This window comes from Sinohyriopsis cumingii, chromosome 12, assembly GCF_028554795.1.
Source record: "Sinohyriopsis cumingii isolate HCF-2022 chromosome 12, ASM2855479v2, whole genome shotgun sequence".
Taxonomy (NCBI): domain Eukaryota; kingdom Metazoa; phylum Mollusca; class Bivalvia; order Unionida; family Unionidae; genus Sinohyriopsis; species Sinohyriopsis cumingii.
The window spans coordinates 129031738-129175916 of record NC_142972.1 but is presented as its reverse complement, the minus strand read 5'-3'; the positions used below and the strand labels follow the sequence as shown (position 1 = coordinate 129175916).

Genomic DNA, 144179 nt, shown 5'->3' with positions numbered 1-144179 from the left:
TCGCAAGTGCAAGTCTTAGCCAAACAGTTAGGAACGCCTTGGCTGACTCAGGCGTACGACGATGCCACTCAAACTCCACACGCCTATTTACTCGTCGATTTGAAACCTACGACCCCCGAGGATTTGCGATTTCGTACCCACTTGTTTCACCACTGGTGCCAAGACGGAGGGCCTGTCCTGTACACGTCTCCGTCCTCGACTTCATTTCACTCCCCATGAAAAAAATCTATAAAAACCTCAGACCCTTTTTCGTCTGTCTCACACAGTGTGAACATGACGTCCCTTCAGTCTCATCTTCCCGTCAAATTGATTCGTGCCTTGTATGGCATCAGTCGAGAAAAAGATCCACAAACACGAGCCCGTGTCTTAGAAGCTAGTCTCAAAGAAGTCTTACGATGGTTCACGGTGACGGCACGTCAATTACTCCAAGGAATCATTCAGATTCCTCATCAAACCCAACGCTTTTTCGATCGAAACAAAGTCGCTTTGGTCCAACTGGCCGATCCCCGCATCGACACTCAAACCAAAAAACAAATCATTTTGAAACCTGGAGGGAGCGGTACTCTAGGAGGGGTCATCATTCGCTCACTCTTAAGATGGGATCCTAATGCCCCCAAAGTTATCCCCAAGACAAAAGTCCAACGAAGCCCCAAGAAGAAAAAGAAAAAGACCAAGTCCCCAAGAAGAACTTCTCCAGTGGCGGGACCCTCCTCTTACCAGACACCACCACCATCACCCCGGAGAAAGAAAAGAAGCCCCAAGAAAAAGAAACAGAGAAAAAGTCCTCAAAAAAAGAAAAGTCCACAGAAGAAAACTAGTCGCAAGAGAGGCACTTCGGCCAGGACGCAACCTTACACTCGCAAGCCACGACCTGCCACAACGTCTCCGGCAGCCTCACGTTTGTCCACTTCTCCGTTGATGTCACCAGGAACTGAAGAGTACTTGGAGACGTTGATCACACCAAGAACTTCTCCGTTGATGACCCCCAAAAGAACTTCCCCAGTGGCAGGACCTTCCAATTTAGCAGCAGTGGCTGCTGCTCACAAAGTACCTTCTCCCAAAATCAAAGTTCAAGAAAGATCGGGCATGTTACAAAGTTTACTGGATTTGTCCAAGCAAGAACTGGCTCGATTTAGTCCGTTACGTACCCCTGCACGACGTGTCATGCCTGTCCTCAAACTGATAAAACGTAAAGACAATCAGTGGCGACGCGTTCCAGTATAAAAAAGGCCTGTGACCGAGTAGGGTATCAGTGTTTTTAGGTGCTCCTAAAGACTCAAAGATGTCACCCTCCAGAAAACCCCAAGGAAAGAAAAGGAAAGGACTACCACCACGTTTAGCCAAACATGGGGACCTGTTATCTGTCCTGTCCAAAGCTTCTCCACCCCTACGAAAAAAACTCATTCAAACGGCCTCCAAAGAGGTCATCGATACCGTGTGCGAATGTTGTTTGAACGTTTTGAAAGGCACGATCCCTTTGTCCAAACACCAGAAACAATGCTTAGGCAAACATCGTCACGTTCTTCGGAAAATGGTTCAAAAGAAAATTCCCATTCGTCAAAAAAAGAAGATGTTGGTCCAACGTGGAGGCATTTTACCTCTCTTGTTAGGCCCCATACTGAAAGGAGTCTTGGGAACCATGTTGGGAGGACTGATGGGAGCAAGATAAAAAGGCCTTCGGAAGTCCCAAGATCTCAGAATTCACCCCTGACAACCCCATGGAAGGACGAAAACTAGCTTTAGTGCCTTACAAACGATGGATGGAATACCATCGGTGGCAAGAACAACGCACCCCGCATTTACCTCCCAATCCCAATTTGAGCGAGATGTCCCAGTTACAACACGAATTGCAATCCTTGCTGGATCGCCAAGATTTGTCCGAAACAGAAAAATCGCAAAAGTACGGTCAACTCTTGCAACGACTGCAACTCTTTCACCAGAAAGCTTTAGACGAAACAGCTTTACCCACTCTGAAAGATTTTAAGACCTTGATGAAAAGTCCAGCACCATCACCAGTACCAGTACCAGTACCAGTACCAGTGGTCAAGACAGAAAAAGGAAAAGAAGAAGAAGAAGAAGGGTTTCAAACTCCACCCGAAAAAGTACGCAAGTTAACAACACCACCTACCTCCAGAATTGGATGGATTAAAAAGATGATGGCCACCCCTTCTTCCTCACAAGAGAAAAAGAAAGTGAAGACAGAAGTGAAGACAGAAGTGAAACAAGAACCGATATCCCCCGCTCAGACATCCTCCTCCTCCTCTTCGACACCTATTGCTGGCCGCACACGCAAAGCCTTGCAATCCAAGAAAATACCCCAAGAGAAAAAGAGTAGCCTCTTCCAAGAGTGGGTGCCTTATTAAGACACCAATCAACACAAAAAAATGGAAAAAGTCTTAGCTAGCATTTACTACGATCCCTCGCATCCTGCAGGTTACGCAGGAGTTCAAAAATTGTATCGTGCTGCCAAAACTCGACTGAAAAGTCTCCGTTTACCTCAAGTGCAACGATGGTTACAAGAACAAGCTACCTACACTTTACACAAACCCATTCGACGCAAGTTTGCCAGAAGTCGCACCCGAGTGGAAGGCATCGATCATCAATGGCAAGCCGATTTAGCCGATGTCTCTCATTTGGCCAGCTACAATCGTGGTTACAAATATTTGTTTTGTGTCATCGACGTCTTTTCCAAATTTGCCTGGGTCGTGCCCTTGACTTCCAAATCCAGCAGCGAGTTAGTGCGAGCCCTGCAACGGGTGTTGAAACAAAGCGGTCGTCGCCCTCTTCGATGGCAAACGGACAAAGGCACCGAATTTCTGAACCAAGCTTTCCAAAAAGAATTAAAGAAACGTGACATTCATTTTTTTACCACCGAGAATCCCGAAACCAAAGCCAGCATCGTGGAACGTTTTCAACGCACTTTGAAAGAACGCATGTGGAAATATTTTACGCATCACCACACTCTGAAGTACATCGACATCTTACCGCACCTGGTGCAAGCGTACAACCAATCTTACCATCGAAGCATTGGACGTGCCCCGCAAGACGTGACTCCCGACAACGAAGTGCTGGTGTTCGAGCGCCTGTTCGGTACGTCCCCGACGAGGGCTGTCCCCAAGAAAAGTGGAGAGTTGACCGTAGGAGATTGGGTGCGCATTGGCAAAACCAAACGCACTTTCGACAAAGGTTACTTACCTAACTGGACGACCGAACTGTTTCGCGTCACTGGACGAGTGCATGGCCGTCATCCTGCCGTCTATAAATTGGAAGACATGAACGGAGAAGTACTCAAAGGAACGTTTTATTTGCCCGAGTTACAACGTGTCACCAAAAAAGAAGACGACGTGTACGACATCGAAAGCATTCTCGAACGCAGAACCCGTAAAGTGGGCAAACGACGTGTCAAAGAAGTCAAAGTACGTTGGAAAGGATATCCACCCAGTTTCGATTCTTGGATCGACGCTTCGCAAGTCATCGACTATAAAAAGAAGAAGTGACCATCATGCCCTTTCACACATCAGACGCAGCTACGTCGACCAGTCCTTCTTCTTCCCCTAGTTCTTCTGTGCAAGATTTACAAAAACAACCCTTGTGGGTGTGGTGTGGAGAACGTGTGCCTAAAACGCAAATCGTCTTTTTCTGCCAAATCTTCGTGGTGTATTGTGTCATCGGGGCAGCCATCGCCAATTTGAGTTTGCAACAAGGAGACAAACAATTGTGGACCATTTTATTGAGCAGTTGCATCGGTTACCTACTTCCCAATCCCTCCCTGAAATTCTCCTCGAACGGGAACGTTGTGTCCAGTGCCAGTGTTAGTGCCAGTCACCACTCCAACAACCACAACCAGAACCCCATTTTGGGCGGAGACACGCCTCTGACATCCAGTAATATCCCCTCGGACAGCCACAGAACTCTGGAATTATGAGTCACCAAAACCAATTTTACTTAACCTTACCCAGTGACAGTTCCATGGAGGTGTTTCCCAACAACACGTTGTGCTGTTACACGGCCAAATTACCTCAGGCCATCCCCTTAGATCACGAAGCCCATTGGGAAGTGGCTTTGGTAGAAATGATTCACCCAACCCAAGTCCTCAATGTCCTTAACAACCAAAATACTTTTAAGGTGGAAGTTCATGACTCACATTTGCAGCAAGAGTTGGATAAGACTAGCACACATACCAGTAAAACCTATGATGACAAAACTAAATCGTGGACCTACAACTTGATCATTCCCCCAGGCTATTATTTCAGTGGTCAACATTTGGTCAACACCATAGCTACCAAGTTTAATGGTGTGTTTGGGGAAGCTTTTAAGAGTACCAATCCCAATGTCAGGAACAAAAGTGTCACCATGGAGTACCACAAAGTAGCTCGTCGCTTCTCAATAAAATTTGAGCGAAGTAAAGTCCTGTCCATTTTATTTTGTCCTGAATTGTTTGACATGTTGGGCGGAGACATGAACATGAGAACGGTCATACTCAATAACAACGAATTACCCAGCGTTTACGACAACGAGTCTTTTGCCAAGTTATTTCGTACCCCGGTAGAACTGAACCAAGGACTGAATTTGATCTTTGTGTATTCCGATGTGGTGGAGTACAACGTGGTGGGACACACCTCCGTACCGTTACTGCGTGTCATTCCTTTCAAAGTGGATTCTGCCACGAACGCTGACGAGGAAGGTGGAAACACTTATCACGTCCACCGCGAATTTGTACATCCTCACTATTTGCCTGTCAGCAAGTCGTATTTGGACACGGTCAACATAACTATAAAAGGAGATTTGGGACAAGATATTCCATTCACCAAAGGAAAAGTCACGGTGAAACTCCATTTTCGAAAACGGTTCTCTCACGACTCGTAAGTAAGTAAGTCATGTATCCAGTGTACCGAGGGGTGGCTCGACAGCGAGGACACGGTTTAGGAGACATGTTAAAATCGGCCTTTCGTTCGGTGGCCCCGGTGTTGAAACCGATGGTGACACGCGGATTGCACGCCTTGAAAGATGCGGCACTGACGCAAGGCAAAGAATTTCTCCAAAATGTCATCATCGACAAACAAAACCCTAAAGAAGCCTTCATGAGGGCTGGCAAAAATGTCTTGTTACAAACGGGCAAAGACATTTTAGGTCGACGAGAGACACCTATAAATGCCCTGCACGCTACCGAGTCAAGCATTCAGCAAGGACAAGGCAGAAAGAGACGACGAAGAAGAAAACACCCTTTCACCAGACTTCAAGCGAGAAAGACTAAGAAAAGAAGAACCGTTCGAGACTTAGACGTTTTCGATTATTGAAACACAGAACAAAATGATGCACCGAGAGTCTTGCGCTTGTTCCAAGACGGAACTGGATCTGTTTGCCATGCCCCCCACCATGATGACGATGCAAGAATCCCAATGAGTGGAATTTAATCCCATCTCCACACTGACCGATTCCGCTCCCATCGAGTTTGAAATCAAAGGACAGCCCGAAGATTACATCGATCTGAATAGCAGTTACTTGTACTTGAAAGTCCAAGTTCTAAAAAAAGATGATAAAGGAGTAGAAGAAGATGACGATATAGCTCCCGTCAACAATTTCATGCATTCCTTGTTCAGCTCAGTGGATTTGTACTTGAATAACAAACTGATCAGCAGCAGCATGGATACTTACCCTTACCGTGCCTACCTGGAAAATCTCTTGACGTACGGAACAGATGCCAAGACAAGTCATCTCAATGCCTGTGTGCTATGGATAGATGACACACGAGACAAGTTCGACACAATAGATAAAAGCAATGAAGGCTTTGAGGCAAGAGAAAACAAAATCCTAAATAAGAACAGTTTAGAACTGATGGATCGTTTGCATTTGGACATGTGGTTGCAAGAGAAATATTTGCTGAACGGGGTGAATGTTCGCTTGAGACTGAATCGCAGCAGTACCACTTTCCATTTGCAGGCTGCTGATCTTGCTAAGGCTCCTAAAAGCATAATCCAAGAAGCCAAACTCTACGTACGACGCGTAGAAGTGTTACCTAAAGTGGCAAACGAAATTAGTCAGACGTTGAGCAGAACGACCGCCAAGTATCCCATCCGACGCGTGGAAGTGAAAACGTTCACCATTCCCGCTAACCTTCAATCCATAACCCAAGATCATCTGTTTCAAGGACAGCTACCCAAGCGTTTAATCCTTGGTATGGTCGAGAATGAAGCCTTCAACGGAGCCATCGATAAAAATCCTTTCAACTTTCAACACTTCGGCGTGTCCAAGATCGAAGTCAGTCGCGAAGGCAAGACCTTGTGTACCCGACCCTTTGAGCCTAACTTTGGTGTCGCGAAGAATTATTTGAGATCGTACTTGTCCCTGTACCAAGCCACGGGTCAGTTAGGAACCAACACCAGTCACGGCATTGAGTACGAGGATTATGCAGAAGGCTATACTTTGTGGGCTTTCGATTTCACTCCAGACCAAGGCAGCGACGAGGGACATTTCCACCCTATAAAATCTGGCCAGATTCGTGTGGAACTTCAGTTTGCAAAGCCACTGAACAAGACAGTGAACGTCATCCTGTATGCAGAATTCGATAATACCATAGAAATCAACAGTTTGAGAGAAGTCATTCTAGATTATTAGAAAGCCATGGAAGACTGTTATCCCTCTTTACCTAGTGGAGAAACTTTGGAGATGGAATGTGAGGAGACCGTGGAAGGAGAATCCCAAGACGAAGAAATTGTCATGATGAAGTCGAGATGGCCAGAACAAGAAGCCCATTTAGTCTCCTGTTTTGCCAAACACTTGGTCGACAAAATGACGGAATTGATCAAGAAAAATTGCTATGGATGTCAAAACGATCATCCCAGTCAAATTCAACACGATAAATGCTTGATGTTAAGTCAAGAAGAAAAATTGGACGAGTATCTGGACGAAGCTTGGAGTCTCATCTCGAACGAAGACGTGTTGCACCAGTGGTATAAAGACTTGCGTGAACATTCTTGTCCACCATTAACCACACAAGAGATCCATCGCATCGAAGCTCTCCTGAATCAGAGTGAGGAAACAGAACGAATAACCGTTTATTCGTCAGACATTTTCAAGCAAAAAGTCAGGATCGAATTGACGACTTATTATTACCTGTGAAGAAGAAGAAAAAAACACACACAAATCAATGGATACCTGGGAACTTTATTACCTTTTGAACCACAGTTCGTACACGGATTCTTGGAATCCCGTCGTCTGTGCTAAAGATGAACTCCCTCATCGCAAACCTAAAGACCATCAAGCTTACGTGATCAACACGGACGACAGTCATCTCCCAGGAACCCACTGGGTAGCCGTCTACTTTCCTCAAGAAGGATGCGTGGAATATTTCGATTCGTACGGATTGCCCCCTTTGGAAGACGATATCATCGACTTTATGAGAAGAAATGCTCAGACCACCCGATTCAATAATGTGAAATTACAAGGCACAGATTCCTTGGTGTGTGGACAATATTGTGTGTATTTTCTGCATCATCGCAGCCTGGGCTATTCCTTAGAACATTTAGTGACTCATTTTGATCCTCGTTCTTCTGCTAGAAACGATGTGAAAGTAGATCGATGGTTTTGTGACCATTATGCTTATCTTTTGTCTCAAGCTAGGAAACGTAGTGTCCATCAATGGCCTAATGATTTCCAACAGTGGAAATCACAATTTCATTCACAACGTTGTCAGCCTTGTTTAAAGTAGATTGTATTTTGAAGAAAAAAATGTTTGTGATTTGAAAAAAAAAATTGTTTGATGTTATAGTGTTGGATTATTGTTAAAAATGTTGTTGTTTAGTGTTAAGTGATTTTTGAATAAAAAATGTTGTGTTTAGAAAAAATGCCTTTGTCTTTTGTTTAGCTATAAGAATGTTGGATTGATGCTCTTTGATTTCTTACTATCCCTCTCATGACACTCACTAAACGTTGCGGCTCGAAAACCGTGTGGGGATGTTTTCCTTCACGTCCGCGCTTTCACTTTAAGAACGGGGGTTGTTTCCAGTCTAACCATCCATTGTCGACTCATCCTCCTAAGAAGATGTGCTCCAAACTAGCTAAGCTCAACGAAGCCTACGTGAATTTGCATAGGGTCAGACACAGTCTGATACCGAAGCCAGAAGAAATAGAGAATGTGAGAATGTTAAAAATCACTGAAGACCTAATAGAAGAGCTCTTCAGAGAAGAAATGAACAGGGAAAAAGAAGAATGGACAGAGAAGTACAGACTTCAGAAACAGCAGCAACAGCAGCAACAACAGCAACAGCAGCAGCAACCTGAACCTGACAGAGGCTTTGTCGATTGTCGTATCGACACAAAAGAGTTCTTCTTCTCTTTCCGAAGAAGCAGACCTATCGCCAGAAAGTCTATCCTCAGAGGACATCGCATTCTTAGAAACTAAAAAAGAATGCCATAGCAAAACAAAAAACAGCCCTTTTCAGGGCTACCCAATACTCTAGAAAAGAAATAACGATTAATTTGCCAATGTATGTAGGTACAGTAGTGTGAAAATAAACACTAACTCTTTATTGATAGTGGAAGTGTATGTGTTTGAGTGTTTGTAAGTGATAAAGTAGGTTGGTGTGGATAGTAGATTAAAATGATGTTTGTTTTTTCTGGGCTGTTTGAGGTGTAGATTTGGGGTTAGATTGGATTGCTTTGCATATGTAAATAGTCTATTGAAGTGATTTATAAAAAAATTTTATAATAGTGATGGGTAGCATAAAAAAGTGAGCGAGTGTTTCTTTTAGGTCCGCGCGTTGTTGTTGTTTTTTTTGGTCGTGATCTAGGTAAGATGAATTTTATGTTTTTAGGGGGATGTTTTCCTTCACGTCCGCGCTTTCAGTATAAATTGAAACTCGTTCGGCAGTCCAGCTACCCTTGTTGATTGATCAACACCAAAAAAATGAATACGAGACTTGAGAAACTGTTGGAGCTTCATGTGCATCTGGAATATGCCAGGCGCATATTAAATGAACTGGCCGCTGAAGCCATTGTCGAGGAGGGAAGGATAAGAGAGGAGGAAAGAAGAAAAAAAGAAGAGGAGGAGAGAAGATATAAAGAAGAGGAGGAGGAAAAGGAGAGAAGAAAAAATTTCAGAATCCCAGAGAGTGAAAATTGGGATTCTGAAGCGACATATCCTGCCTCTGCTCTCTCCCCCCAAAAGGTAAAAAGTAACTGGGGGATAAGATGTGTATGTGGCGCCAGGCCTGGAAGGTGCCACCATTAACCAGGTGTCCATGAAGTTCCAAACAAAACAGCCCTTTTCAGGGCTACCCAATACTCTAGAAAAGAAATAACTATTAATTTGCCAATGTGTGAATATAAACACTAACTCTTTATTAATAGTGGAAGTGTGTGTTTGTGTTTGTAAATGGTGAAGTAAGTTTGTGTGAATAGTAGATTATGGGTTTCTTAGCAAATGTGGAGAGTATAGTTTGGGTTATATTATATGAAATGAAAAAGTAGGGGATGTTTTCCTTCACGTCCGCGCGATGTTGGGTCATCATCTAGGTAAGATCCATTTTATGTTTTAGGGGGATGTTTTCCTTCACGTTCGCGCTTTTCGTATAAGAACCCACAGTATTCGTTGTTCAAACCATTCTGCAAAGAATACAAAGAAGATGGCGTCAAACCACCTTAACAAAATGGAAAAATTGCAAAACGTCATGGACAATTTAGGAATGTTTGAGCAAATGTTGGTTAACCTAAACGAGGATCACTACTCATATAGTCCCCATAGAGTGAAGATGGAGATAAACAATTTACGAAAAATGAAGGTAATCATTGGTGATCTGTTGAAAGAAATAAAGGAGGAAAAGGAGGATGAAGAGGAAAGGATAAGGATGAGAGAATGGAATGAAAAAATTGAAAAAGAAGAAGAAAATGAAAAGAGGAAGAAAGAAGAGGAGGAAGAGAAGAAAGAAGAGGAGAAGAAAAAAAAGAAAGAGAAGAAGAGTGTAGGAGATAAAATAAGAACTTGGTGGAGGAAAAGAAGAAATTAGAAGAAAACCCAAAGGCCCTTTTCAGGGCCAGCCATATTTCTCGAAAAGAGATAGTCTTTGAATTGCCTACCCCTTTTTTAATTTTTTTTTTAAATTTTTTTTAAAAAAAATCCCATGTTCAATTCCCCTTGTCCGTAAAGTGACCCACGATTTATTGCCATGTTCAATTCCCCTTGTCCGTAAAGTGACCCACGATTTATTGCCATGTTCAATTCCCCTTGTCCGTAAAGTGACCCACGATTTATTGCCATGTTAAATTCCCTTGTCCGTAAAGTGACCCACGATTTTTCGCCATGTTAAATTTCCCTTGTCCGTAAAGTGACCCAAGGGTGTTTTTAATGCTAATTCCCATTGTCCGTAAAGCGCCCCCTTATACTACTCTAATTGCATTATAAAATAACTTCATGGGAGCAGTGTGAAACAGAAAATTTACTGTTCATATCACACATAAAAGCACAACAGCATTCAGCTTTTTTAATTCAAACTAATGTATTTTACCTTGCCGGTCATTTTATTGCAAAAAACACAATAATCTGACCACGATCAGTTGAACATTCTTTTCAATTAACTGTTCAGAGAAGTCCTTTTTATGCAGAAAACAGAGTTGAGCGACCAACCAAACGAAAAGTAGCACAAAGAAAATGACGGCCATCTCTGTTTATTATTTTAAAAAAAGTAAATTGGTATTTTCCTAAATATTCTAAATCAATAGAAATTACACTTTTTTTCTTTTTTTTTTTTTTTTGCTATATTTTTCCAAATAAGTAAAAAGTAGAATCGTCGTTTTGCTACGTATTCTAAATCAATAAGAAGAAAATGTTAATGATGTATGTTACTCTCTCGTCAGTCAATAAATCAAATGTGCATCAAGGAATGTAGAGTGCGAACTTGGCTTTGCTGAATTTGAATCGGGACACCATAAAAGATTTGCAGTCAATGGCACTGAAGTGTTGTATCTCTAACGTCTTTTATTATTACTAAGTCTATACATGTAAATAGGCCATTCTTAGCTGAACGTGTATATGCCGTGTGCATTTGTGTATCTCTGTGCGTGTGTGTGTGTGTGTGTGAGAGAGAGAGAGAGAGAGAGAGAGAGAGACGGGGGGTGGTATGAAGATGACAGGCTAATAAGTTTTTCAAAATAAAATCAGCCAAGCTTTTGTGTATATCATCTTGGGTTTGAAACCAGCTAAACAAGACTTCCTTTCATCCCCATATATCCAGTTGTCTCGATAATTTTATCTGGTGTGGTCAGCATGAGAAGATGCGACCATTCATTGTTACAGCTACAGGACCCGTGCTTACAGTTGATATCAGCAACCAATTGATGATGAAGTTCAAGGACTGAAAGTATCACTCGAAGTCTACTAAAATCGCGTATATGATCAGTGCTGGTTGTCGAGGTTAAAAAAACATTAATATTAAGAATGATTTTGGTCCTAATTAAAGACAATATCACAACGTATACTACCGCCTGGTTGGTCTATGGGGGTGGATTACCGCCATAATTCTATGCATGTATTTTCTATTATTCCTTGATGCAATATTGTAAATGACTGTTTGCAAGTGCTACTTCATAATTCTATCCATGTATATTGTATTCTTCATTGATGTGAATGTAGCACTTGCAAGCAGCCATTTACAATAATGCAGAAGGAGAGTAGCCGTTGCAAACTGCCACGTACAGTTTGCATCAATGAAGAATACAATATACATTGATAGAATTATGAAAGTATCACTTGCAAGCAGTCATTTACAATAATGCATCAAGGAAAAATAGAAAATACACGCATATAATTATGGCGGTAATCTCTCTCCATATTGGTCAAGTTGGGTACAGGGCCGGAGCCAGTGTATATGGCGCCCTAGGCAAGGTTAGATTCTGGCGACCCCCCCACCCCCAGGAAAATATAAATTTCAAAATGTATAAACAATACATTTTTATTTTAAAAAAATCAACTTTTGAGCACATACCAAGGGTAATTTTTTTTTTAAATACCCCTCTGTGCTGACACCCCCCCAAAAAGCACTACTTGATACTATTTTATTTGCAAAATTAAGACAAGAATAAACAAACATAAAGATAGACATTAGTGATGAACTAACAGCATAATGGACAGTTGAACATTTCTTTCCTTGTTTATACCATTAAAATAAGGAGTTACCCACCTCAATTTGGTTTCCGCGGCAAACTGAAGGTTTCGTATACGCGTGATTCCACGGAAAAACTCGTGGCCTATAAAAACACGCGAACGTAATTACGTCCTGAAAGTTTCGTATACGCGCGATTTTCACTCACTCATTTTGCTTGTTCCGGTCAGTCTGGTGTTTCGGTCAGAGTGAATCTATCCGATTATTTCTCCCTGTATGAAATAAACCAGGATAAAAAGACCCTCAATAAAACTGAAATGTATTTATTTATTGTTGATTTGGAGAAATACGCCCCCTGAAATCAGCGCCCTAGGCGGCTGCCTAGTTTGCCTATATGGTAGCGCCGGCCCTGGTTGGGTACTTTGTAAACTGTGCCGCCTTTGATTTGTCTTCAGCATGGCCTTTGTTCAGTAATGTAGCACGTGATCTCTCTCTAAAACCATATAACTATAAAACAAATAGAGGCTTGTGATTATTGTTCTATGTCAACACAGAAAGCTGACAAAGAAACTTCAGTAGCAGTTTTATTGAGGTTTGTATTTATACTTTCATGACTGAAATTCTTTTATCTAAAGAAACATTCAGAAGAAATGACCGGCCTGAGCGGTGCCGGATTACCAAATAGGCAGAGTTTCTTCTTTCCTCCTCCTCTCTCATCCTTCCCTCTTCCACAATGGCTTCCGCCGCCAGTTCGTTCAACAGGCGCCTGGCATATTCCAGATGCACATGAAGTTCCAACAGTTTCGCCAGTCTCGTGTTCATTCTGGTGTTGATCAATCAACAAGGGTAGCTGGACTGCCGAATGACTTTCAATTTATAGTAAAAGCGCGGACGTGATAGAAAACATCCCCTAAAAACATAAAATTGATCTTACCTAGATCATGACCAAAAAACAACACACGGACCTAAAAGAAACACTCACTCACTTTTTTATACTACCCATCACTATTCTAAAAAAAGTTTTTTCATTAATCACTTCAATATACTATCCACATACGCAAAGCAATCAAACCCCAAATCTACTCTCCCCACACCTCAAACAGCAAAAAAATATCATCTTAATCTACTATCCACACCAACGTACCTGAGCACTTACAAACACACAATCCTATACACCAACACATACCCTCACACTATAAAAAAGAGTTAGTGTTTATATTCACGCTACTCTACCTACACACATTGGCAAATTGATGGTTATTTCTTTTCTAGAGTATTGGGGGTAGCCCTGAAAAGGGCTGGGTTTTTTGGGGTTTTTTTTGTTTGCGATGGAATCTTTTAGTTTCTAAGAATGCGATGTCCTCTGAGGATAGACTTTCTGGCGATAGGTCTACTTCTTCGGAAAGAGAAGAAGAACTCTTTGGTGTCGATACGACAATCGACAAAGCCTCTGTCAGGTTCAGGCTGCTGCTGCTGCTGCTGCTGTTGTTGTTGTTGTTGCTGTTGCTGCTGTCTCTGAAGTCTGTACTTCTCTGTCTATTCTTCTTTCTCCCTGTTCACTTCTTCTCTGAAGAGCTCTTCTATCAGGTCTTCAGTGACTTTTAACATTCTCACATTCTCTATCTCTTCTGGCTTCGGTATCAGACTGTGTCTGACCCTATGCAAATTCACGTAGGCTTCGTTTAGCTTAGCTAGTTTGGAGCACATCTTCGTAGGAGGATGAGTCGACAATGGATGGTTAGACTGGAAACTTCCCCGGATCTTAAAGTCAAAGCGCGGAAGTGAAGGAAAACATCCCTCCACGGTTTTGGAGCCGCAACGTTCAATGAGTGTCATGAGAGGGATAGTAAGAAGTCAAAGAGCATCAATCAAACATTCTTATAGTCAAACAAAAGACAAAGGCATTCTTTTTTCAAAACACAACATTTTTATTCAAAAATCACTTAACACTAAACAACAACTCTAATATTTTTTAATAATAATCCAACACTATAACATCAAACATTTTTTTTCAAATCACAAACATTTGTTTCTCAATTCACAGTCTACTTTAAACAGGGCTGACAACGTTGTGAATGAAATTGTGATTTCCACTGTTGCAAATCTTTGGGCCATTGATGGACACTACGTTTCCTAGCTTGAGACAAAAGATAAGCATAATGGTCACAAAACCATCGATCTACTTTCACATCGTTTCTAGAAGAAGAACGAGGATCAAAATGAGTCACTAAATGTTCTAAGGAATAGCCCAGGCTGCGATGATGCAGAAAATACACACAATATTGTCCACACACCAAGGAATCTGTGCCTTGTAATTTCACATTATTGAATCGGGTGGTCTGAGCATTTCTTCTCATAAAGTCGATGATATCGTCTTCCAAAGGGGGCAATCCGTACGAATCAAAATATTCCACACATCCTTCTTGAGGAAAGTAAACGGCTACCCAGTGGGTTCCTGGGAGATGACTTTCGTCCGTGTTGATCACATAAGCTTGATGGTCTTGAGGTTTGCGATGAGGGAGTTCATCTTTAGCACAGACGACAGGATTCCAAGAATCCGTGTACGAACTGTGGTTCAAAAGGTAATAAAGTTCCCAGGTATCCATTGTTTTGTGTGTTTTCTTCTTCTTCTTCACAGGTAATAATAAGTCATCAATTCGATCCTGACTTTTTGCTTGAAAATGTCTGACAAATAACCGTTTCTTCGTTTCGTCTCCTCACTTTGATTCAGGACAGCTTCGATACGATCGATCTCTTGAGTGGTTACTGGTGGACAAGAATGTTCACGCAAGTCTTTATACCACTGATGCAACACGTCTTCGTCCGAGATGAGACTCCAAGCTTCGTCCAGATACTCGTCCAATTTTTCTTCTTGACTCAGCATCAGGCATTTATCGTGTTGAATTTGACTGGGATGATCGTTTTGACATCCATAGCAATTTTTCTTGATCAATTCCGTCATTTTTTCGACCAAGTGTTTGGCAAAACAGGAGACTAAATGGGCTTCTTGTTCTGGCCATCTTGACTTCATCATGATCACTTCTTCCACCGTCTCCGCACATTCCATGTCTAAAGTTTCTCCACTAGGTAAAGAGGGATAACAGTCTTCCATGGCTTCTAATAATCTAGAATGACTTCTCTCAAACTGTTGATTTCTATTGTATTATCAAATTCTGCATACAGGATGACGTTCACTGTGTTCCCTGCTTCCAGTGCACTCGCAAACTGAATTTCCACACGAATTTGGCCGGATTTTATAGGGTAGAAATGTCCCTCGTCGCTGCCATGGTCTAGAGTGAAATCAAAAGCCCACAAAGCATAGCCTTCTACATAATCGTCGTACGTAATGCCGTGACTGGTGTTGGTTCCTAACTGTCCGGTAGCTTCGTACAGGGACAAGTACGATCTCAAGTAATTGTTCTGGGCAAAGTTAGGCTCGAAAGGTCGGGTACACAAGGTCTTGCCATCACGACTGACTTCAATCTTGGACACTTTGTAATGTTGAAACTCAAAAGGATTTTCATTGTAGGCTCCGTTGAAGGCTGAATTCTTGACGATACCAAGGATCAAACGTTTGGGTAACTGTCCTTGGAACAGATGATCTTCGATCATGGATCGCTCTCCAGCAGGAATGGTGAACGTTTTCACTTCCACGCGTCGTATCGGATACTTGGCGGTCGTTCTAGTCAACGTCTGACTGACGTCGTTTCCCACTTTGGGTAACACTTCCACACGTCGTACGTAGAGCCTGGCTTCTTGGATAACAGTTTTGTATTCGTTGTTATGGGCCATCAAATGGAAAGCAGCAGTGCTACTATTCAGTCTCAGGCGGATATCCACCGCGTTCAGCAAATACTTTTCTTGTAACCACATGTCCAAATGCAAACGATCCATCAGTTCTAAACTTCGCCCTTGCAGAATTTTATTTCTACGTGCGTTAAACCCCATACTGTGAGGATTGTCATCTTCTGTCAGGGCTGTGTCGTTAAACGTGCCGTGTCAGGTTTCCATACCACGCAAGCATCCAGATGAGTATTTTAGGCTTCTTTTCCGTACGTCAAGAGATTTTCCAGGTAGACACGATATGGGTAAGTATCCATGCTGCTGCTGACCAGTTTGTTATTCAAGTACAAGTCCACTTCACTGAACAAGGAATGCATGAAATTGTTAACAGGAGCTACCCTATCATTGGCTCCAGGATTGCTGTTGTCCGTTTTCCTCACTTTGACTTTCAAATACAGGTAACTGCTATTTAGATCGATGTAATCTTCGGGCTGTCCTTTGATTTCAAACTCGATGGGAGCTGATTCCGTCAAAGAGGAGACGGGATGAAATTCCACCCATTGGGATTCTTGCATCGTCATCATGGTGGGGGGCATGGCAAACAGGTCCAGTTCCGTCTTGGAACAAGCGCAAGACTCTCGGTGCATCATTCTTCCGTGTCTCAATACTTTAATAATCGAAAACGTCTAAGTCTCGAACGGTTCTTCTTTTCTTTGTCTTTCTAGCTTGAAGTCTGGTGAAAGGGTGTTTTCTTCGTCGTCTATTTCTGCCTTGTCCTTGCTGAATGCCTGACTCGGCAGCGTGCAGGGCATTTATAGGTGTGTCTCGTCGGCCTAAAATGTCTTTACCCGTTTGCAGCAAGACATTTTTGCCAGCCCTCATGAAGGCTTCTTTAGGGTTTTGTTTGTCGATGATGACATTTTGGAGAAATTCTTTGCCTTGCGTCAGTGCCGCATCTTTCAAGGCGTGCAATCCGCGTGTCACCATCGGTTTCAACACCGGGGCCACCGAACGAAAGGCCGATTTTAACATATCTCCTAAACCGTGTCCTCGCTGTCGAGCAACCCCTCGGTACACTGGATACATGACTTACGATTCGTGAGAGAATCGTTTTCTAAAATGGAGTTTCACCGTGACTTTTCCTTTGGTGAATGGAATATTTTGTCCCAGATCTCCTTTTATAGCAATGTTGACCGTGTCCAAATAAGACTTACTCACAGGCAAATAGTGAGGATGGACAAATTCGCGGTGAACGTGGTAAGTGTTTCCACCTTCCTCGTCAGCGTTCGTGGCAGAATCTACTTTGAAAGGAATGACACGCGGTAACGGTACGGAGGTGTGTCCCACCACGTTGTACTCCACCACATCGGAGTACACAAACATCAAATTCAGTCCTTGGTTCAGTTCTACCGGGGTACGAAATAACTTGCTAAAAGACTCGTTGTCGTAAACGATTGGTAATTCGTTGTTCTTGAGTATGACCATTCTCATGTCCATGTCTCCGCCCAACATGTCAAACAATTCAGGACAAAATAAAATGGACACGATTTTACTCCGCTCAAATTTCATCAAGAAGCGACGAGCTGCTTTGTGGTACTCCATGGTGACACTTTTTTGGGCATACTCCAAAGCTTTCAGAAACACGACATTAAACCTGGAGCTTATGGTGCTGACCAAATGTTGACCACTAAAATAATAGCCTGGGGAAATAAAGAAGTTGTAGGTCCACGTTTGAGATTTGTCATCATAGGTTTTATTGTCATATTTGACATTGGGGGCATTCAAGTACTTTTGCATTTGCTCGTCATGAACTTCCACCTTAAAAAAATTTTGATTGGGAAGGACATTGAGGACTTGGGTCGGGTGAATGATTTCCACTAAAGCCACTTCCCAATGGGCTTCGTGATCTAACGGGATGGCCTGAGGTAATTTGGCCGTGTAACAGCACAACGTGTTGTTGGGAAACACCTCCATGGAACTGTCGCTGGGTAAGGTTAAGTAAAATTGGTTTTGGTGACTCATAATTCCAGAGTTATGTGGCTCTCCGAGGGGTTCCTGGACGTCAGAGGCGTGTCTCCGCCCAAAATAGGGTTCTGGTTGTGGTTGTTGTTGGAGTGGTGACTGGCACCGTGGTTCCCGTTCGAGGTGAATTTCAGGGAGGGATTGGGAAGCAGGTAACCGATTCAACTGCTCAATAAAATGGTCCACAATTGTTTGTCTCCCTGTTGCAAACTCAAATTGGCGATGGCTGCCCCGATGACACAATACACCACGAAGATTTGGCAGAAAAAGACGATTTGCGTTTTAGGCACACGTTCTCCACACCACACCCACAAGGGTTGTTTTTATAAATCTTGCACAGAAGAACTAGGTGAAGGAGGAGTGGTCGACGTAGCTGCGTCTGCTGTGTGAAAGGGCATGATGGTCACTTCTTTTTATAGTCGATGACTTGCGAAGCGTCGATCCAAGAATCAAAACTGGGTGGATATCCTTTCCAACGTACTTTGACTTCTTTGACACGTCGTTTGCCCACTTTACGGGTTCTGCGTTCGAGAATGCTTTCGATGTCGTACACGTCGTCTTCTTTTGTGGTCACACGTTGTAACTCGGGCAAATAAAACGTTCCTTTGAGCACTTCTCCGTTCATGTCTTCCAATTTATAGACGGCAGGATGACGACCATGCACTCGTCCAGTGACGCGAAACAATTCGGTCGTCCAGTTAGGTAAGTAACCTTTGTCGAAAGTGCGTTTGGTTTTGCCAATGCGCACCCAATCTCCTACGGCCAACTCTCCACTTTTCTTGGGGACAGCCCTCGTCGGGGACGTACCGAACAGGCGCTCAAACACCAACACTTCGTTCTCGGGAGTCACGTCTTGCGGGGCATGTCCGATGCTTCGATGGTAAGATTCGTTGTACGCTTGCACTAGGTGCGGTAAGATGTCGATGTACTTCAGAGTGTGGTGATGCGTAAAATATTTCCACATGCGTTCTTTCAAAGTGCGTTGAAAACGTTCCACGATGCTGGCTTTGGTTTCGGGATTCTCGGTGGTAAAAAAATGAATGTCACGTTTCTTTAATTCTTTTTGGAAAGCTTGGTTCAGAAATTCGGTGCCTTTGTCCGTTTGCCATCGAAGAGGGTGACGACCGCTTTGTTTCAACACTCGTTGCAGGGCTCGCACTAACTCGCTGCTCGATTTGGAAGTCAAGGGCACGACCCAGGCAAATTTGGAAAAGACGTCGATGACACAAAACAAATATTTGTAGCCACGATTGTAGCTGGCCAAATGAGAGTCATCGGCTAAATCGGCTTGGCATTGATGATCGATGCCTTCCACTCGGGTGCGACTTCTGGCAAACTTGCGTCGAATGGGTTTGTGTAAAGTGTAGGTAGCTTGTTCTTGTAACCATCGTTGCACTTGAGGTAAACGGAGACTTTTCAGTCGAATTTTGGCAGCACGATACAATTTTTGAACTCCTGCGTAACCTGCAGGATGGGAGGGATCGTAGTAAATGCTGGCTAACACTTTCTCCATTTTTTCGGTGTACTAATAAGTCACCCACTCTTCGGTGATGCTACTTTGGGTGGGACGAAAGGGTGGATTGGAAACGGATTTACGTGTCCGATGGGATACGGGAGTAGAAGTAGAAGGTAGTGGTGGTGGAGGTGGCAATGGAATGGCTTTGGTCTTCTTTTCTTTTTTCACTTCTGGTTTCCCTTCTTTCTTTTTCGCTTCTGTCGAAGGAGGAGTGGACATCATCTTTTTAACCCACGCTTTCCTTTCTTCTCGTTGGGGTGTGGGGGACGGGGTCAACAAGGATGCTGCAATCTTACTCGAAATGGGAGCTGCTGACTGTGTTTGAAACACTTCTCGCATCTCTTCTTCCTCAGGTCTTCGTGGGGTAGCATCTCTGGTGACCCCTCGGGATGGTAGTAGTGGTGGTGGTGGTAGTGATGATGGTGCTGAACTTTTCATCAAGGTCTTAAAATCTTTCAGAGTGGGTAGAGCTGTTTCGTCTAAAGCTTTCTGGTGAAAGAGTTGCAGTCGTTGCAAGAGTTGACCGTACTTTTGCGATTTTTCTGTTTCGGACAAATCTTGGTGATCCATCAAGGACTGCAATTCGTGTTGTAACTGGGACATCTCGCTCAAATTGGGATTGGGAGGTAAATGCGGGGTGCGTTGTTCTTGCCAATGATGGTATTCCATCCATCGTTTGTAAGGCACTAAAGCTAGTTTTCGTCCTTCCATGGGGTTGTCAGGGGTCGATTCTGAGATCTTGGGACTTCAGAGCGCCTTTTTATCTTGCTCCCACCAATCCTCCCAACATGGTTCTCAAGACTCCTTTCAGTAAGGGGCCTAACAAGAGGGGTAAAATACCTCCACGTTGGACCAACATCTTCTTCTTTTGACGAATGGGAATTTTCTTTTGAACCATTTGGCGAAGAACGTGACGATGTTTGCCTAAGCATTGTTTCTGGTGTTTGGACAAAGGGATCGTGCCTTTCAAAACGTTCAAACAACATTCGCACACGGTATCGATGACCTCTTTGGAGGCTGATTGAATGAGTTTTTTTCGTAGGGGTGGAGAAGCTTTGGACAGGACAGATAAAATGTCCCCATGTTTGACTAAACGAGGAGGCAGTCCTTTCCTTTTCTTTCCTTGGGGTTGTTTAGAAGAGGGATGTTTTCTGGAGGGTGACATCTTCAGGAGCACCAAAACACTGATACCCTACTTGGTCACAGGCCTTTTTTATACTGGAACGCGTCGCCACTGATTGTCTTTACGTCGTATCAACTTCAGGACAGGCATGACACGTCGTGCAGGTGTACGCAACGGACTAAATCGAGCCAGTTTTTGCTTGGACAAATCCAGTAAACTTTGTAACATGCCCGATCTTTCTTGAACTTTGATTTTGGGAGAAGGTACTTTGTGAGCAGCAGCCACTGCCACTAAATTGGAGGGTCCTGCCACTGGGGAAGTTCTTGGGGTCATCAACGGAGAAGTTCTTGGTGTAATCAACGTCTCCAAGTACTCTTCAGTTCTTGGTGTCATCAACGGGGAAGTGGATGAACGTGAGGCTGCCGGAGACGCAGTCACTGCCGTGGCAGGTCGTGGTTTGCAAGTGTAAGGTTGCGTCCTGGCCGAAGTGCCTCTCTTGCGACTAGTTTTCTTTTGTGGACTTTTCTTTTTCAGGGGACTTTTCCTCTGTTTCTTTTTCTGGGGGCTTCTTTTCTTTTTCCGGGGTGGTGTCTGGTAATAGGAGGGTCCCGCCACTGGAGAAGTTCTCCTTAGGGACCTGGTCTTTTTCTTCTTCCTGGGGCCTCGTTTGACTTTTTTCTTGAGGAGAAGTTTGGGGGCATTAGGATCCCATCTTAAGAGAGAGCGAATGATGACCCCTCCTAGAGTACCGTTCCCTCCAGGTTTCAAAATGATTTGTTTTTTGGTTTAAGTGTCGATGCGGGGATCGGCCAGTTGGGTCAAAGCGACTTTGTTTTGATCAAAAAAGCGTTTGGTTTGATGAGGACTCTGAATGATCCCTTGGAGTAATTGACGTGTCGTCACCGTGAACCATCGTAAGACTTCTTTGAGACTAGCTTCTAAGACACGAGTTCGTATTTGTGGATTTTTTTCTCGACTGATGCCAGACAAGGCACGAATCAGTTTGATGGGAAGATGCGACAGAAGGGACGTCATGTTGACGTTGTGTGAGACAGACGAAAAGGGTCTGAGGTTTTTATAGATTTTTTTTTGTGGAGTGAAATTAAGTCGAGGACGGAGACGTGTACAGGACAGGCCCTCCGTCTTGGCACCAGTGGTGAAACAAGTGGGTACGAAATCGCAAATCCTCGGGGGTCGTAGGTTTCAAATCGACGAGTAAATAGGCGTGTGGAGTTTGAGTGGCATCGTCGTACGCCTGAGTCAGCCAAGGCGTTCCTAACTGTTTGGCTAAGACTTGCACTTGCGATTTATCTCGAGGGCTTTTAAACAAGACCACGTAATGCGCATTGAGACTGATGGTGCGATGGGCGTTACTTTGTTGAAACAAATTTTGGGTGATGTAAACGACACTGGCATTACGGTGATGCCCTTTGCGCGTGAACCACAGTTTAATTTCTTCTTCGTCTTCTCCTAACATGTCGTCAAAAATGACCAAATGGGTTAGACGGGAGTCAGAGATGATGCCGTCGTCTTCTTTAGGAATGCCTTCCACAAACACGATGGAATCGCCTTGACTTTCTCGCAAGAGGCCGTACGCCGATTGCCACTCTTTGTAACACCACACGATCCGCTGAGGTGGCCGATCGATCAAATGATGTTTATGTTCGATCAAACGTTTGACGAATTCGGTTTTGCCTGAACCGCTAGGTCCAGCAATGAGCATGTTAAAGAGATGACGAAGATACAAAGCCTCCCAACTGGCACGATCTAAGTGTTCGTCGATGACTTTGACAGTAGAGGAAGAGGGAGCAGAGACAGCAGAGGTAGCCATAGTGTTAGGAATGTCACTTGTGACACGAAAACAAACAAGACGAGAGTTTATATACTTTTTTCCAGAATACGTTTATTGAATGTTTTAAACATGAATTCGAAAGACAAAAATACATAAAAGCCAAAGGCTTAAGTACAAGGATAAAAGGCACATGATAACCATTAACGTGGAATAAAAACAAGTGTCTGTACAACATGTTTTGGGTAAAGCTGTGACCAGTTCTATAGGGGGTAAGGTCACACAAGTGTCCTCCCGAAAGGGTCTTTCAGGCCTGTCCACGACAGTCCTGTCCTGGGTGACGGGTTCTTCTGGCACCGTCACTAACACAGGTTGAAAAGTAACTTTTTTCCTTGAACAACTCTCGTGCATACTGGGCCACTTCTTGGGTCCAAGCCTCAAAATCCCATTCTTTCCAGGCACGGACATCTGTCCAATGGGGATGTAAGTCACAAGCTACACACACATCGTCATACACGTCTTGGGTACCTAAAAGTTGACGAATCTTTTTTTCCCGTAGAGGTCGAGAAGTATCCAGATGAAACCGCAAGGCTTTGAGCAAAAGGAGTCTTTCGTGACCATTTAAGACCATTACGGAGATTGTCATCGTCATGCCACGGTGATGGCTCACAATTTTTCCGCATACGATGGACAGTTTCTTCTCAGATACTATACGGAACAAGGCACCGAACGTCCTAAAGTCACTTTGAACGGAGCCAAAATCATTTTCATGCAAGTGGGACAAGTGCAGTTTAAAGATTCGATGAGTTACTGGGTCATGCCTTTGAGTCGAATGCCTAAAACGTTTGGAATGACAGAAATGGCTAAAGGGTACTTTCCACACTTTTTCAATACGGAAGCCAATCAACATGCCGTTCTACCCCATTTGCCTGAGGCTCACTATTACGACCCCGACAACATGCGTACCGAACAACGAGAAGATTTCTACGCTTGGTACCAGGCTCATGCCTCTGACCCCTTTGACTTTCAAGAAGAAATGTTAAAGTATTGTCGTTCCGACGTGGACATTTTACGGCGTTGCTGTGGAAAATTTCGAGAACTGTTCATGGAACACGGAGGGGTCGATCCTTTGAAAGAAGCTTGCACCATTGCCAAAGCGTGTTCCTTAGTGTACCGCCAACGATTCATGCCTGAAAAGACCGTGGCTGTCATCAGTCCTCAAACGACCCACTATGTCAAGCGTCAATACTCGGTCAAAGCCCTACGTTGGTTACATTACTTGTGCGACAAGGAAGACAAGTGGATTCAGCATGCCCGCAACGGAGGAGGCGAAAAGACCATTGGAACGTATTTGGTCGATGGCTGGGACTTAGAAAACCCCAAGATCGTGTACGAGTTTAACGGTTGCTTATTTCACGGATGTCCCGTCTGCTACTCTGACCGTGACATTAAAAATCAGTTTTTACAACGGACCATGGAAGACCTGTACCAGGATACTTGTCAGCGACGCCTGAAGTTGGAACAGGAAGGATACCAAGTGGTGGAAATATGGGAACACGAGTACGATCACCGTATGAAAACCGATCCCGAGTTTAAACGCCTCGTGGAAAGTTACCAGTTCATGGACCCCCTGAACCCGAGGGATAGTTTGTACGGAGGAAGGACCAATGCCACCTGTTTGCTGTACCAAGCCGACGAAGAGAAAGGAGAAGAAATCAAATACTTGGACGTGTGTTCGCTGTATCCCTACGTGTGCAAATATTGTCGCTTTCCCGTAGGGCATGCGCAATTGCTGACGGAACACATCGACCTGAAAAACATTCGACAATACGAAGGCTTGATCAAGTGTAAAGTTTTGCCTCCCACGAACCTATACCATCCCGTCTTACCTCACCATTGTCAAGGCAAGCTGATGTTTCCCTTGTGCCGTACTTGTGCCGAAACGTGCAACCAAGACCAACCTTGTCAGCACACCCAGGAAGAACGTGCCTTGACGGGAACCTGGGTCAGCGTAGAATTGTTCAAAGCTCTGGACATGGGATACCAACTGTTAGAAGTGTACGAAATTTGCCACTTTCCCAAGACACAACAATACCACAAGGGTGACCCTACTCAGAAAGGCATTTTCGCCGACTACGTGGATGCCTTTTTGAAACTGAAACAAGAAGCCAGCGGCTATCCTTCCTGGTGTCACACTCCCGAAGACCAAATACAATTCAAAGAGAAATACTACGAACAAGAAGGCATCTCTTTAGACCACATTGATAAAAACGAAGGCAGGCGATCGTTTGCCAAAGTGATGTTAAATTGCTTGTGGGGTAAAATGGCACAACGACCGTGTTTACCAAAGACGGAATATTTTGACAGAACCTTTCCGCTACTTTCAGATGATTCACGACAAAACCAAATACATGAAACACGTGGACGTCGTTCGCGAGGATTTGATCTTGGTCAATTACGAAGAAGATCTGGACTTTGTACAAGACGACCCTTTTGGAAATGTCATCATTGCGGCTTGCGTGACAGCCCATGCTCGCTTAAAATTGTACGAAGCTTTAGAACTGTTAGGGGAACGCGTCCTGTACTTTGACACGGACAGTTGCATTTACATCCATCACCCGATTCAACATCACCCTAGCATCGAAGGAGACCGTTTAGGAGCCTGGACAGACGAGCATCCCGACGACAAGAATCTAAGTTTTGTCAGTGGCGGTCCCAAAAATTACGGCTACGAATACCGTGACAAACAAGGAGAACTGCACACGACGTGCAAAGTGAAAGGACTGACTATGAATCATCGTACCAGTCGAGTGGTCAACTTTGGGGTATTGAAAGAAGCCTTGCAATCGGGAGAGGATGGAAACTTTAAAGTGACCACTTATCAACCGAACAAGATTGTACGTTTACCCACTCACCACATCGTCAGTCGACCCTTGGAAAAAGTCTATCAAATCGTGTACCAGAAGCGAGTGCGACTTCCCAATCACTTTACGTTGCCGTACGGTCACGTCGGTATTGGTCTGTATATAAAAAGGAACCCTAGGCAAGATCGATAGTTCATTGTGACTACCAAGACCGAGCGAACAAGATGAATACTTTCAGAGAAACACAGAACAAGTTGTTTAGAAAGGCACAATTCAAGTGTGAGACTTCGGAAGTGGAATGCGATTGTGAGCCTTGCGATGGATACGATGCTGTACCTTGTGACCTGAGCGATGGCGTAAAGCATTATGGGAACTTTAGTGTCCCTACCCCTATCATGGAAAGTGATGCTGTGCGTGTCAAACCTGTGGGATGCGAAAGTGATGCCGCTCGTCCTCTTGGACATTTTACTGAGTTTCGTTTTAAAGGGGAATGTCGACCTTCACGTTTACCTCCCTACGGATGTCATCCAGCCCTGAGCAAACTCCTGTTCATGTCACCCAACCCTCATCGAAACCAACCTGTGAAAGACGAATATTCGTTTCCTGTGCGTTTGTCGGAATACTGCGACTTTGAAAATCGTCTTCAATCGTTCAAAGGAAAATGGCCTAAGTATCTGGGAGGACCGACCCCCGAAGAATTAGCCAGAGCCGGATTTTTCTACTTGAGCGAAGGAGATAAAGTCAAGTGCTTCAGTTGCGGTGTGTCACTTCACCACTGGGAACCGCAAGATTCGGCCTACGTAGAACATGCTCGATGGTCACCGAATTGTCATTACTTACCCTTAGTGGGACCGAGACATTGAAATAACTTCTTACCATAATCTGTTGATGGATACTTTACAAGAGAACATTCGTGCTTTGCCTGTGGAGTTGAGAGAACGCATTTACCGAGAGCTGGTTAAAATACAAGTGAAACGTAAAGAACAATTGCATCCGTTACGTCACCGGTGTTTGAACCACTGGTACCTGAAGGCTATACAAGGATTGATTCAATTGAAAGTGTTCCATCGGACAGACATTGATCAACGATCCTCTAGTTTTAAAAAGGATTGGTTTGGTATGGGCGATTCTACCTACATCATTGTAAACGTACTGCATCGAATTCCAGAGGAAGAGTTAACGAATTACCAACATCTTGAACACAATGTCAACTTGGTGAAAGAGGAAACTTCTGAACGAATTGTAATGTGCAAATTAGTGACTAAACGATTTAAATTCGACACTGAAGTAAAACCATGTTTGTGCAAACATTACATTTCTTGTGTCAGACCAAAGAGGATTTAGTATGACCTATTCATGGATACTTTGCTAGAGAACATTCGTGCTTTGCCTGTGGAGTTGAGAGAACGCATTTACCGAGAACTGATCAAAATACAAGTGAAACGCAAACTCAAAGTGATTCATCCGTTTTTAAATTATGCTTTGTTCCAAAGTACAAGAAGACTGATTATGAGTGGATATCACATTAGGCACAAAGTTAAACGAGGCTATTGGCCACCACCCAACGATTCCAAAAACAGTGTATATACTTATGGATACTTTACAAGAGAACATTTTGGGCTTGCCTGAGGAGTTGAGAGAAAGGATCTACCGAGAGCTGGTGAAAATACAAGTGAAACGTAAAGAACAATTGCATCCGTTACGTCACCAGATCTTTAACCACTGGTACCTGAATGGTATAAGAGGACTGATTCGTCAGAAATTTTTTCAGTGGTCAGACCTTGTTGAACACTTTCAGTTTGTGAATGATGATGATGGACCAGACGTTCGTAATTTTGGTTACTTCGAGATTCACTTACTGCAACGTATTGAGGAAGACGAGTTAAAGGATTACCAACATTTGTTACATGGAATCTGCTTAGAAAAAGACGAAACATCTAGACAAACTCTGACGTTTAAGTTCCAGTATGTAACATTTAAATTCGCTACTGGAGAACGAACATGTTTGGTTAGAAATTACCTTTATTGCTTCCGAAACAAAGACACTATAAAATCAAGTTGCCATGCCACGGATTATGTCACATATCATTCAACAGATTCCGTGGAAGGAACTCAATGACCATATTCAAACCGTGGATCATTACCATCAATTATTACAAGAACTGTATCCATTCAATTTGGGACGACAAGTGGTGTGTGTCTTAGTGACTTGTTTTCTGGGATTTCGTTTACCAGCCGATTCTTTGTGGACTCTTTACGATCAGTACTTACCACCTCAATGGCCTTAAATGGTCACGAAAAACTCCTTTTGCTCAAAGCCTTGCGGTTTCATCTGGATACTTCTCGACCTCAACAGGAAAAAAGATTCGTCAGCTTTTAGCTACCCAAGATGTGTATGACGATATGTGTGTAGCTTGTGACTTACACCCTCATTGGACAGATGTTCGTGACTGGAAAAAGGTGGGTTTTGAGGCTTGGACCCAAGAAGTGGCCCAGTATGCACAAGAGTTGTTCAAGGAAAAAAGTTACTTTTCAGCCTGTGTTAGTGACGGTGCCAGAAGAACCCGTCACCGAGAACAACCACTCGCTTCAGGACAGGACTGTCATGGACATGCCTGAAAGGTCATTCCGGGAGGACACTTGTGTGACAATGCCTCATGTAGAGACTGTAAGAACATTACACACCGTCCCTAGGACATCTTGGTTACCCAAAACATGTTGTACAGACACTTGTTTATATTCCACTTTGATCGTTTTGATGTGTTTTTTATTCCTGTACATCACTATTTGGGTTTTATGTATTTTTGTCTTTCGTATTCATGTTTGAAAAAAAAAACATTCAATAAACGTGTTCTGAAAAAGTATATAAACTCTTGTCTTGTTTGTTTTTCGTGTCACAAGTGACATTCCTAACACTATGGCTACCTCTACTGTCTCTGCTCCCTCTTCCTCTACTGTCAAAGTCATCGACGAACACTTAGATCGTGCCAGTTGGGAGGCTTTGTATCTTCGTCATCCCTTTAACATGCTCATTGCTGGACCTAGCGGTTCTGCCAAAACCGAATTCGTCAAACGTTTGATCGAACATAAACATCATTTGATCGATCGACCACCTCAACGGATCGTGTGGTGTCACAAAGAGTGGCAATCGGCGTACAGCCTCTTGCGAGAAAGTCAAGGCGATTCCATCGTGTTTGTGGAAGGCATTCCTAAAGAAGACGACGGCATCGTCTCTGACTCCCGTCTAACCCATTTGGTCATTTTCGACGACATGTTAGGAGAAGACGAAGAAGAAATTAAACTGTGGTTCACGCGCAAAGGGCATCACCGTAATGCCAGTGTCGTTTACATCACCCAAAATTTGTTTCAACAAAGTAAAGCCCATCGCACCATCAGTCTCAATGCGCATTACGTGGTCTTGTTTAAAAGCCCTCGAGATAAATCGCAAGTGCAAGTCTTAGCCAAACAGTTAGGAACGCCTTGGCTGACTCAGGCGTACGACGATGCCACTCAAACTCCACACGCCTATTTACTCGTCGATTTGAAACCTACGACCCCCGAGGATTTGCGATTTCGTACCCACTTGTTTCACCACTGGTGCCAAGACGGAGGGCCTGTCCTGTACACGTCTCCGTCCTCGACTTCATTTCACTCCCCATCAAAAAATCTATAAAAACCTCAGACCCTTTTTCGTCTGTCTCACACAGTGTGAACATGACGTCCCTTCAGTCGCATCTTCCCGTCAAATTGATTCGTGCCTTGTATGGCATCAGTCGAGAAAAAATCCACAAACACGAGCTCGTGTCTTAGAAGCTAGTCTCAAAGAAGTCTTACGATGGTTCACGGTGACGGCACGTCAATTACTCCAAGGAATCGTTCAGATTCCTCATCAAACCAAACGCTTTTTCGATCGAAACAAAGTCGCTTTGGTCCAACTGGCCGATCCCCGCATCGACACTCAAACCAGAAAACAAATCATTTTGAAACCTGGAGGGAGCGGTACTCTAGGAGGGGTCATCATTCGCTCTCTCTTAAGATGGGATCCTAATGCCCCCAAAGTTATCCCCAAGAGAAAAGTCCAACGAAGCCCCAAGAAGAAAAAGAAAAAGACCAGGTCCCCAAGGAGAACTTCTCCAGTGGCAGGACCCTCCACTGACCAGACACCACCACCCCGGAAAAAGAAAAGAAGCCCCCAGAAAAAGAAACAGAGAAAAAGTCCCCAGAAAAAGAAATGTCCACAGAAGAAAACTAGTCGCAAGAGAGGCACTTCGGCCAGGACGCAACCTTACACTCGCAAACCACGACCTGCCACAGCGGTGACTGCGTCTCCGGCAGCCTCACGTTTATCCACTTCTCCGTTAATGACACCCAGAACTGAAGAGTACTTGGAGACGTTGATCACACCAAGAACTTCTCCGTTGATGACCCCCAAAAGAACTTCCCCAGTGGCAGGACCCTCCAATTTAGCGGCAGTGGCTGCTGCTCTCAAAGTACCTTCTCCCAAAATCAAAGTCCATGAAAGATCGGGCATGTTACAAAGTTTATTGGATTTGTCCAAGCAAGAACTGGCTCGATTTAGTCCGTTACGTACCCCTGCACGACGTGTCATGCCTGTCCTCAAACTGATACGACGTAAAGACAATCAGTGGCGACGCGTTCCAGTATAAAAAAGGCCTGTGACCAAGTAGGGTATCAGTGTTTTTTTGGTGCTCCTGAAGACTCAAAGATGTCACCCTCCAGAAAACCCCAAGGAAAGAAAAGGAAAGGACTGCCACCACGTTTAGCTAAACATGGGGACATGTTATCTGTCCTCTCCAAAGCTTCTCCACCCCTACGAAAAAAACTCATTCAAACAGCCTCCAAAGAGATCATCGATACCGTGTGCGAATGTTGTTTGAACGTTTTGAAAGGCACGATCCCTTTGTCCAAACACCAGAAACAATGCTTAGGCAAACATCGTCACGTTCTTCGCCAAATGGTTCAAAAGAAAATTCCCATTCGTCAAAAAAAGATGTTGGTCCAACGTGGAGGCATTTTACCTCTCTTGTTAGGTCCCATACTGAAAGGAGTCTTGGGAACCATGTTGGGAGGACTGGTGGGAGCAAGATAAAAAGGCCCTTGGAAGTCCCAAGATCTCAGAATCGACCCCTGACAACCCCATGGAAGGACGAAAGCTAGCTTTAGTGCCTTACAAACGATGGATGGAATACCATCGGTGGTAAGAACAACGCACCCCGCATTTACCTCCCAATCCCAATTTGAGCGAGATGTCCCAGTTACAACACGAATTGCAGTCCTTGATGGATCGCCAAGATTTGTCCGAAACAGAAAAATCGCAAAAGTACGGTCAACTTTTGCAACGACTGCAACTCTTTCACCAGAAAGCTTTAGACGAAACAGCTCTACCTACTCTGAAAGATTTTAAGACCTTGATGAAAAGTCCAGCACCATCACCAGTGCCAGTACCACTACCACCACTACCAGTGACCAAGACAGAAAAAGAAGAAGACGAGGGGTTTCAAACTCCACCAGAAAAAGTACGCAAGTTAACAACACCACCTACCTCCAGAATTGGATGGATTAAAAAGATGATGGCCACCCCTTCTTCATCACAAGAGAAAAAGAAAGTGAAGACAGAAGTGAAGACAGAAGTGAAACAAGATCCCCCGCTCAGACATCCTCCTCTTCAACACCTATTGCCGGTCGCACACGCAAAGCATTGCAATCCAAGAAAATACCCCAAGAGAAAAAGAGTAGCATCCTCCAAGAGTGGGTGCCTTATTAACACACCAACCAACACAAAAAAATGGAAAAAGTCTTAGCCAGCATTTACTACGATCCCTCGCATCCTGCAGGTTACGCAGGAGTTCAAAAATTGTATCGTGCTGCCAAAACTCGACTGAAAAGTCTCCGTTTACCTCAAGTGCAACGATGGTTACAAGAACAAGCTACCTACACTTTACACAAACCCATTCGACGCAAGTTTGCTAGAAGTCGCACCCGAGTGGAAGGCATCGATCATCAATGGCAAGCCGATTTAGCCGATGTCTCTCATTTGGCCAGCTACAATCGTGGCTACAAATATTTATTTTGTGTCATCGACGTCTTTTCCAAATTTGCCTGGGTCGTGCCCTTGACTTCCAAATCGAGCAGCGAGTTAGTGCGAGCCCTGCAACGAATGTTGAAACAAAGCGGTCGTCACCCTCTTCGATGGCAAACGGACAAAGGCACCGAATTTCTGAACCAAGCTTTCCAAAAAGAATTAAAGAAACGTGACATTCATTTTTTTACCACCGAGAATCCCGAAACCAAAGCCAGCATCGTGGAACGTTTTCAACGCACTTTGAAAGAACGCATGTGGAAATATTTTACGCATCACCACACTCTGAAGTACATCGACATCTTACCGCACCTGGTGCAAGCGTACAACCAATCTTACCATCGAAGCATCGGACGTGCCCCGCAAGACGTGACTCCCGAGAACGAAGTGTTGGTGTTTGAGCGCCTGTTCGGTACGTCCCCGACGAGGGCTGTCCCCAAGAAAAGTGGAGAGTTGGCCGTAGGAGATTGGGTGCGCATTGGCAAAACCAAACGCACTTTCGACAAAGGTTACTTACCTAACTGGACGACCGAACTGTTTCGTGTCACTGGACGTGTGCATGGCCGTCATCCTGCCGTCTATAAATTGGAAGACATGAACGGAGAAGTGCTCAAAGGAACGTTTTATTTGCCCGAATTACAACGTGTCACCAAAAAAGAAGACGACGTGTACGACATCGAAAGCATTCTCGAACGCAGAACCCGTAAAGTGGGCAAACGACGTGTCAAAGAAGTCAAAGTACGTTGGAAAGGATATCCACCCAGTTTTGATTCTTGGATCGACGCTTCGCAAATCATCGACTATAAAAAGAAGTGACCATCATGCCCTTTCACACAGACGCAGCTACGTCGACCACTCCTCCTTCACCTAGTTCTTCTGTGCAAGATTTACAAAAACAACCCTTGTGGGTGTGGTGTGGAGAACGTGTGCCTAAAACGCAAATCGTCTTTTTCTGCCAAATCTTCGTGGTGTATTGTGTCATCGGGGCAGCCATCGCCAATTTGAGTTTGCAACAAGGAGACAAACAATTGTGGACCATTTTATTGAGCAGTTGCATCGGTTACCTGCTTCCTAATCCCTCCCTGAAATTCACCTCGAACGGGAACCCCGGGAACCTTGTGTCCAGTGCCAGTGCCAGTCACCACTCCAACCACAATCAGAACCCCATTTTGGGCCGAGACACGCCTCTGACATCCACTAACCCCTCGGACAGCCACAGAACTCTGGAATTATGAGTCACCAAAACCAATTTTACTTAACTTTACCCAGTGACAGTTCCATGGAGGTGTTTCCCAAGAACACGTTGTGCTGTTACACGGCCAAATTACCTCAAGCCATCCAGTTAGATCACGAAGCCCATTGGGAAGTGGCTTTAGTAGAAATGATTCACCCGACCCAAGTCCTCAATGTCCTTCCCGATCAAAATTTTTTTGAGTTGGAAGTTCATGACGAGCAAATGCAACAGTGGATGGATAGCAATGTCAAATATGACAAGAAAACCCGTACACAAAAGTACACCACCTATCATTTGTTCATTCCCCCAGGCTATTATTTTAGTGGTCTGCATTTGGTCAGCACCATAGCCTCCAGGTTTAATGTCGTGTTTCTGAAAGCTTTGGAGCATGTCAACAAAAGTGTCACCATGGAGTACCACAAAGCAGCTCGTCGCTTCTTGATGAAATTTGAACGAAGTAAAATCATGTCCATTTTATTTTGTCCTGAATTGTTTGACATGTTGGGCGGAGACATGGACATGAGAAAGGCCATGCTCAAGAAAAACGAATTACCCATCGTTTACGACAACGAGTCTTTTAGCAAGTTATTTCGTACCCCGGTAGAACTGAATCAAGGACTGAATTTGATGTTTGTGTACTCCGATGTGGTGGAGTACAACGTGGTGGGACACACCTCCGTACCGTTACTGCGTGTCATTCCTTTCAAAGTAGATTCTGCCACTAACGGTGACGAGGAAGGTGGAAACACTTACCACGTCCACCGCGAATTTGTCCATCCTCACTATTTGCCGGTCAGCTAGTCGTATTTGGACACGGTCAACATTGCTATAAAAGGAGATTTGGGACAAAATATTCCATTCACCAAAGGAAAAGTCACGGTGAAACTCCATTTTCGAAAACGGTTTTCTCACGACTCTTAAGTCATGTATCCAGTGTACCGAGGGGTGGCTCGACAGCGAGGACACGGTTTAGGAGATATGTTAAAATCGGCCTTTCGTTCGGTGGCCCCGGTGTTGAAACCGATGGTGACACGCGAATTGCACGCCTTGAAAGATGCGGCACTGACGCAAGGCAAAGAATTTCTCCAAAATGTCATCATCGACAAACAAAACCCTAAAGAAGCCTTCATGAGGGCAGGCAAAAATGTCTTGCTGCAAACGGGCAAAGACATTTTAGGCCGACGAGAAACACCTATAAATGCTCTGCACGCTACCGAGTCAGGCATTCAGCAAGGACAAGGCAGAAAGAGAAGACGAAGAAAACACCCTTTCACCAGACTTCAAGCGAGAAAGGCCAAGAAAAGAAGAACCGTTCGAGACTTAGACGTTTTCGATTATTGAGACACAGAGAAAAAATGATGCACCGAGAATCTTGCGCTTGTTCCAAGACGGAACTGGACCTGTTTGCCATGCCCCCCACCATGATGACGATGCAAGAATCCCAATGGGTGGAATTTCACCCCGTCTCCTCACTGACCGATTCCGCTCCCATCGAGTTTGAAATCAAAGGACAGCCCGAAGATTACATCGATCTGAATAGCAGTTACTTGTACCTGAAGGTCAAAATTCTAGATAAGACTGGAGGTGCTATAGACGATGAAGCAGTAGCTCCCGTCAACAATTTCATGCATTCCTTGTTCAGTGGAGTGGACTTGTACTTGAATAACAAACTGGTCAGTAGCAGCATGGATACTTACCCTTATCGTGCCTACCTGGAAAATCTCTTGACGTACGGAATAGATGCCAAGAACACTCATCTCAATGCCTGTGTGGTATGGGAAGCTGACGAACCTACCAAGTTTGAAATATTGGAAACTGATGAAAAGAAAGACAACAATGATGGATTTCTAGAACGAAGAAAGAGAATCACGGGAGTCGACACAAGTTTAGAACTGATGGATCGTTTGCATTTGGACATGTGGTTGCAAGAAAAGTATTTGCTGAACGGGGTGGATGTCCGCCTGAGACTGAATCGTAGCAGTACCGCTTTCCATTTATTGGCTGATAGTGACGGTTACAAAACCAAAATCCAAGAAGCCAGACTCTACGTACGTCGTGTGGAAGTGTTACCTAAAGTGGGTAACGACATCAGTCAGACGTTGAGCAGAACGACCGCCAAGTATCCCATACGATGCGTGGAAGTGAAAACCTTCACCATTCCCAAGGGACAGCGATCCATGATCGAAGATCATCTGTTCCAAGGACAGTTACCCAAACGTTTGATGGTTGGTATCGTCGAGAATACAGCCTTCAACGGAGCTGCCGAAAAAAATCCTTTCTACTTTCAACACTTTGGCGTGTCCAAAATCGAAGTCAGTCGCGATGGCAAAACCTTGTGTACCCGACCTTTTGAACCTGACTTTACCAGGAAGAATTACTTGAGATCGTACTTGTCCTTGTACGAAGCCACCGGACAGTTAGGAACCAATACCAGTCACGGTATTACGTACGAGGATTATGCAGGAGGCTACGCTTTGTGGGCTTTTGATTTCACTCCAGACCAAGGCAGCGACGAGGAACATTTCCACCCTATAAAATCCGGCCAGATTCGTGTGGAAATTCAGTTTGCAAACCGAGACCCTGATGTAACGGTGAACGTCATCCTGTATGCAGAATTCGATAATACCATAGAAATCACCAGTTTGAGAGAAGTTATTCTAGATTACTAGAAACCATGGAAGACTGTTATCCCTCTTTACCTAGTGGAGAAACTTTGGACATGAAATGTGAGGAGACCGTGGAAAAAGAAGAAGTGATCATGATGAAGTCAAGATGGCCAGAACAAGAAGCCCATTTAGTCTCCTGTTTTGCCAAACACTTGGTGGAAAAAATGACGGAATTGATCAAGAAAAATTGTTATTGATGTCAAAATGATCATCCCAGTCAAATTCAACACGATAAATGCCTGATGCTGAGTCAAGAAGAAAAATTGGACGAGTATCTGGACGAAGCTTGGAGTCTCATCTCAAACAAAGACGTGTTGCACCAGTGGTATAAAGACTTGCGTGAACATTCTTGTCCACCATTAACCACTCAAGAGATCCATCGTATCGAAGCTCTCCTGAATCAGAGTGAGGAAACAGAACGAATAACCGTTTATTCGTCAGACATTTTCAAGCAAAAAGTCAGGATCGAATTGACGACTTATTATTACCTGTGAAGAAAAAGAAAAAAAACACACACAAATCAATGGATACCTGGGAACTTTATTACCTTTTGAACCACAGTTCGTATACGTCTTCTTGGAATCCTGTCGTCTGTGCTAAAGATGAACTCCCTCATCGCAAACCTAAAGACCATCAAGCTTACGTGATCAACACGGACGACAGTCATCTCCCAGGAACCCACTGGGTAGCCGTTTACTTTCCTCAAGAAGGATGTGTGGAATATTTCGATTCGTACGGATTGCCCCCTTTGGAAGACGATATCAACGTCTTTATGAGAAGAAATGCTCAGACTACCCGATTCAATAACGTCAAATTACAAGGCACAGATTCCTTGGTGTGTGGACAATATTGTGTGTATTTTCTGCATCATCGCAGCCTGGGCTATTCCTTAGAACATTTAGTGACTCATTTTGATCCTCGTTCTTCTGCTAGAAACGATGTGAAAGTAGATCGATGGTTTTGTGACCATTATGCTTATCTTTTGTCTCAAGCTAGGAAACGTAGTGTCCATCAATGGCCTAATGATTTCCAACAGTGGAAATCACAATTTCATTCACAGCGTTGTCAGCCCTGTTTAAAGTAGATTATCAATTGAGAAAAAATGTTTGTGATTTGAAAAAAATTGTTTGATGTTATATTGTTGGATTATTGTTAAAAAATGTTAGAGTTGTTGTTGTTTAGTGTTCAGTGATTTTTGAATAAAAAATGTTGTGTTTTTAAAAAAATGCCTTTGTCTTTTGTTTAGCTATAAGAATGTTGGATTGATGCTCTTTCATTTCTTACTATCCCTCTCATGACACTCACGGAACGTTGCGGCTCGAAAACCGTGTGGGGATGTTTTCCTTCACGTCCGCGCTTTGACTTTAAGAACCGGGTTGTTTCCAGTCTAACCATCCATTGTCGACTCATCCTCCTACGAAGATGTGCTCCAAACTAGCTAAGCTCAACGAAGCCTACGTGAATTTGCATAGGGTCAAACACAGTCTGATACCGAAGCCAGAAGAAATAGAGAATGTGAGAATGTTAAAAATCACTGAAGACCTGATAGAAGAACTCTTCAGAGAAGAAATGAACAGGGAAAAAGAAGAATGGACAGAGAAGTACAGACTTCAGAGACAGCAGCAACAGCAGCAACAACAGCAACAACAACAACAACAGCAGCAGCAACCTGAACCTGACAGAGGCTTTGTCGATTGCCGTATCGACACCAAAGAGTTCTTCTTCTCTTTCAGAAGAAGCAGAACTATCGTCAGAAAGTCAATCCTCAGAGGACATCGCATTCTTACAAACTAAAAAAGAATGCCATAGCAAACAAAAAAACAGCCCTTTTCAGGGCTACCCAATACTCTAGAAAAGAAATAACGATCCATTTGCCAATGTGTATAGGTAGAGTAGTGTGAATATAAACACTAACTCTTTCTTAAAAAAATGTGAGGGTATGTGATTGTGTGTTTGTGTTAGTAAGTGCTCAAGTACGTTGGTAAGGATAGTAGATTAAAATGATGTCTTTTTGGTGTTTGAGGTGTATATTTGGGGTTAGATTGGATTGCTTTGCGTATGTGGATAGTCTATTGAAGTGATTTATAAAAAATTTTAAAATAGTGATGGGTAGCATAAAAATTGAGTGAGTGTTTCTTTTAGGTCCGCGCGTTGTTGTTTTGGGTCATGATCTAGGTAAGATCAATTTTATATTTTAGGGGGATGTTTTCCATCACGTCCGCGCTTTCACTATAAATTGAAACTCGTTCGGCAGTCTAGCTACCCTTGTTGATTGATCAACACCAAAAATGAACACGAGACTGGAGAAACTGTTGGAACTTCATGTGCATCTGGAATATGCCAGGCGCATATTAAATGGACTGGCCGCGGATGCCATTGTGGAAGAGGGAAGGATAAAAGAGGAGGAAAGAAGAAACAAAGAAGAGGAGGAGAGAAGATATAAAGAAGAAGAGGAAAGAAGATACAAAGAGGAGGAGAGAAGATACAAAGAAGAGGAGGAGGAAAAGGAGAGAAGAAGAAAAAATTTCAGAATCCCAGAAACCGAAAATTGGGATTCTGAAGCCACATATCCTGCCTCTGCTCTCTCCCCCAAAAAGGTAAAAAGTAACTGGGGGACAAGATGTGTATGTGGCGCCAGGCCTGGAAGGTGCCACCATTAACCAGGTGTCCATGAAGTTCCAAAAAAACAGCCCTTTTCAGGGCTACCCAATACTCTAGAAAAGAAATAACTATTAATTTGCCAATGTGTGTAAGTAGAGTAGTGTGAATATAAACACTAACTCTTTATTATTAGTGAGAGTGTATGTGTTTGTGTGTTTTTGTTTGTAAATGTTCAAGGAAGTTTGTGTGAATAGTAGATTATGGGTTTCTTTATTGTTTCTTAGCGTATGTGGAGAGTATAGTTTGGGTTTGATTATATGAAATGAGAAAAGTGGGGGATGTTTTCCTTCACGTCCGCGCGTTGTTGGGTCATGATCTAGGTAAGATCAATTTTATGTTTTTAGGGGATGTTTTCCTTCACGTACGCGCTTTCACTATAAGAACCCACAGTATTCGTCGTTCAAACCATTCTACAAAGAAGATGGCTTCTAACCAAATTGACAAAATGCAAACATTGCAAGACGTTTTAGACAACTTAGGAATGATGGAGCAGATGTTAATAAGACTCGTTGAAGACCACTATTCCTATAGTCCCCATCGTGTAAAGATGGAAATTAATAACTTAAGAAAGGTAAAGGACTTTATAAGTGGTGTCATGAAAGAGATAAAGGAGGAGAAGGAGGATGAAGAGGAAAGGATAAGAATACGCAAATGGAACGAAAAAATTGAAAAAGGAGAAGAAAATGAGAAGAGGAAGAAAGAAGAGGAGGAAGAGAAGAAGAAAGAAGAGGAGGAAGAGAAGAAAGAAGAGGAGAAAAAAAGAAGAGAAAGAGTGTAGGAGAGAAAATAAGAAGTTGGTTGAGAAAAAGAAGAAATTAGAAGCAGAAGAAGAAGAAAAACCAAAGGCCCTTTTCAGGGCCAGCCATATTTCTCGAAAAGAGAATGACTTTTCAATTGCCTACCCCTTTTTTAAATTTAAATTTAAATTTAAATTTTAAAAAAAATGTAAAAAAAAAAAAAAAAATCCCATGTTCAATTCCCCTTGAGGTTAGAGTGACCCAAAATTTTTTCCCATGTTCAATTTCCCTTGAGGCTAGAGTGTCCCAAGACTTTTCCCATGTTAAATTCCCCTTGAGGCTAGAATGTCCCACGATTTTTCTCCATGTTAAATTTCCATTGAGGCTAGAGTGTCCCAGGGGGTCCTGTAATGATAATTCCCATTGAGGCTAGGGTATCCCCCCTTACTACTCAGACACCAGTCTGTGGATACAAAGAATGTACGTGGAGAGACAAGGTTGCCTCAAGAGGACACTGATTTATGGCCCTCGAGTAAGACGCAGCTTGAGGACAAGAAGATGCCGCAGATGCCCTTTATGTTAAGGGCATATTAACATAAATCCAAAGGCCCTTTTCAGGGCCACTCATAGGTCTCGAAAAGAAATTGACTTTCAATTGCCTACCCATTTTTTTATTTTATTTTTTTTTTTTTAAAAATCCCATGTTAAATTTTCCCTTGACGCTATACAATCCCACCCTGTTTAAATTCCCCTTGTCGCTCAACAGTCCCAAAATCTATTTCCCATGTTAATTTCCCTTGTCGCTAAACAGTCCCACGATTTTTCTCCATGTTAAATTTACATAGTCGCTAAACAGTCCCGGGGGGGGGGGGGTCTGTAATGCTAATTCCCATTGTCGCTGAATCGTCCCCTTTCACTACTAACGGTATAGAACATTCAGACAAAAGCGTATATGCCTAAAACTAAATGTTCAACGTGTATATCGATTTCACTAACTGGAACAAACTGGTCTGTTAAATGCCAATAAGATACTGGTGTTGCTATCAATACCGCCCTTTATAATTGGTTTCCTAAACTCTCACGTGACACTGTGATCTATATCACTGTAAATTTTGTAACTGTGATGATTATAAATATTTAAAGGATTTTATTTGAAATAGCTGTTTTCATTGTGTAACAGATTTTTTCATGTCTTTGCTTGCTATGCTCGCGGTAGTTAAAGTGTTATAAAAAGTAGAGCTGATGATGTCCAGCTGATGATATCCAGATAATTTGATGTCCCGCTGATGATGTCCAAATAATTTGATGTCCAGCTGATGATGTCCAGCAGATGATGTCCAGCTGATGATGTCCAGATAATTTGATGTCCAGCTGATGATGTCCAGATAATTTGATGTCCAGCTGATGATGTTCAGCAGATGATGTCCAGCTGATGATGTCCAGGTAATTTGATGTCCAGCTGATGATGTTCAGATAATTTGATGTCCAGCTGATGATGTCCAGATAATTTGATGTCCAGCTGATGATGTCCAGATACTTTGATGTCCAGCTGATGATGTCCAGATAATTTCATGTCCAGTTGATGATATCCAGATCCTTTGATGTCCAGCTGATGATGTCCAGATAATTTCATATCCAGTTGATGATGTCCAGATACTTTGATGTCCAGTTGATGATGTCCAGATAATTTCATGACTTTTTTTGTAGATACTAAAGTCCTCTTTATACCCTATTTTAACAGTCAATGATATTGTCCGGCTTTCATTATCCACCCTATTACGGTTTTTATTTGCAAGTAAGTGTCTAGACATTAGTAATAGTTCAACTAATGACACTAAACAATGGTAACAAGTCATCATAAATTGTTTGTTTAAGTATCACACGCCTTTGAATACGATACGTGTAAAAAAATTAAAATACCCATAGTTGGGACAAGTTGGCTACCAAAATAAAAATGGTTATGTTTTATATATCTTGATTGCAGAAAAGTAGGAAGTTTAGGCTAAATATTTATATAAACCGTCTCAAGCACAACGATCATTAAGAATATAAATATAAATATGGAATTCTCTTTGCACCTGATGTACTAATAAAACAAAATTGAAATCATCTATGTTTGCATAGATTTTGCATTCATTTTTTATATGTATTATTCCATTTTATGTCAAATAAGTTAATAGAAAATCACAGTCAAGACGTAATGTTGAAGTCATCATCTAAGCAATGTCGTCATCAACTTTATGTCACCTTTATATTTAGAATGGCTTATACTTACATGTTGCGAAGCAAAAAGATCGAATATTCCGTAGAATTGCAACCAAAATTTAATTTATTTCATGAAAATATAATTTGAACATATTATTATCATTATCATTATTATTATTATTATTATTATTATTGTTGTTGTTGTTGTTGTTGTTTTTATTATTATTATTATTATTATTATTATTATTATTCAATAGCATTTGCTTGAACGTAATCACAGCCGAATAGGCGAAATGTCTAGTCAGTTGGACAACGCCAGAATAAATATAGAAAGTATAATCTTCGCAACTGTCAATTAGAGTTTCAGTTTTCTTTATTTTCTTGAAAGAGAGAAAATAAATTCCAAGTATCGCACACATCAAACTAAAACATGTGTGATCTATACCGTATATACGAAACTTGGGTAATGATCTTTTGTGTATGATAACTCAGTATCAAGAAAAGTAACATTTCGCGTCAACTTCGAACTCGAGGGGAAAAACCTTTTTATGTCACGGCATGGATGGCCGACACCTAAAAAACCTATGTATGTCACGGCAAGGATGGCCGACACCTCAAAAACCGATTTATGTCACGGCAAGGATGGCCGACACCACAAAAACCTATTTATGTCACGGCAAGGATGGCCGACACCTAAAAAACCTATGTATGTCACGGCAAGGATGGCCGACACCTCAAAAACCGATTTATGTCACGTCAAGGATGGCCGACACCACACACGCAACTGCGATCTAGATTTATATGACACTATAGTTATCACATATACGATAGATTATGAGGCGCCGTAGCGGACAAAAGCTTGTCCAATCAGAACATTGCAGTTAGCATTGTAATGTCATATGTCCAGAATTCCAATTTCACGTGTTGTATCAAAAATGCTTGTCCTAAAAGTTCAATTTTCTCGGTCCAGATTTTAGATTGTATCTGCTGAATAAAACAGTAGTGGTTGAAAGTTATATTTTCTATGTCGAGGTTTTTGATTGTGTCGTTTGAATTTTGAATTACACGGCGGTGGTTGAAATTTCAATGTCATACGTCGAGAATTCCTAATTTTCGCATTGGTTCAAAGAGTTTATGTTGAAAATTCCATTTCAGATGTTGAGCATTTAGATTTCATATGTTGAATTACACAGCGCTGGTTGAAAATTCGATGTCCAATGTCGACTTTTTAGACTGTATCTTCTGAATTACACGACGGTTTTTGAAATTTTAATGTCATATGTCGAGAGTTTCAATTTAACATGTTGAATCACATTGACTGTGCTGAAAGTTCCATTTCGTATGTTGAGGTTTTAGATTGTATCTGTTGAGCTTCACAGCGTGGTTGGACATTTTATTGTGCTTGTCAGAATTGTTATTTTTATATGGTGAAATGATGGGTTGGTGTTAAAATTAACATTACACAATGTCCACTTTAATAATGCAAAATAATATCGAGTATTAAGATACATCATTCGTGTATTCAATTATGAGGCGTCATTACATTTCATGCATTTACAGTTTGAAAGTTACCATTCACGGGTCGAGAATTACTATGAATTTCTTCGCTAGAGATCGCTGTAGTGAACAACACGTTATTTTTAAACAAGAAGGCGGCTTCTCGTTGCTGTGAAATTCAACAGATGAAATCTAAATACTCGCCATATGAAATGGAATTTTCATGACAAACAGTTACATCCAACGTGTAATTCAAAATATACACGGTAAAGCGTCGACATAGGAAAAAGAACTTTAAACCGCCACTGTATAATGCAACATATAACATCTAAATTCTCGATCTAGAAAATGGAACTGTAAGGACATGCAATTTGATCCAACACGTGATATTGGATTTACGACATCGAAACTTTCTCGTTGGACCAGCTTTTGTCCGCTACGGCGCCTCATTTTTAATCTAGATTAATAACCCTGAGTGTGAACTGCAACCCGTTCAGCGTGACCCAAATATGCTACAGGTGCAACAGAAGACCCCTACCGGCAGGTAGGAATAGAAAGAACACGACGACACGCTACTCCCGAAGTGTAAAATAGTCACCTTTGTGTTTGTTTGCACACGCAAAAAGTGTGCGTCATTCCTGATCGAAACCAACGACTTTTTATGTGCTCTGATATGTGCTCAGGTATTCATATGAAATCAATTGTTGCACCAATCCTGAATTCGAAATTGCACCCGTCCTGAATTTTGACCTATGTTTATTCAAACAAATGCGGGATTAAAATAGTCTTCGGCGTGAGATAGTGCATAACTGAACACAGTAATAGGTGATCGTAACGTTTGAATGGATTATCCTGACGTGCCGAATAACCAAGCAATGCACATCGACAGGAAGTGATATAAGCGATGCATTTTCATTACCTCTACAACCAAAGAAGTGTAAGCGCACTTCACAATATTCATTTTATAATGAACTTTATTGTTGCATATATTTTGGCAATACACATAACGTCTGGAGGAACCGATGAGTGGAACATTTACACCAACAGATTTGTGCTAGAAATTGAAGGCAGTAAACTGCAGAGAATATTGGAGAATTTGTCCGGAACAAACGTCAGCCTGAGACTATTAAAACATGTGAGTTGTGTGTGTGTGTGTGTGTGTGTGTGTGTGTGTGTAGGGAGAGAGAACTGATTATCTATCTACATGCATAGTTTCTGACCGACTGACTAATTGACATGCATGATGATACATACATACATGACTGAAAGACATAATGTGGCAGCTTTAGTTTGGGTACGAGGTAGTGAGTCTAACACACTTCTTTTCAAAGCAAAATAATAAAATTTTGAAATGGAAACGTAAATGAAGAATAGTTGAAGTTCAAACGAACATACTTTATCATAATGGCACCGCGTTATCAATAAAACGGATCCGCCCATGTAAAGAGACATTAATATATGCTGAGTGGAGATAAAGGAATGGGTTCGATGATAGATATCGCACCGCATTGACAGGTACAGTTCCTTCGGAGTAGAGGTGACTGAGTAAGTTGCACATAAGGAACTACGTGCTGTTTGTAAAGTTCGACTTGCAAGACGTGTTCTAATTTTTGCAGATTGTGTCTGATTTCTACCTGTTTGAAAAGACCGACTATCCTGCAGCGAGCAATAAACTGATACATGAAGGCTTTCATGGGGAGGTGGAACATGCTGCTAGTAGTGAGGTAATTCGCAGTAAATATTAAATAACTCTCTAAGTGGTAATATAAGCCACCAATAATCTCTTCGCTTTATTGTCAATCATGTTGCGAAAGATTCGACAGAATTATAGTATATTTTAATGACACAAGTTTAACGGTAATTTAAATGCAATCGCGTTCCATAAATTTGGAATCAGACCCAAAACTCAGTTGCTGCTTTTTTATTCTCTGTCCTATTGGTGGACGAGTCTTCTTTCGACATAATCGTGCACAACAGTCAATACTAGTGATGAAAGCGGATCACATTTCTACTAGTTATAACAGAATGACTATACAAAAACCTGCTCGTTGGGTCATAGGTGGCCGAGTGCTCTAAAGCGTTTACCTTTACCAATCACTGTCATCTCAACTATACTTGCTAGGGTTCGATTCCCAGGATCTCCCATTGTGGGTATGTGACAAAGCTTGCCAGTAGCTTTCGGTGGAGTTGTCCCGGGTTCTTCCTTCATCGGTTATACTGGCCGCCATGTGTTGCCTATGGAGCGCTGTAAAATGGCGTAAAAGTCCACACCAACTCAACTTGTTTCATTCGGCAGATAAACACGTGGACATGTTCTCTGTGTCAAAATGAATCATGTATAGCAACTTAAAAGAATTAAAGCAAACTACGCAAACAGTTGTATGCATCGAGTTTATTTGAATAGTAATGCCAAACTGAAGAAAAATACAGAACCCGCCACATTTGTTAGGTTGCACTCTTCTTACCCAAACAACGTAATGTTCTCTTTGTTAGTAAGGTGTTTATTTTATTTGTTTATTTGTTTTTCTATGATTTACGGTAGATCATCATTTTTAAGGTTATATCGTGCAGAGGCGAGTAAAGGGCTTTACTCATGTACAAGCCACACTAGCCTATCCAAGGGAATCAAACCCTCACCCTTTCGGTCATATGCCCAACGCCTTAACCACGGTGCCACCGTAGCTCCCTAATAAAGATTTATCTGTTGTCTTCGTTGTTAAATTTAACTAATTCAAAATCTCACCGAAAATAAATATGTATAACGAGAAATCTTTGACGTTATATTCCACCACACAATTAATGTGCGTTTAAAAACGTTTCCATATAAAATACTGGCCAGTTATAATACGTAAAGTACGGCTTTCCACGTAGGCATAGGACCTATGTTCCCTTTGTGAGTTCAACTATTTTTTTATACTGGTCGCGACTTTTCATTTATTTTTATTATGATGGTGAGAGTATGCTTATTATTGTAGCTCAAAACCAAGAAATTTCTGCAATACAAAAGACAATGATAATTATACGTTATGATACTTAATTTATTTTCATCGCAGTTAAACGCAATGGGTCTGACTACACAGCGAATCAAACAATTTCTTAGTGTGTCTGGCTTTGAGGCCCATTGTTTTCCCTCATTCCATGAATCTCAAGACAGCAGTTGTTGTCAGCTGAAAGGTTCTTAAATGCGCTAATACAACAAATAAATTACCTCTGATAAGCTAATGACCACACATTACGAAACTTTAATTTCACATTTTTAGGCTTTTCTTGTTCACTCTTGTAAAATTCACCAGCAAGCCTTTCCAAGCCTAATATTTGTACTCCTTGTCATGTAATACTAAACGACACAGTATCCAATGCAAAGAATTATTCCTAAGTACTATTCACAAAGTACTAAACACGCATATGTAAAATAATATGCAGATAATTCCATTTGTTAAGAAAATATTGACATTCCATTTATAAACTAACCCATGCAATTTAATCTCTAGTGAATACTGTATAACATGACGTCGGCTCCTGGAATTTTGCCAATCATTCTGCCTGAGATATATCTTCCCAATACCGGCTCCAAATAATTAACAAATACTTTCTAAAATATAACAAATCTATGAACTGAGATGTAAATACAATTAACGCATGCTCTGGGTTTATTACAATATAATATGTAACAATTATATTTAAGCAGTTAAATAGACTGACGCTAATATTCATGTGTTACTAGGATCAATCCAGTTTTAACTCAATCGAATTATTACTTTTAAGAAACATAATCAACTAAAATTCGAACGTTCGTCTCATACATGGATTATTTAATAATAATAATAACAATAATCAGCAGCAGCATACATGGATATGCAGATAATAAATAGCTACATAAATAGATGTGGGATGGGGGTATGGGAGAGAGAGAGGATAGGGGAGGGGGGACTGACATAATTTGTTGGTTTTGCCGCCTCATCGCTTTCAGATAAAATAATCTACTTGTTAAGTCCTTCACGATGCAAATGACAAAGCATATGAAGAAATTATCTATGACAACCATTATCCAAACCCTTTAAGAATTTTTTTTTAAAAAATTGTTTCTTTGAATAAATCATTGATAAAAACGTCCTAACGTGTCACAATATTCACGTGTCACAATATTCAGGATATATATATATATATATATATATATATATATATATATATATATATATATATATATATATATATATATTTCTTGTTACACGCACACGGGTATTTACTTGACCGAGCGGTTGTCAAACCCTGGCGCGATTCTCGCTAGAAGTCATAAGTTTCAACGACTTTCCAAAGACTTCCATACAACCTCAGTTGTAAATCAGAAAGCCCGACGTGTCCATTCTATACCTAAATTTTCCTCTAATTAATGCAAGACCACAGATAAACCAAACTGCCAACTATCAACCGTACATCTACGTGTTTTGGCTTCATTATGTTTCCGTACCACCAACCGTTCACGCCTTAGAACATATATGAGTACTCCCTAACAATGGGAACTATTTTAACTCCACCACCTTAGGCCAGTCTATGATGCTTTCCACGCACATTTCGCCGATATAACTGCACCATATTCGCCCACATGGCGACATAAACGGTCTCTGCCAAGTCCCTTTTTATTTATGCCCTTGTGTAATTTACCGGTTTAATACCGTAAGTACTGTCCTTGCAGTCACGCTACCAATGTATACCACTAGATTTTAATATGTACTATTTTACGACAGGGACATTCATTCGGTTTTGGTCGGAATTCACTACTAGTGAACCAGGACATCATGGAAACACACTAACACTTCACTCCGTGACGTTTGCTCCTATTATTTAGCTCATTAGTTCGGGCCAGGAATATTTCCATGGCGCCGAATTCCAATAATCAAACAAGTAATCACACAAATCTAAGCAATGCTTAAAACGGGGCACTACAACCAAGTGCACATACTCTAAATTTACTACAATATATATATATATATATATATATATATATATATATATATATATATATATATATATATATATATATATATATATATATATATATATATATAGTTTGAATAAACAGGTAACCACGCGAATTTTCCCGCATCAAAAATACTGCATTTCACTGAGCTTAAAGGAAAGCGGTGATTACGTTCATGTTGTAATTGGAACGCATATCTATTATTTTGAAAATCTTTTTTCAGATCAAGTTTTTCAAACAAGAGAGCTTGCACAAGCGGGGGAATTATCTACCGGGAAAGGATATATTAGTCCCACACAATGCAAAACGAGAAACTGTAAGCAACAAACTGTTATTAAATTGAATCGTTTCCTATACGCATGCGATTTCTCAACAAAGTTTACACAAGCCTTTCGGGGAAATACGTGGGCAACAATAAGATTTCCTATCACTACCCAAACGGTCTTGATATATATTTCCTGTTATGTAGTAATTATCTTTTAAGATAATAGCGAGCGACATTCAGCCAGTCTTTTAAAATTACTAAACCAAAAACACATGCATATAAAAATAATTTATATAAACTTATCTACTGACTGGGGTCAGCTGTCACAGGTACGAAAGCAAGCTCACAATCTTTCCCTCGTCAAATCAGGGTGTTTTAACAAACTGGCAAGCGTATAGTATTTCTTGTCGAAGTTTTTCATAAGCTTTCCTTTATTCTTCTATGTACACATTATCCATCTTCATAAGTTTCCTTTATTATTCTATGTACACATTATCCATCTTCATAAGTTTCCTTTATTATTCTATGTACACATTATCCATCTTCATAAGTTTCCTTTATTATTCTATGTACACATTATCCATCTTCATAAGCTTTCCTTTATTCTTCTATGTACACATTATCCATCTTCATAAGCTTTCCTTGATTCTTCTCTGTACACATTATCCATCTTCATAAGCTTTCCTTTATTCTTCTATGTACACATTATCCATCTTCATAAGCTTCTTCTATATACACATTATCCATCTTCATAAGCTTTCCTTTATTCTTCTATGTACACATTATCCATCTTCATAAGCTTTCCTTTATTCTTCTATGTACACATTATCCATCTTCATAAGCTTTCCTTGATTCTTCTATGTACACATTATCCATCTTCATAAGCTTTCCTTGATTCTTCTATGTACACATTATCCATCTTCATAAGCTTTCCTTGATTCTTCTATGTACACATTATCCATCTTTATAAGCTTTCCTTTATTCTTCTATGTACACATTATCCATCTTCATAAGCTTTCCTTTATTCTTCTATGTACACATTATCCATCTTCATAAGCTTTCCTTGATTCTTCTATGTACACATTATCCATCTTCATAAGCTTTCCTTGATTCTTCTATGTACACATTATCCATCTTCATAAGCTTTCCTTGATTCTTCTCTGTACACATTATCCATCTTCATAAGCTTTCCTTGATTCTTCTATGTACACGTTATCCATCTTCATAAGCTTTCCTTGATTCTTCTATGTACACGTTATCCATCTTCATAAGCTTTCCTTGATTCTTCTATGTACACATTATCCATCTTCATAAGCTTTCCTTGATTCTTCTATGTACACATTATCCATCTTTATAAGCTTTCCTTTATTCTTCTATGTACACATTATCCATCTTCATAAGCTTTCCTTTATTCTTCTATGTACACATTATCCATCTTCATAAGCTTTCCTTTATTCTTCTATGTACACATTATCCATCTTCATAAGCTTTCCTTTATTCTTCTATGTACACATTATCCATCTTCATAAGCTTTCCTTTATTCTTCTATGTACACATTATCCATCTTCATAAGCTTTCCTTGATTCTTCTATGTACACATTATCCATCTTCATAAGCTTTCCTTGATTCTTCTCTGTACACATTATCCATCTTCATAAGCTTTCCTTGATTCTTCTATGTACACATTATCCATCTTCATAAGCTTTCCTTTATTCTTCTATGTACACATTATCCATCTTCATAAGCTTTCCTTTATTCTTCTATGTACACATTATCCATCTTCATAAGCTTTCCTTGATTCTTCTATGTACACATTATCCATCTTCATAAGCTTTCCTTTATTATTCTATGTACACATTATCCATCTTCATAAGCTTTCCTTTATTCTTCTATGTACACGTTATATATCTTCATAAGCTTTCCTTTATTCTTCTATGTACACATTATCCATCTTCATAAGCTTTCCTTTATTCTTCTATGTACACATTATCCATCTTCATAATCTTTCCTTTATTCTTATATGTACACATTATCCATCTTCATAATCTTTCCTTTATTCTTATATGTACACATTATCCATCTGATTAACATGATATAATGAAGGTCATGGATTTTATACTAAGTATTTTAACGTGACATATTTGTCTGACACCAACGAACAAATTATTATATTCTTTTATTTGCTTGTTATAACTACTTTGTACATATATAGAGTATTATATGCTCCCTGGCCTGATGGGAAATTAATTAACACTGAGTGTGAGTTACACCCTCTGAAAATAAAAATAGTAGTAGTAGTAGTGATAGTAAGAGTAGTAGTCGTATTGTTGTTATTATTATTATTATTATTATTGTGGCAATTATTATTGTGGCAATTATTATTACCATTATTATCTTGAACTAAGTACGAGCATATCATATGTGATTTCTTTCAAATAGATATCAGAAAGTATCCTTCCTACAATTTTTGCCGTGGACAAAGTATGGGAGGCAGGTTACTATGGAAACAACGTCACAGTTGCTGTGGTTGACTGTGGCGTGGACATGAAGCATGAAGACCTCTATCCAAATATTGCAAGTCTAACAGTTTTGGGAACTTTTTTCTTTCTATCCCTTAAAATAATAAAAGCGGATACTATTGCATTTGCAGCTTTGTACTTTATCTGCTATGAGTTCTGTCGACATACTTTGATACTTAGTATTAAATGTAAGTTATCTGTGATTTGGGTTTTACTTCAACAAAAGAATCTAAGTTACTATAAGATCAGTAACTTATTTACCTAACACGGAACCAGTTTAGATTTGTATGCCAACAATACAATGTGTGTGTGTGTGTGTGTGTGTGTGTGTGTGTGTGTGTGTTCATTAAGATGAAATACATTTCCAGAACAATAGTATATTTTTCGTTTTGAATAAACGTGAAACAAGCTTTGCTGGATTAAAGATCACATAATCTATTTTACATGCAAGAGAAAAAGAAAAATCTTTCGGATTTACGTTCCTAATAATTTTTCTATTGATTTTATTGTCTCGTACTAATGGACATATTGAGCATATTTGACAAGTTAGTAAGTGATTGAATTAGCACTGTAAATTAAAGCACATTTTTTAAAATAATAAATAATAAGATAATGACTCACTAAAAGACCAGATACAATGCTCCCAATGTACGCCACGCTTAAAAATATACATAGGCGTACGGGCTATGTAGACAATACATACGTCATGCTTCTTTGTCATAAAAGGAGCGTAACGAACACTTAACCAAGCGTCGTCTAATAGTATATATGTAATTTGCAGTGTTGCTAACTGAGACCACATAGTCCAGTTGTAACTCGCTGCATTAAGTCTATTTATAGCACTGGTACAATATATGCAAATTTACCTACATCATGGGCGCAAGCTGATGCATGGGTAATGGTTTATTTATCATCGCTAATATCAAGTTGGGATTGCCTGGTGGTCTGATGGGTTGGTCACCTAACGGATCAAGCATTTAGTATTTGGGATTGCCTGGTGGTCTGATGGGTTGGTCACCTAACGGATCAAGCATTTAGTATTTGGGATTGCCTGGTGGTCTGATGGGTTGGTCACCTGACGGATTAAGCATTTAGTGGACAGGGCTTATCTTCCATTGTAGAGATTGCCTCGGTGACTATAAGGAGCTTCAGATTTGCAGGTGAGTCCGCCTCCAAAGATGTTCACATGGGTGACTGGATGCGAAAAAAAGGGGGGGGGGGTGTGAAATTATCGTTTATATTCTTCACTCCTGCAGAAAGACAATAGTCAGCATGGCTTAAACATAGTATAAAGAATGGGCTTTCGATAAAAAAAATCCGGCGATTACGTGCGCAGATGGGGCACAGCCGAAACAGACAAGACAGAATCATTATTATCTTCTCAGTAGGTGGAACCACAGTAAAACCCAGTCCCGATATTTGGTCTCTTCTCTGCTTTTATCGTTCGCCAGAACAACATTTTAGCTCTTGTATTATCCTTAAGAATCTTTGAGTCATTTATATGTGTTAGTGAAAACAAAAAACGACTTACACCTAATTTAATCTGAGGCGAATCGAAAGATGTACTACGTTTGCAGTTAAAGGCAGTAAATTTGCTAATTAGATTCTTTCTTATAGTTAATAAGAACAGTATATCTTTATAATTTTGCGATGTCTCTGTTTAACAACATTTAACACTATTACTTTATTATCTTATCCGCAAGTTTTATTGAAGATAGAGAAATTCCAGATTTCTCGCTATCCTCTCTCTGGGACACTGTTCTATAAATATTGGAATTTGTAAAAGGGCTGTTAAACCAGTTCTAACGTCAATATTTGTTTTAACATTGTTTGTTTATATAATCATAATATAAAATATATTTGAACAGCATACAATAAAATGTATTGGGATTTGAAATAATAATTAGAAGTCCCAATATCAAATTTTACAGTGCACACATGTTATGTTTTCTGAATAATTATAGCATCAAAAAATAATCTCAACAATAAAACTAACCATTCATTGTAGTTTTGCAATTGGTATAGTATTCCAAAAATGTGAATGCTTGACTTTTGCACAAAGTATATTAAGCAATCAAGACTTCTTCATTTGATTATACAGTAAATAACAAACAATCGCTCTGTTACTTACATCCATGTTTGATACATTATGTTGAGACAACAACAAAAACCGGTGAAAGAACACAAGAATGTTTATTTGAAAATGTGTAGTTCCATAAAACAATAACGGCATTTTTATCGGAGAAATTACTCCACCCGCTAAATATCTAAAGTATTCTCCACAACAATTCATTGATTGTACGTAGATTATATAACTATGTGGAACTGCATAGTTTTAAAAAAATAAGTTAGGAAAACTGTCACAACGGTAATTATGTGAAAATAACAAGATTATGCATATATGAAAATATGCGATTTTCTATTTTCAACAACGATTGTGCTTAATATTGCTTACCGATCAATTAACTCCTTATTTCCCCCCGATATTTTAGCCACCCACCCCGATTTTTAAAAATCCTCTCTAGGAGGTGATAACGTCCATGTCTGTGAGTTTTTAGACATTTTAAAATCAAGAGGAAAATGTTATTGATTCGTGTTTGAGAACATGTAAATAACCGGAAGTTCCGTGCTGCCACCTATTTAATTCAGGGGACGCTACTGGCTAAGATCCTTCTTTGAATTGCTTGCAGTAAAAATGGAGTAAGCAGTTAGGATCTCTGAGCGGTGTAAGGGGCGCTTTTGGGGAAGGCAGTCGCATGGACCGGTCCGGTGTTTGTGCGAGCCGGATAATCGTTCACGTTGCACTCGCGTTTATCGCGGGGGTAAAATCATGGGGGTTGAAGGCTCAGACCCGGATAAGTAATAAAATAAAATCCGCATATCCTTTTTACTTAAAACGATCCTGAGTTAGAAACCGTTCAACATAAGAAAGTGTACGAACGCTGGTAAAACAACCAGACATCATACGTTTTTTGTTTCTATTTTAATCACAATGTATATTATTTAGGTGAGAATTTTGATTAGACAACATACGGATGATATTGGTATTATATTGAAACATTCACGGTTTCATTTTACCTCAAGATACCTGGCCTTTCCTACGACTACATAGAAGAGAAAGAAGATGGAAATCCCCCAGTGGACTATGAGCATTTGGATAACCTGGAGTAAGACGACTTTCATTTGAAAGAATATCTTCCTGTAAACCCTTAAATGATCTGATATTCACTATTTAAAAAATCTATTAATTTCGATGTCTAATTTCTTTATTGTAAGAGTGCGAATGTTGCTATAATTTTTTTATTTTTTATTTTTTATTTTTTGGCATTCGTATGATACATACAATCAGCCATAATATTAGGATTTTCTTCCTTGCAATAAATATTTCTCATGTTCTTGTGTTTAATTTAATTCTGCTGCAATGCGGGATAAAGGAAAAATTGCGGTAAATATAAATTTATAGTATATGGTGGTTTATTTAGTAACTGAGCTTACAGTAATTAAATATAGTCGTTAGAGTTTCTGTTAAACCTAATGCATAACAAAATAATATTTATCAGACCCCAATGATAAAGATAACGTCAGTTCATTGTTTGCAACACGAAAATATTCCTATTCTTTGACTATGAAAACATACAAGTTTTACTATGACATTTTTTTTTTCATTGTACTTTGAAAATTTGCACAACTTAATTTCTTTTCTTGCAGTCACGGTACCAACTGCGCAGGAATTATTGCGGGAATAAAAGGAAACAATGTATGTGGCGATGGTATAGCCCCTAATGCTCGTATTGCAGGTAATTATCTATTATTGGGCCTTATTAGGTACTCATCATTATACGACTACTGACAAAGGCTACTTTTTCCTTAGACTGACGTGAAACGAATCAGATTTAGATTTCTCGTTGTCAATGATAACGTCACCTAAAGCAACAGTCGCTTGACCCTGTATTTCGACGTCCTGTACAATGTCAGTAGATGGATGTAATCAAACTAAAAGAACAGCAACATAAAAACTTGCATGTTTTTAATTAAATAATTGTTTAGTGTATATTATAAACACACCATCTGTAGGCCCCACAGTAACTGGTGTGGGGATGTCAGTCTGCTATAAAACTCGTTACAAGCACCCAGATAAAGTAAATGTGCGGATTACCTGTATTAATTACTTGTTTTTGGAAAATAATATTCTTATGTGGGGCTCAATTGCATATCATATTTAGTTTGTTCACTTGAAACTTTTTTTCTGTGGCATGGCAAACCATTTCATTTTGTATTTTCATGAGAATTTAACGTCTAGCCATGAACATATAGGGCTGCATGTTGTTCATTTATAAAATAGTTTTCTAGTTCTCACCACATTGCAGGAATTGATACCCTGGCGTTTAGTGTTTGTTTTTACTTTATCATCGTCGTCGTTGTCTTCGTCATTGTCGTCGTCATTGTCGTCGTCATCATCTTCATCATAGATATTATTATTGTTATTATTATTATTATTATTATTATTATTATTATTATTATTATTATTTCCTTTTAACAGCCGTTCGTATATTTAATGAATTTGGCCAAACAACAGACTCTGTCATCATCTTCATCATAGATATTATTATTGTTATTATTATTATTATTATTATTATTATTATTATTATTATTATTATTATTTCCTTTTAACAGCCGTTCGTATATTTAATGAATTTGGCCAGACAACAGACTCTGCTGAGGCTAATTCGTTGAAACATAAACTTACTGCCATAGACATATATTCTAATAGCTGGACAACCTCGGACGAAGCACTCTATGACGGTCCTGACAGGATCACACAAAAAGCTATAGAAACCGGTGTCACCCAGGTGAGCGAATTTTAGTTTGTGTACGTTTATATTTATCAGATAAAAGAAGGGAAAGAATAGATGTTATAATGGTCTGTGAATGTATAATATAATCGGCCCTAAAGCGACTACTGCTACTACCACCACCACCACCACCTCCACCACCACTAATACTACTACTAGTACTGCTACTACTACTATTACTACTACTACTACTACTAATAATAATAATAATAATAATAATAATAATAATGATAATATTAACTATAGCAACTTGAAAAATGGCGTTAAACCCCACAACAACAACAACAACTATAGCAACTGTAATGGTTCGCTATTGCAAATACCCATGCCTTTTACCATTTCGCAGATGGTTACAGTAGGGGCAACGTAAAAGCAATTTTTCTTGAAATTCCATCCGGTGATTTAGGAGCAGATATAGTAATGGATAAACGGACGGACAGACGAAGGGTATCAAAATATCCCTAACTCTCTTTCGAAATGCGTCGGGATAATAATATTTTTATTAATATTGTTATCAATGTTAACAAAGAAGCAATATCTATAGAACAAGAACGAAATAAAGTCGAACCATTGATACGTGTTTTAAGAGCCAGATGAAGAAGATGAGAACACCATGGCACGTACGTAGGGTGCCATAAGACTATACAAATAATTTATTACAACTGCATTTGAAATTTTATTAAATTTTTGGGGTATGAATATTTTACATGCTTTCCACATTACAGTATTGTTAAGCATTAACTCCTGACACTTTCTATTGTAAATTATTGATAGCGATATCTAACCCTTCCTACTTTTTTGATAGAGATCATTTGCTCATGACCCTTTCTTCATTTCATTATTGATAGTGGTCATTTGCCGCTAACCCTTTGTACATTCCATTATTGGAACAGATCATTAGCTCATAACCTTTTGTACATTCCATTATTGGAACAGATCATTAGCTCCTAACCCTTTCTTCATTTCATTATTGATAGAGGTCATTTGGCTCCTAACTCATTGTACATTCCATTATTGGTAGAGATCATTTGCCGCTAACCCTTTGTACATTCTATTATTGATAGAGGTCATTTGGCTCCTAACTCATTGTACATTCCCTTATTGGCAGAGATCATTTGCCGCTAACCCTTTGTACATTCCATTATTGATATAGATGCTATCCCTTTCAGAACCTTTTGTGACCCATGTAATATTATTTGTTAAACGTCACTTTTTCTCAGTCCCACCGATATGACTGCAATTACATTTTCTAAACTTCTGCTTGCGTAAACTCATTAATCTAATAATAATAATAATAATACCAAATGACCTAAAGTATTCTTTTATATCCAGATTAATTAAGTTTTGATCCCACCCTCTTTTCTGTATTGAGTTGAGAGAGACAAGAGACACATATCATACAAGCGATTATCATTCATTTTAGTCTGGTGTTTACATCATCTCAAAGGTGACCTCATCCTCTTATGTTGCGTTAAGCTCAGATAAACCACAGACACACAAATTGATAATTTGCATTAGTCTGAGTAAGAGGTTATAACCTCTGAAATTATTACATATTTAGGACTGTGTTCAATTTCGAACAAAAATGTTTTAGCTTTTTCTCAAATAAACAGGAACAGTAGGTGTCAAAGAGACCAAATACTAAACGATTGTGATAAATATATATTCCTTGAGGTAAGTATCTAAACAATCTCTTTCAAACAGTCGTATATGAAAAAATCTGCCACAAATGTACGTATAGAAAACACACAAGTATAAATATAAAAGATCATGCAACTATCTTCTATTGATGGAATGCATATGTAAAAGCATTGTAAAAATACGAAAGTAAAGTCTGCAGAGTCTCGTTTCAGGGTCGGAATGGAAAGGGAGCCATCTACATTTTTCCCTCCGGAAACGGCGGTAAAGAAGATAACTGCAACGGTGATGGATATGCCAATAGTATATACACAATCACTGTTAGTGGTTCCCTCATAAACGGCAGTAGACCTCACTACATTGAACACTGTCCCTGTGCTCTTACCACAACTCTGGGTGAAGGTGGAGACGATCCTCGGTCACTCCTGGTAACTTTTCGGAAAAAAATGCAATTACAATTACAGTAATAAGAAAGGTCTCACCATTAAGGTGCTGTTGGTCATGTCAGTCGGCTTTAATATTATGTTTATTACGCAACAAAATGATTGAGTCAAAGAGTTAAGGAACGGAGACAATTCTATAAACAAACCGACCTGGAAAACTAATAATCATCATTTGTCAAGTAAAATTCATTTACGTAGGCCAGAATTTGCATATAAAAAGGCAAAGATTATAAATTGTTCCCGCAAAATCCTTGTCTGGCTCGTAGGATAATACTGCAAGTGTCGTCCCCTGAGACATGGAAGGATATTTGTAATGGAGGATGTGTGTGTGTGTGTGTGTGTGTGTGTGTGTGTGTGTGAAGGATATTTGGAATGGAGTATGTATGTATGTATGTATGTATGTATGTATTTATGTCCGTCAGTCCGTCCGTATGTATGTATGTATGTATGTCCGTCAATCCGTCCGTCCGTATGTATGTATGTATGTATGTATGCATGTATGTCCGTCACTCCGTCAGTCCGTCCGTATGTATGTATGGATGGATGGATGGATGGATGTATGTATGTATGTATGTATGTATGTATGTTTCACCAACGACCATTGCAACCTTTAGTATGTCGCTTGTATGGATCAGCGAATCAACAAGCAAAGAATTAGACTCTGTATACTGAGTTAATTTCAAAATAATTTCATCATTAGGGTCTTAAACAATTGGCTGAAATCAGTATATGTTTTTTTTTAAACTTCACCCTTTTTAAGCTTTAGTTACTGAAACAGATGTTGCTTTGCACACACGTCATTTTAAAATAATAATCTGATGCTACCAAGAAGAAGATAAATATTGGGCTTTATTCTGTGTACACAGTGTTCTCAGATATACTTTTCCCTCGCGTTGCATGCTCGGGTATGTGGAACAATTCCAAAAGTGTCGTCAAGAACGTCGTACGAGGCGCCAAAAGGAGGCAACGTTTTTCTGTTGGAATGCATTCAGTGATAATATTTCAACTGAGAAAGACTTGGGTTTTTCACAAGAGAAGGGTTTATAATGAAATGTTTTGAGCTTGTATTTTAAATGAGTTTTACCCGTTTGTCTTGATATTTGCATGTCTTCTGATTGGATTATTTGCAACATCTGTACCTTTTATTGGATTGTTTGCAACATCTGTACCTTTTATTTTTCTTGTGTGCCATGGTGCATATTTACTATAAGTTGGAAGAGTCTGTCTTCTTGGGGATTTTAGCAGTTGGTTGGAAGGATTTGTCTTCTTGAGATTTTAGCAGTTGGTTGGTAAGATCTGTCTTCTTGAGATTTTAGCAGTTGTTTGGAAGGCTCGGTGTTATTGCGGATTTTAACAGCTGGTTGGTAAAGACTATCTTCTTGGGGATTTTAGTAGTTGGTTGGAAGGATTGGTCTTCTTGGGGATTTTAGCAGTTGATTCGTGGAAAGGTCTATCTTCGTGCGGATTTTAGCAGTTCGTTGGAAGGATCCGTCTTCTTGGGGATTATACATTTGGTTGTAAAGGTCTGTCTTGTTGGGGATTTTAGTAGTTCGTTGGAAGGGTCTGTCTTCTTGCGGATTTTAGCAGTTGAATGGTTGGAAAGATCTGTTTTCTTGTGGATTTTAGCAGTTGGTTGGAAAGGTCCGTCTTCTTGGGGATTTTAGCAGTTCGTTGGAAGGGTCTGTCTTCTTGGGGATTTTAGCAGTGTTAGGACGGGTTTGTCTTCTTGGGGATTTTAGCAGTTGGTTGGGAGGGTCTGTCTTGTTGGAGATTTTAGCAGTGGTAGGAAGGGTCTATCTTCTTAGGGATTTTAGCAGTGGTAGGAAGGGTCTGTATTCTTGGGGATTTTAGCAGTGGCAGGAAGGGTCTGTCTTCTTGGGGATTTTAGCAGTGGTAGGAAGGGCCTGTATTCTTGGGGATTTTAGCAGTGGCAAGAAGGGTCTGTCTTCTTGGGGATTTTAGCAATTGGTTGGAAGGTATGTCTCCTTGGGGATCTTAGCAGTGGTAGGAGGGGTATGTCTTCTTGGGAATTATAGCATTTGGCTAGAAGGGTTTGTCAACTTGGGGATTTTAGGAGTTGGTTGGAAAGGTTTGTCTTCTTGGAGATTTTAGCAGATGGTTGGAAGGGTTGGTCTTCTTGAATATTTCAGCAGTTGATTGGTGGAAAGGTCTCTCTTCGTGAGAATTTTAGCAGTTGGTTGGAAGGATCCGTCTTCTTGGGGAGTATAGCATTTGGTTGTAAAGGTCTGTCTTCTGGGGATTTTAGCAGTTGGCTAGAAGGGTATGTCTTTCTGGGGATTTTAGCAATTGGCTGGAAGGGTCTGTCTTTCTGGGGATTTTAGCAGTTGGTTGGAAGGGTCTGTCTTCTTGCAGATTTTAGCACTTGGTTGGTTGGGAAGATCTGTTTTCTTGTGGATTTTAGCAGTTGGTTGGAAAGGTCTGTCGTCTTGGGGATTTTAGACGTTGGTTGGAAGGGTCTGTCTCCTTGGGGATCTTAGCTGTGGTAGGAGGGGTATATGTTCTAGGGGATTTTCACATTTGGCTGGAAGGGTCTGTCCTCTTGGGGATTTTAGCAGTGGTAGGAAGGGCCTGTCGTTTTGGGTATTTTAACATTTGGCTGGAAGGGTCTGTCAACTTGGGGATTTTAGGAGTTGGTTGGAAAGGTTTGTCTTCTTGGAGGTTTTAGTAGATGGTTGAAAGGATCGGTCTTCTTGGATATTTCAGCAGTTGATTGGTGGAAAGGTCTGTCTTCGTGAGGATTTTAGCATTTTGTTGGAGGGATCCGTCTTCTTGGGGATTATAGCATTTGGTTGTAAAGGTCTGTCTTCTGGGGATTTTAGCAGTTGGCTAGAAGGATATGTCTTCTTGGCGATTTTAGCAATTGGCTGGAAGGGTCTGTCTTTTTGCAGATTTTAGCAGTTGGTTGGGAAGATCTGTTTTCTTGTGGATTTTAGCAGTTTGTTGGAAAGGTCTGTCGTCTTGGAGATTTTAGCAGTTCGTTGGAAGGGTCTGTCTTCTTGGTGATTTTAGCGTGTTAGGAAGGGTTTGTCTTCTTGGGGATTTTAGACGTTTGTTGAAAGGGTCTGTCTCGTGGGTGATTTTAGCAGTGGTAGGATGGGTTTGTCTTCTTGGGGACTTTAGCTGGGATAGGAAGCGTCTGTCTTCTTGAGGATTTTAGCAATTGGTTGGAAGGTAAAGGTAAAGGTAAAGGACAGACCCTTCCAACCAACTGCTAAAATCCCCAGAAAGACATACCCTTCTAGCCAACTGCTAAAATCCCCAGAAGACAGACCTTGGGGATCTTAGCAGTGGTAAGAGGGGTATGTCTTCTTGGGGATTTTAGCAATGGTAGGAAGGGCCTGTCTTCTTGGGTATATTAGCAATATTAGCAATGGCCTGTCTTCTTGGTGATTTTAGCAGTTGGCTGGAAGGGTCTGTTTTCTTTCTGAGTTTAGCAGTTGGTTGGAAGGGTCTATCCTCCTGAGAGTTTTAGCAGTGGTAGGAAGGGTATTTCTTCTTGGAGATTTTAGCAATTGGTCGGAAGTTCTGTCTCCTTGTGGATCTTAGCAGTGGTAGGAAGGATATGTCTTCTTGGAGATTTTAGCAATGGTAGGAAGGGCCTGTCTTCTTGGGTATATTAGCAATATTAGCAATGGCCTGTCTTCTTGGTGATTTTAGCAGTTGGCTGGAAGGGTCTGTTTTCTTTCGGATTTTAGCAGTTGGTTGGAAGGATCTATCTTCCTTAGAGTCTTTGTAGTGGTAGGAAGGGTCTTTCTTCTTGGGGTATTTAGCAGTGGTAGGAAGGGTCTGTCTTCTTGGGGATCTTAGCAATTGGTCGGAAGGTCTGTCTCCTTGGGGATCTTAGCAGTGGTAGGAAGGATATGTTTCCTTGGAGGTTTTAACAGCGGTAGGAAGGGTCTGTTTTCTTTCGGAATTTAGCAGTTGGTTGGAAGGGTCTATCTTCCTGAGAGTTTTAGCAGTGGTAGGAAGGGTCTGTCTTCTTGGGGATTGTAGCAGTGGTATGAAGTATCTGTCTTCTTGGGGATTTAAGCATTTGGCTGAAAGGGTCTGTCTTCTCGGGGGTTTTAGCAGTTTTTTGGAAGGGTCTGTCTCCTTGGAGGTTTTAACAGTGGTAGGAAGGGTCTGTCTTAATGGGGATTTTAGCAGTGGTAGAAGGGTCTGTATTCTTGAGAGTCTTAGTAGTGGTAGGAAGGGTCTGTCTTCATAGGCTTGAATGGTCTTTCTTCTTGGGGAATTTAGCAGAAGTAGGAATGGTCTGTCTTCTTGAGAGTTTTAGCAGTTGGTTGGAAAGGTATGTCTCCTTGGGGATTTTAGCAGTGGTATGAAGGGTCTGCCTTCTTTGGTTGGAATGGTCTTTCTTCTTGAGGAATATAGCAATCGGTTTGCAGGGTTCTTCTTCTTGGGGATTTTGGCAAAGTTTTGTCTCTACCAAGTTTAATTTTCTATGTAGATTTTGTCAATACGGTAGCTGACACAGTATTACTATTGTATTTTTGTCAATTTTCTGTACTATTTTATGATCTTGTATTATCATGAATTTGTTTAATCTGATGTAATCTCTTTTTAAGAGGAAATAAAGTCAGTCAGTCAGTCAGTCAGTCATACATACATACATACATACATACATACGTACGTATATATATATATATATATATATATATATATATATATATATATATATGTGTATGTATATATGTATGTGTGTATGTATGTGAATGTGTGTATATATATAAATATATATATATGTATGTGTATATGTGTGTATATATGTATGTATATATGTGTATATGTATATATATGTATATATGTGTATGTGTGTATATGTATTTATATATGTATATGTGGATGTATGTGTACATGTGTGTATATGTATATGCATATATGCGTGTATGTGCATATGTGTATGTGCATGTATGTATGTATATATGTGTATGTGTTTACATACGTTTATATTTGAGTATATGTGTATGTATATATGTGTATTTATATATATGTGTATGTATGTATGTATGTATGTATGAATATGTGTTTATATATGTGAATGTATGTGTGTAGATGTTTGCATGTACTCATATATGTATGTGCATATATGTATGCATATATATATGTATCTATATATATATGTATATATATAGTGTACTGTAAGTCCATTAATGTCAAGCTATGTTCGTACATACATACATACATACATACATACATACATACAAACATCTTTCTTTCTTCAGATTACATGTAACCGGACAAACAATGGTCAGTGCTCTCATGTGTTCCGAGGGTCATCTGTTTCGGTCGCTCTTACGTCAGGGATAATCGCCCTTGTGCTGAATGCAAAGTGAGTAATCAATTTGTTTGGTGAACTCTAAGTCTTTTCTCACATTTCTTACATGTTTTCATCTAAACGTTAGATGATACAAAACTGTCAAGGTCTACGGATTATGGATTAAATACAAAACTGTCAAGGTCTAAGGATTGGGGATGAGGTGTCTAAGCATTAAAACTGAAATATATATATTTAGAAATTTCACTTATTATTGTCGTGATTGTTGTGAAACATGTCTCATCCTCGCTTTGAGTATTAATACAATTAATGCAGACCGCTGAAACCCTCTGTGGTTAATGGTACCTCTTTGATTTATGGCAGCTTCTGTCAGGTTGGATGCTTGTTGGACATGTAAATTTTTTTTGTCCGCAGTCTGTTCTTAGGACTTCTAGGATCACTGAAGAGGTAGCCAGAAAATTTAAACCTCGTGAAAACAGCCAGTCTCAATATTATAATTCAGCATTAATTATCCTAATTTTGTTAAACATATATAATAGTTTTATCTGTCGCATATACCTTTCACTCTTCAGTGCAATATTTGATAAGGTAATCAGCAATCTGTCTTAGTCATCAAAAATATTTTGTTGTCTCATATGAATTGCAACAAATGCGAGGGATGTAAAAATTTTGAGAAAAGGATAATGAAATTTTTTAAATTCATAAATCTTCCCATGTCCACAATTTCGCTTCCTCGTAACATTAAATAAAACTCGTCTATTCTAACCAGACTTGTTAATTGAATTGCTCTAGGAGATATAGATAAATACAGTAACGAATGACTGAAAATATCTATGTTACAAAACTGTACATCAAAAGTACGCGCGTCACAGTTGTTTGCATGAGCACGAGTGTCAAAAATCATCTGCTGTGAGTCAGCGTTGCATGAGTAGTGAAGGGGGATATTATAGCCTCAATGGGAATTAGCATTAAAAACACCCCTGGGAACATATAGCCTCAATGGAAATTTAACATGGAGAAAAATCGTGGGAACATATAGCCTCAATGGGAATTTAACATAGAGAAAAATCGTGGGACGATATAGCCTCAAGAGGAATTGAACATGGGAATTGGGACTGTATAGCGTCAAAGGAATTTAAACAGGGTGGGACTGTATAGCGTCAAGGGAAATTGAACATGGGATTTTTTTTAAAAAATAAAATAAAAAAAGGGGTAGGCAATGGAAAGGCTATCTCTTTTCGAGAAATATGGCTGGCCCTGAAAAGGGCCTTTGGGTTTTATGTTAATCTATTCATTAACATAAATGGCACCGCATTGGTCTTCTTCTTGTCCTTAGGCTACGTCTCACTGTTGGTCCGTAAATCAGCACTCTTTTTAGGCATCCTTGTCTTTCAACGTAGATCCTACGTATCCACAGGCTGGTGTTTGTCCTGTGGACAACGGTCCACTTGGATCGGACATACATGAGCAAGTCTGTCCGAAACATCATGGAAGACACAAGGGTGGATGACTCAACTGTGGTCCACATCTTGAAGCGACGAGAACAGGTGAATCAATGCAGTCAACGGCGCTTATTTATAGGTACAGGTAGGATTGAAACGGATTGAGTTCATTCACCAATCCGAACACGCGTTACAAAATTCAGCCAGCCGCATCCAATCCGAAGAGAGCAGTCTGTGACGTCACGTAGTCAATATAGATCTGCTAGCGCTTGTGTGCAGTCAATCTATGCGACAGTGATTCAACATGACGGAAACTCAGAAAACGATCCAATGGGGTGCACCAGCAGCGGAGACCGCCCAAGGGAACCCGGACTTACTTTCAGAAGAGGTGAATTGGGATTTTGTGGATTTTCTCTCCTCGCAAGAATTTGTTCCGGAACCTTCGTTACCTTCTTCATTACCGCAAGTGGAGAATTTTAGACAGAGACAGAAAGAAGAATTGGAGAAATTTATACAACGACAAAAGGAAGCGGAACAGGCTTTTCTCCTACAGCAACAGCAAGAAGAAGAAGAGGTAAGAAAAAAACAACAGCAGCAACAGCAAGAAGAAGTTACAGCAAAGAAAATAGAGGGTGAAAATCAAACGGTCACGGTACTGTTGGACATTTTAGCGGAGTTAAGAAGTCTGAAACAAATGTATCAGACTTCTTTATCACGACCGAAGAGAATACGACCTTCCCGAGCTAAACACGTCAACCCTGTGACTAAGCCTACCGTACCACCCTTAGTGATTTCAACCCAATCATTATCAACATTACGCAGTCCAGAAGTAGGCCTTGGCCGTGGCAAAGGCATAAGGCAGTTAAAGTTGATTGCTTAAACTCACCCCTTCACCATGAAGAAAAAAGGCCCTTTTCAGGGCCACCAACATTTCTCGAAAAGAAATACAATTTCAATTTGCCAATAACTCAAAAAAAACCCACCCATTTTACCCTTATAGTACGTGTCTGTGTATGAGTGCGTGAGTGTACGTTCATATTTTAAAATCAAAACTCAAAGACACTTACCTTATATCATTCATTTATTCTTTTCTCCATTTTTTTACAATCCAATTCACAATTCACAACACAACACTTTAACAAAAAGTTCATTGACTTCTTCTGTCTCCTTGTTTAGTCTCTCTGTTTTTTGAATTTCTTCACCGTCACACTCTTTTCCGCATTTTCTTCCCTTCTTCTTTTCTTCTTCTCCTGTTTCTTTGCCTCTTGTAAATAGAATTGTCTTTTTTCTTCCTCTTCTTCCTCTAAAGAATCCCTCTCTTCTTTCAAAGAATCCCTCTCTTCTTCTGAAGAATCCTTTTTTTCTTCTGACTCCTCTTGTTTCTTTTTTGGGCAATCTGGAGACCAATGTCCTTTTTCTTTACAATAATAACAGGTATCTTGACTTTTGTCTTTTTTAGTCCCTGTTTTTGTTCTTTTTTCACGGTCTGGACACTCTGAAGACCAATGCCCTTTCTTCTGACAGATATAGCAAGTATCTTGACTTTTATCTCTAAAGGAAGGAGAGTAGTCCGTAGGCTGGTCTGAAGAGAATTTTCTAATGACCCCTCGCAAAGCTCTGACGAAACGTTCCATCTGGTTAGTCTCTTCCATCGTTGTGCTCGGCTTGAGAGTGAAATGAATAGTGAAAGGACAAGACACACACCCTTTTACATACGCTGGTCTGCTATGACTATAAAGTAGCTCATGGTGTTTGAACTTGAGTCATTTGACTTTTTGCTTTCAAGATGAAACGATCTAATTCATTCGAGAAGAAAGAAGAAGAAAGTAAGAGGCAGAAACGTGATCTATCGCCTCGAACCAGGGCTGAAATCTTGGCACAAATTCATGCCAGTGATTTTGAAGAGGACATGAGTGAACCAGAATCAGAACCCTCTAAACCAAGTTCACCACCCTTAGTCAGCCCTGAAAAATACTATTCCATTCGAGAGACGGAAAAGCGTTCCTCTAGAAAATTTAGAACCACGGCTTACAAATACACGGTGAAGTTTAAAGATTTCAAGTCCGAAGTACCGTTAGAGAAAGCAGAAGGGTTCATCACCGGAGTGTGGGATTCTCTGCTCACTGCACTCAAGCGACAATGTCAACCCAAAGAAGACGATCGCTTGAGACTTTCCATACAACACGACGGTTTGAAATCCCCTGTTTGGATCGAGTTTAGCACCCCTGCAGAATTGACCGCTTCCAAAGTCATGGACAAGATTCAACACGTGCAACAATCTAATGACCAGTTTGACATCACCGATGGAAAAGCCACATTGGACATGACCCACGTCTCTCCTCCTCAAGGGACCGGACGCAAAAAGATGTTATTGGTGAACGACCTTCGCAGCATTAAGCGTAGCCTTGTCCAAATTCACAATCCTCATGACCAGATGTGTTTAGCCCGTGCCATCGTGGTGGGACGAACCTATGCCAACAAGAACGACACGGCAGAATGGAAAAGAGCCTTGAAAACTATTCGACAATCGGACCTAGCCAAACAACGAAACGAAGCAGAACTCCTGTTGCAACAAGCTGGCCTGTCCAAAGACACACCCTGTGGCATTCCTGAAATGCAAAAATTGCAAGATGTTCTAGCTCCACGCTATACCTTGAAAGTGCATCCTCAAGAAGTGCGCGGGTCTCTGTTGTTTCGAGGGCAAGATTTTAAGGACGGAAAATACATTCACGTTTATCATCACGATGACCATTTCGATACCATTACCAGTATCACCGGATTCCTGGGATACGGTTATTACTGTGAGAAATGTGACCATGGTTATAATAATCGAGAGCAACACAAGCACTGTGGATTGAAATGCACAGGATGTTTGGCCTCTTCACCCTGTCTGAGCGAAGAACCAGTGCCTTGTTCCACTTGTCTGCGCACGTTTGTCAGCCCTACCTGTTACCAACAACATTTGAAGACGCAAGGTTCACAGAAGAAATGCGCTTGTCAACTGCTGAGATTGTGCTCTACGTGTGAACAAGTCATACGTACCAATAATACCAAGGCACACGTATGTTCAGGAAAGAAAAAATGTCACATTTGTCACCACATCGTGGACTTGGAACACCAATGTTACGTGCAAAAATACCAACCCTCACCAGAGAAAGAGGACGGTCACAAGAAGAAAGGCAATTTCATCTTTTTCGATTTCGAATGCATGCAAGAGACCGGCATTCACATTCTTAATTTCTGCGTGGCTCATCGAGCGTGCGAGAAGTGCATTCAAGAACCTATCTTCAGTCATTGCCCTCACTGCAGCAAGATTCCCGGAGGGCGTGAAAAAATCTTTCGGGGGCCGAACACGTTAGCCGATTTTGCCCAATGGGTCTTAGACCCCGTCGACAAGACGTGGAGCCAAGAGGACATCGAACGTTACGGAGATTGTCATCGTCATGCCACGGTGATGGCTCACAATTTCTCCGGATACGATGGACAGTTTCTTTTGAGGTACTATACGGAACAAGGCACCGAGCGTCCTAAAGTGACTTTGAACGGAGCCAAAATCATTTTCATGCAAGTGGGACAAGTGCAGTTTAAAGATTCGATGAGTTACTTGGCCATGCCTTTGAGTCGAATGCCTAAAACGTTTGGAATGACAGAAATGGCTAAAGGGTATTTTCCACACTTTTTCAATACGGAAGCCAATCAACACGCCGTTCTACCCCATTTACCTGAGGCTCACTATTACGACCCCGACAACATGCGTACCGAACAACGAGAAGCTTTCTACGCTTGGTACCAGGCTCACGCCTCGGACCCTTTCGACTTTCAGGAAGAAATGCTAAAGTATTGTCGTTCCGACGTGGACATTTTACGGCGTTGCTGTGGAAAATTTCGAGAACTGTTCATGGAACACGGAGGGGTCGATCCTTTGAAAGAAGCTTGCACCATTGCCAAAGCGTGTTCCTTAGTGTACTGCCAACGATTCATGCCTGAAAACACCGTGGCTGTCATCAGTCCTCAAACGACCCACTATTTCAAACGTCAATACTCGGTCAAAGCCCTACGTTGGTTACATTACTTGTGCGACAAGGAAGACAAGTGGATTCAGCATGCCCGCAACGGAGGGGGCGAAAAGACCATCGGAACGTATTCGGTCGATGGCTGGGACTTAGAAAACCCCAAGATCGTGTACGAGTTTAACGGTTGCTTATTTCACGGATGTCCCGTCTGTTACCCTGACCGTGGCACCAAAAATCAGTTTTTGCAACGAACCATGGAAGACTTGTACCAGGACACTTGTCAGCGTCGCCTAAAGTTAGAACAGCAAGGATACCAAGTGGTGGAAATGTGGGAACACGAGTACGATCACCGTATGAAAACCGATCCCGAGTTTAAACGCCTCGTGGAAAGTTACCAGTTCATGGACCCGCTGAACCCAAGGGATAGTTTGTACGGAGGAAGGACCAATGCTACCTGTTTGCTGTACCAAGCCGACGAAGAGAAAGGAGAAGAAATCAAATACTTGGACGTGTGTTCGCTGTATCCCTACGTCTGCAAATATTGTCGCTTTCCTGTAGGGCACCCGCAATTGCTGACGGAACACATCGACCTGAAAAACATTCGACAATACGAAGGCTTGATGAAGTGCAAAGTTTTGCCTCCCACGAACCTATACCATCCCGTCTTACCTCACCATTGTCAAGGCAAACTGATGTTTCCCTTGTGCCGTACTTATGCCGAAACGTGCAACCAAGACCAACCTTGCCATCACAGCCAGGAAGAACGGGCCTTGACGGGAACCTGGGTCAGCGTAGAATTGTTCAAAGCTCTGGACATGGGATACCAACTGTTAGAAGTGTACGAAATTTGCCACTTTCCCAAGACACAACAGTACCGCAAGGGTGATCCCAGTCAGAAAGGCATTTTCGCTGACTTCGTGGATGCCTTTTTGAAACTGAAGCAAGAAGCCAGCGGCTATCCGTCCTGGTGTCACACTCCCGAAGACCAAATAAAATTCAAAGAGAAATACCTGGAACAAGAAGGCATCACTTTAGACCACATCGAGAAAAACGAAGGCAGGCGATCGTTTGCCAAAGTGATGTTAAATTGCTTGTGGGGTAAAATGGCACAACGACCGTGTTTACCCAAGACAGAATATTTGACAGAACCTTCCCGCTACTTCCAGATGATTCACGACAAAACCAAATACATGAAACACGTGGACGTCGCTCGAGAGAATATGATCTTGGTCAATTACGAAGAAGATCTGGACTTTGTACAAGACGACCCTTTTGGAAATGTCATCATTGCGGCTTACGTGACAGCCCATGCTCGCTTAAAATTGTACGAAGCTTTAGAACTGTTAGAAGAACGCGTCCTGTACTTTGACACGGACAGTTGCATTTACATCCATCACCCGATTCAACATCACCCTAACATCGAAGGAGACCGTTTAGGAGCCTGGACAGACGAGCATCCCGACGACAAGATTCTAAGTTTCGTCAGTGGCGGTCCCAAAAATTACGGCTACGAATACCGGGACAAACAAGGAGAAGTGCACACGACGTGCAAAGTGAAAGGACTGACTCTGAATTATCGTACCAGTCGAGTGGTCAACTTTGGGGTATTGAAAGAAGCCTTGCAATCGGGAGAGGATGGAAACTTTAAAGTGACCACTCACCAACCGAACAAGATTGTACGTTTACCCACTCACCACATCGTCAGTCGACCTTTGGAAAAAGTTTATCAAATCGTGTACCAGAAGCGAGTGCGACTTCCCAATCATTTCACCTTACCGTATGGACACGTTGGTATAAAACATTGGTTGTAAGAGGATAGTCACCCACCAGAAAGATGACTTCGCCACAGCAAGAATCGAGTGAGAAACCCGATGAGAACTCCAAGTTCAAACCCTACCATTTTCCAGTCTTCTTACCTGACTATTGTGATTGTGCCCGTCGATTGGACACGTTTCAGAAATGGCCTACGGATAGGGAAGGATTACCTTCTTCGCATGTTTTAGCTAGAACAGGATTTGTCTACTTGGGACCTGAGTCAGGATTGGGATACGAGGTACAGTGTTTCGCTTGCGGACTGAAGTTACGAATGGATCTATGTATCTATAAAGATTCAGCTATTCTGGAACATACTCGATGGTCTCCGCACTGCCCTTACCTTTCTTTGGCCTTTCCACCCATCACACTACGGTACAATGTTGACGGTACCTTAGAGACGGTACCTTCCGAAACAAGACATAAAAAACGTAAAAAAGGAAAGATGTACAAGCTGGAGACTGCATTGCGACTAGTATAAAAAGGGGGCTATGGTCAAGATCGATAGTTCATTGTGACTACCAAGATCGAGCGAACAAGATGAATACTTTGAAAGAGACATCGTTCCAGTTTGGGGATTGTAAAAAAGTTGCATCTTCCTCTAGTGTGACTAATACTGGATGGATAAGACCCAGGCATTGCGACGGAAAATGTCCGGAAGGAAACTGCGATTGTCCATGTGGTTACCATTGTAATTGCGTAACGGAGTTTGCAGACGAGTGCGATTGTGAGCCTTGCGATGGGTACGATGCTGTACGTTGTGACCTGAGCGATGCCGTAAAGCATCATGGGAACTTTAGTGTCCCTACCCCTATCATGGAAAGGGATGCTGTGCGTGTCAAACCTGTGGGATGCGAAACTGATGCCGCTCGTCCTCTTGGACATTTTACTGGGTTTCGTTTTAAAGGGGAATGTTCACCTTCACGTCTACCCCCCTACGGATGTCATCCAGCCCTGAGCAAACTCCTACCCATGTCACTCAACCCTCATCGAAACGAACCTGTGAAAGACGAATATTCGTTCCCTGTGCGTTTGTCGGAATACTGCGACTTTGAAAATCGTCTTCAATCGTTCAAAGGAAAATGGCCAAAGTATCTGGGAGGACCGACCCCCGAAGAATTAGCCAGAGCCGGATTTTTCTACTTGGGTGAAGGAGATAAAGTCAAGTGCTTCAGTTGCGGTGTGTCACTTCACCACTGGGAACCGCAAGATTCGGCCTACGTAGAACATGCTCGATGGTCACCGAATTGTCATTACTTACCCTTAGTGGGACCGAGACATTGAAGTAACTTACCATGTCGTTGACGAAGAAGAAACCAGATTGGCTAGGAGTCCAATGTTGGACATCACCGAGACCAGTATTTAAACTTCATTTCAAAAACGATATTGAATCATTACCTAAAGAACTGCAAGAGAAGATTTACAAGGAAGTTTGGCAGGGGTTTGCCAGAGTGAAATCTCAATGGGTCACTGTAGAACTTTTGTGTCAAGAAATTCATAAGAGGAAAGTGAAAAAAGTCAACCAGTGTGTTAGATTTCTTTGGGTCAAGGTTGCATTCCTCCTATTTTATCGCTTTAGACCGTTTACATCAAAAGAGTTCAGTGACATTCTTGGACGTTACCCTGAATGGCAGTGGTCAGAAATTACTCACTATGTGGATTACTTTTGTGAATTGTACAGACTGACCTATTCATGAATACTTTACAAGAGAACATTCGTGCTTTGCCTGTGGAATTGAGAGAAAGGATTTACCGAGAGCTGGTGAAAATACAAGTGAAACGTAAAGAACAATTGCATCCGTTACGTCACCAGATCTTTAACCACTGGTACCTGAATGGTATAAGAGAACTGATTCGTCAGAAATTGTTTCAATGGTCAGACCTTGTTCAAAACTTTGAGGTCGCTAATGATCGACATGTTCATGATTATGGTTACTTCGAGATTCACCTAGTGCAACGCATTGAAGAAGACAAGTTAAAGGATTACAAACATATTTTACGTGGAATCTGCTTAGTGGAAGAGGAAACACCTAATCGAACTCTGACGTTTCGGTTACAGTATGCAAGATTTAGATTCCCTACTGGAGAACGAAGATCTCTGGCTAGAAAGTACGTGTATTGCATCCGAAAAAAAGAGAATATAAAAACAGGCTGATATGCCACGGTTTATGTCACATGTCATCCAACAGATTCCGTGGAAGGAACTCAATGACCATATTCAAACTGTGGATCATTACCATCGATTATTACAAGAACTGTATCCATTCAATTTGGGACGACAAGTGGTGTGTGTCTTAGTGACTTGTTTTCTGGGATTTCGTTTACCAGCCGATTCTTTGTGGACTCTTTACGATCAGTACTTACCACCTCCATGGCCTTAAATGGTCACGAAAAACTTCTTTTGCTCAAAGCCTTGCGGTTTCATCTGGATACTTCTCGACCTCAACAGGAAAAAAAGATTCGTCAACTTTTAGCTACCCAAGACGTGTATGACGATGTGTGTGTAGCTTGTGACTTACATCCCCATTGGACATATGTCCGTGCCTGGAAAGAATGGGGTTTTGAGGCTTGGACCCAAGAAGTGGCCCAATATGCACGAGAGTTGTTCAAGGAAAAAAGTTACTTTTCAACCCGTGTTAGTGACGGTGCCAGAAGAACCCGTCACCCAGGACAGGACTGTCGTGGACAGACCTGAAAGACCCTTTCGGGAGGACACTTGTGTGACCTTACCCCCTACTATAGAACTGGTTAGAACATTACCCAAAACATGTTGTACAGACACTTGTGTTTATTCCACGTTCATAGTTATCATGTGCCTTTTATTCTTGTACTTAAGCCTTTGGCTTTTATGCATTTTTGTCTTTCGTATTCATGTTTGAAAAAAACATTCAATAAACGTGTTCTGAAAAAGTATATAACCTCTTGTCTTGTTTGTTTTTCGTGTCACAAGTGACATTTCTCACACCATGGCTACCTCTGCTGTCTCTGCTCCCTCTTCCTCTACTGTCAAAGTCATCGACGAACACTTAGATCGTGCCAGTTGGGAGGCTTTGTATCTTCGCCATCCCTTTAACATGCTCATTGCTGGACCTAGCGGTTCAGGCAAAACCGAATTCGTCAAACGTTTGATCGAACATGAACATCATTTGATCGATCGACCCCCTCAACGAATCGTGTGGTGTTACAAAGAGTGGCAATCGGCGTACAGCCTCTTGCGAGAAAGTCAAGGCGATTCCATCGTGTTTGTGGAAGGCATTCCTAAAGAAGACGATGGCATCGTCTCTGACTCCCGTCAAACCCATTTGGTCATTTTCGACGACATGTTAGGAGAAGACGAAGAAGAAATTAAATTGTGGTTCACGCGCAAAGGGCATCACCGTAATGCCAGTGTCATTTACATCACCCAAAATTTGTTTCAACAAAGTAAAGCCCATCGCACCATCAGTCTCAATGCACATTACGTGGTCTTGTTTAAAAGCCCTCGAGATAAATCGCAAGTGCAAGTCTTAGCCAAACAGTTAGGAACGCCTTGGCTGACTCAGGCGTACGACGATGCCACTCAAACGCCACACGCCTATTTACTCGTCGATTTGAAACCTACCACTCCCGAGGATTTGCGATTTCGTACCCACTTGTTTCACCACTGGTGCCAAGACGGAGGGCCTGTCCTGTACACGTCTCCGTCCTCGACTTCATTTCACTCCCCATCAAAAAATCTATAAAAACCTCAGACCCTTTTTCGTCTGTCTCACTCTCAGTGCGAACATGACGTCCCTGCAGTCGCATCTTCCCGTCAAATTGATTCGTGCCTTCTATGGCATCAGTCGAGAAAAAGATCCACAAACACGAGCTCGTGTCTTAGAAGCTAGTCTCAAAGAAGTCTTACGATGGTTCACGGTGACGGCACGTCAATTACTCCAAGGAATCATTCAGATTCCTCATCAAACCAAACGCTTTTTCGATCGAAACGAAGTCGCTTTGGTCCAACTGGCCGATCCCCGCATCGACACTCAAACCAAAAAACAAATCATTTTGAAACCTGAAGGGAGCGGTACTCTAGGAGGGGTCATCATTCGCTCACTCTTAAGATGGGATCCTAATGCCCCCAAAGTTATCCCTAAGACAAAAGTCCAACGAAGCCCCAAGAAGAAAAAGACCAGGTCCCCAAAGAGAAGAACTTCTCCAGTGGCGGGACCCTCCTCTTACCAGACACCACTCCGGAAAAAGAAAAAAAGCCCCCAGAAAAAGAAACAGAGAAAAAGTCCTCAGAAAAAGAAAAGTCCACAGAAGAAAACTAGTCGCAAGAGAGGCACTGCGGCCAGGACGCAGCCTTACACTCGCAAACCACGACATGCCACAGCGGTGACTGTGTCTCCGACAGCCTCACGTTTATCCACTTCTCCGTTAATGACACCCAGAACTGAAGAGTACTTGGAGACGTTAATCACACCAAGAACTTCTCCGTTGATGACCCCCAAAAGAACTTCCCCAGTGGCAGGACCCTTCAATTTAGTGGCAGTGGCTGCTGCTCACAAAGTACCTTCTCCCAAAATCAAAGTCCATGAAAGATCGGGCATGTTACAAAGTTTACTGGATTTGTCCAAGCAAGAACTGACTCGATTTAGTCCGTTACGTACCCCTGCACGACGTGTCATGCCTGTCATGAAGTTGATACGCCGTAAAGACAATCAGTGGCGACGCGTTCCAGTATAAAAAAGGCCTGTGACCAAGTAGGGTATCAGTGTTCTTTTCGTGCTCCTAAAGACTCAGAGATGTCACCCTCCAGAAAACCCCAAGGAAAGGACTGCCACCACGTTTAGCCAAACATGGGGACCTGTTATCTGTCCTGTCCAAAGCTTCTCCAACCCTACGAAAAAAACTCATTCAAACAGCCTCCAAAGAGGTCATCGATACCGTGTGCGAATGTTGTTTGAACGTTTTGAAAGGCACGATCCCTTTGTCCAAACACCAGAAATAATCCTTAGGCAACCATCGTCACGTTCTTCGCCAAATGGTTCAAAAGAAAATCCCCATTCGTCAAAAAAAGAAGATGTTAGTGCAACGTGGAGGCATTTTGCCTCTCTTGTTAGGCCCCATACTGAAAGGAGTCTTGGGAACCATGTTGGGAGGACTGATGGGAGCAAGATAAAAGGCCTTCGAAAATCCCAAGATCTCAGAATCGACCCCTGACAACCCCATGGAAGGACGAAAACTAGCTTTAGTGCCTTACAAACGATGGATGGAATACCATCGGTGGCAAGAACAACGCACCCCGCATTTACCTCCCAATCCCAATTTGAGCGAGATGTCCCAGTTACAACACGAATTGCAGTCCTTGATGGATCGCCAAGATTTGTCCGAAACAGAAAAATCGCAAAAGTACGGTCAACTCTTGCAACGACTGCAACTCTTTCACCAGAAAGCTTTAGACGAAACAGCTCTACCCACTCTGAAAGATTTTAAGACCTTGATGAAAAGTCCAGCACCATCACCAGTACCAGTACCAGTACCAGTGGCCAAGACAGAAAAAGGAAAAGAAGAAGAAGAAGGGTTTCAAACTCCACCAGAAAAAGTACGCAAGTTAACAACACCACCTACCTCCAGAATTGGATGGATTAAAAAGATGATGGCCACCCCTTCTTCATCACAAGAGAAAAAGAAAGTGAAGACAGAAGTGAAGACAGAAGTGAAACAAGAACCGATATCCCCCGCTCAGACATCCTCCTCCTCTTCGACACCTATTGCCGGTCGCACACGCAAAGCATTGCAATCCAAGAAAATACCCCAAGAGAAAAAGAGTAGCATCCTCCAAGAGTGGGTGCCTTATTAACACAGCAACCAACACAAAAAAATGGAAAAAGTCTTAGCCAGCATTTACTACGATCCCTCACATCCTGCAGGTTACGCAGGAGTTCAAAAATTGTATCGTGCTGCCAAAAGTCGACTGAAAAGTCTCCGTTTACCTCAAGTGCAACGATGGTTACAAGAACAAGCTACCTACACTTTACACAAACCCATTCGACGCAAGTTTGCCAGAAGTCGCACCCGAGTGGAAGGCATCGATCATCAATGGCAAGCCGATTTAGCCGATGTCTCTCATTTGGCCAGCTACAATCGTGGCTACAAATATTTGTTTTGTGTCATCGACGTCTTTTCCAAATTTGCCTGGGTCGTGCCCTTGACTTCCAAATCGAGCAGCGAGTTAGTGCGAGCCCTGCAACGGGTGTTGAAACAAAGCGGTCGTCACCCTCTTCGATGGCAAACGGACAAAGGCACCGAATTTCTGAACCAAGCTTTCCAAAAAGAATTAAAGAAACGTGACATTCATTTTTTTACCACCGAGAATCCCGAAACCAAAGCCAGCATCGTGGAACGTTTTCAACGCACTTTGAAAGAACGCATGTGGAAATATTTTACGCATCACCACACTCTGAAGTACATCGACATCTTACCGCACCTGGTGCAAGCGTACAACCAATCTTACCATCGAAGCATCGGACGTGCCCCGCAAGACGTGACTCCCGACAACGAAGTGATGGTGTTCGAGCGTCTGTTCGGTACGTCCCCGACGAGGGCTGTCCCCAAGAAAAGTGGAGAGTTGACCGTAGGAGATTGGGCGCGCATTGGCAAAACCAAACGCACTTTCGACAAAGGTTACTTACCTAACTGGACGACCGAATTGTTTCGCGTCACTGGACGAGTGCATGGCCGTCATCCTGCCGTCTATAAATTGGAAGACATGAACGGAGAAGTGCTCAAAGGAACGTTTTATTTGCCCGAGTTACAACGTGTCACCAAAAAAGAAGACGACCTGTACGACATCGAAAGCATTCTCGAACGCAGAACCCGTAAAGTGGGCAAACGACGTGTCAAAGAAGTCAAAGTACGTTGGAAAGGATATCCACCCAGTTTCGATTCTTGGATCGACGCTTCGCAAGTCATCGACTATAAAAAGAAGAAGTGACCATCATGCCCTTTCACACAGCAGACGCAGCTACGTCAACCACTCCTCCTTCACCTAGTTCTTCTGTGCAAGATTTACAAAAACAACCCTTGTGGGTGTGGTGTGGAGAACGTGTGCCTAAAACGCAAATCGTCTTTTTCTGTCAAATCTTCGTGGTGTATTGTGTCATCGGGGCAGCCATTGCCAATTTGAGTTTGCAACAAGGAGACAAACAATTGTGGACCATTTTATTGAGCAGTTGCATCGGTTACCTGCTTCCAAATCCCTCCCTGAAATTCTCCTCGAACGGGAACCCCGGGAACCTTGTGTCCAGTGTCAGTGCCAGTCACCACTTCAACCACAATCAGAACCCCATTTTGGGCGGAGACACGCCTCTGACGTCCAGTAATATCCCCTCGGACAGCCACAGAACTCTGGAATTATGAGTCACCAAAACCAATTTTACTTAACCTTACCCAGTGACAGTTCCATGGAGGTGTTTCCCCACAACACGTTGTGCTGTTCCACGGCCAAATTACCTCAAGCCATCCCCTTAGATCACGAAGCCCATTGGGAAGTGGCTTTGGTAGAAATGATTCACCCGACCCAAGTCCTCAATGTCCTTCCCAATCAAAATAAATTTGATGTGGAAGTTCATGACGAGCAAGTTCAACAGTGGATGGATACCCATAGCAAATATGACAAGAAAACCCGTAGCACACCAAATCTAAAGTGGACCACCTATCACTTGTTCATTCCCCCAGGCTATTATTTTAGTGGTCAACATTTGGTCAGCACCATAGCCACCAGGTTTAATGGTGTGTTTCTGAAAGCTTTGGAAAGTGTCAAAAAAGTGTCACCATGGAGTACGACAAAACAGCTTGTCGCTTCCTGATGAAATTTCCTGAGGGGCCTAAAATCATGTCTTTCTTATTTTGTCCTGAATTGTTTGACATGTTGGGCGGTGACATGGAGCTGAGGAAGAAAGTAGAAAAAGAAAAAGGTGAATTACCAGTCATTTCTGACAACGATTCTTTTGCCAAGTATTTTCGTACCCCGGTAGAACTGAACCAAGGACTGAATTTGATGTTCGTGTACTCCGATGTGGTGGAGTATAACGTGGTGGGACACACCTCCGTACCGTTACTGCGTGTCATTCCTTTCAAAGTGGATTCTGCCGCAAACGCTGACGAGGAAGGTGGAAACACTTACCACGTCCACCGCGAATTTGTCCATCCCCACTATTTACCTGTCAGCAAGTCGTATTTGGACACGGTCAACATTACTATAAAAGGAGATTTAGGACAAAATATTCCATTCACCAAAGGAAAAGTCACGGTGAAACTCCATTTTCGAAAACGGTTTTCTCACGACTCGTAAGTAAGTCATGTATCCAGTGTACCAAGGGGTTGCACGACAGCGAGGACACGGCTTAGGAGACATGTTAAAATCGGCCTTTCGTTCGGTGGCCCCAGTGTTGAAACCGATGGTGACACGCGGATTGCACGCCTTGAAAGATGCGGCACTGACGCAAGGCAAAGAATTTCTCCAAAATGTCATCATCGACAAACAAAACCCTAAAGAAGCCTTCATGAGGGCAGGCAAAAATGTCTTGCTGCAAACGGGCAAAGACATTTTGGGCCGACGAGACACACCTATAAATGCTCTGCACGCTACCGAGTCAGGCATTCAGCAAGGACAAGGCAGAAAGAGACGACGAAGAAAACACCCTTTCACCAGACTTCAAGCTAGAAAGGCTAAGAAAAGAAGAACCGTTCGAGACTGAGACGTTTTCGATTATTGAGACACAGAGAAAAATGATGCACCGAGAGTCTTGCGCTTGTTCCAAGACGGAACTGGATCTGTTTGCCATGCCCCCCACCATGATGACGATGCAAGAATCTCAATGGGTGGAATTTCATCCCGTCTCCTCATTGACAGCCTCAGCTCCCATCGAGTTTGAAATCAAAGGACAGCCCGAAGATTACATCGATCTGAATAGCAGTTACTTGTACTTGAAAGTCAAAGTTCTAGATAAGGATGATGGTGCAGTAGATGACACTGAGAATATAGCTCCCGTCAACAATTTCATGCATTCCTTGTTTAGTGGAGTGGACTTGTACTTGAATAACAAACTGGTCAGCAGCAGCATGGATACTTACCCTTACCGTGCCTACCTGGAAAATCTCTTGACGTACGGAATAGATGCCAAGGATACCCATCTCAATGCTTGTGTGCTGTGGGAACCTGACGAAGCGGGCAAGTTCGACCTTGTAGATGGAACCAATAACGGCTTTGAGCAAAGAGAACTCAAAATCTTAGATAAGAAGAGTTTAGAACTGATGGATCGTTTGCATTTGGACATGTGGTTGCAAGAGAAATATTTGCTGAACGGAGTCAATGTCCGCTTGAGACTGAATCGTAGCAGTACCGCTTTCCATTTGTTGGCTGAGGATGCTAAGGCTCCTAAAAGCAAAATCGAAGAGGCCAAACTCTACGTACGACGCGTGGAAGTGTTACCCAAAGTAGGTAACGACATCAGTCAAACGTTGAGCAGAACGACCGCCAAGTATCCCATACGACGCGTGGAAGTGAAAACGTTCACCATTCCCGTTGGACATCATTCCATGATCGAAGATCATCTGTTCCAAGGACAGCTACCCAAACGTTTAATCATTGGTATGGTCTCGAATTCAGCCTTCAACGGAGCTTTGGGTAAAAATCCTTTCCACTTTCAACACTTCGACGTGAAGAAAATCGAAGTCAGTCGCGATGGCAAAACCTTGTGTACCCGACCTTTCGAACCTGACTTTACCAACAAAAATTACCCGAGATCGTACTTGTCCCTGTACGAAGCCACCGGTCAGTTAGGAACCAACACCAGTCACGGCATTACGTACGAGGATTACGCAGGAGGCTATGCTTTCTGGGCTTTCGATTTCACTCCAGACCAAGGCAGCGACGAGGGACATTTCCACCCTATAAAATCAGGCCAGATTCGTGTGGAACTTCAGTTTGCAAAGCCACTGGAAGAGACAGTGAACGTCATCCTGTATGCAGAATTCGATAATACCATAGAAATCAACAGTTTGAGAGAAGTCATTCTAGATTACTAGAAGCCATGGAAGACTGTTATCCCTTATTACCTAGTGGAGAAACTTTGGACATGGAATGTGAGGAGACCCTGGAAAAAGAAGAAGTAATCATGATGAAGTCAAGATGGCCAGAACAAGAAGCCCATTTAGTCTCCTGTTTTGCCAAACACTTGGTCGAAAAAATGACGGAATTGATCAAGAAAAATTGTTATGGATGTCAAAACGATCATCCCAGTCAAATTCAACACGATAAATGCCTGATGTTGAGTCAAGAAGAAAAATTGGACGAGTATCTGGACGAAGCTTGGAGTCTCATCTCGAACAAAGACGTGTTGTACCAGTGGTATAAAGACTTGCGTGAACATTCTTGTCCACCATTAACCACTCAAGAGATCCATCGTATCGAAGCTCTCCTGAATCAGAGTGAGGAAACAGAACGAATAACCGTTTATTCGTCAGACATTTTCAAGCAAAAAGTCAGGATCGAATTGACGACTTATTATTACCTGTGAAGAAGAAAAAAACATGGATACCTGGGAACTTCATTACCTTTTGAACCACAGTTCGTATACGGCTTCTTGGAATCCTGTCGTCTGTGCTAAAGATGAACTCCCTCATCGCAAACCTAAAGACCATCAAGCTTACGTGATCAACACGGACGACAGTCATCTCCCAGGAACCCACTGGGTAGCCGTCTACTTTCCTCAAGAAGGATGTGTGGAATATTTCGATTCGTATGGATTACCCCCTTTGGAAGACGATATCATCGACTTTATGAGAAGAAATGCTCAGATCACCCGATTCAATAATGTGAAATTACAAGGCACAGATTCCTTGGTGTGTGGAAAGTATTGTGTGTATTTTCTGCATCATCGCAGCCTGGGCTATTCCTTAGAACATTTAGTGACTCATTTCGATCCTCGTTCTTCTGCTAGAAACGATGTGAAAGTAGATCGATGGTTCTGTGACCATTATGCTTATCTTTTGTCTCAAGCTAGGAAACGTAGTGTCCATCAATGGCCTAATGATTTCCAACAGTGGAAATCACGATTTAATTCACAACGTTGTCAGCCTTGTTTAAAGTAGTTTGTATTTGAAGAAAAAAATGTTAGTGATTTGAAAAAAATTGTTTGATGTTATAGTGTTGGATTATTGTTAAAAAATGTTAGAGTTGTTGTTGTTGTTGTTTAGTGTTAAGTGATTTTTGAATAAAAAATGTTGTGTTATGAAAAAAATGCCTTTGTGGTTTGTTTAGCTATAAGAATGTTGGATTGATGCTCTTTCATTTCTTACTATCCCTCTCATGACACTCACTAAACGTTGCGGCTCGAGAACCGTGTGGGAGATGTTTTCCTTCACGTCCGCGCTTTGACTTTAAGGACCGGGGTTATTTCCAGTCTAATCATCTATTGTCGACTCATCCTCCTAAGAAGATGTGCTCCAAACTAGCTAAGCTCAACGAAGCCTACGTGAATTTGCATAGGGTCAGACACAGTCTGATACCAAAGCCAGAAGAAATAGAGAATGTGAGAATGCTAAAAATCACTGAAGACCTAATAGAAGAGCTCTTCAGAGAAGAAGTGAACAGGGAAAAAGAAGAATGGACAGAGAAGTACAGACTTCAGAGACAGCAGCAACAGCAGCAACAACCTGAACCTGACAGAGGCTTTGTCGATTGTCGTATTGACACCAAAGAGTTCTTCTTCTCTTTCCGAAGAAGCAGACCTATTGCCAGAAAGTCTATCCTCAGAGGACATCGCATTCTTAGAAACTAAAAAAGAATGCCATAGCAAACAAAAAAAACAGCCCTTTTCAGGGCTACCCCAATACTCTAGAAAAGAAATAACGATCGATTTGCCAATGTGTGTAGGTAGAGTAGTGTGAAAATAAACACTAACTCTTGCTTTAAAAAATGTGAGGGTATGTGTTGGTGTGTTTGTGTTAGTAAGAGCTCAAGTAAGTTGGTGTGGATAGTAGATTAAAATGATATCTTTTCTTAGCGTTTGAGGTGTATATTTGGGGTTAGATTGGATTGATTTGAGTATGTGGATAGTCTATTGAAGTGATTTATAAAAAATTTTAAATAGTAATGGGTAGCATAAAAAGTGAGTGTTTCTTTTAGGTCCGCGCGTTGTTGTTTTTTTTTTTGGTCATGATCTAGGTAAGATGAATTTTATGTTATTAGGGGGATGTTTTCCTTCACGTCCGCGCTTTCAGTATAAATTGAAACTCGTTTGGCAGTCCAGCTACCCTTGTTGATTGATCAACACCAAAAAATGAACACGAGACTTGAGAAACTGTTGGAGCTTCATGTGCATCTGGAATATGCCAGGCGCATATTAAATGAACTGGCCGCGGAAGCCATTGTCGAGGAGGGAAGGATAAGAGAGGAGGAAAGAAGAAACAAAGAAGAGGAGGAGAGAAGATATAAAGAAGAAGAAGAAGAAAGAAGATATAAAGAGGAAAGAAGAAACAAAGAAGAGGAGGAGGAGGAAAAGGAGAGAAGAAATTTCAAAATCCCAGAGAGCGAAAATTGGGATTCTGAAGCGACATATCCTGCCTCTGCTCTCTCCCCCCAAAAGGTAAAAAGTAACTGGGGGATAAGATGTGTATGTGGCGCCAGGCCTGGAAGGTGCCACCATTAACCAGGTGTCCATGAAGTTCCAAACAAAACAGCCCTTTTCAGGGCTACCCAATACTCTAGAAAAGAAATAACGATCAATTTGCCAATGTGTGTAAGTAGAGTAGTGTGAATATAAACACTAACTCTTTATTAATAGTGGAAGTGTATGTGTTTGTGTGTTTGTGTTTGTAAATGATGAAGTAAGTTTGTGTGAATAGTAGATTATGGGTTTCTTTATTGTTTCTAGCGTATGTGGAGAGTATAGTTGTGGTTATATTATATGAAATGAGAAAAGTGGGGATGTTTTCCTTCACGTCCGCGCGTTGTTGGGTCATGATCTAGGTAAGATCAATTTTATGTTTTTAGGGGGATGTTTTCCATCACGTCCGCGCTTTCACTATAAGAACCCACAGTGTTAGTTGTTCAAACCATTCTGCAAAGAATAAAAAGAAGATGGCGTCAAACCAAATCGACAAAATACAAACCTTGCAAGACGTTTTAGACAACTTTGGAATAATGGAACAGATGCTATTAAGACTGGTTGAAGACCATTATTCCTATAGTCCCCATCGTGTGAAGATGGAAATTAATAACTTAAGGAAAGCAAAGGACAAGATTAGTGGTGTCATGAAAGAGATCAAGGAGGAGAAGGAGGATGAAGAGGAAAGAATAAGAATACGCAATTGGAACGAAAAAATTGAAAAAGAAGAAGAAAATGAAAAGAGGAAGAAAGAAGAGGAGGAAGAGAAGAAGAAAGAAGAGGAGGAGAAGAAAAAAAAGAAAGAGAAGAAGAGAGTAGTGAAGGGGGGCACTTTACGGTCAATGGGAATTAGCATTACAAGACCCCTTGGGCAAGATTACCGTCAAGGGAAAATTAACATGGAGAAAAATCGTGGGTAAGATTACCGTCAAGGGAAATTAACATGGAGAAAGAAAAAATCGTGGGGCACTTTAGCGTCAAAGGAAATTAAACAGGGTGGGCCTTTATAGCGTCAAGGGCTTTTACTAAAGTGGGCCTTTATAGCGTCAAGGGAAATTGAACATGGGATTTTTTTAAAATTTTTTAAAAAAAGGGTAGGCAATGGAAAGGCTATCTCTTTTCGAGATATATGGCTGGCCCTGAAAAGGGCCTTTGGGTTTTTCTTCTTCTTCTTTTATCTTCTTAACTTTTTCCAACATCTTCTTAATTTGTCCATCATTCCTTTCTTCTTCTTCTTTTCTGTTTCCGGCAGCCAGTCCGGGTGGCCCATGGCCCGGAACTTCTCTTGGATTTTCATCCAGTTTGTGTTCAGTTTTTCGAATTCATCCTTTTTTCTTCTATTTTCTTCGTCTTTTCTTTCATTGGACCACTTTTCTTTTATCTTCTTGACCTCTTTGGTCAGCACATTCCTCATTAGTTCTTCAGCTTTCTTAAGTTTTTCTAACCCCCACTTTGCGAAACACCAATCTGTCCATTCTACAACGTCTTCTAAAAAGCACCTTGCACTTGTCACATGATCTATTGCTTCTTTTAACTTACCCACTTTGACATACGGTGGGTTAATTAAACCTCTGATTCTCTTCTCCTCATCCTCTATCATTTCTTTCACGATGTTTACGGCTAAGTGCAGGCTCTTTACTTGTCTTGTGACGAAGTCTTTTGTCACTTCATACCTCCATTCCTGTTCAACCCTTTCTGCTACACTCAATCCATCTACCATCCAATACCAACTTCCCATAAGATCGTTGTATAAAGCTGAAGCTGCTGGCATCTTCTTGTTTGCTTATTCCGTAGAATGAGCTCCAATGGCCAACACTGTTAGTTTTATACTGAAAGTGCGGACGTGATGGAAAACATCCCCCTAAAAAACATAAAATTGATCTTACCTAGATCATGACCCAACAACGCGCGGACGTGAAGGAAAACATCCCCTACTTTTTCATTTCATTTCATATAATATAACCCAAACTATACTCTCCCCATTTGCTAAGAAACAATAAAGAAACCCATAATCTACTTTATCACTTACAAACACAAACATACAATCACACAAACACTGACCCTCACATTTTTAAAGAAAGAGTTAGTGTTTATATTCACACTACTCTACCTACACACATTGGCAAATCGATAGTTATTTCTTTTCTAGAGTATTGGGTAGCCCTGAAAAGGGCTGTTTTGTTTGGAACTTCATGGGCACCTGGTTAATGGTGGCACCTTCCAGGCCTGGCGCCACATACGCATCTTATCCCCCAGTTACATTTTACCTTTTGGGGGGAGAGAGCAGAGGCAGGATATGTCGCTTCAGAATCCCAATTTTCGCTCTCTGGGATTTTGAAATTTTTTCTTCTCTCCTTTTCCTCCTCCTCTTCTTTGTTTCTTCTTTCCTCTTTATATCTTCTTTCTTCTTCTTCTTCTTTATATCTTCTCTCCTCCTCTTCTTTGTTTCTTCTTTCCTCCTCTCTTATTCTTCCCTCCTCGACAATGGCTTCCGCGGCCAGTTCATTTAATATGCGCCTGGCATATTCCAGATGCACATGAAGCTCCAACAGTTTCTCAAGTCTCGTGTTCATTTTTTGGTGTTGATCAATCAACAAGGGTAGCTGGACTGCCGAACGAGTTTCAATTTATACTGAAAGCGCGTACGTGAACTAAAACATCCCCCTAAAAACATAAAATTCATCTTACCTAGATCATGACCAAAAAAAACAACAACGCGCGGACCTAAAAGAAACACTCACTTACTCTTTTATGCTACCCATTACTATTTTAAAATTTTTTATAAATCACTTCAATAGACTATCCACATTAGCAAAACAATCCAATCTAACTGCAAATATACACCTCAAAAACCCAAAAAACATTATTTTAATCTACTATCCTCACCAACTTACGTTAGCTCTTACAAACACAAACACACCAACACATACCCTCACATTTTTTATAAAAGAGTTAGTGTTTATTTTCACACTACTCTACCTACTCACATTGGCAAATTAATAGTTATTTCTTTTCTAGAGTATTGGTTAGCCCTGAAAAGGGCTGTTTTTTTGTTTTGCTATGGCATTCTTTTTTTAGTTTCTAAGAATGCGATGTCCTCTGAGGATAGACTTTCTGACAATAGGTCTGCTTCTTCGGAAAGAGAAGAAGAACTCTTTGGTGTCGATACGGCAATCGACAAAGCCTCTGTCAGGTTCAGGTTGCTGCTGCTGCTGTTCTTGTTGTTGCTGCTGTTTTTGAAGTCTGTACTTCTCTGTCCATTCTTCTTTTTCCCTGTTCACTTCTTCTCTGAAGAGCTCTTCTATTAGGTCTTCAGTGATTTTTAACATTCTCACATTCTCTATTTCTTCTGGCTTTGGTATCAGACTGTGTCTGACCCTATGCAAATTCACGTAGGCTTCGTTGAGCTTAGCTAGTTTGGAGCACATCTTCTTAGGAGGATGAGTCGACAATGGATGGTTAGACTGGGAACAAACCGGTTCTTAAAGTTAAAGCGCGGACGTGAAGGAAAACATCCCCCACACGGTTTTTTCGAGCCGCAACGTTCATGAGAGAGATAGTAAGAAATGAAAGAGCATCAATCCAACATTCTTATAGCTAAACAAAAGACAAAGGCATTTTTTTCTGAACACAACATTTTTTATTCAAAAATCACTTAACACTAAACAACAACATTTCTAACATTTTTAACAATAATCCAACACTATAACATCTAACAACCTTTTTCTAATCACTAACATTTTTTTCTTCAAATACTAACTACTTTGAACAGGGCTGACAACGTTGTGAATGAAATTGTGATTTCCACTGTTGGAAATCATTAGGCCATTGATGGACACTACGTTTCCTAGCTTGAGACAAAAGATAAGCATAATGGTCACAAAACCATCGATCTACTTTCACATCGTTTCTAGCAGAAGAACGAGGATCGAAATGAGTCACTAAATGTTCTAAGGAATAGCCCAGGCTGCGATGATGCAGAAAATACACACAGTACTGTCCACACACCAAGGAATCTGTGCCTTGTAATTTCACGTTATTGAATCGGGTGGTTTGAGCATTTCTTCTCATAAAGTCGATGATATCGTCTTCCAAAGGGGGCAATCCGTACGAATCGAAATATTCCACACATCCTTCTTGAGGAAAGTAGACGGCTACCCAGTGGCTTCCTGGGAGATGACTGTCGTCCGTGTTGATCACGTAAGTTTGATGGTCTTTAGGTTTGCGATGAGGGAGTTCATCTTTAGCACAGACGACAGGATTCCAAGAAGCTGTATACGAACTGTGGTTCAAAAGGGAATAAAGTTCCCAGGTATCCATTGTTTTCTGTGTTGTTTTTTTCTTCTTCTTCACAGGTAATAATAAGTTGTCAATTCGATCCTGACTTTTTGCTTGAAAATGTCTGACGAATAAACGGTTATTCGTTCTGTTTCCTCACTTTGATTCAGGAGAGCTTCGATACGATGGATCTCTTGAGTGGTTAATGGTGGACAAGAATGTTTACGCAAGTCTTTATACCACTGATGCAACACGTCTTTGTTTGAGATGAGACTCCAAGCTTCGTCCAGATACTCGTCCAATTTTTCTTCTTGACTCAACATCAGGCATTTATCGTGTTGAATTTGACTGGGATGATCGTTTTGACATCCATAACAATTTTTCTTGATCAATTCCGTCATTTTGTCAACCAAGTGTTTGGCAAAACAGGAGACTAAATGGGCTTCTTGTTCTGGCCATTTCGACTTCATCATGATCACTTCTTCTTTTTCCTCACATTCCATCTCCAAAGTTTCTCCACTAGGTAAAGAGGGACAACAGTCTTCCATGGTTTCTAGTAATCTAGGATGACTTCTCTCAAACTGTTGATTTCTATGGTATTATCGAATTCTGCATACAGGATGACGTTCACTGTCTCTTTCAGTGGTTCTGCAAACTGAAGTTCCACACGAATCTGGCCAGATTTTATAGGGTGGAAATGTCCCTCGTCGCTGCCTTGGTCTGGAGTGAAATCGAAAGCCCACAAAGCGTAGCCTCCTGCATAATCCTCGTACGTAATACCGTGACTGGTGTTGGTTCCTAACTGTCCGGTGGCTTCGTACAGGGACAAGTACGATCTCAAGTAATTCTTCTCTTTAAAGTCAGGTTCTAAAGGTCGGGTACACAAGGTCTTGCCATCACGACTGACTTCGATTTTCTTCACGTTAAAGTGTTGAAAGTTGAAAGGATTTTTTTCGACAGCTCCGTTGAAGGCTGAATTCGAGACCATACCAAGGATCAAACGTTTGGGTAGCTGTCCTTGGAACAGATGATCTTCGATCATGGAATGATGTCCAACGGGAATGGTGAACGTTTTCACTTCCACGCGTCGTATGGGATACTTGGCGGTCGTTCTGCTCAACGTTTGACTGATGTCGTTACCTACTTTGGGTAACACTTCCACGCGTCGTACGTAGAGTTTGGCCTCTTCGATTTTGCTTTTAGGAGCCTTAGCATCCTCAGCCAACAAATGGAAAGCGGTACTGCTACGATTCAGTCTCAAGCGGACATTGACTCCGTTCAGCAAATATTTCTCTTGCAACCACATGTCCAAATGCAAACGATCCATCAGTTCTAAACTCTTCTTATCTAAGATTTTGAGTTCTCTTTGCTCAAAGCCGTTATTGGTTCCATCTACAAGGTCGAACTTGCCCGCTTCGTCAGGTTCCCACAGCACACAAGCATTGAGATGGGTATCCTTGGCATCTATTCCGTACGTCAAGAGATTTTCCAGGTAGGCACGGTAAGGGTAAGTATCCATGCTGCTGCTGACCAGTTTGTTATTCAAGTACAAGTCCACTCCACTAAACAAGGAATGCATGAAATTGTTGACGGGAGCTATATTCTCAGTGTCATCTACTGCACCATCATCCTTATCTAGAACTTTGACTTTCAAGTACAAGTAACTGCTATTCAGATCGATGTAATCTTCGGGCTGTCCTTTGATTTCAAACTCGATGGGAGCTGAGGCTGTCAATGAGGAGACGGGATGAAATTCCACCCATTGAGATTCTTGCATCGTCATCATGGTGGGGGGCATGGCAAACAGATCCAGTTCCGTCTTGGAACAAGCGCAAGATTCTCGGTGCATCATTTTTTCTCTGTGTTTCAATAATCGAAAACGTCTCAGTCTCGAACGGTTCTTCTTTTCTTAGCCTTTCTAGCTTGAAGTCTGGTGAAAGGGTGTTTTCTTCGTCGTCTCTTTCTGCCTTGTCCTTGCTGAATGCCTGACTCGGTAGCGTGCAGGGCATTTATAGGTGTCTCTCGTCGGCCCAAAATGTCTTTTCCCGTTTGCAGCAAGACATTTTTGCCTGCCCTCATGAAGGCTTCTTTAGGGTTTTGTTTGTCGATGATGACATTTTGGAGAAATTCTTTGCCTTGCGTCAGTGCCGCATCTTTCAAAGCGTGCAATCCTCGTGTCACCATCGGTTTCAACACTGGGGCCACCGAACGAAAGGCCGATTTTAACATGTCTCCTAAACCGTGTCCTCGCTGTCGAGCAACCCCTCGGTACACTGGATACATGACTTACTTACGAGTCGTGAGAAAACCGTTTTCGAAAATGGAGTTTCACCGTGACTTTTCCTTTGGTGAATGGAATATTTTGTCCTAAATCTCCTTTTATAGTAATGTTGACTGTGTCCAAATACGACTTGCTGACAGGTAAATAGTGAGGATGGACAAATTCGCGGTGGACGTGGTAAGTGTTTCCACCTTCCTCGTCAGCGTTTGCGGCAGAATCCACTTTGAAAGGAATGACACGCAGTAACGGTACGGAGGTGTGTCCCACCACGTTGTACTCCACCACATCGGAGTACACGAACATCAAATTCAGTCCTTGGTTCAGTTCTACCGGGGTACGAAAATACTTGGCAAAAGAATCGTTGTCAGAAATGACTGGTAATTCACCTTTTTCTTGTTCTACTTTCTTCCTTAGCTCCATGTCACCGCCCAACATGTCAAACAATTCATGACAAAATAAGAAAGACATGATTTTGAGCCCCTCAGGAAATTTCATCAGGAAGCGACGAGCTGTTTTGTGGTACTCCAGGGTGACACTTTTTTTGACACTTTCCAAAGCTTTCAGAAACACACTATTAAACCTGGTGGCTATGGTGTTGACCAAACGTTGACCACTAAAATAATAGCCTGGGGGAATGAACAAGTGATAGGTGGTCCACTTTGAATTTGGTGAACGGGTTTTCTTGTCATATTTGCTATGGGTATCCATCCACTGCTGCATTTGCTCGTCATGAACTTCCACATCAAATTTATTTTGATTGGGAAGGACATTGAGGACTTGGGTCGGGTGAATCATTTCTACTAAAGCCACTTCCCAATGGGCTTCGTGATCTAAGGGGATGGCTTGAGGTAATTTGGCCGTGTAACAGCACAACGTGTTATGGGGAAACACCTCCATGGAACTGTCACTGGGTAAGGTCAAGTAAAATTGGTTTTCGTGACTCATAATTCTAGAGTTCTGTGGCTGTCCGAGGGGATATTACTGGACGTCAGAGGCGTGTCTCCACCCAAAATGGGGTTCTGGTTGTTGTTGGAGTGGTGACTGGCACTGGCACTGGACACAACGTTCCCGTTCGAGGAGAATTTCAGGGAGGGATTGGGAAGCAGGTAACCGATGCAACTGCTCAATAAAATGGTCCACAATTGTTTGTCTCCTTGTTGCAAACTCAAATTGGCGATGGCTGCCCCGATGACACAATACACCACGAAGATTTGGCAGAAAAAGACGATTTGCGTTTTAGGCACACGTTCTCCACACCACACCCACAAGGGTTGTTTTTGTAAATCTTGCACAGAAGAACTAGGGGAAGAAGGAGTGGTCGACGTAGCTGCGTCTGCTGTGTGAAAGGGCATGATGGTCACTTCTTCTTTTTATAGTCGATGACTTGCGAAGCGTCGATCCAAGAATCGAAACTGGGTGGATATCCTTTCCAACGTACTTTGACTTCTTTGACACGTCGTTTGCCCACTTTACGGGTTCTGCGTTCGAGAATGCTTTCGATGTCGTACACGTCGTCTTCTTTTTTGGTGACACGTTGTAACTCGGGCAAATAAAACGTTCCTTTGAGCACTTCTCCGTTCATGTCTTCCAATTTATAGACGGCAGGATGACGGCCATGCACTCGTCCAGTGACGCGAAACAATTCGGTCGTCCAGTTAGGTAAGTAACCTTTGTCGAAAGTGCGTTTGGTTTTGCCAATGCGCACCAAATCTCCTACGGTCAACACTCCACTTTTCTCGGGGACAGCCCTCGTCGGGGACGTACCTAACAGGCGCTCGAACACCAGCACTTCGTTGTCGGGAGTCACGTCTTGCGGGGCACGTCCGATGCTTCGATGGTAAGATTGGTTGTACGCTTGCACCAGGTGCGGTAAGATGTCGATGTACTTCAGAGTGTGGTGATGCGTAAAATATTTCCACATGCGTTCTTTCAAAGTACGTTGAAAACGTTCCACGATGCTGGCTTTGGTTTCGGGATTCTCGGTGGTAAAAAAATGAATGTCACGTTTCTTTAATTCTTTTTGGAAAGCTTGGTTCAGAAATTCGGTGCCTTTGTCCGTTTGCCATCGAAGAGGGTGACGACCGCTTTGTTTCAACACCCGTTGCAGGGCTCGCACTAACTCGCTGCTCGATTTGGAAGTCAAGGGCACGACCCAGGCAAATTTGGAAAAGACGTCGATGACACAAAACAAATATTTGTAGCCACGATTGTAACTGGCCAAATGAGAGACATCGGCTAAATCGGCTTGCCATTGATGATCGATGCCTTCCACTCGGGTGCGACTTCTGGCAAACTTGCGTCGAATGGGTTTGTGTAAAGTGTAGGTAGCTTGTTCTTGTAACCATCGTTGCACTTGAGGTAAACGGAGACTTTTGAGTCGACTTTTGGCAGCACGATACAATTTTTGAACTCCTGCGTAACCTGCAGGATGCGAGGGATCGTAGTAAATGCTGGCTAAGACTTTTTCCATTTTTTTGTGTTGATTGGTGTGTTAATAAGGCACCCACTCTTGGAAGAGGCTACTCTTTTTCTCTTGGGGTATTTTCTTGGATTGCAAGGCTTTGCGTGTGCGACCGGCAATAGGTGTCGAAGAGGAGGAGGATGTCTGAGCGGGGGATATCGGTTCTTGTTTCACTTCTGTCTTCACTTTCTTTTTCTCTTGTGAGGAAGAAGGGGTGGCCATCATCTTTTTAATCCATCCAATTCTGGAGGTAGGTGGTGTTGTTAACTTGCGTACTTTTTCTGGTGGAGTTTGAAACCCTTCTTCTTCTTCTTCTCCTTTTTCTGTCTTGGTCACGGGTACTGGTGGTACTGGTACTGGTACTGGTACTGGTGATGGTGTTGGACTTTTCATCAAGGTCTTAAAATCTTTCAGAGTGGGTAGAGCTGTTTCGTCTAAAGCTTTCTGGTGAAAGAGTTGCAGTCGTTGCAAGAGTTGACCGTACTTTTGCGATTTTTCTGTTTCGGACAAATCTTGGCGATCCATCAAGGATTGCAATTCGTGTTGTAACTGGGACATCTCGCTCAAATTGGGATTGGGAGGTAAATGCGGGGTGCGTTGTTCTTGCCAACGATGGTATTCCATCCATCGTTTGTAAGGCACTAAAGCTAGTTTTCGTCCTTCCATGGGGTTGTCAGGGGTCGATTCTGAGATCTTGGGACTTCCGAGGCCCTTTTTATCTTGCTCCCACCAGTCCTCCCAACATGGTTCCCAAGACTCCTTTCAGTATGGGGCCTAACAAGAGAGGTAAAATACCTCCACGTTGAACCAACATCTTCTTTTTTTGACGAATGGGAATTTTCTTTTGAACCATTTGGCGAAGAACGTGACGATGTTTGCCTAAGCATTGTTTCTGGTGTTTGGACAAAGGGATCGTGCCTTTCAAAACGTTCAAACAACATTCGCACACGGTATCGATGACCTCTTTGGAGGCCGTTTGAATGAGTTTTTTTCGTAGGGGTGGAGAAGCTTTGGACAGGACAGATAACAGGTCCCCATGTTTGGCTAAACGTGGTGGCAGTCCTTTCCTTTTCTTTCCTTGGGGTTTTCTGGAGGGTGACATCTTTGAGTCTTCAGGAGCACCAAAAGAACACTGATACCCTACTTGGTCACAGGCCTTTTTTATACTGAAACGCGTCGCCACTGATTGTCTTTACGGCGTATCAACTTCATGACAGGCATGACACGTCGTGCAGGGGTACGCAACGGACTAAATCGAGCCAGTTCTTGCTTGGACAAATCCAGTAAACTTTGTAACATGCCCGATCTTTCTTGGACTTTGATTTTGGGAGAAGGTACTTTGTGAGCAGCAGCCACTGCCACTAAATTGGAAGGTCCTGCCACTGGGGAAGTTCTTTTGGGGGTCATCAACGGAGATGTTCTTGGTGTAATCAACGTCTCCAAGTACTCTTCAGTTCTGGGTGTCATCAACGGAGAAGTGGACGAACGTGAGGATGCTGGAGACGCAGTCACCGCCGTGGCAGGTCGTGGTTTGCGAGTGTAAGGCTGCGTCCTGGCCGCAGTGCCTCTCTTGCGACTAGTTTTCTTCTGTGGACTTTTCTTTTTCTGAGGACTTTTTCTCTGTTTCTTTTTCTGGGGGCTTCTTTTCTTTTTCCGGGGTGGTGTCTGGTAAGAGGAGGGTCCCGCCACTGGAGAAGTTCTTCTCTTTGGGGACTTGGTCTTTTTCTTCTTGGGGCTTCGTTGGACTTTTGTCTTAGGGATAACTTTGGGGGCATTAGGATCCCATCTTAAGAGTGAGCGAATGATGACCCCTCCTAGAGTACCGCTCCCTCCAGGTTTCAAAATGATTTGTTTTTTGGTTTGAGTGTCGATGCGGGGATCGGCCAGTTGGACCAAAGCGACTTTGTTTCGATCGAAAAAGCGTTGGGTTTGATGAGGAATCTGAATGATTCCTTGGAGTAATTGACGTGCCGTCACCGTGAACCATCGTAAGACTTCTTTGAGACTAGCTTCTAAGACACGGGCTCGTGTTTGTGGATCTTTTTCTCGACTGATGCCATACAAGGCACGAATCAATTTGACGGGAAGATGCGACTGAAGGGACGTCATGTTCACACTGTGTGAGACAGACGAAAAAGGGTCTGAGGTTTTTATAGATTTTTTGATGGGGAGTGAAATGAAGTCGAGGACGGAGACGTGTACAGGACAGGCCCTCCGTCTTGGCACCAGTGGTGAAACAAGTGGGTACGAAATCGCAAATCCTCGGGGGTCGTAGGTTTCAAATCGACGAGTAAATAGGCGTGTGGCGTTTGAGTGGCATCGTCGTACGCCTGAGTCAGCCAAGGCGTTCCTAACTGTTTGGCTAAGACTTGCACTTGCGATTTATCTCGAGGGCTTTTAAACAAGACCAGGTAATGCGCATTGAGACTGATGGTGCGATGGGCTTTACTTTGTTGAAACAAATTTTGGGTGATGTAAATGACACTGGCATTACGGTGATGCCCTTTGCGCGTGAACCACAATTTAATTTCTTCTTCGTCTTCTCCTAACATGTCGTCGAAAATGACCAAATGGGTTTGACGGGAGTCAGAGACGATGCCGTCGTCTTCTTTAGGAATGCCTTCCACAAACACGATGGAATCGCCTTGACTTTCTCGCAAAAGGCTGTACGCCGATTGCCACTCTTTGTAACACCACACGATCCGTTGAGGGGGCCGATCGATCAAATGATGTTTATGTTCGATCAAACGTTTGACGAATTCGGTTTTGCCAGAACCGCTAGGTCCAGCAATGAGCATGTTAAAGGGATGGCGAAGATACAAAGCCTCCCAACTGGCACGATCTAAGTGTTCGTCGATGACTTTGACAGTAGAGGAAGAGGGAGCGGAGACAGCAGAGGTAGCCATGGTGTGAGAAATGTCACTTGTGACACGAAAAACAAACAAGACAAGAGTTTATATACTTTTTTCAGAACACGTTTATTGAATGTTTCAAATATGAACACGAAAGACAAAAATACATACAATCCAAATAGTGATGTACAGGAATATAAAACACAGCAAAGCGATCAAAGTGGAATATAAACAAGTGTCTGTACAACATGTTTTGGGTAACCAAGATGTCCTAGGGACAGTGTGTAATGTTCTTACAGTCTCTACATGAGGTATTGTCACACAAGTGTCCTCCCGGAATGACCTTTCAGGAATGTCCATGACAGTCCTGTCCTGAAGCGAGTGGTTGTTCTCGGTGACGGGTTCTTCTGGCACCGTCACTAACACAGGTTGAAAAGTAACTTTTTTCCTTGAACAATTCTTGTGCATACTGGGCCACTTCTTGGGTCCAAACCTCAAAACCCCCCTTTTTCCAGTCACGAACATCTGTCCAATGAGGGTGTAAGTCACAAGCTACACACACATCGTCATACACGTCTTGGGTAGCTAAAAGTTGACGAATCTTTTTTTCCTGTTGAGGTCGAGAAGTATCCAGATGAAACCGCAAGGCTTTGAGCAAAAGGAGTTTTTCGTGACCATTTAAGGCCATGGAGGTGGTAAGTACTGATCGTAAAGAGTCCACAAAGAATCGGCTGGTAAACGAAATCCCAAAAAACAAGTCACTAAGACACACACCACTTGTCGTCCCAAATTGAATGGATACAGTTCTTGTAATAATCGATGGTAATGATCCACGGTTTGAATATGGTCATTGAGTTCCTTCCACGGAATCTGTTGGATGACATGTGACATAAGTCGTGGCATGGCAGCCTGTTTTTATAGTCTCTTTGTTTCGGAAACAATACACGTACTTTCTAGCCAGAGATCTTCGTTCTCCAGTAGGGAATCTAAATCTTGCATACTGTAACCGAAACTTCAGAGTTCGTTTAGAAGTTTCCTCTTCCTCTAAGTAGATTCCACGTAAAATATGTTGATAATCCTTTAACTTGTCTTCCTCAATGTATTGCTGTAGGTGAATCTCGAAGTAACCAAAATAATGAACATTTCGATCATTCACTAACTCAAAGTGTTGAACAAGGTCTGACCACTGAAACAATTTCTGACAAATCAGTTCTCTTATACCATTCAGGTACCAGTGGTTAAAGATCTGGTGACGTAACGGATGCAATTGTTCTTTACGTTTGACTTGTATTTTGACCAGCTCTCGGTAAATGCGTTCTCTCAACTCCACAGGCAAAGCACGAATGTTCTCTAGCAAAGTATCCATGAATAGGTCATACTAAATCCTCTTTGGTCTGACACAAGAAATGTACTCTTTGCACAAACATGGTTTCACTTCAGTGTCGAATTTAAATCGTTGAGTCACTAATCTACACATTACAATTCGTTCAGAAGTTTCCTCTTTCACTAAGTTGACATTGTGTTCAAGATGTTGGTAATTCGTTAACTCTTCCTCTGGAATTCGATGCAGTACGTTTACAATGATGTAACTGCAATCGTCCATACCAAACCAATCCTTTTTAAAACTAGAGGATCGTTGATCAATGTCTGTCCGATGGAACACTTTCAATTGGATCAATCCTTGTGTAGCTTTCAGGTACCAGTGGTTCAAACACCGGTGACGTAACGGATGCAATTGTTCTTTACGTTTCACTTGTATTTTGACCAGTTCTCGATAAATGCGTTCTCTCAACTCCACAGGCAAAGCACAAATGTTCTCTTGTAAAGTATCCATGAACAGATTATTATGGTAAGAAGTTACTTCAATGTCTCGGTCCCACTAAGGGTAAGTAATGACAATTCGGTGACCATCGAGCATGTTCTACGTAGGCCGAATCTTGCGGTTTCCAGTGGTGAAGTGTCACATCGCAACTGAAGCACCTGACTTTATCTCCTTCGCCCAAGTAGAAAAATCCGGCTCTGGCTAATTCTTCGGGGGTCGGTCCTCCCAGATACTTAGGCCATTTTCCTTTGAACGATTGAAGACGATTTTCAAAGTCGCAGTATTCCGACAAACGCACAGGAAACGAATATTCGTCTTTCACAGGTTCGTTTCGATGAGGGTTGAGTGACATGGGTAGGAGTTTGCTCAGGGCTGGATGACATCCGTAGGGAGGCAAACGTGAAGGTCGACATTCCCCTTTAAACCCGGTAAAATGTCTAAGAGGACGAGCGGCATCGCTTTCGCATCCCTCAGGTTTGACACGCACAGCATCACTTTCCATGATAGGGGCAGTGAGAACAAAGTTCCCATGATGCTTTACGGCATCACTCAGGTCACAAGGTACAGCATCGTATCCATCGCAAGGCTCACAATCGCACTCGTCTGCAAACTCCGTTACGCAATTACAATGGTAACCACATGGACAATCGCAGTTTCCTTCCGGACATTTTCCGTCGCAATGCATGGGTCTTATCCATCCAATATTAGTCACACTAGAGGAAGATACAACTTTTTTACAATCCCCAAACTGGAACGATGCCTCTTTCAAAGTATTCATCATGTTCGCTCGGTCTTGGTAGTCACGATGAACTATCGATCTTGCCTAGGGTTCCTTTTTATATACAGACCAATACCAACGTGACCGTACGGTAAGGTGAAATGATTGGGAAGTCGAACTCGCTTCTGGTACACGATTTGATAGACTTTTTCCAAGGGTCGACTGACGATGTGGTGAGTGGGTAAACGTACAATCTTGTTCGGTTGATAGGTGGTCACTTTAAAGTTTCCATCCTCTCCCGATTGCAAGGCTTCTTTCAATACCCCAAAGTTGACCACTCGACTGGTACGATAATTCAGAGTCAGTCCTTTCACTTTGCACGTCGTGTGCACTTCTCCTTGTTTGTCCCGGTATTCGTAGCCGTAATTTTTGGGACCGCCACTGACGAAACTTAGAATCTTGTCGTCGGGATGCTCGTCTGTCCAGGCTCCTAAACGGTCTCCTTCGATGTTAGGGTGATGTTGAATCGGGTGATGGATGTAAATGCATCTGTCCGTGTCAAAGTACAGGACGCGTTCTTCTAACAGTTCTAAAGCTTCGTACAATTTTAAGCGAGCATGGGCTGTCACGTAAGCCGCAATGATGGCATTTCCAAAAGGGTCGTCTTGTACAAAGTCCAGATCTTCTTCGTAATTGACCAAGATCAAATCCTCTCGAACGACGTCCACGTGTTTCATGTATTTGGTTTTGTCGTGAATCATCTGGAAGTAGCGCGAAGGTTCTGTCAAATATTCCGTCTTGGGTAAACACGGTCGTTGTGCCATTTTACCCCACAAGCAATTTAACATCACTTTGGCAAACGATCGCCTGCCTTCGTTTTTCTCGATGTGGTCTAAAGTGATGCCTTCTTGTTCGTAGTATTTATCTTTGAATTGTATTTGGTCTTCGGGAGTGTGACACCAGGAAGGATAGCCACTGGCTTCTTGCTTCAGTTTCAAAAAGGCATCCACGTAGTCTGCGAAAATGCCTTTCTGCGTGGGGTCACCCTTGCGGTACTGTTGTGTCTTGGGAAAGTGGCAAATTTCGTACACTTCTAACAGTTGGTATCCCATGTCCAGAGCTTTGAACAATTCCACGCTGACCCAGGTTCCCGTCAAGGCCCGTTCTTCTTGGGTGTGCTGACAAGGTTGGTCTTGGTTGCACGTTTCGGCACAAGTACGGCACAAGGGAAACATCAGTTTGCCTTGACAATGGTGAGGTAAGACGGGATGGTATAGGTTCGTGGGAGGCAAAACTTTACACTTGATCAAGCCTTCGTATTGTCGAATGTTTTTCAGGTCGATGTGTTCCGTCAGCAATTGCGGGTGCCCTACAGGAAAGCGACAATATTTGCACACGTAGGGATACAGCGAACACACGTCCAAGTATTTGATTTCTTCTCCTTTCTCTTCGTCGGCTTGGTACAGCAAATAGGTGGCATTGGTCCTTCCTCCGTACAAACTATCCCTCGGGTTCAGCGGGTCCATGAACTGGTAACTTTCCACGAGGCGTTTAAACTCGGGATCGGTTTTCATACGGTGATCGTACTCGTGTTCCCACATTTCCACCACTTGGTATCCTTCCTGTTCTAACTTTAGGCGACGCTGACAAGTGTCCTGGTACAAGTCTTCCATGGTTCGTTGTAAAAACTGATTTTTAGTGCCACGGTCAGGGTAACAGACGGGACATCCGTGAAATAAGCAACCGTTAAACTCGTACACGATCTTGGGGTTTTCTAAGTCCCAGCCATCGACCGAATACGTTCCGATGGTCTTTTCGCCCCCTCCGTTGCGGGCATGCTGAATCCACTTGTCTTCCTTGTCGCACAAGTAATGTAACCAGCGTAGGGCTTTCACCGAGTATTGACGTTTGACATAGTGGGTCGTTTGAGGGCTGATGACAGCCACGGTGTTTTCAGGCATGAATCGTTGTCGATACACTAAGGAACACGCTTTGGCAATGGTGCAAGCTTCTTTCAAAGGATCGACCCCTCCGTGTTCCATGAACAGTTCTCGAAATTTTCCACAGCAACGCCGTAAAATGTCCACGTCGGAACGACAATACTTTAGCATTTCTTCCTGAAAGTCGAAAGGGTCCGAGGCGTGAGCCTGGTACCAAGCGTAGAAAGCTTCTCGTTGTTCGGTAAGCATGTTGTCGGGGTCGTAATAGTGAGCCTCAGGCAAATGGGGTAGAACGGCGTGTTGATTGGCTTCCGTATTGAAAAAGTGTGGAAAGTACCCTTTAGCCATTTCTGTCATTCCAAACGTTTTAGGTATTCGACTCAAAGGCATGGCCAAGTAACTCATCGAATCTTTAAACTGCACTTGTCCCACTTGCATGAAAATGATTTTGGCTCCGTTCAAAGTCACTTTAGGACGCTCGGTGCCTTGTTCCGTATAGTACCTCAAAAGAAACTGTCCATCGTATCCGGAGAAATTGTGAGCCATCACCGTGGCATGACGATGACAATCTCCGTAACGTTCGATGTCCTCTTGGCTCCACGTCTTGTCGATGGGGTCTAAGACCCATTGGGCAAAATCGGCTAACGTGTTCGGTCCCCGAAAGATTTTTTCACGCCCTCCAGGAATCTTGCTGCAGTGAGGGCAATGACTGAAGATAGGTTCTTGAATGCACTTCTCGCACGCTCGATGAGCCACGCAGAAATTAGGGATGTGAATGCCGGTCTCTTGCATGCATTCGAAATCGAAAAAGATGAAATTGCCTTTCTTCTTGTGACCGTCCTCTTTCTCTGGTGGGGGTTGGTATTTTTGCACGTAACATTGGTGTTCCAAGTCCACGATGTGGTGACAAATGTGACATTTTTTCTTTCCTGAACATACGTGTGCCTTGGTATTATTGGTACGTATGACTTGTTCACACGTAGAGCACAATCTCAGCAGTTGACAAGCACATTTCTTCTGTGAACCTTGCGTCTTCAGATGTTGTTGGTAACAGGTAGGGCTGACAAACGTGCGCAGACAAGTTGAACAAGGCACTGGTTCTTCGCTCAGACAGGGTGAAGAGGCCAAACATCCTGTGCATTTCGATCCACAATGCTTGTGTTGCTCTCGATTGTTATAACCATGGTCACATTTCTCACAGTAATAACTGTATCCCAGGAATCCAGTGATAGTGGTAATCGTATCGAAATGGTCATCGTGATAATAGACGTGAATGTATTTTCCGTCCTTAAAGTCTTGCCCTCGAAACAATAGAGGTCCGCGCACTTCTTGAGGGTGCACTTTCAAGGTGTATCGTGGAGCTAGGACATCTTGCAATTTTTGCATCTCAGGAATGCCACAGGGTGTGTCTTTGGACAGGCCAGCTTGTTGCAACAGGAGTTCTGCTTCGTTTCGTTGTTTGGCTCGGTCCGATTGTTGAATAGTGTTCCAGGTTCTTTTCCATTCTACCGTGTCGTTCTTGTTGGCATAGGTTCGTCCCACCACGATGGCACGGGCTAAACACATCTGGTCATGAGGGTTGCGAATTCGGACGAGACTCTTTTTGGTGTTGCGAAGGTCGTCCACCAATAACATCTTTTTGCGTCCAGTCCCTTGAGGAGGAGAGACGTGGGTCATATCCAGTGTGGCTTTACCATCGGTGATGTCAAACTGGTCATTAGATTGTTGCACGTGTTGAATCTTGTCCATGACTTTGGAAGCAGTCAATTCTGCCGGGGTGCTAAACTCGATCCAAACAGGGGATTTCAAACCGTCGTGTTGTATGGAAAGTCTCAAGCGATCGTCTTCTTTGGGTTGACATTGTTGCTTGAGTGAAGTGAGCAAAGAATCCCACACCCCAGTGATGAACACTTCTGCTTTCTCTAACGGCACTTCAGCCTTGAAATCTTTAAACTTCACCGTGTATTTGTAGGCTGTGGTTCTAAATTTTCTAGAGGAGCGCTTTTCCGTCTCTCGAATGGAATAGTACTTTTCAGGGTTGACTAAGGGTGGTGAACTTGGTTTAGAGGGTTCGGATTCTGGTTCACTCATGTCCTCTTCAAAATCACTGGCATGAATTTGTGCCAAGATTTCAGCCCTGGTACGAGGCGATAGATCACGTTTCTGCCTCTTACTTCTTTCTTCTTCTTCTTTCTTCTCGAATGAATGGGATCGTTTCATCTTGAAAGCAAAAAGTCAAATGACTCAAGTTCAAACACCATAAACTACTTTATAGTCATGGCAGACCAGCGTATATAAAAGGGTGTGTGTCTTGTCCTTTCACTATTCATTTCACTCTCAAGCCGAGCACAACGATGGAAGAGACTAACCAGATGGAACGTTTCGTCAGAGCTTTGCGAGGGGTCATTAGAAAATTCTCTTCAGACCAGCCTACGGACTACTCTCCTTCCTTTAGAGATAAAAGTCAAGATACTTGCTATATCTGTCAGAAGAAAGGGCATTGGTCTTCAGAGTGTCCAGACCGTGAAAAAAGAACAAAAACAGGGACTAAAAAAGACAAAAGTCAAGATACCTGTTATTATTGTAAAGAAAAAGGACATTGGTCTCCAGATTGCCCAAAAAAGAAACAAGAGGAGTCAGAAGAAAAAAAGGATTCTTCAGAAGAAGAGAGGGATTCTTCGAAAGAAGAGAGGGATTCTTTAGAGGAAGAAGAGGAAGAAAAAAGACAATTCTATTTACAAGAGGCAAAGAAACAGGAGAAGAAGAAAAGAAGAAGGGAAGAAAATGAGGAAAAGACGGTGAAGAAATTCAAAAAACAGAGAGACTAAACAAGGAGAAAGAAGAAGTCAATGAACTTTTAATTAAAGTGTTGTGTTGTGAATTGTGAATTGAATTGTAAAAAATTGGAGAAAAGAATAAATGAATGATATAAGGTAAGTGTCTTTGAGTTATGATTTTAAAATAAGAAGCTACACTCACGCACTCATACACAGACACGTACTATAAGGTAAAATGGGTGGGGTTTTTTGAGTTATTGGCAAATTGAAATTGTATTTCTTTTCGAGAAATGTGGGTGGCCCTGAAAAGGGCCTTTTTTGGTGTAGGGGTGAGTTTAAGCAATCAACTTTAACTGCCTTATGCCTTTGCCACGGCCAAGGCCTACTTCTGGACTGCGTAATGTTGATGATGATTGGGTTGAAATCACTAAGGGTGGTACGGTAGGCTTAGTCACAGGGTTGACGTGTTTAGCTCGGGAAGGTCGTATTCTCTTCGGTCGTGATAAAGAAGTCTGATACATTTGTTTCAGACTTCTTAACTCCGCTAAAATGTCCAACAGTACCGTGGCCGTTTGATTTTCACCCTCTTGTTTCTTTGCTGCTACTTCTTCTTGCTGTTGCTGCTGTTGTTTTTTTCTTACCTCTTCTTCTTGTTGCTGTTGCTGTAGGAGAAAAGCTTGTTCCGCTTCCTTTTGTCGTTGCATAAATTTCTCCAATTCTTCTTTCTGTCTCTGTCTAAAATTCTCCACTTGCGGTAATGAAGAAGGTAACGAAGGTTCCGGAACAAATTCTTGCGAGGAGAGAAAATCCACAAAATCCCAATTCACTTCTTCTGAAAGTAAGTCCGAGTTCCCTTGGGCAGTCTCCCCTGCTGGTGCACCCAATGGATCGTTTTCTGAGTTTCCGTCATGTTGAATCACTGTCGCATAGATTGACTGCACACAAGCGCTAGCGAATCTATATTGACTACGTGACGTCACAGACTGCTCTCTTCGGATTGGATGCGGGCTGACTGAATTCTGTAACGCGTGTTCGGATTGGTGAATGAACTCAATCCGTTTCAATCCTTCCTGTCCCTATAAATAAGCGCCGTTCAATGCATTGATTCACCTGTTCTCGTCGCTTCAAGATGTGGACTACAGTTGAGTCATCCACCCTTGTGTCTTCCATGATGTTTCGGACAGACTTGCTCATGTATGTCCGATCGAAGTGGACCGTTGTCCACAGGACAAACACCAGCCTGTGGATACGTAGGATCTACGTCGAAAGACAAGGATGCCTGAAAAGAGTGCTGATGTACGGACCAACAGTAAGACGCAGCCTAAGGAGAAGAAGAAGACCAATGCGGTGCCATTTATGTTTATGAATACATTAACATAAACCCAAAGGCCCTTTTCAGGGCCAGCCATATTTCTCGAAAAGAGATAGTCTTTCCATTGCCTACCCCTTTTTTTAAAATTTTAAAAAAATCCCATGTTCAATTTCCCTTGACGCTATAAAGGCCCACTTTAGTAAAAGCCCTTGACGCTATAAAGGCCCACCCTGTTTAATTTCCTTTGACGCTAAAGTGCCCCACGATTTTTTCTTTCTCCATGTTAATTTCCCTTGACGGTAATCTTACCCACGATTTTTCTCCATGTTAATTTTCCCTTGACGGTAATCTTGCCCAAGGGGTCTTGTAATGCTAATTCCCATTGACCGTAAAGTGCCCCCCTTCACTACTGAAGAGTGTAGGAGATAAAATAAGAACTTGGTGGAGGAAAAGAAGAAATTAGAAGAAGAAGAAGAAAACCCAAAGGCCCTTTTCAGGGCCAGCCATATTTCTCGAAAAGAGATAGCCTTTCCATTGCCTACCCCTTTTTTTATTTTATTTTTTAAAAAAAATCCCATGTTCAATTTCCCTTGACGCTATACAGTCCCACCCTGTTTAAATTCCTTTGACGCTATACAGTCCCAATTCCCATGTTCAATTCCTCTTGAGGCTATATCGTCCCACGATTTTTCTCTATGTTAAATTCCCATTGAGGCTATATGTTCCCACGATTTTTCTCCATGTTAAATTTCCATTGAGGCTATATGTTCCCAGGGGTGTTTTTAATGCTAATTCCCATTGAGGCTATAATATCCCCCTTCACTACTTGCATGAATAACCATGAGTGTGAAAAATCATGGGTCTGTCACACTTGTATGAATAAACCATGAGTGTGAAAAATCATGGCTCTGTCACACTTGTATGAATAAACCATGAGTGTGAAAAATCATGGCTCTGTCACACTTGTATGAATAAACCATGAGTATGAAAAATCATGGCTCTGTCACACTTGTATGAATAAACCATGAGTGTGAAAAATCATGGGTATGTCACAGTTGCATGAATAACCATGAGTGTCAAAAAGCATGACTCTGTCACAGTTGTATGAATAACCGTGAGTGTCAAAAATCATGGCTCTGTCACAGTTGCATGAATAACCATGAGTGTCAAAAAGCATATGCTGTGTCACACTTGTATGAATGGCCATGAGTTTGAAAAGTCATATGCTGTGTGACACAGTTTTATCAATAACAATGAATGTCAAAAATCATATGCCACATATAAATAAAGGAGAACTATTTTTAGCCCTGAATTAACATGGCGAGATGTCCAACACCTTGTCGTCAAATCAAGCACACCTGGGATTTTGGAAAAGTCTGGCAACTGGAGACAAAATGGAGCTAATTTAACAAGTAAAACTCTGTCTGTCTGTCTGTTTGTCTCTCTCTCTCTCTCTCTCTCTCTGTATATATATATATATATATAGAGAGAGAGAGAGAGAGAGAGTTTGTGTTAAAATGTAATTATTTCTAATTTACATTATCTATAATATCACTTTTGTTCTCAGATCAGCTATTTGCCGTTGGGTGAAAACAGTAATATTCAACATGTATTGCGTCTTTTTGCTGATAATGTCTTTGGTAAACATGTAAGTGATTTAGGAGATTTTTTTAAATTTCATCCATACCTCGGCGTTGACACTGGGACAAGTTTTTAGTTTGTGTCATACTTTTCCAATTTCCATATATAGCTTTATATATTATATTTTAATTAAATAATGTGAAACTATTTCAAAACTATTCAAAACCATTTAGGTGCAGAGATTTTCTTTAAAAACATCCAAACATTTTGGAGGGGAAATAAGTTTCCTTTGAAAATGTTGTTTGTGAAGAATTTATGTTTATTATAGAAAGATAACTAATTGATTTTTGTTAGAATGACTTCCTCAACTCATTGTAAGTCAGAGAAATTTTGTCGACATAATTTCCCCCTCCGTTATTTATTAATTTAGAAAGAAAACTTTCTCTTCTAATTTTAGACACCTCTAAAATTGTCCATGGGAGTGAGATATTTAAAGACAATGGTAAATCTAAATAGAAATTACAGATGAATTTTTTTACCACTTGCACGCACAAGTATGGTCTTCACCTCCATTAGAACTTCAGAGAAGAATCTACCGCAAAGTTCACGAAAAAACTTAGGGAATAGCCTCCATTTGGACTCTTTCGAGAAGAATATAAATATTTTGTATTTATTCTTATTTATTTATTTTTGTTAGGTAGCGAGTACTATAAATGAAGGTTTACATTTCCAGTCTTATTGACTTAAACGCCATGTACATATTTGGTTTTGATATGATTTCAGTACATGACGCGTTTGGATTCGGATTACTGAACGCATCTGAAATGGTCAACAAAGCTCGAAACTGGACTCGAGTGACAAAACAACACAATTGTACAATTTTGAACTTAGATCTCCCGACGTAAGTGAACATTTTTGCAACAAGGTATCAATGATAATTTTTTAAACCTTAGAATTTAACTTTGTTTATTATTTTCTTGTGTTTATTGGAACATTATTGACTCCCCTCTGCATCCATAAAACTTAATAGCTGACCACTACATGTTTGCCCCCTCCCCAGAAAATAATTCTGCATACGCCCCTTTTTAAAACAGCTGTAAGAAACTATGATATATATGATATATATATATATATATATATATATATATATATATATATATATATATTCCTACAATAGTTAAAGGAATTTATATCTTATGTTGTTCCGGTTTTGGATGTGATTATTGTCATGTACAAAATAAAAATGCAGTGAAATGACAGCTAGAGAGTTAATAAAGAACAGGATGCTACGGATTTGTATTATTAATCACGTGTAGCTTTAAAATATTATAATCCCTGTTATAGGGTGTAAACGTTTAGCCAACAAATTCTCAACTCAGAGTTCCTCAGCTACAAAACACGATCGACATAAGTAGTATGAAATTTTGGAACCAGTCCTCCACCATTTGATCTGATCCGGTGCTGCATACGCATTCCTAATACATCGATGTGTATTGTCTACACGCATCATCCATCTTGCGAAAATTCATTGTTTTCGGAAAAATGGAAATGCAGTGTAAATCTGCCGACACGCGTTTTTGAAAATGATAAATATTAGGCCATGATTCAGATTGTTTTATAACCAGAGCTAACGCTCAAAATGTCGTGGCAGCAGCTTCCTAAAGTTTTGGGGCTGGACTAAAGTGGAAAATAATTTGAGACTACAATAGACAAATCTTTAGATGTTACACTGATCTTTTCAGCGGCTCTTAGAACTTACTGTTATACAAAGTTATCAAATACTAGTTCCAGATGAAATAGATATGTAACGATAGATCAACTGGCTGAGGACGTTTGTGGACGAAGTCAAACAAGGCAGCAAAAATATTGCCGTATACTTTGTTCGAGCATACAATACAGGCAGTACCAGCTTTATCTGGAATTATTGGCAGTGTAATAAGCTGGTTTCTTATTTCCCTAGACAGGCGCTTTCATTCTTGATTGACAGTGTAATAAGCTGGTTTCTTAGGACCCTAGACAGACTCTTTCATTCTTGATTGACAGTGTAATAAGCTGGTTTCTTAGGACCCTAGACAGACTCTTTCATTCTTGATTGACAGTGTAATAAGCTGGTTTCTTAGGACCCTAGACAGGCGCTCTCATTCATGATTGACAGTGTAATAAGCTGGTTTCTTAGGAACCTAGACAGACTCTTTCATTCTTGATTGACAGTGTAATAAACTGGTTTCTTAATACCCTAGACAGACTCTTTCATTCTTGATTGACATTGTAATAAGCTGGTTTCTTAGGAACCTAGACAGACTCTTTCATTCTTGATTGACAGTGTAATAAGCTGGTTTCTTAGGACCCTAGACAGACTCTTTCATTCTTGATTGACAGTGTAATAAGCTGGTTTCTTATTTTCCTAGACGGACTCTTTCATTCTTGATTGACAGTGTAATAAGCTGGTTTCTTAGGAACCTAGACAGACTCTTTCATTCTTGATTGACAGTGTAATAAGCTGGTTTCTTAGGACCCTAGACAGACTCTTTCATTCTTGATTGACAGTGTAATAAGCTGGTTGCTTAGGACCCTAGACAGGCGCTTTCATTCATGATTGACAGTGTAATAAGCTGGTTTCTTAGGAACCTAGACAGACTCTTTCATTCTTGATTGACAGTGTAATAAGCTGGTTTCTTAGGACCCTAGACAGGCGCTCTCATTCATGATTGACAGTGTAATAAGCTGGTTTCTTAGGAACCTAGACAGACTCTTTCATTCTTGATTGACAGTGTAATAAACTGGTTTCTTAATACCCTAGACAGACTCTTTCATTCTTGATTGACATTGTAATAAGCTGGTTTCTTAGGAACCTAGACAGACTCTTTCATTCTTGATTGACAGTGTAATAAGCTGGTTTCTTAGGACCCTAGACAGACTCTTTCATTCTTGATTGACAGTGTAATAAGCTGGTTTCTTATTTTCCTAGACGGACTCTTTCATTCTTGATTGACAGTGTAATAAGCTGGTTTCTTAGGAACCTAGACAGACTCTTTCATTCTTGATTGACAGTGTAATAAGCTGGTTTCTTAGGACCCTAGACAGACTCTTTCATTCTTGATTGACAGTGTAATAAGCTGGTTGCTTAGGACCCTAGACAGGCGCTTTCATTCATGATTGACAGTGTAATAAGCTGGTTTCTTAGGAACCTAGACAGACTCTTTCATTCTTGATTGACAGTGTAATAAACTGGTTTCTTAATACCCTAGACAGACTCTTTCATTCTTGATTGACATTGTAATAAGCTGGTTTCTTAGGAACCTAGACAGACTCTTTCATTCTTGATTGACAGTGTAATAAGCTGGTTTCTTAGGACCCTAGACAGACTCTTTCATTCTTGATTGACAGTGTAATAAGCTGGTTTCTTATTTTCCTAGACGGACTCTTTCATTCTTGATTGACAGTGTAATAAGCTGGTTTCTTAGGACCCTAGACAGACTCTTTCATTCTTGATTGACAGTGTAATAAGCTGGTTTCTTAGGACCCTAGACAGACTCTTTCATTCTTGATTGACAGTGTAATAAGCTGGTTGCTTAGGACCCTAGACAGGCGCTTTCATTCATGATTGACAGTGTAATAAGCTGGTTGCTTAGGACCCTAGACAGGCTCTTTCAATCTTGATTGACAGTGTAATAAGCTGGTTTCTTAGGACCCTAAACAGACCCTTTCATTCTTGATTGACAGTGTAATAAGCTGGTTTCTTATTTCCGTAGACAGGCTCTTTCATTCTTGATTGACAGCGTAAAAAGCTGGTTTCTTATTTCTCTAGACAGACTCTTTCATTCTTGATTGACAGTGTAACAAGCTGGTTGCTTATTTCCCTAGACAGACTCTTTCATTCTTGATTGACAGTGTAATAAGCTGGTTTCTTAGGACCCTAGACAGACTCTTTCATTCTTGATTGACAGTGTAATAAGCTGGTTTCTTAGGACCCTAGACAGACTCTTTCATTCTTGATTGGCAGTGTAATAAGCTGGTTGCTTAGGACCCTAGACAGACTCTTTCATTCTTGATTGACAGTGTAATAAGCTGGTTGCTTAGGACCCTAGACAGACTCTTTCATTCTTGATTGACAGTGTAATAAGCTGGTTGCTTAGGACCCTAGACAGGCGCTTTCATTCATGATTGACAGTGTAATAAGCTGGTTGCTTAGGACCCTAGACAGACTCTTTCATTCTTGATTGACAGTGTAATAAGCTGGTTGCTTAGGACCCTAGACAGACTCTTTCATTCTTGATTGACAGTGTAATAAGCTGGTTGCTTAGGACCCTAGACAGACTCTTTCATTCTTGATTGACAGTGTAATAAGCTGGTTGCTTAGGACCCTAGACAGACTCTTTCATTCTTGATTGACAGTGTAATAAGCTGGTTTCTTAGGACCCTAGACAGACTCTTTCATTCTTGATTGACAGTGTAATAAGCTGGTTTCTTAGGACCCTAGACAGACTCTTTCATTCTTGATTGACATTGTAATAAGCTGGTTGCTTAGGACCCTAGACAGGCGCTTTCATTCATGATTGACAGTGTAATAAGCTGGTTGCTTAGGACCCTAGACAGGCTCTTTCAATCTTGATTGACAGTGTAATAAGCTGGTTTCTTAGGACCCTAAACAGACCCTTTCATTCTTGATTGACAGTGTAATAAGCTGGTTTCTTATTTCCGTAGACAGGCTCTTTCATTCTTGATTGACAGCGTAAAAAGCTGGTTTCTTATTTCTCTAGACAGACTCTTTCATTCTTGATTGACAGTGTAACAAGCTGGTTGCTTATTTCCCTAGACAGACTCTTTCATTCTTGATTGACAGTGTAATAAGCTGGTTTCTTAGGACCCTAGACAGACTCTTTCATTCTTGATTGACAGTGTAATAAGCTGGTTTCTTAGGACCCTAGACAGACTCTTTCATTCTTGATTGACAGTGTAATAAGCTGGTTGCTTAGGACCCTAGAAAGACTCTTTCATTCTTGATTGACAGTGTAATAAGCTGGTTGCTTAGGACCCTAGACAGACTCTTTCATTCTTGATTGACAGTGTAATAAGCTGGTTGCTTAGGACCCTAGACAGGCGCTTTCATTCATGATTGACAGTGTAATAAGCTGGTTGCTTAGGACCCTAGACAGACTCTTTCATTCTTGATTGACAGTGTAATAAGCTGGTTGCTTAGGACCCTAGACAGACTCTTTCATTCTTGATTGACAGTGTAATAAGCTGGTTGCTTAGGACCCTAGACAGACTCTTTCATTCTTGATTGACAGTGTAATAAGCTGGTTGCTTAGGACCCTAGACAGACTCTTTCATTCTTGATTGACAGTGTAATAAGCTGGTTGCTTAGGACCCTAGACAGGCGCTTTCATTCATGATTGACAGTGTAATAAGCTGGTTGCTTAGGACCCTAGACAGACTCTTTCATTCTTGATTGACATTGTAATAAGCTGGTTGCTTAGGACCCTAGACAGGCGCTTTCATTCTTGATTGACAGTGTAATAAGCTGGTTGCTTAGGACCCTAGACAGGCTCTTTCAATCTTGATTGACAGTGTAATAAGCTGGTTGCTTAGGACCCTAGACAGACTCTTTCATTCTTGATTGACAGTGTAATAAGCTGGTTGCTTAGGACCCTAGACAGGCGCTTTCATTCATGATTGACAGTGTAATAAGCTGGTTGCTTAGGACCCTAGACAGGCGCTTTCATTCATGATTGACAGTGTAATAAGCTGGTTTCTTAGGAACCTAGACAGACTCTTTCATTCTTGATTGACAGTGTAATAAACTGGTTTCTTAATACCCTAGACAGACTCTTTCATTCTTGATTGACATTGTAATAAGCTGGTTTCTTAGGAACCTAGACAGACTCTTTCATTCTTGATTGACAGTGTAATAAGCTGGTTTCTTAATACCCTAGACAGACTCTTTCATTCTTGATTGACAGTGTAATAAGCTGGTTTCTTATTTTCCTAGACGGACTCTTTCATTCTTGATTGACAGTGTAATAAGCTGGTTTCTTAGGACCCTAGACAGACTCTTTCATTCTTGATTGACAGTGTAATAAGCTGGTTTCTTAGGACCCTAGACAGACTCTTTCATTCTTGATTGACAGTGTAATAAGCTGGTTTCTTAGGACCCTAGACAGACTCTTTCATTCTTGATTGACAGTGTAATAAGCTGGTTTCTTAGGACCCTAGACAGACTCTTTCATTCTTGATTGACAGTGTAATAAGCTGGTTGCTTAGGACCCTAGACAGGCGCTTTCATTCATGATTGACAGTGTAATAAGCTGGTTGCTTAGGACCCTAGACAGACTCTTTCATTCTTGATTGACAGTGTAATAAGCTGGTTGCTTAGGACCCTAGACAGACTCTTTCATTCTTGATTGACAGTGTAATAAGCTGGTTGCTTAGGACCCTAGACAGACTCTTTCATTCTTGATTGACAGTGTAATAAGCTGGTTGCTTAGGACCCTAGACAGACTCTTTCATTCTTGATTGACAGTGTAATAAGCTGGTTGCTTAGGACCCTAGACAGGCGCTTTCATTCATGATTGACAGTGTAATAAGCTGGTTGCTTAGGACCCTAGACAGACTCTTTCATTCTTGATTGACATTGTAATAAGCTGGTTGCTTAGGACCCTAGACAGGCGCTTTCATTCTTGATTGACAGTGTAATAAGCTGGTTGCTTAGGACCCTAGACAGGCTCTTTCAATCTTGATTGACAGTGTAATAAGCTGGTTGCTTAGGACCCTAGACAGACTCTTTCATTCTTGATTGACAGTGTAATAAGCTGGTTGCTTAGGACCCTAGACAGGCGCTTTCATTCATGATTGACAGTGTAATAAGCTGGTTGCTTAGGACCCTAGACAGGCGCTTTCATTCTTGATTGACAGTGTAATAAGCTGGTTGCTTAGGACCCTAGACAGACTCTTTCATTCTTGATTGACAGTGTAATAAGCTGGTTTCTTATTTCCCTAGACAGACTCTTTCATTCTTGATTGACAGTGTAAAAAGCTGGTTGCTTAGGAACCTAGACAGGCGCTTTCATTCTTGATTGACAGTGTAAAAAGCTGGTTGCTTAGAACCCTAGACAGACTCTTTCATTCTTGATTGACAGTGTAATAAGCATTGAAGTTTTACATCTTCAGCTCCCAAGTATCTGTAAGTTTGGTGTCTGCATAATTAATTCAAGAGTTAATAATGAGTTGTGTTTTGTGTGTTTTTTTTCTCATGTTATGTATATTTAAGTTGCATTGTTTGTTAGTTCGGTTTTTTATTATTTTTTTTATTTCATTATATTCTATTGTAATGTAACATTACATGTTGGACCTATCCTTTTCCTAAATCAAGTTTATTTTCTATTTGACCTGAATTATTGCTTTTATATACAACAAAATATATATTCTGGAAACAACTAATAGGTAACTAAAATATTCTCTGTGTGTATGGGTTTATTATATGGATCAATGTTTCTTTGGATAGGGGTCTAGGTTATTGGGTTTCCCCTACAATTTATCTGGTGCGTGACATTGTCAGGTTATATATTATAATTTTAGTAACATGCTGCTAATTATAGCTAACATTTTATTTGTAAATATTAAGAACTTTCATGAAGGTTATTTTCCTTTAGGTAATGTTTTTTGTAAAAGAAAATATTAATTGTAACCAAAGGCCTAGCAGAAGACTATATAATCTTGTTACTGAGGAGGGGGGAATATTCATTCGTGCTTAAGATCTAGCAGAATCAATTTGTATTTGTTGGGACCAGTAGTCCTTGTGGGCTGGAATTTATTTCCTCAAATTATTTAATTCATTGAGTATTTTAGCTGGAACTAAAGAGTGCTCATAAAAAAATAATATTCTTGGACAGAGACATTCACTGGAATTTATAGGGAATTCAATCCTGGAATTATATCACTGTGTTTCAACAGAAGATTCCGCATGATCCATCTCCAATCATGATGAGAAGGAATGTTAAAATTATTGCATATGATATTAAATTGTTTAGATCTCATGTGTCGTTGATTGCATTAACGTTAATGTTTTTAAACATTCAGGCAACTGTTGTCATATCTGAAAATAGACATAAAACATGTAAACTGATTTGTCTAAATCAGGAACATTTTCTGATGTGTTAAATACCATTGTGAGATCCCACAATTGTTTGTTCCCATTCGTATTTGATAGGAATGAGCTGATTTGAGCTAGTTTTCCTAAATTTTTCATCACTCTGTTCAAGTTCTTCAAACGGAGTCATTACTTTCAAAATATTTAAGTTGTAGCTGTAAAAAATGTGTAATGGTTTGTACGTGATCTAACTGTTTCACTGTAATATATTTTCATCTCGTTAAATATTTATTCAGTATCTTTGTCTGGGTTGACTGGTGTGTGTGTGTGTGTGTGTGTGTGTGTGTGTGTGATATATGTGCTGGATTGACTGGAGTGTGTGTGTGTGTGATATATGTCTGACTGGTGTGTGGGTGTATGTGTGTGATATCTGTGTCTGCACTGACTGGAGTGTTAAACCTTATTGCAGGAGAAGGATAAGAAATTGCTCTTTGTTAGTTTTGTTTTAAAGCCTAAAATCCATTATTGAAATGTCAAACATTTTCCTACAGAGGCGTAGCTGGGGGGTGGGGGGGCAGGGGGGTACATATGTCCCCGGGCGCCAAGGTACAGGGGCGCCAAAATGAGGCTTACAACGTTACATTATAATAAGTAAACAAGGGTAATATTCAAAAATGTGATTAAACGGGGAGGGGGCTGGGGCGCCAATTTTATAGTTCGTCCCCGGGCGCAAAATATCATAGCTACGCCTCTGTTTTCCTACATCAACTAAATTCCCTAGCATTAACAGAAGATAATGGCATACACCAAACTAATAGCGATGCATGAGAAATTGTAATTGTATCGTTTTGCATTAAAGTTGTATTCTGGCTCTGATAGCGACTGTGGTATTCGCCGACTCTTCCCCACATCAGTTTGGACCCCACTTTTAATTGTCGCCTGACGATTCATCAAAGTGTCATGGGGTTAGTTTTGCATTTCCAACCAAATGGGGGTTTCTTTACTTACACGGTCTCCATATTTATGTGGTAGACTACATATTTTCAGACGACAGGAGTAACGTAGTTCATCGTCTTCGATAACCTCCGAATAATTCCGTCAATTTCCTTAACTTTGGGAATTACATCACTTCGAACAGATGTACATACGAGTTACACTGCTTTCTCTTTTGATTTTGTTGAATATTTTGGGTAAATATTAAAACTAGGCATTGCAAATATTATATGCATACCGAACAGTTTTGACCTTCTATGTATGTGTAGACTCCGAACCGGTAAAGGACATTGAACAGTCTCATTATTACAACGACAGCTGCCATTTGCTTTGATACCGAATGTAATGTCTAACTTTTGTGCATATTGCATTACGTTTTTAAAATAGCAAGCGCTGGGTGTACACACTGCCCACGGGGGGGGGGGGGGATTGGTGAATGTTATACTCAGATATGTTTATAAACCTGGATACATTCTTCCTACCCAATTATACCATCATTATAAAGTATATTGAATATCAAAGAATGTGGCCGGATATTTATCATTTTCAGAAAAGTATGTGACATTTTATTTGTACCTTTTTTATAATTTTCCAAAACTTTCACATTTTTATAAGATGTGTACTCTACGCGGGGCCATTTTCATCAACGTATCATGAATGTAGGTGGTTGTGGATCATCAGATATTCATATTACTAATATGAGAGACAGACAGGTGGACGGACGAACAGACAGACATAGAAAGAGACGGAACAAAATCAAGATTTGGAAGATCGTCCAGACTCTTTGATTAAATACAGATTTAAATACTTTGTAGTTGTCTTTATCAGATGAAATAAGTGAATAACCGTGAAGAATCGAATGAAATTATACCGGAAGTGATAATTGATTAATATTTTCAGAAGATTTCCTGTAATAGACCACATTAATGTTACCCCTAGGAAGTAATATAATGTGGTTTCAGGCACTTCAGCCATTCAGTGTTCATTCAAAATCATTGTTCAGTTTTTAGCAACGGATTCTAATTCTTACATGGTGGATTGGAGGACTGGCGACTTTCTAGCACTACACGTGCGGTTCAGAACCGGGTCATCTTTTCATATGCTGTTAGCCATTATATTTCGAAATAGCTGGAGAAAGTATTGCTCAAGGAAAAAAGGTTGTTCCAATCATTTTTTAAAAACTTAAGGTTATTCATGTCAATCCTATGCGCGGCACGCACAGTCGCTAGTCTTGCACTACTGGTTGTCATTTTGTGCGTGTGCATACACATTGGCTCCGAAATACATGAGATATGTATATTGTATGAAATACCAAAGCAATAAATAGATAAATATCTCGATAGATACGGTTTTCTAATAACGAAGTATACCAGACTTAATTACTATCAGAGAGAAAAAGCATACATGCAAAGTACGTGTTTAAGTTATTTTTCTCCATTAAACAAAGACTAATCCTTTACTCATTTTCAGGTCCAAGACGAACAAAAGATCCCACCATGAAATCGATATGTTTCAATTATTAAAACATTTCTCAACAAATGCATGTGCATCTACGTCAAGGGAGATAACTCGACTTGAGCATGTTCAAGTAAAACTAGATATGTGGGCTAAGAATCCGCAGAACATAGAAATATTATTGAAATCTCCAAAGAAAACAGCATCTCCACTGATGACAAAACGTTCCAAGAAAGCTTATAGTACCTCCGATGTCAAATGGACTTTCATGTCTGTCCATTTCTGGGATGAAAATCCCTCGGGAAAATGGACTCTCCTAATTAACAGCACATTGGATGAAAATGAACATGGGATGCGCCACAAAGGTAAAGTGTAAAAGGCACAATAACCCATGACCGTACATGGCTCTGTGGCCTAAACATAAAATTTCATTTATATTTTCCTTGATTCATTGCACTACAAAACTATATTAAATTCACTCATGCCTAAAATTTAGCTTTCTTAACGCCATATTGGCGAAACGTTTTAAGCTAAATACACGTAGAACGAATGCTTCTGTTATTTTTTGTCATATAATTCCAGCACAGACAGTAGTCAATGCTTTGATTTCTTTTTTGCTCTGAATACAAGCACATATAGAAGTCAATGCATCGATTACTTTTGCTCTGTATTCAAACACATATAGAAGTCAATGTATCTATTATTGTTGCTCTGTATTCCAGCACATGTAGAAGTCAATGTATCGATTACTTTTGCTCTGTATTCCAGCACATATAGAGGTCAATGTATCGATTATTTTTGCTCTGTATTCCAGCACATATAGAAGTCAATGCATCGATTACTTTTGCTCTGTATTCCAGCACATATAGAAGTCAATGCATCGATTACTTTTGCTCTGTATTCCAGCACATATAGAAGTCAATGTATCGATTATTTTTGCTCTGTCTTCCAGCACATATAGAGGTCAAACATGTCTCAGTAATATTATATGGAACTGCAACAAATGAAATCCTCGACGAATCTCCTTCACATGTAAAAGGTAACATCTGTCTCTCCTCCGCCGTTTTCTTATTGTTTATTATTATTTAATTAGTGTGTGTATGTGTGTTACATTTATGTTTACTGTCTGAAATATGATACGATATGGAACCTCATTCCACAAAATGTCAAGAAGAGGTTTCTCCCTCATGTTTGTTTCAGTTAAAAAATAAAATTTAGTTTTCAAGAAGCTTGGAATGAGAAAGGTATTACAGTAATAACAAAATTCAAGAATATCGGTCGAAGCAAAAACAAAACTCAGAACAGAGGAATAAATATCATACGGATTTATATATATCTTGATAGATAACCGTATGTTTCACGCAAAGTCTAAAAGCTGGTTATCATCTTTACGTTTTTAGGGCACAAACATCAAGCTCAAGCTTCAAGAGCAAAGTCCAAAAACGTATACTTTTGGTAACTTTAAAGCAAACAATTTTAAATTGATAACTTTCAGGATCTATTTAATTTTAGCTGCTCCAGTAGCATGCACATTGACTAACATGTTCCATATCTTATATCTGATTTGGAGAGTTTCAACTAAAAGTAAGCAACGTGCTCAAAAGGTTTAGTGAATAAACATAACATCGTCTGCTTCCAGTCAGAGACTGAACAAACATTATGTATGAAACTGTGAAAAGGCGCCAAACAAAAAAGAATTTTGAATGGTTATATAACCTATGAATACAAAAAGAGAACAAAGAGACAAACAGATAGGCTGTTATTCTGATAAAAATGAAAATTAAATATGTTAAAAACAGCTATATAAAAAGAAAATGTGTGTTGTTGAACGGAATATTCTCTGCAGACTAGTTAGAAAGATCATAACAATCAGAAACACCTCATATCTATGTCTTATGAATATTATGATAGACTTTATTAAGGTAGTGGCTGGTACCTTTTTCTGTAGTAAAAGTTGCACGAGCTTCCTAAAGACAAGACAATGAATGGATTATAAAAATTGCATCAACTGTCATCAAAAGCAACCGAAATACAGTTCAAACAAGAAACGTACACTTTTCAAAATGGGCTCTCAATTTTCATGCAATATACATTATATCCGAAGTGCCAACAACACCAATGCCTCATGCTGTCTCAGAAATCAATGTCCCAACAGCCAGACAGGTCCCAGAAATGAAAGGGCTTATAAACTTATCATTGTTTACTTACAACACAAACGAAGCTATGACATTAATTATATTTTGTTTACGTGCATTATATTGAAAATGGGAGGGATATAACATATTTTTCAAAGTGGAAATCCTTATGTTTAACATTTAACAGTGCACAAGTTTACAACTTGGTGATTGATTTATTCATGGTTGGTTGTGTTGAGACAAATCAACTTACACCTCTTACATGAATGATTAGCCGTCATAAACTTGTGCATTCTGTTTTCTAAATTGGTAATATTTAGTTGGGGGAATCAATGTGGATTAATAGTATCGCTATGAATGAACATTTCCTCTTCCGCAGAATGCATTGCTACAAGGCTAGAAAAATTAAATGTTACAATTTAAAACTTTTTCGATTGTTGTTTTAACTGTCTTTTGATGAATAAAATAGTTTATTTATCATAATATTCACTGTGGGAGATCAAACAAATTCACTCATTGCAGCAGTTTGCTTCTGTCTTTTTGGCATGCTAGGATCAATTTCTACAAGAAAGCAAGTTTGTCTTAACACAAGCTATTGCAACCTTAAGAAAAAATACTTTTCATACATGTTCAGTAATTTTCACCTAAGACAGGAATTCGTAAGATTTGCAAATTTCAAAGAATATCGCATTAATATTGCTTTTCGAGTGACAACGACGTCAAGTTGATAGATTTGATTTGTTGCTATAGAAACGCGAAGAAACGGTACAGTATGGGGTCAAATGAAAATGTTATAATTTTGTCTGCTTAATATACGAAAGTATAAAGACTACTTGACGGTTTGACTCAACAATTCCAGTATCTTCCTTGTATGAGCTGGAGGAAGCTAGAATATTTAAAATTTTCGGTTATTGGTTGTATTGGCATCAGTGTGTATATATGTGTATTTACTTATACAAACAACTACATGTGAATGAATCGTAAATGACGATATAGTTGTTGTTCACTTCACAGGTACGGAAACATTCAGTCAAAAGGGAGAAGAAAGAGACGTCTACAGATTCATGGAAGTTTTGGCATTTGCAGTCTTTCTTTTGCCTGCAACCATTGCACTGTTTTTCTATTGTACGGGCTTTAAGAGCAACGCCCATGGCAATATTCCAATAAAAGTGTATCCTCAAAAGGCAGCAAGCAGGGATCTGACAGTAGATTCTATGAAAGGAGGAATTCAATTGTCCAGGAGGCGGTCTTTATCTATAGCCCTAGACAGTGACCAGGTTGCTAAATCGAAATTGTCTGATGTTCTTTTAGATCGAATAGAGGAAGAGAAGAAATAACTTTCTCAGTACTTAACACCATGGTCATTGCTGCGTAAATTTAATTTGTTGAACCAGGTTAGGTGTCGCAGATTCGATTGAAGCCATACATTTCGACCTTGTCAGCGAGCTGATGGAGTGAGAAGCCAACTATCTACTTAAATATATGTCTTAAGGAGATTACCGTGATCTCATATTATCATCAATTATCAATTCCTCCCTGGTTAAACAGTTTTGCGGATGACATCTCCTCCCTTGCATTTGATTATACTTCCTTCTTAAACCACTGTTATACCAGTGACATTAGGCCTGTGCCTTTTGACAGCGATATCAATGATATCAGGCCTGTACCTTTTGACATCGATGTCAGTGTTATCATGCTTGTGCCTTTTGTAATCGATATTTTGCAGGCTGCAGCAAATAAGACCTTTTTCTGTATTCCTCGCTGAGTCACTAATATAGTTTAGACATCAGCGCCAATGAGTAGCGATTTCTAGAAAGTAATTAATTAGTTAGGTGTTTTACTGATCTCAACACTTAAACGTAAAGGAGAGAAAGGACTTTAATAAGTGGACAACAAAATCTACTCTGGTAGGAAAGCTGCATTGAAAAAGTAATTCAGTCCAGTAGCAAAGGCGATTATTTGATAAGACAGCATACAGGAGATGGAAGCGTAGAGGGCTTTTCGTTGTTCGGCGCTCTTAGAAAATATCAAAGTGAAGTTCTGCTGTGGCACCCCTGATTTTATATTGTTGTATTTAGTTAAAACTCAGAATGTGAATCTCATTAGTATGCCCAGATAGCACATGCAAGGTGCCCATTTGGAAGTTCTCGTGCGCATATGCATCATAAAGTTTGCAAAGCTGCACTGAAGAGACTAATGTTGTATGTGAAAGATAGAAAACTAGTTTTTGGCGGAGCGACTTTGAGATAAGGTACAGACTCAAGTTGAATATTGAAATTATGTGTATATTAATGATACATTTTCCACTATTACCTTGATATCTTTTCAGCGTCGATTATTCCGTATCACAACGAACAAATAATACAATAACGAAGACATAAATAGCAAACACAATATACCACTTAAATCTAAAGAACCAAAACATACTTTCATTATATCAAGAATTTGGTGAGTGCAAAGTACACAACACATGCTCTTGGAAGGTTTAATCACATTGATTTGTGTCAGTAGCATAATGTTTAATTGAGCCTAATTTTATGCTTTGGTTAGTGAAATTGTTTTAAAACTATGGGGTATACCTTATACAGCGAATATGTCCTACGGCCTCTGGATAATTATAAATCTATACTTGTCTTATCAGACATCATAGTATATAAATTGCTTAATGTTGTATGGAGGACTATGGAGGTTGCTTCCTGTAGATTTCAGCATAACTTGATGGGATGGAATATAGTAGTTATGATATGCTAATACTCGATAACACATAGTTTTGCGTATTGCCATCTCGTGTACTGATACATGAATATTAAGAAATAAAATTAAACAATCACTAGACCAGCATGATTTGTTAGTGCATCGAAATGCATACAAATAATTACAAGGCCATTCAGACTGAAGTACAAGTAAAAGTATGTCGTCGGTCCATCAGTATTGTATCGCCTGTTGGGATTTTACATGTAAATAGATTTTATTTTGCAAGCAGTGTAGAGAGCTGGACCAGGGCCATTTGCAGCGTTCATTTTTTTAAAAATGGTTGGCCCTCGGCCTATCGTAATGTTACCAATGACAAATTTCATATTCGTGTAAGTAACAATTAGCGGAAAATCTTGGAGTCTTATATTTTCAACTTCACTGGAGAAACAATGTGTTTTCTTTAAATAATTATTGTTTAGTAATGGAAGATCGTCCTATTTCAATGTTGGCATGTATTTATTTTTACAGTGTGTTAATAACTGAATACGTTGTTTAGGTGAAAAGTGTTCGATTATAGAACGAAATGTTTGTAGTTCAGTTCATGCCTGAAGCGTAGATTTTTTGTATATAAATTGACCACACCTGGTGTCTCGTATATTCGTTCAAACACGACAGTGTAGTTTGGCTTGAGTTACGGGATTATGACATCAAATTGTGCAAATGTTGTGAGTTCGGATTAGTTGGCACGTGAAACTGCGGTGCAACACCCTCTTTGTGATTTTCAGAATATTTATCCTAAAATTCCTAACTATATCATTTTGGTCTTCGTCTTTTTTATCTTATAACAATAATTGGTATGATCATTCGGAAATAGTAAGACTACCACTGTCAATATGCAGAGTTCTACAGGTGTACCATGAATACGTTCATCTGTTATGTGTCTTCTCTCTCCGTATTTTATTTTTATATAAACATGATTTACAGCTGTATAATTTTTTGGCACAGAAATATAATGATTAATAAGGCACAGAATCTTTCAGTATGTTTAACAATGCGAGACTGAATAATTATGTACAAAATTTTTCATTATTTTTCGCACTAGAATACATCAGATTCTTAGTTGAAGAATTGTCAGATATAATATGTTTCACGTTAGAAGACATTGATTAATTAAGAGAATAGAGAAAAATCTTTCATTGTAATATTTTCACTTTATTGTTGTGGTGATGAAAACGATTGTGTTTAAATTTGTTTTCCATCATAAAACTTTGATTTTAAATGTAATGTCATTGACCAAAGTTTTCAGATCTTCCACCTTTACATTTAATTCTTCTGCTTTTACTTCTTGGTTTTATGAACTTTCTTTCCGGTTAAGCTTTTTAAATATATACGCAATCTTTTTCTTGAATTCTTCTGCGCATCTTGCGAATTAATTTAATATCTGCCTGATATATATATATATATATATATATATATATATATATATATATATATATATATAGTATGTGCGCTGTATCAGTGATATACCAGGAGATGTATAAATTGTTCATTGAAAGGAAACAAAGCTTGCCGATTTTCCTTTTAATGAAAAATGTATTCACCAACCATATACTCACTCTCTCTCTCTCTCTCTCTCTCTCTCTCTCTCTCTCTCTCTCTCTCTCTCTCTCTCATCCTTTGGCGGTTTGACAACTTTTGCCATCATTCATAAGTCCAGAGACATTGTGGAATGACACAAACAAAAATTCTCTACGCCAATTTAACCCGTATCTTTGTACGATGGTCCACAGAGAGAGAGAGAGACAGAGAGGCCTTAATACATTTTCATATTTAATTAATAATAATCTATGTTTAGAACAAAACAAACACAAAAACTTTTATGTTTCTTTAGTCGTTATTTGCATGTAATCTTTGTCAAGTCTTTCTTACAGAATGTCTTTTAACTATACAGCCGACTAAAAAAAATTTAGGAAAGCAGATCTTTTCAAGGCATATGAGTGGTCCTTAAAAAGGGTCTTTGGGTTTCTTCTGTTTTCATAAAGACCCAGAATATACTATCCACACAGAGGGAAGGAGAAGAAAGGAACAAACCCAAAATATACTATCCACAAACAGGCAAGAGGACAAAACAAAACCCCCAAACATATTATCCACACAAACGTACGCGAACGAATACAAACACAATATCTAATATCCATAGAAACGTACGCGAACGCATGCACAGACACACACACACACCACAGAGGGAAGAAGAAAAAACAAACCCAAAATATACTATTCACACAGAGGGAAGAGGAAAAAAACAAACCCAAAATATACTATCCAGACAAACTTACGCGAGCGCATACAAACTCCAGATATACTATCCACACACCGGAAGAAGAAAAAACAAACCCAAAATATACTATCCACACACGGAAAGAAGAAGAAAACAACAAACCCGAATATACTATCCACACAAACGTACGCGAACGCAAACAAACAAGCACTATATTATCCACACAAACGTACGCGAACGCATACAAATAGACACACACACGCCACAGAGGGAAGAAGAAAAAACAAACCCAAAATATACTATCCACACCAATGTACGCGAACGCATACAAACACTCAATATGTTATCCACACACGGAAAGAAGAAAAAAATCAAATATTGGATCCACACAAACGTACGCACACGCATATAAACACACACTCTACTATCCACACAAGCACATACTCTACTATCCACACAGAATGGAAGGGAAAAAACATAATATCTACTATCAAAATTACCCCAATATTTACTATAATAAAACCAATATCTACTATAAACACAAGGGTAGGCGAACGCATACACATACACACAATTACATCAGGAAAAGAGTGAGTGTTTATCAACACACTACACTACTTTCACGCCAATTGGCAACTTTAATATTCTCTTTTCTATGTCTTCTTCTTCTCTGTCGTTGTTATCCCGTATTAGGAGCAGGGTCGTACGTTTGTCCTGCGCTCTAAGGCTCCAGCCTGAGGCTACTATGAGGCCAAGACCGCTTAGTTCATTCATTGCAGGAGCGGGGATAATTTCCGTCGCTAGCTCCATTTCTGATGTGTTGTTCGCTGCTCTGTTCGCTGCTGACTGTAGCCATACTGTTTTTATCTTTTGGATTAAAGTCGTATATCACTATTTCGGTTATTCACGACTGGTTAATTTCCCATTCGGGAATATTAGATTTTTTCGAAGGGGAGGGAATAGTGCCACCTCCGCCAACGCCTTAATGCACTCTTCGATTGCTGATTGATTAGCCGACAGGTCGTGGAACAATAAGTCTCTTTCGGCTTGTATGTTAGGCTAACTCGAGTGGGATTGGACCCAACACACACACTAGTTAAGTGATTAGAAATAATGAGGCATTTTTGGTAGCCCTTAGAAGGGCTGTTTTTAGCAAGGCAGCTTGAAAGTTCCACGGCGGTCTTCTTTTTGCATTCTGCCGCACTTCGTGTTTCCTCGCTGGTCTGTACACGGAATGCCTCGTATCCGTGTAATTCTGACAAATAGTCAGCAGCTTCTACCAGACTGGAAAGAGGATGTTGTTGCCACGCATGTTAGTAGAATTGGTTAATAATTCTGATTCCAAACTGCCATTGCTGAAGTCTTGGTTTCCTGGTTTTTAAAGATCTCCAAGCCAGGTATTTGACAGCAGTGATGAAATTGTATGCCTTCTTTGTACAGTCTAGCGTTCCCCCATGTCCCATGACTAAGAGCCTTTGTTTCATTGGGTCAAACTCCTCTTCTATCATCTCTGTGTCTATTTCTTAAACCTTTAGGCCTTCTGTCTCCTCATTCTTTTGCTCTTTAATATCTTCCTCATTTGAGGAAGACGCGACTTCCAGGTCTGCTTCAACCGTTAATTCAGTTGCTATTTCGGTACTTTTTTGTTGTTCTTGTTCGTGGTATTGTCTGATGGCAACCATACTAATGTCCGTTTGAATCTCACGGTCGGTATTCTGCCTTTTTGTAGGTGTTTTGTTCTTTGACGGTAGGGATATTATACTCGCAAACGTCTCCAATGTTTGTTGTTGTTGTTGTTGTAGTGGCGGTGGTAGTAGTAATTGTTGTTTTCCGGTAACGTGGTCCGGCTTTTCCTGGGCAGTCAAGACTTTTGGCCTGGCCCCTAAATGAACTTCTACTTCTTTAATTCGGGTGGTTTTTCTGTGTGGCTGAGTCGGTTGCTGTGGGTTTTTTTCTTGTTGAGTTGTTAATGGCGGGCTGCTCACAGACTGGGTCGGCATATCTTGCTCCCACTGTCGTTGCTGCTTTTTTCCACCTCTTCGACTCCTGGGCCTTTTCCTTAATTCAATTTGTTTATCCCATTTTAAGAACAATGTTGTTCGGCTTTCTGTGCTCGTAAACTCCAACAGGAGGCTACTAAAATGCCAAGGCCTCTTAGTGCTATCAACGCTTGGGCGGGAGTTATCTCTGTCGCTAGCTCCATTGCTGTTTGCATTACTGCTTACTGCTATGTTCACCGCTGACTGATAGCCATACTAACTAATTAATTTAATTAAAGTCGTATGTCGCCCTTTCGGGCATGCACGACTGATTTATTTCCCATTTGGAAATGTTGGATTGTTTCGAAGGCGAAGGTAGGTGCCACTTCTCCCAACGCATTAATGCACTTATAAAGTGCTATTAGATTGGTCCGATTTCGAGACATTTATGTCTCACCGGACTAAAGGTGTGTGGGACTCGTCCACACGCACTTACCTAGTTAGTCATGTCGGAAAGTGATAAAGGAGGATCAGGCTCAGCATAGTGTCACACCCTACATCCGGTATCTATTTTTGTCTCCATTTTCCGAATAGTAAAGGCGTCGTTTGCCGTATTTATAGTTTGGAAAATCATTTGTGCTGTTTGTAGGAAGAGTTTAGATATAGATAGCAGGATGAATCTCCTAATCTATTTTAGGGGAAAAGTTATTTAAGTTAGTGATATTTGGTCTTTCTGTGCTAATAGTCATTGTCTCCGCCCTGTGCGGGGAGGGGCCTGATGACTGGATTTTTAGTCACATTATAGTTCACTATTTTGGGTCATACTTCCTAATTATATATTCTGGTGCCACCTTGTGTGGCTGGCCCTGATGGCTTGGGTTTCTAGCCACCTTATAGGTATAATTTTGGGTTGTTATTTTAGTTTTCAAACTAATTTATAATCCATTTGTTGCCGTATTGTGCAGCGGGCCCTGATGACTGGGATTTAAGCCACCTTATACTTTTAATGTTGTAGGCCAGTTATAATTAGTACTTTTTATTGTGATTCATGATGCTTTGAGTAGGAGTAGAAAAATAGAGAAAGATGTTAGTAGTAAGTTGTAGTCATAATAATCAGCCACCCGTTACACCGCCTGATGTGCCATACATCTGGGAAGCTCATGGCGCTGAGGTAGGTGATAGGTGCAGGCGTAGCATTGGCCCGCGCACTGACGGTACTCACCCCAATTAGGTTGTAAATTGTATGCCAATCCTGCCCCCACTTCCCCACCCAGTCGCACTAAGAGTGGTGACCAGTAGCGTACAGCCCAATGGCTGTGCACGAGTATATGTCATTTATTTATTTAATTTATTCTATGTTTAAATTTAACTTTAGTATATATTACAGATGTGCTCATTCTAAGTGTCCAGTCGGTCTAAATATGGAGGTATGGCTTATAATTTATTGATTTTGTCAATTTCCTTAAGGAAAATCAACATAGCATCAATCGTTTGTTTGGGGTTTGGGTTAGATTGGTAAAGGCATTCAGGGTAGGTATATGACGAATTAATTGACTTTAGAGTATTGATCATTTTTTTTCCTTTGTTCGTTATATTTCGGGCATATGTTGAAAACATGCCGGAGGTCTTCATCATCAACGCAATTGCGGCACTTTGCTCCAAATCCACGATTAGCCAGGACATATTTCCCCATACTGCTTGCATGTAAGGTTTTTCCTGTGTTGATTCGGTTAATGATCCTTTGATGATGCTTAATCTTGGTTTTCGGTGCTTTGATATTGCGACTAACTGTTTTCTGTGTCGTGTACAGAATACGTCCTTTGAGGCATGTATCCCATTGTGTTTGCCAGTTGGATACAATTTTTACGGTTATCATGCTGTACAGTTCATGGACGCTGTAGTCGATGTGGGTTAGTTCAAGTTTGCTTAGGGCGTTCTTTGCTGCTTGAGCGGCCTTTTCGTTGCCTGGGATGTTAATGTGTGATGAAACCCACATGAATTCTACGGTTTGGCCTTGAGAATGGCCCAGAATTCTGCTGTGTATATTGAACATTTGTCTGTGAGTCGATATCCTATTTCATTGTTCAATTCCGGTATGGTTAGTGCTGCAGCAGTTTTGTCTGGGTTATTTGATTTAGACCCGTCTGTGTATATTTTGACAAAGTCTGTATAGGTGTTGTCTAATATAGCAAGGATCATTGATCTTATTTCTATGGAAATTCTTCTTTGGATCCAAATGTTGTTGCTATGGTGTTGATAATTGGTTTTTTCCTTGACCATGGGGTAGGGTCCGGATATCGTATTGGTTCTGCACAGGGGCAGTCGAGTTGTAGTTCTTTGCATAATGTGTGGATCATTTTTCCAGATGGCGGGAGGGGGACGAGTCTCCGGCTAAATGAGATATTGCATTTGTCAATGATGTTTCTTGTTGGATGATTTCGATTTTGTATCGAGATTCTGGCGGCGTATTTTAGTATAAATTCTTCTCTCCTTAGTGTTAGAGGTGTTTCACCTGTAAGGATTTGTAGTTCTTCTTTGGAGGTGTTTCGGAGTGTGCCTGTGTATATTTGTAATGATTTTGTTTGGATTCTATCAAGGCGTTTGAGTAAAGTTGGTTTAGCCAATGCGTAGATTTGGCATCCATAATCCATTTTTGATCTAATTAGGGCTCTGTAGAGTGTTACCAACGTGTCTTGTTCTGCACCCCATTGTGAGCCTTTGATGTTTATCAAAAGATTTAGGTCTCCACCACATTTCCGTATAAGTTCGGTAATGTGATGGTTCCATGTGAGATGTTGATCGTAATACATGCCTAAATATTTTGCTACACTTTTAAATTTGATTTGTTCGCCTTGGATAGATAGGATAGGTGGTTCTATTTTGTATCCTAAATGGGGCGGGGGAGAAGATGATCCCCGTTGTTTTCCCTTTTGATAGTTTAAACCCCCATTTGTTGTCCCATTTGCCGATGTTGGTTAGGCTGTCTTGTAGTTATGTTAATAGTTGCTCGCTGTGTGGCTTGCCCGCTTTCCATAGGCCACTTTCGTCAGCAAATTGTGATAGATCATGATGTTGAATAGGGTCGGACTCGGGACACTTCCTTGTGGGGTGCCGTTCTCTAGCACATATTCTTTTGAATACTGCGCTCCTATTCTGGCTCTGATGTGTCTATCTTTTAAAAATGTTTTAATCCGTTTATCCATATGCGTCTTTTCTTCCGGAAGCCACTTTGGTTTTGTGAGAGAAGATTGTTTCTTTCAGGGTTATGTTTGAGTCTGTTGTTAATCATCGTCTCCATCACCTTGCATATGGTATATGTAAGGGAGATCTGTCTGTAGGAGGATATTTCAGTGGGATCCTTGCCAGCATTGGGGATCGGGATGACTATAGCCTGTTTCCACTTGTGGGGGATTTGTCCTGTCTGCCATGATTGATTTATCAAATATAGTATGATTTCTTCCATATTTGCTGGTATGTTCTTATATATTTCGTATCCGAGGTTATCTTCACCCGGGGAGGTGTTTTTTTATATCTAATTGTTGGTTTCCATTCGTCCAAGTTAAATGGGTCATTTAATCGAGTGTTATTTGGATCTAAGTCAGTGAATAGGTGCAGATATTTACACTCTATTGTTTTCCATTGTGCTTGGAATTTGGCTGTGTGATTACCGTTTTTGCTCATTTCAGCGAAGTGTATTGCTAGTTGTTTTGCTTTATCTTTTTCAGTTGTTGCACCTTTAATGTTTGGAATGCTGTTAATATTTGCGTCTCGCATTGCTTTTAGTTTCTTCCAAACTTGTTTTGAATTACTTTGATTAATTTCAATGGTGGAGCAATATTTTTGCCAGGACATTTCCTTTGCTCTTTTGATGGTGTTCTTTAATTGTTTGGCTATTGTTTTATAATTTATATAATCAGTTGAAAGACATGTATGGCGAAATTTATTGAGGGCTTTATTTTTTTTCCTTGATTTTGTCTTTGCAGTCGTCGTACCACCATGGGATTGGTTGTTTATTAATAGAGCAATTTTTGGTTCCAGTGGTGGGTATAATTTGAGTTGCGGCCGCGTTGATCGTTTCAAGGATGTTTTTGTTATATATGTCAATGTCGTTGTCCCGTAGACTGGCTATAGTCACTACGGTAAGTAAGGAGTTGAATGACTACCCACTAACTTATACATCACACTAAGTTCAAAAGTTTCCTCTTGGACTAAGTTTACATTGTGTAAAACATTTTGGTAATCCTCTAACTCTTCTTATGGAATTCGTTACAGTATGTATACCTTTTAGTAAAAAGAATGAGTCACAACAAACCAATAAACAATGTCTGACCACTGGAACACTTCATCTGAATCGGTCCTCTTGTAACATTCAGGTACAAGAGTTTTAAACATCAGTGACGTAATGGATGCAATTGTTCTTTGCGTTTCACTAGTATTTTGACCATCTCCTGGTAAATGCGTTTTCTCAACTGTAGAGGCAAACTACGACTGTTTTCTTGTAACGTATCTATCATAATGTCAGTTATTATTTATACCCATGCTGGGGTCACTTCTAATTGTCCTTATTTTATTTAAAATCCTGTCCTACAGCGAACGTAATGGATATAGTGAGTACTTTCTGATCACTGCCATTCAGGGTGACGGTCAAGAATGGTAGTAAAATCTTCTGATGAAAACGATCTAAAGTGAAATAATCGAATGAACGCAGACTTGATCCAGAAAAATCTGACGAATTTATTAACTTTTGTCAATTTTCTCTTGTGAAATTCTCGACACAAACGTTCCTCATTCACCATTCGAGATTTTGCTCTGGCAAGTCACTGCCAAACTTCTTTGTAGATCTTCTCTTGCAATTCATTTGGTAATCCTTGAATATTATTTTTCAAATGTGTTTTAAATACTTGTCTAGGTGTTGTCCAACGTGTGACTCCTAGCCAAGCTGGTTTCTTAAAAGACATGGTATGCCATGTCAATGATTAGGGTCCTACTAAAGGTAGGTAGTGAGAATGCCTAGACCATCGAGTATGTTCCAGGTAAGACGAACCTTTCTGCTCCAACTCATAAAGTGACACACCACAACTGAAGCACTTGACTTTATCACCTTCGCCGAAGTAGAACAATCCGGCTTTGGCTAATTCTTCGGGGGTAGGTCCTCCCAGATATTAGGCCACTTTCCTTGGAACGTTAAAGTTGCAGTAACGAGGCAGACGCACAGGGAACAAATATACGTCTTTCACAGGCTTATTTCGATGATGGTACGGTGAAATCCGTAGAGGTTTATTTTGGGTTGGATGACATCCGTACGTGGTAGCTGCATGGTTTCACGTGGAGGATGACATCCACCATAAAAACCAGTAAAGTGATAAGGTGTTCTGTAACGAGTGGCATCGCTTTCGCATCCGTCATGTTTGACACGCACAGCATCACTTTCCATGGTAGGATTAGAAGCAGTAGTTCTCATAGCAAAGTTCCCATGATGTAGTACTGAATTCCTAAGGCCACAGCGTACGCCATTCCTGCAATCGCAAGACATAGCATCGCACTCCACTTGAGAATCCCCGAACTTGAATAACCCCTGTTTAAAAGCATTCATCTTTCTCGATTGATGTTGGTAGTTACAATGAAGTATCGGTCTTGGACGTTTTCCACTTTATATGTTAGCCAATATCGGCGTGTCCGTAAGGCAAAGTGAAGTGGTTGGGAAGCCGAACTCGCTTCTGCTATACGATTTGATACACTTTTTCAAAGGGTCGACTGACTATTTGGTGAGTGGGTAAACGTACAATCTTGTGCGGTTCGTAAGTGGTTACTCTAAAATTTTCATCCTGTCCAGACTGCAAGGCTTCTTTCAGTACGCCAAGGTTTACCAATCGACTGGTGCGATAATTGAGAGTCAATCCTTTCACTTAACACTTAGTGTGCACTTCTCTGTGTGGGTCTCGGTATTCTTAGCCATACTTTTTAGGACCGCCAGTAGCAAAACTTAGAATCCTGTCGTTTGGGTGCTCGTCCGTCCATGCTCCTAAACGGTCTCCTTCAATTTCAGGGTAAGAAAGACCCAGGCGATTGATGCAGATGCACCTGTCTGTCAAAGAACAGAACGCGATCTCCCAACACTTCTAAAACTTCGTACAATTTCAAACGAGCATGAGCTGTCACGTAAGCCCCAATGGTGACATTTCCAAATTCGTCGCTTTCTACAAAGTCAAATTCTTCTTCGTAATTGACTAAGATCAAGTCCTCACGAAGGATGTCCAAGTGTTTTATGCATTTGGTTTTGTCGTGAATAATTTGAAAGTAGCGAGAAGGATCGAACAAATACTCCGTCTTGTGTAAGCACGGTCGTTGTGCCATTTTGCACCACAAGCAAATTAACATCACTTTGGTAAACTATGACCTTCCTTCGTTTTTCACCACGTGGTCAAAAGTGATGTCTTTCTGCTCCCAGTATTTCTGTTTGAATATATTCTGGTCTTTGGGAGTGTGACACCAGGAAGGATAGCCGCTGACTTCTGGTTTCTGTTTCAAAAAGGCATCCACATAGTCTGCGAAAATGCCTTCTAAGTCTCGTCGCCCTCGTGCTAATTTTGTTTCTTGGGAAAGTGGTAGCTTTCATACACTTGTAACAGTTGGTATCCCAGGTCCAGAGCTTTAAACAATTCCACAATGACCCACGTTCCCGTCAAGGTGCGATCTTCCTGGGTGTGCTGACAAGGATGGTCTTAGTTGCACGTTTCGGCACAAGTACGGCACAATGGTGGGGTATAACGGGATGGTACAAGGAGGCAAGACTTTGCACTTGATAAATGTTTCGCATTGTGGAATGTTGTCCAAATTGATGTGTCTGATCAGCAATTGTGGGCGCCCGCGGTAGAGTGACGATATTTGCAAACGTAAGGATACAACCAACACTCTCCCAAGTATAGGATTTCTTCTCCTTTCTCCTCGTCGGCGGGGTACAGCACAGAAGTGCCATTCGTCCTATATCCGTACAAACTATCCCGCGGTATCAGAGGGTCCACCAGCTTCTAACGTTCCACGACGCGTTTAAAATCAGAATCGGTTTTCAAACGGTGATCGTGCCCCTGTTGAATCCATTTGTCTTCCTTGTCGCACAAGTATTGCAGCTAGCGTAGGGCTTTGACCGAGTATCCACGTTTGTCAAATTCGTCGTGTGAGGGCTGATGACAGCCAGGGTGTTTACGGGCATGAATCGTCGGCGGTATACTAAGGAACACGCTTTAGCATTGATACAGACTTCTTTCAAAGGATCGATTCCTCCGTTTTCTAAATTTTCCACAGCAACGCCGTAAAATGTCCACGTCAGAACGACAAAACTTTAATATTTCTTCCTGAAAGTCGAAAGGGTCAGAGGCATGGGACTGGTACCAAGCGTAGAAAGCTTCTCGTTGTTCGGTTCGCGTGTTGTCGGGGTCGTAGTCCGTAGCTTCAGGCAAATGGGGTAGAACGGCATGTTGATTGGCTTCGGTATTGAAAAAGTGTGGAAAGTAGCCTTTAGCCATTTCTATCATTCCAAACGTTTTAGGCATTCGACTCAAAGGCATGGCCAAGTAACTCAACGACTCTTTAAACTGTACTTGTCCCACTTGCATGTAAATAACACTGGACAACAAATTTTTACAAAAGTCATGTTACTGAAATAAAATTAGTCAATTCTTATCAATTTTTATGTGCTGAACACGAATATGACAGTCAAATTGCAAAATTGGCTCTAGTTTTTTTGTAATCTGCAAGAAATTAATGTTTACATAACGAAATGCATTCCAATAGTAAAAGGTCAACTGTAATAGCCTACCTATAAAAAATCAAGTCATTGACTACATCTTAGATTTCTTCGCCTGTCTCTTGTACAGCTGTTCGGGAGCATCTCTGAGGAGTGTCCAGCAGTAGTCAGCCAGCATTGTAGTGGACCATTTTCCCTGGTATCTTTGTTCCATTGTTGCGATATCTTGATGAAAACGTTCGCCGTGTTCATCACTAACAATACCACAGTTGCTAGGAAAGAAATCCAAATGGGAATGAAGGAAGTGAATCTTTAGAGACATATTGCAGCCAAGTTTCTTATACTTCATCAACATGTCTTCTACTAGTTCCTTATAGTTTTCTGCCCTAACATTTCCGAGGAAGTTTGTAGAAACTAGGCGAAAAGCATTCCATGCTTGTTTCGCGTCACCTTCCAGCAAGTTGTTGAACCGGTCATCTTTGAAAAGCTCTCGAATCTGAGGACCCACAAAAACTCCCTCTTTAATCTTTGCTTCGCTGAGTCGAGGGAATTTTTCATGCAGGTATCGGAATGCTGGCAAAGTCCGGTCAATGGCTTTCACGAAGTTCTTCATCAAACCTAGTTTGATGTGAAGGGGTGGTAGCAAGATTTTCTGAGCCTCAACCAGAGCTGGGTGTTGGATATTCTTCTCTCCAATGGCTACATTCTGCCTGTGAGTCCATTCCTTCCTCATGTAGTGCATTTCCCTTGCTCGGCTATCCCACTCGCATAAGAAACACATGTATTTTGTATATCCTTGCTGCAGTCCCATTAAAAGGGCAACTACCTTCAAATCACCACAGAGGTGCCAGCTGTACTTGTTATACTCAATGGAATTCAGTAGCTGCCTTAAGTTATCGTATGTCTCTTTCATGTGGACAGCATACGCTACTGGAATAGATGGAAGAATGTTTCCATTGTGCAAAAGCACAGCCTTGAGACTCAGTTTCGAAGAGTCCACAAATAGTCTCCATTCTTGTGGGTCATGAGTGATTTTTAAAGCATTCATCAGGCCCTCAATATCGGAACAGAATATCAGATTACTTTCCTTTTTGAAGAAAGGCTCCAATTGCTGGTGGCGCTTTCGATATGCAGTAATTGTGACATCTTCTTCTAGAAGATTCCATTGTTGGAGTCTTGATCCTAGCAATTCTGCCTTGTTCTTTGATAAGTCCAAATCACGAATCAGGTCATTTAGTTCTTCCTGTGTTATTCTGTGTGGGGTTGATGATGCACCACAGTGAAAATCTGGATCACTGCATGCTGATGGACCAGGAGAAGAACAGGTCGACTCACCTTTGTCTTCGTCAGATGAATCAAGAGAATATTCTGCTGGAGGTTCTGGAATAGGAAGTCCCTCACCATGTGGAACTGGTCTCAATGTAGACGGAATGTTTGGGTAGACTATTCTCGACTTCTTTCGCTTCGTTATTCCGCCGGAAAGAGGAGGAACCAAGCAGAAGTAACAGTCATTTAGGTGGTTGCTTGGCTCTCTCCACACCATTGGGACTGCAAACGGCATTGATGACCTTTTGCAATTCAACCACTGTGAAAGCTGTGTTGTACATGTAGCACAGCATATATGCGGAGTCCAAGGCTTGTCTTGGTCACCAACCTTGCATCCGAAGTAAAGATGATATGCCTTCTTCACTTGAGAATTGATACTTTTCTTCTGGTTGGCAAATGTCACTTCCCCACAAATATAGCAAAAATTGTCCGCGGTATTAACACACTTTCGAGGCATTACTGTTCTTTATTGTACGTAAATGGATAAAATAATAAGTTTTATGTAACAGTAGCTTGAACTGTCTCGCACAACGTCTAAAATATTTTAAATGCTGAACCTATCTGATTGGGCTTTATATAGTACACTGCTTACGTCAGCTTCAGCAGCCGCCTGGCATTAGTATAATAGGCCTACACATGTATAGTACACTGCTGACGTCAACTTACTTCAGCAGCCGCATGGCATTAGTATTGCATTGCATCAGAAAATGATGCAATCAACTGTGGATGATGTGAGCATGATGGTATTATGCAATGTTACATCATTATTCCGGATGTTGCTGCAGTCCTACTGGAGAAATTTACACAGTGAAACATAGAAAATGAGGTATATGAATATCTTCAAAACGAGAGCCAATACAAATTTTTCACGGTTATATTCGTGTTCGGCACACCAAAATACTACAGATTAGGGCCTTTTCAAGTCAGTAATGATTTCACTGTTGACCAGTGTAATTTGGGCTCCGTTCAAAATCACTTTAGGACGTTCGGTAGTTTGTTCCGTATAGTATCTCAAAAGAAACTGTCCATCATATCCCAAGAAATTGTGAGCCATCACCATGGCATGGCGATGACAATCTCCGTAAGGTTCGATGTCCTCTTGGCTCCACGTCTCGTAGATGTGGTCATAGATTTGTTAGTCGAAATAAGCTAGCGTGTTATAACCCCGCAAAATGTTTTCACGTCCTCAAGGAATCAAATGTGACATCGTTTCTTTCCTCGACAAACGTGCAACTTGGCACTATTGGTACGTATGCATTGTCCACAACTAGGGCAAGATCTCAGCAGTTTACAAGCACTTTTCTTCTATGAACCTTGTGTCTTCAGATGTTGTTGGTAACAAGTTGAACTGACAAAAGTGCTCTGACAAGAAGGGCAATGCACTCGTTTTTTCCTTCGTCAAGACAGGGTTTAGAAGCCAAACATCCTGAGCATTTCCATCAACAATGCTTGTGTTGCTCTCGAGTGTTAAGGCCATAGTGACATTTCTCACAGCAATATCTGTATCTCGGGAATTCAGTGCTGTAGTAGAATCGAAATGTTCATCGTGATAATAGACGTGAATGTATCTTCCGTAAATGAAATATTTGCCTCGAAACAAAAGAGTTCTATGCACTTCTTGAGGATGCATTTTCAAGGTGTAGCGTGGAGCAAAGACGTCGTGCAATTTTTGCATTTCAAGATTTCAAACTGTCGTGATGAATGGAAGTCTCAAGCAATCGTCTTCTTCGGCTTCACATTGCCGTTTCAGTGTAATTAACAAAGAATCTCACACATCGGTGATGAGCACTTCTGCTTTCTTCAACGGTACTTCGGTCTTTAAATCTTTAAACTTCACCGTGTACGTGTAGGCCGTTGTTCTAAATTTTCTAGTGGGTGCTTTTCCGTCTCTCGAATGTGTTAGTACTTTTCGGAGTTTGCTGGTGGTCTTTGGCTGGGTATAGACTCTCTGGGCCTGGATTCGGGCTCACTCATGTCATCTTCAAAATCGCTGGCATGAATTTGAGCCAAGACTTCAGCTACTGTGCGAGGCGATAAATCACGTTTCTGCCTCTTACTTTCTTCTCCTTTCTGCACAAAATGATGAGATCGTTTCATTTTGACTGCAAAAAGTCAAATGACTACATTTGAAACGCTATTTGTCTCTATTACAATGTCAGACCAGTGTCACCCTATATAAAGGGTCAGGGTCTTCCCTCCCAGTATTTATTTCACTCTCAAACCGAACAGAACGATAGAGCCCTTACAGATCGATCTTCTGATCAAAGCTTTGACAGGTGTCATAAGAAAGTTTTCTTCAAACAAACCGACGGATTATTCACCCTCGTTTAGAGATTAAAGTTCAGATACTTGCTATATCTGTAAAAAGAAAAGGCATTGGGTTACGGAAAGTTCAGACCGTCAAAAAGCAAGACAGCTGTCAAAAGGCAAAAGGTAAGATACTTGTTATCATTGTCAAGAGAAATGACATTGGTCTTCAGTCTGTCCTAAACAAAAAAACAGAAGCAAAAGGAAGAGACTGATTCCGAACAGGAAAAATCGAAGAGGTACCCTCCCAAAAGAAAGAACCCCGACACGTCCAGAAAGAAAAAAAGAAGAAACGAACGCGAGACGAAAGTGAAGAAGAAGAAGAGGAGAAACCTGTGAATGTGAAGAAATTAGAAAAACAGAGAATGTGAACAAAGGCACTGAAGAAGTATATTAACGTTTTAAAGTGATGTGTTGTAAATTGGATTGTAAACTTTGTAACTGAAAACGTAAGTGTCTCTTGGTCATGATTTTTTAGAATATGGACCTACACTCAAGCACTCTCTCACACAAGTACATCATGTGAAAAAAAAAGAATTTTGAGTTTTAATTGATTTTGGCAAAATGAATAATATCTCTTTTCGAGAGAGGTGGGTTGCCCTTAAAATGACCGCTGGGTGTTTGTTTTAAAAAAAATAAAACTAACAAACTCAAGAACGGGAAGCAATCAGCTATCACTGCCTTAAGCGTTTGCCACGACCAAGGCCTACTTCTGGACTTGCTCCTGTCGCTGATAATTTGGTAGAAATCACTCGGGTGGGTATCTCATGTGTAGTAACACGGTTGCGCTGTTCGGCTCGGGATTGTCTTTTTCTCTTGGTAGTAATAAAGATGTCTGATTTGTTTCAGACTCCTTAACTCTGCCAAAACGTCTAAAAGTACCGTCACCGTTTCACTTTTACTGCCCTCCTTCTCTCCTAGGCCTTGTTTCTTCTCTGCTGCTGCTTCTTCTTCCTGTCGTTTCCTTCTTCTTGCCTCGTCTTCTTGCTGTTGCTGTTGAAGGAGAAAAGCTTGTTTTGCTTCTTTCTGCTGCTGTAAAAATTTCTCCATTTCTTCTTTCTGTCTCTGTTTAAAATCCTCGACGTGTGGTAAAGAAGGAGAAGGTGACGAATTTGCTGGTACTGGAACAAATTCTTGCGAAGAAGAGAGAAAATCCACTAAATCCCAATTAAAATTTTCTGGAAGTAAGACTGTGTTGACTTTGGTAGCCGCTGCTTTGCCATCGCTTCTCGTTTCCACGGCCGGTGCACCCCAAAATATGGTCTTCTTAGCTTCCGTCATGTATGAAAACTGTGTCGCATTGATTCACTGCGCACAGACGCTAGCGCATCTATATAGGGAATGTGACGTCACAGACCGCTCTCTTCGGATAGGAAGACAGACTCCACACTGTGACTGAATTTTTGATTGCGTGTTATGATTGGTAAAAACAAAATATCAATTCATTTTCATCCGCTCTACCACTATAAATAAAGCAGTTCATTTCATTCGCTTCACCTGTTCTCGTCAGAAAATGTGGACTAACATTGAATCATCTACTCTCGTATCGTCGATGCTGTTCCGAACGGACTTACCCATGTATGTGGAATCATCATGGATCACCGATACGAGCATGTGGAATCATCATCGATCACCGATACGAGCGTTTGGAAAAGAAGAATTTATGTGGAGAGACAAGGCTGTCTGAAGCAAGCCTTCATCTACGGTCCAGAAGTCAGAATAAATTTGAAGAAGAGAAGAAGATCTATGCAATGGCCTCTGTGTTAGCGGAATGGTTTTAACATAAAAACCAAAAGCCTTTTGAGGGCCATTTCATTGCCTCGAAAAGATTTGCTTTCTTGCCTAAAACAATTTTGTTAGTGTCATACATGTGTTTACCTAAGATAGAACGTATTCAGGTCAACCACTTGCAACACTGTTGCCATTATTCCCTAGTGTCCAGTACAGTGAAGTCACTGAAGCAATGTAGACTTATGGTTTTCCATAGGAAATTCTACAAGCTGTAACTAGAAATAGATACTAGGGTTTTCAAACAGGATCGTGACGCAAGTTGTGATTATAAATCGATAATGGGTTTTTCCATAGGAATAACCGACAAGTTGTAACTAAAAACAAATAGTAGGTTTTTCCAAAGGAATTTCCTACCAGTGGTGACAATAAATAGATACTAGCCTTTTTCACATATTATTTTTGGTAGTGCAAGAGATAGTGTATTTTGTGAGATTTTATCGCCTTCTCTTACACTTTAAGCTAACACGTCGCGTTTGCATAGTGAGTATGATATAATAAATTGTATAGTGGGTGTAATGGATAGTATTTTTGTGGCATAAGAGATAGATATTTTGTGAGATTTCATCTCCTTCTCTTACATTCTAAGGGAATACATGACGAGTGAAGTGTGTTTGAGTGTGTGTGTGTGTGTGTGTGTGTGTGTGTGTGTGTTGTGTGTGTGTGTGTGTGTGTGTGTGTGTGTGGATGCGTTCGCGTATGTTTGTGTGAATAATATATGTTAGGGAGTTTGATAGTAAATATTGCGTTTTTTTATAATATATATTGGGTTTCTTCACTTCCTTTGTGTGTGGATAGTAGAGTGTGTGTTTGTGTGGATAGTATATTATGGTTTGTTTTTTCTTCTTCCCGTGTGCGAATAGTATATTAAGTGTTTGTATGCGTTCACGTACGTTTAAGTGGATAGTGTATTTGCATTTTTGTTTTCCATCCCTTCTGTGTTCATAATATATTTTAGGTTTTTTTCTCATTCCCGTGTGTGGAAATTAGATTTGGGGTTTGTTTGCGTGCGCGTACGTTTGTGTGGATAGTATATTGTGTGTTTGTGTGGATAGTAGTCTGTGTTTGTATGCGTTCGCGTACGTTTGTGCGGATAGTATATTTGGGTTTGTCTGTTTTCTTGTTTTTCTTCTTCCCGTGTGTGGATAGTACATTTGGGGTTTGCTTTATTCTCCTCCCTCTGTGTGGATCGTATATTTGGGGTTTGTATGCATGCGCGTACATTGCGTAGATAGTATATTTGGGTTTGTGTGGATAGTAGAGTGTGTGTTTGTATGCGTTCGCGGACGTGTGTGTGGATAGAAGAGTGTGTGCTTGTATGCGTTAGCGTACGTCTATATGGATAGTATTTTTGGGGTTTTGTTTGTTTGTTTTCTTCTAACCGTGTGTGGATAGTATATTGGGGGCTTGTTTCTTCCTTTTGCCGGGTGTGGATAGTATATTTGGTGTTTGTATGCGTTCGCGTACTTTTGTGTCAATAGTATTATTGGGGTTTGTTTCTTTCCTCTTCCCTCTGTGTGGATAGTATATTTAGGTTTTATTTCTTCCCTCTGTGTTGTGTGTGTGTATGTGTTTGCATGCGTTCGTATACGTTTGTGTAGATAGTAGATATTGTGTTTGTATGCGTTCGCGTTCGTCTGTGTGGATAGTATATTTTTTTCCCACTTCCCTCTGTGTTGATAGTATATTTTGGGTTTTTATGAAAATAGAAGAAACCCAGAGGCCCTTTATAAGGACCACTCATATGCCTCGAAAAGATTTGCTTTCTTGCCTAAAATTGTTTCAGTCGGTTGTATAGTTGTTTGTATGATAGATTCATGGTATTTTCAGATTTCTAAACACCTCCACTATGGCTACATCTTCCTCTTCGTCTGCTCTCAAGGTCATTGATAAAAGGTTAGATCGTCCACGTTGGTACGCACTGTATCTTCGCCATCGCTTCAACATGTGTATTGCTTGACCGAGTAGTTCAGGCAAAACGGAAATTTTTAAATGCGTGATCGAACACAAAGACCATTAGATGGATCGTCCAACCCAACGCATGGTGTGGTGTTACAAAAGTGGCAGTTGGCTTACATTCTACTTCAATAAATTCAAGTAGATTGCATCGACTTTGTGGAAGGCATATCTCGAGAAATTAAATTTTGGTTTACACGCAAATGGCATCATCGTAATGACAGTATCATTCTCATTACCCAAACTTTGTGTCAACAAAGTAATGTCAATCGCACCACCAATCTTAACGCTTATTACGCGGTCCTGTTTAAAAGTCTCAAAGATTAATCTCAATTTCAACTGTTAGCCAAATATTTTGGTAAATCTTGAATGACTTATACATATGACGGTTCCACTCATACACCTCATGCGTATTTACTTGTTGATTTAAAACCGACCACACCCGAATATTTGAGATTTCGTACCCATTTGCTTCAGGACTGAGGCCATGAAGGGGGACCCACACATCCCAGTCGGCATGATAATAAAAAAGCCACCGACACTTCTTTTTCTGCCTTACAGTTGCATCCATATGACTTCCTTTCAATCTCAAATGCAGCCCAATTCATTGTTGGCCTGTATGAAATCAGTTTCGAAAATAATCTACAAGATCGTGCCCATGTGTTGAAGCTAGTCTGAAAGAAGTCTTACGCTGGTTTACCTGACTGCACATCAGTTATTTGTAGGCATCATTCACATCCCTCATCAAATCAAATGCTTTTCTTGACAATACTAAAGTGGCCTTATCGCAATTGGCAGATCCGATATTCAAACCAAAAGGGAAATCGTTTTGAAACCTGTAGCCAGAGGCTCTTCAGGCGGCGTCATCATTCGTTCCCTCATAATATGGAATCCTAATGCTCCAGCAGCAGCACATAAGACACCCAAAGAGGAAGAAGAGTGGCACGACCAGGACACATCCCCAGAAAAGAAGAGTCACAAAAACCAGAAGAAAACGGTGTTCTAACAGAACAATCAGGAATAGAGGCACTTCAGCTTGATCGCAAACGTACTCCTCATTACCACCACTATCGGTGACCGTATCTCCAGCCTCCTCAACTTCGTAATTGGACGTGATGTCACCCAAACCCTGTTTAACTCGCGTTTTATAAAGCTGATGAAAAAACTCCAGTGGCGTTGACTTAGTCTTCTTCCTAAGCGGTAGCGACGGCCACTAAAACATACCCTCCCCCCAAGACAGAAGTCCAATGGAGATTGGGAAATTTAGAAAGTTTATTGGAATTTTTAAAATGAAAAACTGTCAGGATCTAGGCAAACATCTCAAAGTCAAGTGATGCCCATCATGAAGACAGAACGTACAAACCATTCGTGGATATCAATTTCATTATCAACAAGACGTGTGCCAGGCGATTAGCTTCAGTGTTTTCGGTTCCTGAAGGAAAAGTTGTCACTCCCCATAAGTTCACATCACAACTGTCCTGCCAAAAAGGGAAAACAAAAGGTACTGCCTCCTCCTCTGGCCAAAACATTGTCACATGTTATCTGTACTGATAAACCCCATCCACTAATGCGAAAACAAATCATTCGGACAGCCCCTTAACAAATATTTGATACCGAATACGAATGTTGCTTGTACGCCTTGAAAGGAACGGTACCTTTGTTCATGCACCAGAAAGAATGCCTAGGAAAACATTGGAATGTTCTTCGCCAAATGATCAAAAAGAAAATACCCATCATTCAAAAGAAAATAACGTTAGTGCAACCCATGCTGATAGGATCCTTGCTTAAAGGAGTGGCTGCTCCGTTGTTTGGAGGACTTGTTTGACACATCTTATCAAGCACCACGAGCTAAATAGGAAGAATAAGATTAAATGGGCCTCTTTCTGGAAAGATTCATACATGTACCTTGAAATCTCATGGAAGGACAATAGCTGACTTTAGTGCCTTACAAACGATGAATGGAATTCCATCGTTGGCACGAACAACTGACCCTTCATTTACATTCCAAAACTCATCTCACCGAGTTACAACAAGAATTACAAGCATTGAGGGATCTCACCGATTTGTCAGAAACGGAAAATTCTCAACGGTACGGCCAAATCTTGAAACATCTTAAACTCTTTCGCCAGAAAGATTTAGACGAAACCGCTAAACTGACACTGAAAGATTTCAAGGTCATGATAAAAGTCAACCACCATCCCAGCGACCAAGACAAAAATAGTCACACGAATGCAAGAGGGAGAAGAGGACACACAAGAAATCTTTCAAACACCGTGGCCTCCCCTACCTAGTAGGATTTCAGCGTCCTTGTTGACCCTTTCCCTACTCCCCAGCAAGAAGACGTCAAAGTTTGGTTTTAAAAAGATGATGTCGACCCCGTCTTCGTCAGAAGAAAAAGAGAAAGAAAGGAAAACAGAAATGAAAAAAAGCAATCAAGAAAAAAAAAGATCCATTTATCACCACCACTACCTTAGGCTCCTATTCATGTGGCACGTCGGACATTCCAAGCAGTTTCCAGCCCCACGAATCAAAACGTAGAATCGGTGAAAAGTGGGTGACTTATGGAAGAAAGCCCTTGTGGATAATATTTTAGCCAGCATTTACTACAATCCTACCAATCATGCAGGTTCGGGAGGAGTTCAAAAATTGTATTGTGCTGCTTGTGACGATCGTTACAAGAACAACCGACTTACATATTACACAAACCTATTTGAGGAAAATTTTACGGGACTTCATATCAAAGTGTGGACGGGATATATTAGCAGAGGCAAGCTGATTTAGCCGATGTCTCTCATTTAGCTACGTACAATTGTGGTTACAAATATTTGTTTTGTGTCAACGAAGACGTTTCCAAATTTGCATGGACCATGCCATTGACGTCCAAAACGAGCTCCGAACTAGTGCGAGCCTTAAAACTGGTCTTAAAACAAAGCAGCCGTCACCATCTCCGATGGCAAACAGGCATAGTCACCTAATTTCTGATACCATGCATTCCAAAATGAATTGAAGAAAAGATATATCCTTTATTTCATCACCGAGAATCCTGAAACAAACGTCAGCATTGTGGAACGTGTTCCATGCACTTTAAAAGAACGCTATCAACACACACTCATGTACATTGACGTCTTAACGTGCCTGGTCAAAGCTTACACTCAATCTTACCATTGGATCATCGGATGCGCCCCCGAACTTGTGACCCCGGTCAACGAAGTGGCCGTGTTTAATATCTTTGTTTCAGAACATTCTCTATTGCTCCCAAGAAAAGTAGACTGTTAACGACGGGAGATTAAGTGCACATTGCAAAATCCAAACGCACCTTCGACAAATGTTATTTACTGAATTGGACCACCGAATCGCTTTGTGTCAATGGACGAGTGTCTGATCGCCATCCTACCGTCAATTCATTAGAAGACATGAATAATGAAGTGCTAAAAGTAACGTTTTACTTTGCCCAGATTAAAATGAGTAAGCAAAACAGAATACAACGTGTACAACATCGAAAGCATTTTTTATCGAAGATAACCCGTAAAGTAGGCCTAAGCAGAGTCGAAGAAGCGGACGGGCGTTGTAAATTATATTCCCCGAATTTTTATTCCTGGATTGCCGCTTCGCAAGTCATCGACTGTAAAAAGAAGTAATCATCATGCCATTCAACACAGCAGCAGCCAACGTTCCCTCTCAGAATTCTTCTCTTCAAGATCTACAAGAGCAAAGCCTGTGTGTGTGGTATCTAAATCACAAATCGTTTTCTGCCAAATATGTGTGGTGTATTGTGTCACTGGAGCGGCGATCGCCGATTTGAGTTAGCAGTAGGGAGACAAACAATTGTGTACCATTTTATTCAGCAGGTGCATCGGTTACTTTCTAACAAATCCTTCCCCAACATATTCTGATCACAACGGCAGTAACCTTACGAGTAATGTCAGCCACTCCCAGAACCACAATCGATGTGGGTGTTTTTGAAAACTCCTTGGACATCGAGCGACTCCTAAGCAAAACCCTCGAATTATAATTTTAAAAATTTACTTAACTTTATCACGTGACAGTTCCCTGTTGTGTTTTTCAAGAATACCTTGTGTTGTTTCACGGCCAAATTAGCTCAGGCCTTTCAAATGGATCACGAAGTGCATTGGGAAGTCGCTTTGGTAGAAATCATTCATCCCACGCAAGTCCTGAACATCGACGAACATCAAAGACACTTTCGTGAGCAGATGCAAGAAAGGGTGGACAAAAATGGTCCGTTGGCTAACTTGCTGACCTATATCCTCAAACTTCCTGTAGGGACTATTTTAATGCTTAACATGTAATGAGATGATTGCCTCCATGTTCGAGGAACAGTTTAGCAAAGTCCTGTCTAAACGTAGCAAGACTGTCAAGATCGAGTACCAAACTATTTCTCACCGTCTGGACATGTATTTTTCAGATGTTACAACTCTGACCATTACTTTTGTCCGCTTTATATTCTATTTTAGGTTGCATCCCTAGTAATGCTTCCAAGAACGAAATACAGATCAGCGTGCAATTCTTCAACTATGTTCGTGAACCTATCGAAGGTATGAATTTGATGTTTGTGTACCCAGATGTGGTGGAGTAGAACATGGTGAGAAACACAGCCGCACTGTTACTGAGAGCCATTCCTTTCAAAGTAGATTCTGTCATTATTGCTTACGATAAGGGTTGGCACACGTACCATGTTCACCGCAAATTAGTAAATCCTCACTATTCGCCTGTCAGTACGTCATATTTCGGCAGTGTCAACACTGGTATAAAACGAGATCTAGGACAAAATATTCCATTCTTGAAAGCAAACGTCACGCTGAAACTACATTTCGGAAACAATTCTGAAGCGACTTCTGAGTCGTGTGTCCCGTGTAGCAAGAAGTCACCTGACAACAAGGACATGGATTACAAGATATGCTCAAATCAGCTTTTCGTACGATGGCCCCCTACTTAAAACCAATAGCAACACGAGGATTGCACGCTTTGGAAGCTGCCGCTTTCATGCAAGGAAAAAATTCTCAAAAATATTATCGTCGACGAACAAAACTACAAAGATGCGTTTGTCAGACGAAACATCCCTTGCTTCAAACAGGAAAAGATATTTTGATCCTATAAATGCGCTACCGAGTAAGGCATTCCTTCCTCTTCTACTCCACAGCAAGGACAAGGCAGAAGACAACATCGACAACCCTTCAGAGCTCACCTACATGCTGCGAGA

The 144179-nt window shown here is 41.0% G+C and overlaps 1 protein-coding gene across 3 annotated transcripts; it reads left to right on the top strand.

Annotated features, from left to right (window-relative positions):
* The first annotated feature begins 42747 nt into the window (after positions 1–42747).
* Positions 42748–120862, top strand: LOC149787444 (furin-like). 3 transcript variants are annotated; one of them, XM_089978060.1, is made up of 14 exons: positions 42748–43427; positions 43909–44016; positions 47494–47586; positions 49975–50109; positions 53139–53221; positions 53763–53851; positions 54729–54904; positions 56761–56973; positions 62235–62341; positions 103942–104048; positions 105001–105118; positions 114770–115119; positions 115707–115793; positions 117904–120862. In XM_089978060.1, exons 1-14 carry the CDS (start codon positions 43197–43199, stop codon positions 118224–118226), a joined length of 2220 nt encoding a protein of 739 aa, XP_089834186.1. In that variant the 5' UTR covers positions 42748–43196; the 3' UTR covers positions 118227–120862. The 3 variants fall into 3 exon arrangements, with proteins under 3 accessions (XP_089834186.1, XP_089834187.1, XP_089834188.1); XM_089978062.1 differs by having other exon boundaries at positions 42751–43229; XM_089978061.1 differs by lacking the exon at positions 43909–44016.
* The last annotated feature ends 23317 nt before the right edge of the window (positions 120863–144179 follow it).

Excerpts from the sequence above, each read along its gene's own strand:
- LOC149787444 (XM_089978060.1), top strand. The coding sequence starts at position 43,197 with ATGCATTTTCATTACCTCTACAACCAAAGAAGTGTAAGCGCACTTCAC. Across the intron at positions 43,428-43,908 it reads GCCTGAGACTATTAAAACAT|ATTGTGTCTGATTTCTACCT; the intron begins GTGAGTTGTGTG and ends TAATTTTTGCAG. Across the intron at positions 47,587-49,974 it reads ACAATGCAAAACGAGAAACT|ATATCAGAAAGTATCCTTCC; the intron begins GTAAGCAACAAA and ends TCTTTCAAATAG.